The sequence below is a fragment of the Mauremys reevesii genome, unplaced genomic scaffold, assembly GCF_016161935.1.
Source record: "Mauremys reevesii isolate NIE-2019 unplaced genomic scaffold, ASM1616193v1 Contig1, whole genome shotgun sequence".
In the NCBI taxonomy this organism is placed as follows: domain Eukaryota; kingdom Metazoa; phylum Chordata; order Testudines; family Geoemydidae; genus Mauremys; species Mauremys reevesii.
In genome coordinates this window covers 3,261,277-3,404,593 of record NW_024100715.1, presented here as the reverse complement: position 1 = coordinate 3,404,593, position 143,317 = coordinate 3,261,277, and the positions used below count along the sequence as shown (strand labels likewise).

Sequence of the window (143,317 nt, the reverse complement as noted above, 5' to 3'; positions counted from 1 at the left end):
GAGACCTGCTATGTCATGCTCATATAGGAATTGCACCAGCCCACATTAGAGTTGCGGTCAGTCTTTGTGGCGACAGTCTGTCATTTTCAGTCCGTCTGCTGGAGCCGACAAGTGAATCAGTGCTGATGGCATTGGTGGCAGTGCCGGTTTCTGCGTCAAGTTCTGCACCACAGTTGGTGGTGCCGTGAATGAGACGTGATGTATCGACTCCAATTCAGTGTGTTGGGGCTTGGCAGAGGTCCGCGGGGGGTGGTAGTGGTGCCGGAGGTGCCCGGTGCCTCATAGGTGCTCTCCCTGGATGAGGTCAGCACCTAGGTAAAGACCTCACTGGGGAAGCTCTCTTTTTGTGAGAGTCCCACTTTGGAGAGGTTGTGGCTCGCTTCCTAGAAGTTTTGGAAGTTGGAGCCTTGGGAATGAATTAGGGTGAAATAAATATATTATATATATATATTATTTTTTTTGTAAGAAAAGTCTTTAAGAAGAACAATTTCAACTATGGAAACTATTTAAAGACTAAAATACTAAACTACTATCTAAATTTGTTTTCTTTCAGAAATTGTCAAAGAGGAAGCACTGCCATGGAGCTCCGTCTGCAGCCGCGGACGGTTGAGAAGGAACTGAAGGGGTCGGGTTGTATGTGTGCTATATGAGGCACCAACAGCACTGCGAGACAGCTAATGCATGCGTGCGTCCTGACGGAGCACTGCTTCGAAAAATCTCCAACACGGGGACGCACCGACACCTAGAGTGGAGCATCCAAGGTGCACCCACAGGGATACCACTTGAAGTAGCAGTCATGGATTCCGTGACTTCCAGAGACCTCTGTGACATTTTCTACCTCAGTCCCAGTGGCCCCAGAGCTCTGCTGCAGGTGGCAGGGGGCTCCCTGTAGCTCCCAGCTGCTCTGGGTGGTGGGAGAACCCCAAGCTCTGAGCCACTGCAGGGAGCAGGAGGACCCGAGCTCTGAGCCTCCAGCCCTGGAACTCTGAGCTGCTTCAGGCAGCAGGGGGACCTGGAGCTCTGAGCCGCAGTGGGGGCGCCTGGAGATCCCAGCTACTGTCCCCGGAATTCTGATCCGCTGTGGGCAGTGGGAGACCCTGAGCTCCGAGCCTCAGTGGGCAGCAGGATCTGAATCCCCTCCGGTGGCGAGCTCCGACCCCCTCACTGGTGGCGGGTGCTGGACCACCCCCTGCCAGCAGGGCTCAGGCTCTCAGCCGCTCCACCACTGCCCCGGACTTCAGTCATCCCCCATCAGCTCCCCCACCCCCATTATTTTTAGTAAAAGTCTCCAACAGGTCATGGGCTCCCATGAATTTTTGTTTATGACCCATGACCTGTCCATGACTTACTAGATACAACTGTGACAAAATCTTAACCTTAGTCAGTAGTAAGAATTAAGACACCCACCAACAAAGTGGCAATTTTCTTTTCTTCATTTAATTTTAATGCCTCTGTAGCTTCTTTATAGCTTGTACAGACTTGTAAGTGGTGCTGAAAGTGGTCCTGCAAATAAGAATATTTAAAACATTAATTTTGGTTCTTGTGTTTTGTTTTTATACAAGCTAGAATAGTTTCAAATGTGTGTAACCCACATGATTTATAGCGAAGCATTTGACTTTCTTTCTTCAAGGCAGGGGAAGAGAAGCAGAGGGGAGAAGACATGGATCTTAGTAGCACACTGCATTTCTACAGGATGTGCAGGGAGCAGGGCAGTGCAACTCAGTTTGAAGAACCCAGAAACTCTGCAGTATTTACTAGGGAAACCCTCTGTTAGGATAATGTTTGATCCACTGCGGTGCATTTTGTGGGCTTAGCGGGGGAGCTTGGGGGAAGCATTTGTTAACTGCATGTAAGTTTCACAGGGGTATCAGCTAAGTGCTCTGAACTGGGATTCTGTGTGTGAGAAAGAGAAGGAGACAGCACTTGGTGAGGTGAGAGTTTGTGAATTCTTGCCCGACTTAGCTGGGTTTATGGGGAGACCATGGTGCCCTATAGAGTCAGAGCCTTACAGAGATCCAGGAAGTGGATATTTTAGATGCTGATCCCAATCCCTGTTCACTTTGGATACATGCTACATTATACTATTGTATTTACATGTGTTGTGTACATTAAATGTTTGTTTTACTAAGAAAGTGTATGGTACTCTCTCTTCGAAAATTGACTGGGAATTATTAACATCCATTTATCAGGGTTTTACACACAACAGCCCTGAGGTTTAATTCTGTGTAATGCTTTCTGAAAAAGAGAACTCTGACCCGTGCTTCAGCCAGGAGGTGCAGAAAGAAGGGGAATGTATACTTACAGGGGATATTACCTGAGCATTCCCTCCCCAGCCCCCACTGCATATGCATTTTTCCATACTGCTCCCTTTGTATGGAATACCCTGCCAAGTCATTTTCACCAAGTCAATCATGGTCTGGACACCACAACGGGAGAACAGAAGGTTTAAACTTGCTCCCCACCCCCAGAAAATAAAAAAGTGATTGCATATTAAGCTATTCTAGTGTAAGAGTAAATTGAGTAAGATCTTTTATGAAAGCTTATAGGGCAATGAACATCATCATTATGAGATATGTATACAGGTTATTGTTATGAAGATATGTTGCCAACACTTTGGAGGATAAAGCTAAAATTCAGAGGGATCTTGATAAATTGGAGAACTGGGCTATAGACAAACAAAATGAAATTCAACAAAGACAAATGTAAGGTGCTACACTTAAGGAAGAAAAACCAAATGTACAAATACAAAATGGAGGATAACTGCTTGGCAGCAGCACAGCTGAGAAGGATTTGGGAGTCGTGGTGGATCACAAACTCAACACAAGTCAGTAACGCGATGGTGTTGCAAAAAAGGGAAATGCAGTGTTAGGTTGCATTAACAGAGGCATAGCATGCAAGTCACAGGAGGTGATAGTATAGCTCTACTCAGCACTGGTTAGGCCTCAGCTGGACTACAGTGTCCACTTTTGGTCACCAATGTATAGAAAAGACGTTGAGAAACTGGAAAGGGTCCAGAGGCCAGCGACAAAGATGATCAAAGGGATGGAATATAAGCAAAGGCTGAAGGAGCTGGGTATGTTTAGTTTGGAAAAGAGGAGATTAAAGCCGTCTTTAAATATTTAAAAGGTTGCTATAAAAAGATGGAGAAAAGTTGTTCTCTCTTTCCACAGAGGCAGGACAAGAGGCAATGGGTTCAAACTACAGAATAGCAGGTTTAGATTAAATCTCAGGAAAAACTTCTTAACTGGAAGAACAGCAGGACAATGGAACAGATGCCTCGAGAGGTTGTGGAAGCTCCTTCGCTAGAGGTTGTCAAAAGGAGGCTGGAGCCATCTGTCTTGGGTGGTTTAGACACAATAAATCCTGCATCTTGGCAGGGGATTGACTAGATGACCCTTGTGGTGCCTTCTAACCCTATGGTTCTAACTGCGGTGCAGCTTCAGCATAACCTCACAACAAGGTGGTAAAGTAGGTGAACAGGGAGGGTCTATCTCCCCAACCAGATGAAACTGGCTTCAAGCACCTAGCCATTGTCCAGCCCAGGAAAACACAATTAGAAGCAATCAGAGCAAATGGGAACAGCTTGAAACAGAACAGAAAGCCCCTGACTTCAAAAACTAAGACAGGAGGGCGTTTTCCCCACTGTGAATAGCTATAGTGACTGAAGAAAAAACCCCTGCAAACTCTTCTAAAATGGAAGGGGTTTGAACTGAAAATCATCCTGAACTTGGGGAACAGCCTACAGACAGGAGGCTGTCCATGAATGCTGGACCCCTTCTATTGCTAGAGGGCATGCTGGGAAACTGATTTAAGACAACAGGTAATTACAATTAGAAAAAGGGATTTTATCAAATATGAAAGTATAAAAACTGAGGTTGTCTCTCTATTTCTGTGTAACTTGTCTGTTTGCTTTCCCTTACTATTTCATCTTTGAATTTGTGATTTTTTCAATTAAATAAACCTTTTGTTTATTTTTATCCCAAGCAGGTGTCTGGTGTGCAAACTGTGTGGGTGTGTATGCCAGAGTAAGTTGGCATCTGCGGAGCTGGTTTCACGCATTCGGGGATGACAAACCACATCAAAGGGAAAGTCTGAGGGTCTGGTAGCTAAGAACTCAGGGAGGACGGATTTGGGGAGACTCAGGACTGGAAGGGCTGTTGGGGTCACCTTGAAAGGAGTGACTAGGCTGGAGAAAGCCACAGTGAGTCCTTATGCTTGTGGGCAGGCTACTAGTATCAGGGCTCTGAACCATAGCCAGACACCACCAAGCACCCAAAGTTACCAGGCAAGTGGTGACAGAACCCCTTCCTGGTCTGGGTGGGTCCCAAAACAACATCACAACTATCTTCTCCATCAAATCCCTCCTAAAAAGAAAAAAACATTTGCCATATCATGAGAAATAAGGTCAGGTTGTTTTACTTTTAAATTAACAAAATAATCAAATTAACAAAAAAATCAATTTCTTGGCTGTCTTCTTGTTCTCTGCCCATGAACTCTAGTCTCAAATGCCTCCCTAAGGGATTCCCTTTATTCATTCTTTGTACACGCCCATACCATCTCAGTGTCCTCTCCTGCAGCTTCTCTGATACCACAGACCTTGGTCTCACTCCTGATATTACCATTCTGCATGTTGCCCAGCAATGTCACCCCTCTCACATCCCTCAAACATCTCATTCAAATGGCTTCAATCTTCTCAAGTGCCTCTCTTTGGTCATCTGTCTCTGCTCCATACAGAAGAACTGGTCTTACTATAGTTTCATATAGTTGTCCCTTAAGTAATCTGGGCATCCATTTATCATAAATCACTCCAGTTATATTGTGCCAGACTTCCCTTGCACTAGGCAGCCTTGCTTGCAGTTCTTTGTTCGTTTCTCCATTTGCCACTAACCAGTAGGGTGGCCAACTTTATAATTTATCAAAACTAGAGACTGAGTGCCAGAACCTCCTCCGCCCCCTGCTCCGCCTCTTCCCCTGAGGCCCTGCCCCTTGCTTCACCTCTTTCCCTTAAGGCCCCACCCCTCTTCTCCTCCCCCCTCCAGGTTGCTCGCTCTCTCCACCACCCTTTCTCTGCCAGCTGAGCAGGGCTTTAGGGGTGGAGGGGTGACTGGGACAGGATCCTGGAGACAGAGCCAGGCTCCGGGGTGTGAGAGACTGGGGCAGGGAAAGCCACGCTCCAGGGTCGGGGTGGGGTGACTGGGGCAGGGCGGGAAAGGGGGTAGGAGCTGAGTGGGGCAGGATGGGGGAGGAACAGGACAGCTGCACTCCAGGACTGGAGGGGTGACTGGGTCAGGGCGGGAAAGGGAGAGTCACACTCTGGGGGTAGGTGGTGAGTGTGGCAGGGTGGGGGATGGAGAGCTGTGCTCCGGGAGGGGTAAGTGGGGCAGGAACGGGACAGCAGCGCTCCAGGAGCAGAGGGGTGACGGGGCAGGGTGGGAAAGGGAGAGTCACGCTCTAGGGGTAGGGGGTGAGTAGAGCAGGGGCAGGAAGGCAGAGCCGCGTTCTGGGAGTGGGGAGTGACTGGGGCAGAGAAGGGAGAGCTGCGCTCTGTGGGAAGGAAGTGGATAACTGGGGCAGGGAGAGCTGGGCTCCTGGGATGAGGTGAGTGGGGCAGGATGGGGGAGGAACAGCTGCACTTCAGGAGTGGAGTGACTGGGGCAGGGCGGGAAAGGGAGAGTCACACTCTTGAAGTAGGGAGTGAGTGGGGCAGGGAGGGTCGTGCTCCAGGGGTGGGGTGAGTGGGGCAGGGAGAGCTGCACTCAGAGAGGATGGGGGAGCCACCAGTACCTCTCTTTCCAGTCAAAACCCGGACACCTGGCATCCGTACTAACCAGCCCCCAAGGTACTTAAACACCGAAACCTGATTTAGAGTCTGGCCCTCGATGCTCATGTTCATCTGTTTTGGTTCCACATGACTTCAGTCTTTTCTTGACTCATTTTGAGGCCACCGTTTGTTAGTTCCCTGTTCTAGGCATCAGTTGCCTGGATTAAATCTCTCACTGTTGGCCATTAGCACAATATTGTTGTTGTGTATTTGGTTGTCATGGCAATAGAACCTTGTGTAGCTATGGCAACTGAGTTAGACTATTAAGGGATAACCCAGCCAGCTTTGGCTGGCTGTTAGTTAGTTCTGAGTGTGGAAATAAATGGCTGCTACAAGGTTTACAGCTCTCTGTCTCCAGTGATTGCTTCCTAAAACTGTTGCCCCCAAGGATATAACAAATGTCCGCAAAGATCAACTTTGTATCACCTTCCATTTGCATTTGCTTACTTATGAAGTCCATCACAATTATGAATAGTAATCGACTAAGTGCTGATCCCTGGTGGCGCTCAATCACCACCACAAAGCCCTACATTACACCATGACACTTTTGTCATGGAACCACCATACAAACCCATCACCATCCGGAAGATCCTCCAATACCCCCACAGAATTGTAGCAAAGGCACCCGCAATTGCCTAGTACCCCTAGGTACTTTGTTGAATGCTTTCTCCAAAAGCAGGAAAGCCCAACTGTGCCCTACAGCAACTGTCTAGCAACCAAGTACCATCTGTCATCCCTTTTCCATTTTTAAAACTAAACTGCTCCTTTCCTAAAATGGGCTCCACTATTCAGTGAATGTGATTATCTAAGTTTCATGTAATGGAACAGCAGCTTAATTCCTTGGCACTTTGAATAATCATGTGTGTCACCTTTGTGTGTGTATATCAGTACCAGTATGGACTTCCTCCATTCTCTTGCAATTGTCTTCTCTTTGACTTACACAAGTTCTGCACACAGTTTGGAGAGTGTACAAACTTCGCCCAAGGCTTTGACCATTTCTGCCATGACTTTGTCTGGATCTGCCACTTCTCCATGTGCCACCTTCAGCAGTGCAGTCTTAATGTCTGCCTCTGATAGGTCATCAGCATCTATAATTATTGGTCCACATAATGGTAGTGTAGCATATAAAGTGTTCTTATTAAGTAGATCTCATAGTATTCTTGCCATCAGTTAGGTCTCCTGTCACAAGCAGTCTGCTTCATGCATGAGATCGTGTGTATATATTTTGGCAAATTGAGGGCTGTTGCTCAACTTCAGTATATAACTCATCTAAAGCTAGATTTAGAGCCTTTCCGACTGCTTGCTCTGCTGCTCGCTTGGAAGCTCTATAGGTGGCAACTGCTTCTTCTGAAGGGTTATTTTCCATCATCTTCCTGGCTTCTCTCTTATTTCTTACTGCTTTCTGCACCTGCTTGTTCCATCACCATTCTTCACAAGATCATGGTCTATCCAGTTTAGCGCATCCACGTAGCATTTCAGCTTCTTGGACCAATACATTCTTGAAGATACACAAATTGGAAAAGCAGAAGAGGAACTTTTGGCTCAAACTTGCGACTGTCTCTGTAAATTTGTCTGCCTTTGCCCCACATCCTGATGTGTGTTTTATTGGAGCAAAGCTTATGCCATGTTTGTTTGCTAGTTGCAACCACTGCTTCCAGCAATGATTTGTGTTGGGATGCAACCATTTTGCTTGGGATAACCTTACAATCCTTAACCATCTTCCTCTGGTTCATTTGTGTTAGCAAGAAATTTATTTGCCTGCTTACTCCACTGCTTCAATATGTGTAAAGATGACTCTCTCTTTTCTAAAACCAAGTGTTGGCAGTCATCCACTGATTGCCTACACAACTCAAGCAGTGCAGCACCATCTGCATTCTGTGATCCCAGTGCATACTGTCCCAGTATCCACTCACAGCCTGATCAACTTGAGCCCATATAAGCCTTGAAATCTCCCAGGATGAGCAGCAATTCCTCTGGTCTGGCCATATCTGCTAGGTTCTGCAAGCTATGCCTAACCTATTCCTTCGCTCCCTCAGTGTAAGCATGTTGTGAGGCATATATCGATACCACAAATAACCCAAACTCCTTCACTTGTATTTGGACAGCCATTAAACAGTCCTCCACCCTGGTGATTTTCCAAAGAGTTTTACAAAGTTCGACATTCCTACACCATTTCTCCTTCCACTACCACCTGCACAGTCCAACTTACAGCCCATCAGCTGAGAAACCTGGCCTTATGGTTCAGTTCTTCCCTGAAGACAACACCTTACTGGGGACAGTATACAGGTGCACAATGCCTACCAGAATTCTAGGAAGCACATCAACTGTACTATCCTTTCAGAGAGTCCTGTGGAGAGCTGGGAAAATAACAGATTATTCAGTTCACAGGCAATTCGGGGGGTGGGGTGAATTGTGTAAGGTCAACCTGAAAGCTATATTTTTTTAAAATGTTCAGCAAATCAAGAAGTCAGAAATTTCACTTTGGGTCCAACTTTTAATCAGACCCCAAAGAAAAAATTTTTAGTTTCAATTGAGCATTTTTAAATGTTTGAAATTAAAAAAAAAATCAAAAAGAAAGAAAGAACTAAAGGGCATTTCAAACCAAAAAGCAATTTCAACCCAAAAAAATGTAAACTCCCCCTCCCCCACCCAATTTTCTTCTTTTCTTCCCCCCGCCCCCTTCTGAAACTATTCAGTGAAATGGAATTGAATTTGTAAAGTGTTTTGGTGTTGCCAAATGTGCATTTTTCACTGAAAAAAATTTCAGATGAGAAATTTTGCCCAGCTGTAATCTTGTCGGCACACCCCTCTGCATTCTGCTAACCAGTGTGGAGAGGAGACATCCACCTTCTCCCTGCTTTGTTTTTTCTTTGGAGAAGTCAGTATCTTTGCATATACACGTTCAAGAGAATTTAAGGACCAGACTGGAACCACCCCGCATACAAGATCCTTCTGCCCTTTCTTTCTGCTTCCCTGCACATTGTGCAGGATTGGGCACAATCAGCCACTTACACATTAAGGGACTATATCTTCTGAAAATTTGGCCCAGGTCCACATACAAAAAACAAAACAAAACGCACGAGCAAACACTTAACTACATTTGCAATGATCTGATTCCCATGTGCAATTGCAGTTGTTTCATTGCTGTTTGTTGCAAAGCTGTGCAGAGGCAAACATTTTATAAATATACGGCAGTCACTGCTCTGAAGGGCTTACACTCTAAACCCTAAGGCCTGGACACACAAGAGGAGTTAGGCAGGCACCTGAGTCCCTGTGACAGGCTCCACTGTGATGCACAAAATTCTACTGAACCCTTTACATTCCTAAATTCACTCTGTACCTAAGTTTTTGCAGTAATGTTCCCTAGGGGCCTATGTCTCTGCCTCTGCACATGTGCAATGCAGCCCCATGCTGGACATTGGATGCCTATCTCCTAGAGCAATCCACAGGAGAAGATAGGCATTTGGCTGCCTAAGTCATGTGTAAGGTCCAATCCGGTAGGCATGCTCAGAGGCTGCCTATCAGATCGGGTCCCTCAGGCAAGTTTACATACAACGGTGGGCAGGCAGGCAAGAAGGGCTTCCCTCATAACTTTCTGCCAAGAAGCCAGAGCACTCACCTGGGATGTGGGACACCCCTGGTTCAAGTCTCCCCTCTGCCTCAGGGAAAGATGAACAGGACTCTACCATCTCTCAGGTGAGTGCTCAAACCACCGACCTGTGGGGCTCCCTCAATCTCTCCTATTGAACTGTTCCACTGTGGATAACTTTTGTGACCCAAATGACTCAGGGAGCAAAACCCCTGCTACATCTCCGTTTTCATCCTTGAACCTCCTAAAGCACATGGTCTAGCTACTCCTGCAGCCTTGACTTCCTCGCTTTCTCCTTAACTCTTTATAATCTGGATTTTATCCTCCACTCCATTGAGGCTGCTCTCACCCATAATCTGGTCCTGGCCAAGTACAAGGGTCTCGCCTCTTTCCTTCTTTCTCCAGTTTTCTCCTGCATTAATTACTATTGATCACTTCATATATATATACATACACATCTCTCTCTCTCTCTCTCTCTCCCTCCCTCTGCTACTGCTTCTGCTTTCCTTGACAGCCTCCATCTCCTCCACCTTCTTATTCCGTGGGGTTTCCACAAGGCTTCATCCTGGGATCCTCCTCTTTTCCCTCTGCACTTGTCCCTGAGTGAGCTCAACCACTATCATGGCTTCAGTTACCATTATTACACTGAAGATCCTTAGATCTACCTCTCCCCACCTGACCTCAACTCCTCAGTTCAGACTCGCATCAGCCACTGTCTCTGAAATTTCCTCCTAGGTCTCCCTTCGTGAACTCAAACTGCACATTGAACACAATGGGAACAACCCTCCCCTCACTCCAAAAAAGATATCGTCTCCTCCATCAGTTGACAATTCCATGACTCTTATCGTTCCCTGGCGTTTGAAAGATCAATGATGTCCTTGACTCCTCTCTACGCTTTACCCATTGCTCAGGCTACTGCTACATCCTGTTACTTCTTCCAAACTCCCTCCCTTCATTCCATCCCTCCTATCCAAGTTTGTGTCCCCTCCTTGATATCCCACTTGGACAGCTTCAGCATCCTCCCTCCTGTCTCCCTGACACCCACCACGCTCCCCTACGATTTCACTAAAATGCTGCAACAAACTCCTCTTCCTCTCACACTGTCTGACCACATCACTTCCATTTACAAGTCACTCCATTGACACTGCATCCCTTTCAACATTATTTCCTCACTCCCTGTCCTCTCTTTCAAGATCCTGCACAGCTCTTGCCCTGCTACATCTCATCTCTGGTCACCCACTCTATACTCCACTAATTACGCCTCCCTCCATGTGCCTCTCTCTCACTAATGCCTATGCACCTTCTTCTAGTCTGCCCCCTATACCTGGAATCTCCTCTCTGATCCTGTAGACAATGCATCTTCCTTCTATTCCTTTTTCGTATCCCTCCTCAAAACCCAATTTCCCCCACAAACTCACACAATGACCTTGTGGCCTATAAACGATTAAAAAAAAATATCAATCATGTTAAAAAAAATAATCAAGCACTCCCAATAACTCATTCTGTGCAATCCTGATTGTTCCACCTCTATTCCCTTGCTTACTATTATCTTCCTTCCTCTGTTCTTTTGCCTGCATTATACATTTGGCGTCCAGTCTTGTACCAATGAAGTCAGTGAGTATTTAGCCATTACTTTCAAAGGCAGGATGATAATATGTAAGCTCTCTGTGGCAGGGAATTGTCTTATATTATGTCTGGATGCTTTAAGGGATGAGATTTTCAAAGGCACAAATGGGAATTCTGTACTTAATTATCATTTGTGCCTTTGAAAATCTGCCTCAACAATTAATAGTCTAGCACTGGCCTCCTCTCTGCCCTCTTCCTACAATCTCACCACAGTCCCAGGAAGTTTTCTCCCAGGATGCATTGTCAATGAAATTGATGTAAGTTAATATCTTAGTTACTTTTTAAAAAGTAGGTGTTTTGGTTACAGTAACTATTTAGGCCAAGATTTTCCAAAAACAGGAGCCTAAAGTTAGGCTTTTAAACCCATGTTTAGGCTCCTGTCTACTTTTCAGAAGTACCCAACAAATCCCATTGACCTATGTCTGTTCTATGTTACTGCTGGTTTGTCTTTTGTCAGACAGTTGCTACATTTTAACGCTGGGCGGCATAGTATATAAAAGAGGCACTGTCTGTGCTTTATAAAGAAATAAAGGCTTTTCAAAGGAGCCTAACTGAATTAGGTGCCTAAACCCTATTGAATTTCACTGGGATTTGGGAACTTAATTCCCTTACGCTCCTTTGAAAATTCCAGCCTGTATTTTTGTTTTAATTCCCATTTTAGGGATATTATGTATAAAGTTATAGGTTCATTAATCCAACTCTGTAATGATAGAAATGATACAAAGTCCAACAGTGCGGAGGCCTATTGGATATCTGGTATAATCCTCTAAAGGGATTGGCAGCAGCCTTACTAATTGAAACACTTCAAGTTAAGATGAGACAAAGAAGGGGGCAGGAGTGTGAAGACAAGATGCAATCTAATAGGGTTTTATCACTGCCATTTCACTTAATCTAACACAAATGACTCAGATTTCCCACCTTCAATGGCTTGACCTCATCCTCTACGGGAAGCACGTCATGGTAGTGGTGCTCAAAGGATAGATCACAGTCCTCACAAATGAGTTTGCTATGATGCTCACAGTACAGCTTTAAGGGTTTCTTGTGTTCCTCACACAGTTTCTCTCCCTCTGACCCTTTCACAGTGGGAGCGCTGACTTGCTTGGCTATTTCTTCCAGCTGGGGGTTAGGCCTCACTTGCTTGGCTATTTCTTCCAGCTGGGGATTAGGCCGGATATTTCCCTTCCGAAATCTTTTCCTGCACTGAGGGCAGGGGAAGTCTCTCTTCAATCCCTCCCAGCGCTGGGCGATGCAGGAGCGGCAGAAATTGTGCCCACAGTCCAGGGTTACCGGATCTTTAAAAATATCCTGGCAGACTGAGCAATTCACTATGTCCCGGAGGCTTTTTAGAAGGTTGCTGGTGGCAGCAGCCGAGGCCATGGCTCCTAGCAGAGAGGAAAGAGGAGTATAGTAAGTTTCACTTTCACAGAAATCAGTTTGTTACTGAATGAAAAGGGCACTGCTCTTCCCAGCACAGGACACACCCTCAAGGCTCCTGTGTGCAGTTTGTTACCTCCTGACCTGTTTAACTGTAGCTTGGAAAGGAGAGAATTGCCTGGAGTTTTTTTATGATGGGGCATGTAAAACAACAAATAGTGAGGAGGAAACTGAGCTCTTTGAGGCAGGGAGTGTCTCTTTGTTCTGAAATTCCCCCACCTATCTTGTCCTGTGGAGTCTGATCTGGTAGCCATGTTCAGAGCACACCTATCCCACGACTACCAGATCAGGTGCTGCATAAAGTATGGCTGCAGAAGGAGGCAGTGTCCTCTAACTTTTAACCTAGAGGTCAGCGCACTTATCCAGGATGTGGGAGTCTCAGGTTCAATTTCCCCCTCTGTCTAAGGCAGACCAAGGATTTACACCTGCATCTCCCACCTATCAGGAGATCGCCCTCAACACTGAGCAATGGCATATTCTAGGGGTTAGTGTCTCTCAGTCTCTCCTCTTGAAGCTGCTCCACTTGTATGACATATTTAAATAGTCACTGGGCCAAAAAGAGAGACTGATTCTACAGCCCAGAGGTAGGAGACCCAAGATTCAGGCCCTGCTTATGTGACTATTTAAGTATTTATACCCTGTGGGGCATCTTCAACAGTAGAGATTGAGAAAGCCTGCACATCAAAATACCTCATAGCTCTGTGGTTAGGGTAGTCACCTACACGGTGTTCAAATCCCTGCTCTACCTCAGGCGGAGCAGGGATTGAACCTGGGTCTCCCACATCCTAGGTGAGTGCTCTAGCTGCTGGACCCTTTGGCATAAGGGAGGTTTCTGTCAGGTGTTTTCCAAGAAATGGCTCAGATGCCTAATGTCAGGAGAGGGCTTATGGCTGTGAATCCTAAGTGGGCAGAGGCACATCTCTCCAGCCCTGACTTGGGCCCCGTGAGAGTGGCAGGGCTTAAGACACGCCCCTCTCTTTGGCATTTCCCACTAGCTATTTTAGGCATTTCCCTGCTCAGCATGCTGTTTTTGTAAATCCCATTCCTAGGTGCCTAATTCCCCATGCATTGTATAGGGAGCCTGGGTGCCTAACTTGGGGTTGTGAATTCCACTGGGTGGCAAGGCACCAGAAGTTAGGTGTTACAAAACCAAAGTTCCTTTGTGAATGTAGTCCCACATGCATAAAGTTAACCACAGGAGCATCGGTGAGGAGGGGATCTGGACACATGGGCTTTGGGGTTGCAGCTCAGCACCACTTTCCCTAAGACACCTGCTGAGTAGGTGGATAAGTCACTCACTGAGGTCTTTCCTGTGGAGCCTGAGATGAGCCAGAGCACAGTTTCCCTGCTCTCAGCACCATGTTCCTGTGGCATACCCAGGGCATGTCCATTCTAGCTTCCCAGCCCAGTTTCAGCACTGTGTGCCGGATTGCACTGCACTTTAAAACTTAAAAGCAGGTTATTTTGGGGTGGACTGTATGTTAGAACCCCCCAGACCAAATAACCCTAGATTTGCATAATTAGCTCTACTGTAGACCCAATGCAAAGCAACTTCCAGGCCATTTGGGCTCTACCTGCTCATTTTAGAGCACTTTGTTAATTTAAAGTCATGGTGGTGATTTCATCTCAGGAAATATTTCACCAAATTATCAGCAAATAGTCTACCCAAGAGCTATTTTCAAGGCAGTCTAGCCACACGTGGATTTTGGAGAAGTTTCAAAACAAACATTTTGGGTAGACTATATCTCAAGAGCCCCCTAAAGAAATTACGCCAAATTTACCCCATAAACCAGGTGTAATCAATTATTTTTTGTCAAAGTTCAAATTTCTTGGTTAAAGTATAATCCAGGAACAGACTCCAGAGACAATAATATAATAACAACACTAATAAAAATAAATAAAAAGATTTCACAGTCCATTCAAAAAGCAGCTGGTGGTCCAGATTTGGTCTGCCTATTGACTACCCATGCCATAAACTGTACCCCAGACCCTCAATTTACATACCCACTTTTAAGCCAATCCAAATGTGCCTATGAATTTTAGAGCACTTTAAAACGTGGGCTTGAAGCTGGTATGTTCTGTTTCTGTCCTGCTTGTGTACATACCAACTTTCTAGTTCACCTCAGCCCTGTGCACCAGTTGATATAGCTAGAATAAAGTCTAACAACATTAAGCATCTTTGAGAGTTCTTGGTAGGATTCATAAGTGATCAGAGGAAGCCCATTTATGTCAGTTTCATGCCTATGTTTGTGCCCTAATTGTAGCCGCAAATTTTCTAAGAATGAACAAATTGTAATATGCTGTCAATGGAGGGGGCTGCATCTTAAGAACCCCTTGGTTAAATGACCCCAAATTTACACCAGCTCTACCATAGGCCCTCAGCTGGCATAGCAATTTTCAGGCCAATCCAAGCATGCATTTGAATTTTAAAGTATTTTGAAAAACTGATTCTTATAAAGCATGCTGTGTCCTTTCCCCATACAACGCGCAATTAGACTGTGGAACACTCTGCCTCAGGAAGTCACTGCAGCAAAGAATTTAGCAAGACTCAAAGATGAATTGGACATTTATGTGGACAAAAAAAATATCTAAAGTTATCACACTTAAAGCTAACTCGTTTTAGAAGGCATATTAAATTTTAATCATCAGGGCTAAAGCCAATCTCACTAGGGATTAGGGCAGGGGTTGGCAACCTACGGCACGCGTGCCAAAGACAGCACGCGAGCCGATTTTTAATGGCACACTGTGGCCTGCTGGGACTCCAGTGTGCCATTAAAAATCCTGCCAGCGCGGCAAGCTGCAGGGTCCGCGCTCCCAGGCCGGAGCATCCGGCCGAGCACAGCAAGCCACTGCCCTTCCCCCGCCTTCCCCCCTTTCCCCTAGAGCCCTGCTGCGGTGTGCACAGCGCTCTGGGGGTCGGGGCTGCGCATTCCCGTGGGGTGGTGTTTGGCTCCACGGGGAGGGAAAAAAGCTCCCCACTCATCTGGAGCTCTGCCGCCGCATGCACAGCATGCTGAGGGGCAGGGCTGCGTGCTTCCACGGGGCGTCTCTGGCTCTGCTTGGAGCCTCATGGTAAGGGGTCCAGGTCTGGGGGGGAGAGGGGGGGCTGGATAAGGGGTGGAGGCAGTCAAGGGACACGGTCAAGCGACAGGGGTGGGATCCCGAGGGGTGGCTAGGGCGGGGTCTCTGGAAGGGCAGTCAGGGAGCAGGGGTGGATGGGGCATGGGAGTCCTGGGGTCTGTTGGGGGCAAGAAGGGTCCTGGGGTGCAGTTAGGGTGGGGTCTCTGGAGGGTTGGATGAGTTGGGAGTTCTGGGGGGGCTGTCAAGAGGCAGGAGTGTGGAGGGGGGTTGGGGCAGGCAGGAAGCAGGGGGGGTTGTATGGGTCCAGAGTTCTGGGGGATCCTTTCAGGGGGCAGGGAGTGGTTGGATAGGCATGGGAGTCCCGGGGGGTCTGTCTAGGGGCGGGGATAAGGGTCAGGGCAGTCAGGGGACAGGTAGGCGGTACGGTCCTAGGGAGGCAGTCAGGGGACAAGGAGCAAGGAGGCTTGGATAGGGTCCTGGGGGGGAAGTTAGGGGCAGGGGTCCCAGGAGGGGGTAGTCAGGGGACAAGGAGCAGGGGGGTTGGCGGTTCTGAGGAGGGCAGTCACCCAGCCTCTTCCCTGAGCCCTGCACCCCCCCACACACCCCAGGCCCCTGACCTGAGCCCTGTACCTCCCTCATACACACACAGCCCTCTGTTGACTCCTTCACACCCCCCAAGACCCCAGCCATGACTCTGACACCCCCATATACCCAGCCCCCGCCCCGATACCTGCACCCCCCTCACATGAGCCACTCAGCCCACTGCCGGTCTGGAGTCCCGGCCGCCGGCACCGCACAGCCCACTGCCAGTCTGGGGTTCTGGCTACCAGACTTTTCCCAGCTGGGGTCCTGGCCGCAGGCCCCACTTAGCCCACTGCCTGCTTAGGTGAACAGAACCCCAGACCAGCAGCGGGCTGAGCGGGCCGGTGGCGTAAGATCAACATTTTAATTTAATTTTAAATGAAGCTTCTTAAACATTTTGAAAACCTTGTTTATTTTACAATACAACACTAGTTTAGTTATATAATATATAGACTTGTAGAGAGAGACCTTCTAAAAACATTAAAATGTATTACTAGCACACGAAACCTTAAATTAGAGCGAATAAAGACTTGGCACCCCACTTCTGAAAGGTTGTCGACCCCTGGATTAGGGTAAGACCTTTACAGGGGTAGATTATCCCACATCTGCCAACTGTGGCATTTCTTGCTCCTTCCTCTGAAGCACCTGTTTCTGGCTGCTGTTGGACACCGAATACTGGACTAGATAGGCCATAAGTGTGATCCATTATGGCAATTCCTATGTAAAGCTCCACTCAACCTTAATAACAGTGGTGCTGCATCAGCTGTCCCATAACTTTAGCTCTCTCATCCGTTGTAGTCATTCTGAAAATGTTTTCTCTAGCTCAAACTCCTGCTTTATTATACATGTTGAATCTGTCACATATGGGTCTATATTACACTTCAGCTGCATCTACCACCAGGATGTTAGGAAAGGACAGGCAAGGCCAATTTGAGACAGAACCAGCTCCGCTGCCTGAGTTTGAAGGAATGCAACTGCCCGTCTCCTTTTCAGCTAGCTGGTGAAATATACAAAATTTCCAACTATCTGTCAGGATGAAGAGAGCTTCCAATTTATCCCCAGATGAAACTGAAAATGTTGATTTAAAACGTCCAAAGCCTTACACAAACCGAGGCCGGGATCCCTCCGAGATCTCGCCCTGGGAAGGTACCAGGCAGCGGAGATGCACCCAGTGTAGAGGGAACGGGGCTGGGGGCAGGGCTCTCTCAATGCGGGGCCCACAACTTCGGAACCTGCTTCCCCCAGTGCCAGAAACTCGCTCTCGACTGTCAGCAAGTCCCGTTTGTTCTCCCAGCCTTTGGGAGGAAGGGAGGGAGGGAAGGGGGAGCGAGAGGAGAGAATTCGGGGGCAGGGCCGAGCGCAGGGGCTGGGATCAGAACGGGGGGTTCCGGTTTGGGGCGCGGGCCCCAGGACAGCGCGTCACGAGGGGGCGGGGGAGGAACAACAATCCCCGGCTCAACCCGCAAACACAGAATCCCCCCCCCCCCCATGCGCTGTAGGAGGCTCCCCGAGCCGGGACCCCCCCCGCCCCCAATACATACATCAGGCCGAACCAGGCACTTGCCCGCCCGCCCGCGCGCACCACTCCGGCTCGGGGTTAACTAGGAAGAGGAAGAAAACAAACTTCAACGGAAATTGTCACCCGACACGGGGGGGAACCGCTTCTGATTGGCTGTCTTCCCCACTCACCCACCAATCAGCGCTGCTTCTGGTGCGGAGGGCTTCGTCCGCCCTCTATGACGTAACAGAGCTCCCTTGTCCCCCTCCCGCCTTTAAAGGGCCAGAAGCCCTTAATCCTCGTGCGCCCCATCTGCCCCTGCTCCAAGCGCTGCCCCCTTCCCCAGCGCCAGGCTGGTGGTGCCGGAGGAGTGGGAAGGGACATCCCCCGGCAATATCATAGTCCCTGCCCATCTGGGAGTGGGGGAAGGTGAAGAAACTTCCCCTGCCTGACTCCCTGTATGACTAGCTGGGGGGGCAGAGGGGACGGTGGGAGGGAGTCCCTACTGCCCCCACCCGCCCCACACCTGGGTGGGGTAGGAAAGAGGCAGCCGGGGCTGGAGCTGTGCGGGGGTACGAGGAGTCCTGGGGAGCAGGGGGAAGGGTGGCTGGTTCGGGGGCGGGGGCAGTCAGGAATAGGGGAGGGTGGATGATTCGGGGTGGGGGAGGGGCTGGGGCAGTCAGGGAGCGGGGAGGGGTGGATGATTCAGGAGGGGAGAGGGGCTGGGGCAGGCAGGGAGTAGGAGGAGGGTGGCTGGTTGGGGGTGGGGAGGGGCTGGGGTAGGGGCAGTCAGGGAGCAGGGGAGGGGTGGCTGGTTCGGGGAGGGGAGGGGCTGGGGTAGGGGCAGTCAGGGAGCTGGGGGAGGGGTGGCTGGTTCGGGGGAGGGGGTGGGAGAGGGGCTGGGGCAGTCAGGGAGCGGGGGGCGGGGGGGTTAGAGGGGAGGAAGTCTGGGTGTCTCTCCAACAGCAAAACACAAGCCTAGAAAAGCAGCCTTCAGTGGGAAGTGCTCTCCGCTGGCCCAGGCAGCCTGCCCGGCCCCCAGCCTGCTTGTCTGAGCTGTATCATTAATGCATTTTAGTTGGAAGATGCAGCCTGAGTGATTTAAAGGCCCCCGACGGCTGCTGAAAGAGCTGGGAAAGTTGCAAACTGTCTCTGTTGGGCTTTTCATCTGGGTCGTACAATGCAAACCTGCTTGAGGCACCGCACAAGAGCTATGTATTGAGACAGGCCATGCAGCTCACAGCTTAAGCTCTTCTAAGCTTGCAGCCATCAGCCATGGCAAAGGATTTGGGAGCAGTTAACAGTTCTGTGTGGGTAAGAGATTTTCATTTCCTGGGCCCTGCTACCCAATGCCCAGGGCCCCACAGGGAGACTGAGTAAGTAGCCTGGCTTGTCCTCTGCTGTCCCTTCCCTGCTTCTTTCCCTTGTGTTTGCAACATGCTGCATCTGAACACCCGCTTCCCCCGCCTTCCCTCCAGAGCCCCAGCCGCCTGACTTCTCCTTCTTCCTCTCTTTCTTCTTCCCTCCCTCTCTGTGGTTTTTCTCCATGCCCCGTCCCTTGTCTGTGCTCCCTCTCCACCCCATGCACTGTATTAAGCACGTCTCTGCCTCTCTTGTTTATGGGCTCTGTGCTGGGATGGCAGAGGCAGGGCTATTGTTGTGTTCTCTGCTAGGTATTTTTGGATCAGACTCTAAAATCAAACGCTCCCTTTGCTAGCAGTATCCCTCCACCTGCTCGCAAAGGCTTCTGGCTAAACACTAAATCCAGGTGCTAGGGCAGAAGCAGCTACCCATGTACCCTCAATGGCAGGAGCTGTGCGTGGTCCCTCACGCGCCCCCCCCTTTGGATTAAGGGGTGTGACTTGGTGTGTATTGGGGGTCTTGTCAGGGGGTGGGGAGGGGTTTGATGGGGCGTGGGAGTCCTGGCAGTCTGTCTGGGGGCAGGGGTGTGGATAAGGGTCATGGCAGTTGGGGGACAGGTAGGAGGTGGAGTCCTAGGGGGGCAGTTAGGGACAGGGGTCCCAGGAGGGGGCAGTCAGGGGACAAGGAGCGGGGGGATGTTGGGGGTTCTGAGGGGGGCAAGAAGTGGGAGGGAGTGGATGTAATTAGTAATTTGATATGTTGAGTGGCGCCTTTTTTTGTGCTCTCTCCCCCTGATGTTAGAACCTGCCTATGCCTTTGCCCACAAGAATGTAGTATTCTATAGTATTACAACTTTTTTTTATGGAAGGGGCCCCCAAAATTGCTTTGCCCCAGGCCCCCTGAATCCTCTGGGCAGCCCTTGGGAATCTGATTAAATGTGACAAAGTGCTGTCAAATTAACAAAGTAAAAATGATAAAAGAGGGGATTTTTGGTTTATTCCCTTTCAATTATAAGAATTTTAAGTGTTAGTCATAACAACAAAGATATCTTATTTCTGATAGAAGGGTCATTTTAAATTAAAGAGTTGCCATCAAAAATCTAACTGCAGAAATCATTTATCAATTTACACAATGTATAGCTCTAATTTATTTTATTAGAAAATAAACATTTGGATTTGTCCTTTTGGATTTGTGTGCAGTTATTATGCATAAACTACAGCAAATCAAGGAAGGTGGGGCTCAACTTTGTAAACACCACATGAGCAACTCTCCCACTATAATCAGTGGGCTAAAATCTGCTCTCATCTAAACTGCTGTAAATCTAGAGTACCTCAACCGGCTTGAATGGAATTACCCCAGACTTACATCAGAGTAAATGGGGGGAGAGGTGTTTTTTGTATCCCTTGGACATTTAGTGAAGGGGTGGGGGACAGACAGGCTGCTATTTAGAGGTATGGCAGGGGAATGAAGGGTTCTGGAAAAGCCAGGGTCTTTAGTGGGGGCTGGGAGATATACTGAGTGGGAAACCAACTGGTGACAGAAGGGGAGCGGGAGGATTTGGAGGGGAAAGGCAGTTATTGGTGGAAAAGCAGGTAGGCAGTTAGTAAGAGGTATGGCAGGGACTTGAGGTAGGGGAATGGCCTGGGCAGAGCAGGGGAAGAGATGGGCGATCGGCAGTTGCTGGGGGGAGACAGGAGGGTTCTGGCAGGGCTGTGGCAGTTAGTGGGGGGAGGAGATGACAGGAATGGAAGGTTCTGGAACAGTCAGTTGAAGCAAGCGGGAGGAGGGCGACATGGTGGTGGTTCAGGGCTCTGAGAGGCATGGAGTGGGAGGGCTGGAAGGTGTGACGGACTAAGGATACCCTGAACAAACCTCATGGAAGGAAGATAAGCTTTACTGAATTAAGTTAAAACGGACTGAATTAGGATTAATGCCTTTTGGGGGTTCATTGGATTGCAAATGCAAATGTTTAGGTACAATTGAGATTAGGCGAGAGATGAGATTAATGCCATCTCTGGAAGGGCAGAGGGAGTTGGAAGGTCCTTCTGGAACAATATGTGTGAAGTGGGTTTCCTTAGGAAACAACATGAGAAAGCAAATTCTCCCCCTCTGAAGCCAACCTTTTGGAGAAATGCCCTCAGGAGAGAGACCCTCTGTATACTAACTACTTGCTTCTGGAAATGCCACTTGAAAGACCCCCCTGAACTGTAGAAAAAGGGAACGGAGCCTGTGGGGAGTGGGCTTGCTCTGAGCTGAAGCTCTGATGAGCTTGTAACCATCAGGATGGGGTATTAAAAGATTGCGCTTGCCAGAGTCCACGTGAGAGCGGGGATGAACTTGGGCGAGTTTGTCAGCAATCGTGTAGGTTCTTTTGCTGAGTTTTCTCTAACATTTTTCACCTTAAGAATAAAGTAGGCTCACTTAGAAAGAGTGGTGGGGTAACGTACATCTAAGTGATTCCAACAAAATGGCAAATGAAATTTAATGTGGATAAATGTAAAGTAATGCACATTGGAAAAAAATAACCCCAACTATACATACAATATGATGGGGGCTAATTTAGCTACAGTGAATCAGGAAAAAGATCTTGGAGTCATCATGGATAGTTCTCTGAAGACGTCTGCTCAGTGTGCAGAGGCACACAGCGCAGAGTCAACCTGTGGAACTCCTTGCCTGAGGAGGTTGTGAAGGCTAGGACTATAACAGGGTTTAAAAGAGAACTGGATAAATTAATGGAGGTTAAGTCCATTAAGGGCTATTAGCCAGGGTGGGTAAGGAATGGTGTCCCTAGCCTCTGTTTGTCAGAAGGTGGAGATGGATGGCAGGAGAGAGATCACTTGATCATTACCTGTTCTGTTCATTCCTTCTGAAGCACCTGGCATTGGCCACTGTCGGAAGACAGGATACTGAGCTGGATGGACCTTTGGTTTGACCCAGTATGGCCGTTCTTATGTTCTTATCTGTAGCAATGACACCGTCTGTCTCTGAAAAGAGAGAGCAATCGGGTGCCCTAGGGCTGGGCATACCACAGGGAAGGCAGGAAACTGTTCAGCCAAGGAATACCCTGCTCAGAAGGGAGAGAGATCTAGGTCTGGAAGCCTGATGGCGGATGCCCAGGCTGAACTGCTGAGGGGAAACACAGGGGCATTTGCCTTGAGCTGTGACAGGAGATTCTGGAAAAGCCATTTCAGTTAGCGGAAGCGAGGTGGGGGGACAGACTGGTAGTTAAGGGTGTTGCAGGGGCTGGGATGTGACAGACGAGTGGATGGTCACAGTGTTGCTGTCTCTTGTGAACTGTTTGGCTCCTGCCAAAATCCTGTCACTCGTGAATCTCCCAATGATGTCAGAAGCCTGAGTGCTCTGGTTGGTTGCCCGCCTCAGTCAGAATTGCTGCAGGAACAACGTCCTCTCCCGGCACCCTTTCCACCTAGGAACCCCAAGCCTTTCTCACAGGAGGGAGCTAAAGAGCTGTGCCACTGAGGGTGGCTCCATTCCCTCCCTGTGAGCAGTTGGGTGGCTCCTCTCCCTCCCCCCTGCATGAAGACCCCTGGGGCTGCCCCTACCCTGGAAGGGGAGATAGGACCCTGCTGCAGCCCCCGCACCCCAAGCCTGGCAGAGGGTGGTGAAGAGGCCTAGGAGAAGCAGAGGTGGGGTTGGGGAGCTGGGCTGCGTAGATGAGGGGCTGAGCTGAAAGGGAACTGGGTAGGGGACAGGATTATGGGAGGGTGCCATTATGGGGAGATGGTGTCAGAGTGGCAGCAGTACCATCCCTAGGGGGGTGCAGGGCCTAGGACATAGGTGCTCCCACCTGACTCTTCCCAGGCCCTGCTCTCACTCCACCCCTGCCCTGCCTCGTCTCTTCCTCTCCCAGTTCCACATCCTCCACCAAGTGCACTGTGCCCTAGCTCCTCTCCCCTCCCCCCCAACACCTCCTGATGCTGCAAAACAGCTAATAAATTAATATATCTCCAATTATTAATACCAATCTCCTAGAACTGGAAGGGACCTTGAAAGGTCATTGAGTCCAGCCCCCTGCCTTCACTAGCAGGACCAATTTTTGCCCCAGATCCCTAAGTGGCCCCCTCAAGGATTGAACTCACAACCCTGGGTTTAGCAGGCCAATGCTCAAACCACTGAGCTATCCCTCACCCCCAAGCAGGTTGTAGGTGCTGATTAGTCGGGCCTGCTGCTGGACAGGAGGGGCTGAGGGGAGGGGGAGATTCTGGTAGGGGATTCTAGTGAGGGGAAAACAACTGGGAACACAGGAGAGAAGTCTCCCAGTCTGCCTGCTGTCACTGCCATAACTGCAGGGCAGGGGCGTAGACACCTTTTTATTTTGAAAGGCTAGAGTTTAAAAAAAAAAAAAAAAAGCTGTTGAGTGTCACTTTAATGAGTAGTTTTATTCTGTGACTAAAATTGTCCATTTCTAATAAAGCAAGATAAATGAGTTTTTGTTCCATACCCAGTATTTATTTATTTACTAATACAACCCCCCCCCATTCCCCCAGTGCAAGGGGACCATGAGACAGTCTCTTTTTGGGGATGGCAACTCATTAAGATAATAAAAGCAGTCAGGTGTTGGGAAAACTTATTCTGTCTGACTGAGAGCTGTAGATCATGGACCAAAAATCAAATTAAAGGTAGATGGATATGTTTGTTTTCCCTATTGCTAAGGTGGGGTGGGGGGTTTAGAGGCTGAAAGTCAGGTTTTGTCAGTGAATAGGAGACAGACTGGCAGTTAGGAATATGGGGATGTTGGGCGTGTTTTATTATAAACTTATAGTCTGTTATATATATATATCCAATGTATAGTTTGTAAAGATATAGCAGCAATCCAAGATGGAGTCTGAACTGCCATCTTGTGACTGCCATCTTGTTGTTTACTGTTATCATGGCCCAGTCATAACTGGATCCAACTGGTTTTTTCTGCCACTGACCACTCCAAGAACAGTTTTACCTCAGACTGTTTCCCGCCTTTGCTGGGACTGTACCATATTTTTCCACCACTAAATGCATAAAGGGACTGAACTCACTGACAAGTGGCGCAGTCCATCCCAGTGACTGTGCGTGCGCGGTTCAGGTCTTCACAGCACCAGTGCTTTGTTGAAGGACACCCCGTTCCTGAGGTGAAGAGAAAGGGAAGGAGACGTTCCATCGGACCTGCTCCTGTTCCTGGGTGCGACATCACCAGAGAGTTTCAGTCGCTTCTTCCGCCCAGAGACCTCCACCGAGGGACTCCCCAGTGCTCCTCCTCTGCGGGTTCCAATTACCCAACGAGTTGCAGGTCCTGGACTTCACCGCCAGAGACGTGCTGACAACATAGTGAGAGAAATCGGGTTTTCTCGGTTGGGGATTTGTGTGTGTTATTGCCAATGTGATTTGTATTTTGGGCCAGAGCTTCATGCTCCTGTTTTAAAGCTGCTGTTTCACTGTCTGTATTGTTTATCTAGTTACTGTTCATTTACATCTTTCCCTGATTTTGTACGTGCCCCCCCCATACACTTACCTGTTGTTTTTACCTTCACTTATTGCCAGTTTTGATTATTTGCACAACACATAAGGAAGAGGGAGGGAGACCTGCACACCAGCCCACCGGTGACAGACACGGCAGGGGGCGGCTCTGCTCTTCTGAGGAAAAGGGGCTTGTTTTACATCTCGATACCTACGTGATTATATATTTAGCATTACCTTGACTCCCCTGTGAAGTAGGGGCTTGCCTATGTGAACAGTTAGTTTGTGGCAAGCTGGGTTGTGACTCTACCCTGTGCTCTATGGTCCCTACTGCTGTGAACTAATGGTTCCCTAGTGCACTTTGATCTTCTCCTGTTTCAAAGTGCAATAGTCAGGTTGGGACAGTCAGGGATGGGGTGGGATAGGTAGGAGGTGGGGTCCTGGGGGGGGCAGTTAGGGTGGGGAGTCTCTGGAGGGGGCAGTCACGGGACAAGGAGCAGGGGGGTTGGATGGGTCAGGGGTTCTGAGGGTGGCAGTCAGGGGGCGGGAAGTGGGAGGGGGCAGATAGGGGGCAGAGGCCACGCTGTTTGTGGGGGCACAGTCTTCCCTACCCGGCCTTCCATACCATTTTGCAACCCTGATATGGCCCTCAGGCCAAAAAGTTTGCCCACCCCTGCTCTAAACCCTAAGGCCCAGATGCCTAAGAGGAGTTAGGCACCTGAGTCCCAGTGACAGGCTCCACTGCGATGCACAAAATTCTGCTGAACCCTTTACGTTCATAAATTCACTCTGTACCTAAGTTTTTGCAGTAAACGTTCCCTAAGTGCCTATGTTTCTGCCTTTGCACATGTGCAGTGCAGCCCCACTCAGGACATTTGGGTGCCTATCTCCCAAAGCAATCCACAGGAGAAGATAGGCATTTGGCTGCCTAAGTTATGTGTAAGGTCCAATCCGGTAGGCATGCTCAGAGGCTGCCTATCAGATCGGATCCCTCAGGCAAGTTTACATACAATGGTGGGCAGGCAGGCAAGAAGGGCTTCCCTCATAACTTTCTGCCAAGTAGTAGGGCACTCACCTGGGATGTGGGCCACGCCTGGTTCAAGTCTCCCCTCTGCCTCAGGGAAAGAAGGGATTTGAACAGGACTCTGCCCCCTCTCGGGTGCATGCTCAAACCACCGAGCTGTGGGGCTCCCTCAATCTCTCGTGTTGAACTGCTCCTCTCTGGATAGCTAACTAAAGAGCCACTGGAGCAGGCAGAGTGAATCTTGGCTCTCCCACTTCCTGGGTGAGTACTCTAACCAGCAGGCTATCCTATCTCACTCTTGCTCTCTGTGTAACCCAAATGATGCAGAGAGAGAAACCCCTGCTACCGTTCCATCTTCCTATAAACACATGGTCTAGCTACTCCTGCTGCCTTGACTTCCTCGCTTTCTCCTTAAATCTGGATTTTATCCTCCACTCCATTGAGGCTGATCTCACCCATAATCTGGTCCTGGCCAAGTTCAAGGGTCTCTTCTCTTTCCTTCTTTCTCCAGTTTTCTCCTGCATTCATTACTATTGATCACTTCATCCTTCTTGTCTCTCTCTCTCTCTCTCTCTTATTTGTGGGATTTTACTGACTCTCCTACCTTTCTGTTGCTGCTTCTGCTTTCCTTGACAGCCTCCATCTCCTCCACCCTCTCATTCCGTGGGGTTTCCACCAGGCTTCATCCTCAGCTCCTCCTCTTTTCCCTCTGCACTTGTCCCTGAGTGAGCTCAACCACTATCATGGCTTCAGTTACCATTATTACACTGAAGACCCTTAGATCTACCTCTCCCCACCTGACCTCAGCTCCTCAGTTCAGACTTGCATCCGCCACTGTCTCTGAAATTTCCTCCTAGGTCTCCCTTCGTGAACTCAAACTGCACATTGAACACAATGGGAACAACCCTCCCCTCACTCCAAAAAAGATATTGTCTCGTCCATCAGTTGACAATTCCATGACTCTTACCATTCCCTGGCGTTTGAAAGATCAATGTTGTCCTTGACTCCTCTCTACGCTTTACCCATTGCTCAGGCTACTGCTACATCCTGTTACTTCTTCCAAACTCCCTCCCTTCATTCCATCCCTCCTACCCAAGTTTGTGTCCCCTCCTTGATATCCCACTTGGACAGCTTCAGTATCCTCCCTCCGGTCTCCCTGACACCCACCACGCCACCCTATGATTTCACTAAAATGCTGCAACAAACTCCTCTTCCTCACACACTGTCTGACCATATCACTTCCATTTACAAGTCACTCCATTGACACTGCATCCCTTTCAACATTATTTCCTCACTCCCTGTCCTCTCTTTCAAGATCCTGCACAGCTCTTGCCCTGCTACATCTCATCTGTGGTCACCCACTAATACTCCACTAAATACGCCTCCCTCCATATCCCTTTCTTTCACTAATGCCTATGCACCTTCTTCTAGTCTGCCCCCTATACCTGGAATCTCCTCTCTGATCCTGTAGACAATGCATCTTCCTTCTATTCCTCTTTCGTATCCCTCCTCAAAACCCAATTTCCCCCACAAACTCACACAATGACCTTGTTGCCTATAAACGATTAAGAAAAATAATCAAGCACTCCCAATAATTTGTTCTGTGCAATCCTGCTTGCTCCACCTCTATTCCCTTGCTTACTATTATCTTCCTTCCTCTGTTCTTTTGCCTGCATTATCCATTTGGTGTCCAGTCTTGTACCAATGAAGTCAGTGGGTATTTAGCCATTGCTTTTAAAGGCAGGATGATAATATGTAAGCTCTCTGGGGCAGGGAATTGTCTTATATTATGTCTGGATGCTTTAAGGGATGAGATTTTCAAAGGCGCAAATGGGAATTCTGTACTTAATTATCATTTGTGCCTTTGAAAATCTTCCTCAATAATTAAGAGTCTAGCACTGGCCTCCTCTCTGCCCTCTTCGTACAATCTCACCACAGTCCCAGGAAGTTTTCTCCCAGGATGCATTGTCAATGAAATTGATATAAATTAATATCTTAGTTACTTTTAAAAAAGTAGGTGTTTTGGTTACAGTAACTATTTAGGCCAAGATTTTCCAAAAACAGGAGCCTAAAGTTAGGCTTTTAAACCCATGTTTAGGCGCCTGTCTACTTTTCAGAAGTACCCAACAAATCCCATTGACCTAAGTCTGTTCTATGTTACTGCTGGTTTGTCTTTTGTCAGACAGTTGCTACATTTTAACGCTGGGCGGCATAGTATATAAAAGAGGCACTGTCTGTGCTTTATAAAGAAATAAGAAAGGATTTTCAAAGGAGCCTAACTGAATTAGGTGCCTAAACCCTATTGAGTTTCACTGGGATTTGGGAACTTAATTCCCTTAGGCTCCTTTGAAAATTCCAGCCTGTATTTTTGTTTTAATTCCCATTTTAGGGATATTATGTATAAAGTTATAGGTTCATTAATCCAACTCTGTAATGATAGAAACGATACAAAGTCCAACAGTGGGGGGGGGGCGCTTATTGGATATCTGGTATAATCCTCTAAAGGGATTGGCAGCAGCCTTACTAATTGAAACACTTAAAGTTAGGATGAGACAAAGAAAGGGGCAGGAGTGCGAACATAAGATGCAATCTAATAGGGTTTTATCACTGCCACTTCACTTAATCTAACACGAATGAGTCTCAGATTTCCCACCTTCGATGACTGGACCACATCCTCTACGGGAAGCACGTCATGGTAGCGGTGCGCAAAGGATATATCACAGTCCTGACAAATGAGTTTGTTATGATGCTCACAGTACAGCTTAAGGGTTTCTTGTGTTCCTCACACAGTTTCTCTCCCTCTCACCCTTTCACAGCGGGAGCGCTGACTTGCTTGGCTATTTCTTCCTGCTGGGGGTTAGGCCTGACTTGCTTGGCTATTGCTTCCAGCTGGGGATTAGGCCGGATATTTCCCTTCCGAAACCTTTTCCTGCACTGAGGGCAGGGGAAGTCTCTCTTCAATCCCTCCCAGCGCTGGGCGATGCAGGAGTGGCAGAAATTGTGCCCACAGTCCAGGGTCACTGGATCTTTAAAAATATCCTGGCAGACTGAGCAATTCACTGTGTCCCGGAGGCTTTTCAGAAGGTCGCTGGTGGCAGGCTTTTCAGAAGGTCGCTGGTGGCAGCAGCCGAGGCCATGGCTCCTAGCAGAGAGGAAAGAGGAGTAAAGTAAGTTTCACTTTCACTTGCCCAGAAATCAGTTTGTTACTGAATGAAAATGGCACTGCTCTTCCCAGCACAGGACATACCCTCAAGTCTCTGTGTGCAGTTTGTTACCTCCTGACCTGTTTAACTGTAGCTTGGAAAGGAGAGAATTACCGGGAGTTTTTTTATGATGGGGCATGTAAAACAACAAATAGTGAGGAGGAAACTGAGCTCTTTGAGGCAGGGAGTGTCTCTTTGTTCTGAAATTCCCCCACCTATCTTGTCCTGTGGAGTCTGATCTGGCAGCCATGTTCAGAGCACACCTATCCCACGACTACCAGATCAGGTGCTGCATAAAGTATGGCTGCAGAAGGAGGCAGTGTCCTCTTTATAACTTTTAACCTAGAGGTCAGCGCACTTATCCAGGATGTGGGAGACCCAGGTTCAATTTCCCCCTCTGTCTAAGGCAGACCAAGGATTCACACCTGCATCTCCCACCTATCAGGAGATCGCCCTCAACACTGAGCAATGGTATATTCTAGGGATTAGGGTCTCTGTCTCTCCTCTTGAAGCTGCTCCACTTGTATGACATATTTAAATAGTCACTGGGCCAAAAAGAGAGACTGATTCTACAGCCCAGAGGTAGGAGACCCAAGATTCAGGCCCTGCTTATGTGACTATTTAAGTATTTATACCCTGTGGGACAGCTTCAACAGTAGAGATTGAGAAAGCCTGCACATCAAAATACCTCATAGCTCTGTGGTTAGGGTAGTCACCTGCATGGTGTTCAAATCCCTGCTCTACCTCAGGCGGAGCAGGGATTGAACCTGGGTCTCCCACATCCTAGGTGAGTGCTCTAGCTGCTGGACCCTTTGGCATAAGGGAGGTTTCTGTCAGGTGTTTTCCAAGAAATGGCTCAGATGCCTAATTTCAGGAGAGGGCTTATGGCTGTGAATCCTAAGTGGGCAGAGGCACATCTCTCCAGCCCTGACTTAGGCCCTGTGAGAGTGGCAGGCGTAAGATGCACCCCTCTCCTTGGCATTTCCCACTAGCTATCTTAGGCATTTCCTGCTCAGCATGCTGTTTTTGTAAATCCCATTCCTAGGTGCCTAACTCCTATGCGTTGTATAGGGAGCCTGGATGCCTAACTTGGGGTTGTGAATTCTACTGGGTGGCAAGGCACCAGAAGTTAGGTGTTACAAAACCAAAGTTCCTTTGTGAATGTAGTCCCACATGCATAAAGTTAACCACAGGAGCATCGGTGAGGAGGATCTGGACACATGGGCTTTGGGGTTGCAGTTCAGCACCACTCTCCCTAAGCCACCTGCTGAGTAGGTGGATAAGTCACTCACTGAGGTCTTTCCTGTGGAGCCTGAGATGAGCCACAAATGACTCGGATTTCCCACCTTTTGTCGCTTGGCCATATCCTCTATGATCATCGTGGTGCTCAAAGGATATATCACAGTCCTCACAAATGAGTTTGCCATGTTCCTCACAGTACAGCTTTAAGGGTTTCTTGTGTTCCTCACACAGTTTCCCTCCCTCTGACCCTTTCACAGCGGGAGCGCTGACTTGCTTGGCTATTTCTTCCAGCTGGGGGCTAGACCGGATATTTCCCTTCCGAAACCTTTTCCTGCACTGAGGGCAGGGGAAGTCTCTCTTCAATCCCTCCCAGCGCTGGGTGATGCAGGCTCTGCAGAAATTGTGCCCACAGTCCAGTGCAGGGCCGGTGTGACGACACGTTTAGAAACCCTCCCGTTTTGCAACTAGGTGCAGTTTCCGCCAGGCAATGTAACCATCTGGGCTCCTGCTCAAGACTTGCTGCTGCCTGGTCCATGGGGTTGCAAATCGGGAGGGATGGGGTCTGTGGTCGAAAACACTCCCGATTTGCTTCCTCCTGGCTAATGTGCCAAATTGATGGGTCTGTGGTCCAGGAATGGTTGTGCACCTGTCACTTATTCCAGGGATGGTTGCAAATCGGGAGGGATGGGGTTTGTGGTTGAAAACACTCACGATCTGCTTCCTCCTGGCTAATGTGCCAAATTGATCTATTGTGTGATTGAGGCGTGCTCTTTCACTTTTTTGTGTGTGAGAATACGTGAAAAGGGAGGTAAGGTTTGGGGGTATGGAGCATGCCCATGATGAGACCACTTTCATTTTTTAAATTTACTTTTATAATTTTATAATTTGCATTATATACATGGACACAAATACAGAGAATATTTTTTTCAAGTAAAAAACATGTATTATAATCTGATATATACATAAAAATATATTTCTTTGGGTTGCATTATGTTTTGAACAAGAGGCATTTAAACCCAGTCAATGGTTTGAACATATCTTTTTCTTTTTTGGGAATCATATTTTCTCAAATTTTTACTTTACTGCACCTGTATCTAAAAATGCAAATTTCATTTAACTGGTCAATCAATAGCAATCATTCACCCCATTCAAATTTTTGTGTACTTAAAGATATTATTGATTCATAGTCACCCTTACAGAACCAACCCTATGAGAGATCCCACTTTAGGGGTACTAAGATAACTGTCTACTATGTGACAGAATTCCACTCTTCATGTTATCTTCACATGTGCCTAATGAGTCCACAAGACATGGTAGAAAGTAATTACCTGACTCCTTCATTAGAAGAATTGCTATATGTCTTCTAAACGTAGTATTAGCCTCTTGTGTTGTTTCTACCGTATTGATGTCTTTGTGCTGCAAATATGTTTCTGCAAGAGGGAGGAGGAAGGGGGGTGGAAGGGGGGGCATGAAATAAATTGGAGGTGGTACTCAAATTCCAGCTTGCGTAAGACCCAGCGATCTGACGTTAGCTGGGACCACGCAGGGAGGAAAAAGGAGAGGCGGTTGGAGAAAGGAGGGAACGGATCCTGTGATGATACTGGTATGATGCCCTCGGGCGCACCTTCAAAAGGAGGGTTTTGGCCCTGTGGAAGGTTTGGAGGAACCTTGGTTCTGCCCCCTTGGTTGCTTGACTGCCTCCGGTGATCGGTTCTACTCCGCCTTCTGGCAAAGTCCTGTCTCTGTCTGGGCTGAGGGTAAGAGCGGTGTGGCTGGGGGCGGAAGGGCCTGCACTGAGTCACTGGCGTGTGCATGCCTAGTGAGCGCATAATGACCCTGTTATCTTTTAGGCTTTGCAGCCTAGGGTCTGTCTTATCAGAGAACAGGCCTTGCCCTTCAAAGGAGAGGTCCTGGATTTTGTGTTGGAGCGCCGTGGGGAGGCCTGAGACTTGCAGCCATGAGATACGCCTCATAGTAACCCCGGAGGCTAGGGTCCTGGCCGCTGAGTCCGCGGCGTCCAGGGAAGCCTGGAGGGAAGTTCTAGCGACCCTTTTTCCCTCGTCCAGGATGGCCGCAAATTCCTGTCAGGAGTCCTGCGGGAGCAATTCCTTGAATTTGTCCGCCGCTGCCCAGGTATTATAGTTGTAGCGTCTAAGGAGGGCTTGTTGATTAGCCATGCGGAGTTGGAGTGCCCCTGCAGAATAGACTTTGCGCACCAGCAAGTCCATGCGTCTCGCGTCTTTTGATTTCGGGGCTGGAGCCTGCTGGCCATGGCGCGCGCTCTCGTTGACCGACTGGACAACGAGGGAGCAAGGAGGGGGATGGACGTATAAGTATTCATAGCCCTTGGGAGGCACCATATATTTATGTTCCACTCTGCGGGCAGCAGGTGGGACAGAGGCCGGAGACTGCCAGATCGTGTTGGCGTTGGCCTGGATTGTCCGTATAAAGGGGAGGGCCACTCTCGTGGGGGCATCAGATGATAAGATGTCCACCACTGGGTCCTCTACCTCCGGGACCTTCTCGACTTGCAAGTTCATATTCTGTGCCACATGCCGGAGGAGTTCCTGGTGGGCCCTCAGGTCGATTGGTGGAGGGCCTACAGACGACGTTCCGGCTACCGCCTTGTCAGGGGAGGAGGATGAGGAGAGACCTGGGACAAGCGGGTCAGTCGAGGGCTCTTCTTGTTGGACAGCCTCTGTCTCCCTTGGGATCTGGAAGTCCTGAGGCTAGACCGACACTTCCTCCGAAGCAGGAGGAGGAGGGCGGCTTATCGTGGGGTTTTATCACTGCCATTTCACTTAATCTAACACGAATGACTCTCAGATTTCCCACCTTCGATGACTGGACCACATCCTCAATGGGAAGCACGTCATGGTAGCGGTGCTCAAAGGATATATCACAGTCCTGACAAATGAGTTTGTTATGATGCTCACAGTACAGCTTAAGGGTTTCTTGTGTTCCTCACACAGTTTCTCTCCCTCCGACCCTTTCACAGCGGGAGCGCTGACTTGCTTGGCTATTTCTTCCTGCTGGGGGTTAGGCCTGACTTGCTTGGCTATTGCTTCCAGCTGGGGATTAGGCCGGATATTTCCCTTCCGAAACCTTTTCCTGCACTGAGGGCAGGGGAAGTCTCTCTTCAATCCCTCCCAGCGCTGGGCGATGCAGGAGTGCCAGTAATTGTGCCCACAGTCCAGGGTCACTGGATCTTTAAAAATATCCTGGCAGACTGAGCAATTCACTGTGTCCCGGAGGCTTTTCAGAAGGTCGCTGGTGGCAGGCTTTTCAGAAGGTCGCTGGTGGCAGCAGCCGAGGCCATGGCTCCTAGCAGAGAGGAAAGAGGAGTAAAGTAAGTTTCACTTTCACTTGCCCAGAAATCAGTTTGTTACTGAATGAAAATGGCACTGCTCTTCCCAGCACAGGACATACCCTCAAGTCTCTGTGTGCAGTTTGTTACCTCCTGACCTGTTTAACTGTAGCTTGGAAAGGAGAGAATTACCGGGAGTTTTTTTATGATGGGGCATGTAAAACAACAAATAGTGAGGAGGAAACTGAGCTCTTTGAGGCAGGGAGTGTCTCTTTGTTCTGAAATTCCCCCACCTATCTTGTCCTGTGGAGTCTGATCTGGCAGCCATGTTCAGAGCACACCTATCCCACGACTACCAGATCAGGTGCTGCATAAAGTATGGCTGCAGAAGGAGGCAGTGTCCTCTTTATAACTTTTAACCTAGAGGTCAGCGCACTTATCCAGGATGTGGGAGACCCAGGTTCAATTTCCCCCTCTGTCTAAGGCAGACCAAGGATTCACACCTGCATCTCCCACCTATCAGGAGATCGCCCTCAACACTGAGCAATGGTATATTCTAGGGATTAGGGTCTCTGTCTCTCCTCTTGAAGCTGCTCCACTTGTATGACATATTTAAATAGTCACTGGGCCAAAAAGAGAGACTGATTCTACAGCCCAGAGGTAGGAGACCCAAGATTCAGGCCCTGCTTATGTGACTATTTAAGTATTTATACCCTGTGGGACAGCTTCAACAGTAGAGATTGAGAAAGCCTGCACATCAAAATACCTCATAGCTCTGTGGTTAGGGTAGTCACCTGCATGGTGTTCAAATCCCTGCTCTACCTCAGGCGGAGCAGGGATTGAACCTGGGTCTCCCACATCCTAGGTGAGTGCTCTAGCTGCTGGACCCTTTGGCATAAGGGAGGTTTCTGTCAGGTGTTTTCCAAGAAATGGCTCAGATGCCTAATTTCAGGAGAGGGCTTATGGCTGTGAATCCTAAGTGGGCAGAGGCACATCTCTCCAGCCCTGACTTAGGCCCTGTGAGAGTGGCAGGGCGTAAGATGCACCCCTCTCCTTGGCATTTCCCACTAGCTATCTTAGGCATTTCCCTGCTCAGCATGCTGTTTTTGTAAATCCCATTCCTAGGTGCCTAACTCCCTATGCGTTGTATAGGGAGCCTGGATGCCTAACTTGGGGTTGTGAATTCTACTGGGTGGCAAGGCACCAGAAGTTAGGTGTTACAAAACCAAAGTTCCTTTGTGAATGTAGTCCCACATGCATAAAGTTAACCACAGGAGCATCGGTGAGGAGGGGATCTGGACACATGGGCTTTGGGGTTGCAGTTCAGCACCACTCTCCCTAAGCCACCTGCTGAGTAGGTGGATAAGTCACTCACTGAGGTCTTTCCTGTGGAGCCTGAGATGAGCCACAAATGACTCGGATTTCCCACCTTTTGTCGCTTGGCCATATCCTCTATGATCATCGTGGTGCTCAAAGGATATATCACAGTCCTCACAAATGAGTTTGCCATGTTCCTCACAGTACAGCTTTAAGGGTTTCTTGTGTTCCTCACACAGTTTCCCTCCCTCTGACCCTTTCACAGCGGGAGCGCTGACTTGTATTTTCTTCCCAGCTCGGGGTTAGGCCTGACTTGCTTGGCTATTTCTTCCAGCTGGGGGCTAGACCGGATATTTCCCTTCCGAAACCTTTTCCTGCACTGAGGGCAGGGGAAGTCTCTCTTCAATCCCTCCCAGCGCTGGGTGATGCAGGCTCTGCAAAAATTGTGCCCACAGTCCAGTGCAGGGCCGGTGTGACGACACGTTTAGAAACCCTCCCGTTTTGCTACTAGGTGCAGTTTCCGCCAGGCAATGTAATTATCTGGGCTCCTGCTCAAGACTTGCTGCCGCCTGGTCCATGGGGTTGCAAATCGGGAGGGATGGGGTCTGTGGTCGAAAACACTCCTGATTTGCTTCCTCCTGGCTAATGTGCCAAATTGATGGGTCTGTGGTCCAGGAATGGTTGTGCACCTGTCACTTATTCCAGGGATGGTTGCAAATCGGGAGGGATGGGGTCTGTGGTCGAAAACACTCCTGATTTGCTTCCTCCTGGCTAATGTGCCAAATTGATCTATTGTGTGATTGAGGCGTGCTCTTTCACTTTTTTGTGTGTGAGAATATGTGAAAAGGGAGGTAAGGTTTGGGGGTATGGAGCATGCCCATGATGAGACCACTTTCATTTTTTAAATTTACTTTTATAATTTTATAATTTGCATTATATACATGGACACAAATACAGAGAATATTTTTTTCAAGTAAAAACATGTATTATAATCTGATATATACATAAAAATATATTTCTTTGGGTTGCATTATGTTTTCAACAAGAGGCATTTAAACCCAGTCAATGGTTTGAACATATCTTTTTCTTTTTTTGGAATCATATTTTCTCAAATTTTTACTTTACTGCACCTGTATCTAAAAATGCAAATTTCATTTAACTGGTCAATCAATAGCAATCATTCACCCCATTCAAATTTTTGTGTACTTAAAGATATTATTGATTCATAGTCACCCTTACAGAACCAAACCTATGAGAGATCCCACTTTAGGGGTACTAAGATAACTGTCTACTATGTGACAGAATTCCACTCTTCATGTTATCTTCACATGTGCCTAATGAGTCCACAAGACATGGTAGAAAGTAATTACCTGACTCCTTCATTAGAAGAATTGCTATATGTCTTCTAAACGTAGTATTAGCCTCTTGTGTTGTTTCTACCGTATTGATGTCTTTGTGCTGCAAATATGTTTCTGCAAGAGGGAGGAGGAAGGGGGGTGGAAGGGGGGGCATGAAATAAATTGGAGGTGGTACTCAAATTCCAGCTTGCGTAAGACCCAGCGATCTGACGTTAGCTGGGACCACGCAGGGAGGAAAAAGGAGAGGCGGTTGGAGAAAGGAGGGAACGGATCCTGTGATGATACTGGTATGATGCCCTCGGGCGCACCTTCAAAAGGAGGGTTTTGGCCCTGTGGAAGGTTTGGAGGAACCTTGGTTCTGCCCCCTTGGTTGCTTGACTGCCTCCGGTGACCGGTTCTACTCCGCCTTCTGGCAAAGTCCTGTCTCTGTCTGGGCTGAGGGTAAGAGCGGTGTGGCTGGGGGCGGAAGGGCCTGCACTGAGTCACTGGCGTGTGCATGCCTAGTGAGCGCATAATGACCCTGTTATCTTTTAGGCTTTGCAGCCTAGGGTCTGTCTTATCAGAGAACAGGCCTTGCCCTTCAAAGGGGAGGTCCTGGATTTTGTGTTGGAGCGCCGTGGGGAGGCCTGAGACTTGCAGCCATGAGATACGCCTCATAGTAACCCTGGAGGCTAGGGTCCTGGCCGCTGAGTCCGCGGCGTCCAGGGAAGCCTGGAGGGAAGTTCTAGCGACCCTTTTTCCCTCGTCCAGGATGGCCGCAAATTCCTGTCAGGAGTCCTGCGGGAGCAATTCCTTGAATTTGTCCGCCGCTGCCCAGGTATTATAGTTGTAGCGTCTAAGGAGGGCTTGTTGATTAGCCACGCGGAGTTGGAGTGCCCCTGCAGAATAGACTTTGCGCACCAGCAAGTCCATGCGCCTCGCGTCTTTTGATTTCAGGGCTGGAGCCTGCTGGCCATGGCGCGCGCTCTCGTTGACCGACTGGACAACGAGGGAGCAAGGAGGGGGATGGACGTATAAGTATTCATAGCCCTTGGGAGGCACTGTATATTTATGTTCCACTCTGCGGGCAGCAGGTGGGACAGAGGCCGGAGACTGCCAGATCGTGTTGGCGTTGGCCTGGATTGTCCGTATAAAGGGGAGGGCCACTCTCGTGGGGGCATCAGATGATAAGATGTCCACCACTGGGTCCTCTACCACCGGGACCTCCTCGACTTGCAAGTTCATATTCTGTGCCACATGCCGGAGGAGTTCCTGGTGGGCCCTCAGGTCGATTGGTGGAGGGCCTACAGACGACGTTCCGGCTACCGCCTCGTCAGGGGAGGAGGATGAGGAGAGACCTGGGACAAGCGGGTCAGTCGAGGGCTCTTCTTGTTGGACAGCCTCTGTCTCCCTTGGGATCTGGAAGTCCTGAGGATAGACTGACACTTCCTCCGAAGCAGGAGGAGGTGGGCGGCTTATCGTGGGGTTTTATCACTGCCATTTCACTTAATCTAACACGAATGACTCTCAGATTTCCCACCTTCGATGACTGGACCACATCCTCTACGGGAAGCACGTCATGGTAGCGGTGCTCAAAGGATATATCACAGTCCTGACAAATGAGTTTGTTATGATGCTCACAGTACAGCTTAAGGGTTTCTTGTGTTCCTCACACAGTTTCTCTCCCTCCGACCCTTTCACAGCGGGAGCGCTGACTTGCTTGGCTATTTCTTCCTGCTGGGGGTTAGGCCTGACTTGCTTGGCTATTGCTTCCAGCTGGGGATTAGGCCGGATATTTCCCTTCCGAAACCTTTTCCTGCACTGAGGGCAGGGGAAGTCTCTCTTCAATCCCTCCCAGCGCTGGGCGATGCAGGAGTGCCAGTAATTGTGCCCACAGTCCAGGGTCACTGGATCTTTAAAAATATCCTGGCAGACTGAGCAATTTACTGTGTCCCGGAGGCTTTTCAGAAGGTCGCTGGTGGCAGCAGCCGAGGCCATGGCTCCTAGCAGAGCGGAAAGAGGAGTAAAGTAAGTTTCACTTTCACTTGCCCAGAAATCAGTTTGTTACTGAATGAAAAGGGCACTGCTCTTCCCAGCACAGGACATACCCTCAAGGCTCCTGTGTGCAGTTTGTTACCTCCTGACCTGTTTAACTGTAGCTTGGAAAGGAGAGAATTACCGGGAGTTTTTTTATGATGGGGCATGTAAAACAACAAATAGTGAGGAGGAAACTGAGCTCTTTGAGGCAGGGAGTGTCTCTTTGTTCTGAAATTCCCCCACCTATCTTGTCCTGTGGGGTCTGATCTGGTAGCCATGTTCAGAGCACACCTATCCCACGACTACCAGATCAGGTGCTGCATAAAGTATGGCTGCAGAAGGAGGCAGTGTCCTCTTTATAACTTTTAACCTAGAGGTCAGCGCACTTATCCAGGATGTGGGAGACCCAGGTTCAATTTCCCCCTCTGTCTAAGGCAGACCAAGGATTCACACCTGCATCTCCCACCTATCAGGAGATCGCCCTCAACACTGAGCAATGGTATATTCTAGGGATTAGGGTCTCTGTCTCTCCTCTTGAAGCTGCTCCACTTGTATGACATATTTAAATAGTCACTGGGCCAAAAAGAGAGACTGATTCTACAGCCCAGAGGTAGGAGACCCAAGATTCAGACCCTGCTTATGTGACTATTTAAGTATTTATACCCTGTGGGACAGCTTCAACAGTAGAGATTGAGAAAGCCTGCACATCAAAATACCTCATAGCTCTGTGGTTAGGGTAGTCACCTGCACGGTGTTCAAATCCCTGCTCTACCTTAGGCGGAGCAGGGATTGAACCTGGGTCTCCCACATCCTAGGTGAGTGCTCTAGCTGCTGGACCCTTTGGCATAAGGGAGGTTTCTGTCAGGTGTTTTCCAATAAATGGCTCAGATGCCTAATTTCAGGAGCGGGCTTATGGCTGTGAATCCTAAGTGAGCAGAGGCACATCTCTCCAGCCCTGACTTAGGCCCTGTGAGAGTGGCAGGGCGTAAGATGCACCCCTCTCCTTGGCATTTCCCACTAGCTATCTTAGGCATTTCCCTGCTCAGCATGCTGTTTTTGTAAATCCCATTCCTAGGTGCCTAACTCCCTATGCGTTGTATAGGGAGCTTGGATGCCTAACTTGGGGTTGTGAATTCTACTGGGTGGCAAGGCACCAGAAGTTAGGTGTTACAAAACCAAAGTTCCTTTGTGAATCTAGTCCCACATGCATAAAGTTAACCACAGGAGCATCAGTGAGGAGGGGATCGGGACACATGGGCTTTGGGGTTGCAGCTCAGCACCACTCTCCCTAAGCCACCTGCTGAGTAGGTGGATAAGTCACTCACTGAGGTCTTCTTTCCTGTGGAGCCTGAGATGAGCCACAAATGACTCAAATTTCCCACCTTTTGTCGCTTGGCCACATCCTCTATGGGACACACTAGATCATCGTGGTGCTCAAAGGATATATCACAATCCTCACAAATGAGTTTGCCATGTTCCTCACAGTACAGCTTTAAGGGTTTCTTGTGTTCCTCACACAGTTTCTCTCCCTCCGACCCTTTCACAGCGGGAGCGCTGACTTGCTTGGCTATTTCTTCCAGCTCGGGGTTAGGCCTGACTTGCTTGGCTATTTCTTCCAGCTGGGGGTTAGACCGGATATTTCCCTTCCGAAACCTTTTCCTGCACTGAGGGCAGGGGAAGTCTCTCTTCAATCCCTCCCAGCGCTGGGTGATGCAGGCTCTGCAGAAATTGTGCCCACAGTCCAGTGCAGGGCCGGTGTGACGACACGTTTAGAAACCCTCCCGTTTTGCAACTAGGTGCAGTTTCCACCAGGCAATGTAATTATCTGGGCTCCTGCTCAAGACTTGCTGCTGCCTGGTCCATGGGGTTGCAAATCGGGAGGGATGGGGTCTGTGGTCGAAAACACTCACGATCTGCTTCCTCCTGGCTAATGTGCCAAATTGATCTATTGCATGCTTGAGGCGTGCTCTTTCACTTTTTTGTGTGAGAATACGTGAAAAGGGAGGTAAGGTTTGGGGGTATGGAGCATGCCCATGATGAGACCACTTTCATTTTTTAAATTTACTTTTATAATTTTATAATTTGCATTATATACATGGACACAAATACAGAGAATATTTTTTTCAAGTAAAAAACATGTATTATAATCTGATATATACATAAAAATATATTTCTTTGGGTTGCATTATGTTTTGAACAAGAGGCATTTAAACAATGGGGTTTTTATTGCTTTTTGGGGGGGGGGTAATGAAGTGAACTATGCACATTTCTTGCAGTTGTACTCTTTCTTCTCATCTGTCAGGTTTTCTTGATTGGTTCCTTCTGTAATGCAGGGTATATGTGCCCACCTCTTGCAAGAATCACACTGGACCTTTGATAAGTACAGGGCCGCCCAGAGGATTCCGGGGGCCCAGGGTCTTCGGCGGCGGGGGGGCCCTTCCGTTCCGGGACCCGCCGCCAAAATGCCCCGAAGACCCGCGGCGGGATCCCCCGCCGCAGAATTACCGCCGAAGCGGGACCTGCCGCCGAAGTGCAGCCCGGTCTTCGGCGGTAATGCAGCGGCGGTGGGGGGGCCCCGCCGCGGGTCTTCGGGGCACTTCGGCGGCGGGTCCCAGAACGGAAGGGCCCCCGCCACCGAATTACCGCCGAAGACCGAGCTGAACTTCGGCGGCGGGTCCCGCTCTGTCTTCGGCGATAATTCGCCAGCGGGGGGGTCCTTCCGCCCCGGAGTGGAAGGACCCCCTGCCGGCGAAGACCGGGAGCGAAGAAGCTCCTGCGCCCGGCCCCGCAAGATTTTTCCGGGCCCCCCGGAGCGAGTGAGGGACCCCGCTCCAGGGCCCCCGAAAAACTCTCGTGGGGGCCCCTGTGGGGCTCGGGGCCTGGGGCAAATTGCCCCTCTTGCCCCCCCCCCCCCCGGGCGGCCCTGGATAAGTAACAATTAAGAAATGAAATCACAGAAGTTATAATGTTACACGTACTTTGCATTCACTCATGCTATTCCTTCCACATGTGAGCATTACCTAATATATGTCTATCAGCATGAAGAAAATGTTTACTGTTGTGGAATTTTTACAAGACTCATGATCCTTAGGCAGTTTATGGCATATATTTCTCATTCAATGCTATGTTTCTTACCATCGTGCAATCCTCACTTTCTTTTTCACAGTTGATAAGGTTGCAGTATATGCACTAGTCCTCCACGCTTTCTTAAAAATAAATATAGCGTTATGAAATGATGAATATGTTACAACCAACACTGAAAATGCAAATCTTGATTTATTGATTGCCAATATTTTAATCCAGTCAATGGTTTGAACATATCTTTTCTTTTTTTGGAATCATATTTTCTCAAATTTTTACTTTACTGCACCTGTATCTAAAAATGCAAATTTCATTTAACTGGTCGATCAATAGTAATCATTCACCCCATTCAAATTTTTGTGTACTTAAAGATATTATTGATTCATAGTCACCATTACAGAACCAAACCTGTGAGAGATCCCACTTTAGGGGTACTAAGATAACTGTCTACTATGTGACAGAATTCCACTCTTCATGTTGTCTTCACGTGTGCCTACTGAGTCCGCAAGACCTGGTAGAAAGTAATTATCTGACTCCTTCATTAGAAGAATTGTTATATGTCTTCTAAACGTAGTATTAGCCTCTTGTCTTGTTTCTACCGTACTGATGTCTTTGTGCTGCAAATATGTTTCTGCAAACTAACACTGATATTTAGAATAAACATCATAATTACCAGAGGTGAAAGTGGGCCGGTCCAGTGTACCGGTAAGAACTGGCCACTGGTTCCGGCCCTTACATGGCTGATGTTACACTTCTGCTGTGGCAGTGCTTTATGCTTTAACGGCGCTGCCCCCTTTATCCCATGGCCCCCACGTCAGCGGCCCTGCCATAGGGTGTGGCAATGCTGTTGAATGCTCCTGGCAGGGCTGCCTATAGTGGGGGAGCAAAAGGGGCTCTGGGTTACAGTGATTTACAAGCGCCTGGTGCTCCTGGCCACTGCAGCAGCAGCTGTAAGGAAGGGCTGGCTGGTAGAATCTGGTCCTCCAGCACCACACCTTCCACTGGAGACCCCATCCCTTCTTGGGGCCACAAGCCCACCCCGTACACCTTAGCAAGGATACCGGTGCAGTGCCCACTGCTAATCTCTGGCATTTACTTTCAACCTGGATAATTAAACATACATAACCAATAATAATGGCAATTTGGTATTCAATACCTTTAAGATGAGTGGTCCGCAGTTGTGGCCATCACTTTGTCTGGGATGCTGAACAATTTTACTGTTCCAATCAGATGAGGATTTGCTAGTTAATCGTTTGATGAAGTTTCTGAAATTTTTAGAGAGTACATTAGCAGACTGCAGAAAAGACGGTTACTCACCGTTGTAACTGTTGTTCTTCGAGATGTGTTGCTCATATCCATTCCAGTTAGGTGTGTGCGCGCCGCGTGCATGCTCGTCGGAAGTTTTTTACGCTAGCAACACTCGGTGGGTCGGCTGGGCGCCCCCTGAAGTGGCACCGCTATAGCGCCAGATATATACCCTTGCCGACCCATCCGCCCCTAAGTTCCTTCTTGCCAGCTGCTCTGACAGTGGGGAAGGAGGGCGGGTCTGGAATGGATATGAGCAACACATCTCGAAGAACAACGGTTACAAAGGTGAGTAACCGTCTTTTCTTCTTCGAGTGATTGCTCATATGCATTCCAGTTAGGTGATTCCCAAGCCTTACCTGGGCGGTGGGCAGGGCCGGCTCCAGACCCCAGCATGCCAAGCGCGCGCGTGGGGCGGCATTTTCGCGGGAGGGCGGCAGGCAGGTCTGGCAGACCTTCCGCAGTCATGCCTGTGGGAGGTCCACCGGAGCCCCAGGACCAGCGAATCCTCCGCAGCGGCGAGAGGTCCACTGGAGCTGCGGGACCAGCGGACCCTCCGCAGTCATGCCTGCGGGAGGTCCGCTGCTCCCGGGGCTCCGGCGCACCTCCCGCAGGCATGACTGCTTGGGGCGGCCAAATTCCTAGAGCCGCCCCTGGCGGTGGGGTCAGAGTGAGACGTGGCACAATGTAAGACTGCTGAGTCGAAGGCTGCATCGTCTCTGGATTGTTGGACCAATACGTAGTGTGAAGCAAAGGTGTGAACCGATGACCAGGTAGCCGCCTGACAGATTTCCTGGATGGGGGCATGGGCCAGGAAGGCGGCAGAAGAGGCCTGCACTCTTGTAGAGTGAGCAGTGAGATGGCTAGTCTGAACATGAGCAAGCTCGTAGCATGTCTTGATGCAGGATGTTACCCAAGACGAGATCCGCTGGGAAGAGACTGGCATGCCCCTCATGTGGTCTGCTACAGCTACAAAGAGCTGGGACGAACGCCGAAAGGGTTTGGTCCGCTCTAGATAAGATGTGAGAGCCCTACGGACGTCCAAAGTATGAAGCTGTTGTTCCCGGCGCGATGAGTGCGGTTTCGGGAAGAAAACGGAGGAAGATGTCCTGGTTTACATGAAAAGCAGACACTACCTTAGGGAGGAAGGAGGGGTGTGGTCACAGGTGCACCTTGTCTTTGTGGAAGATTATATAAGGAGGGTCAGCTGTCAGGGCGCGAAGTTCTGAGACTCGTCTCGCCGAAGTGATAGCGACGAGGAAGGCCGTCTTCCAGGAAAGATATAAAAGGGAACACGTGGCCATAGGCTCGAAAGGGGGCCCCATACGTTTGGCTAAGACCAGGTTTAAGTCCCAGGTAGGGGCCGGGCGCCGGACCTGTGGGTACAACCGTTCTAGTCCCTTAAGGAACCTGGAAACCATCGGGTTAGAAAAAAAAACGGCCACCTTCACTTGGTCGGAAGGCCGAGATAGCTGCCAGGTGCACCTTTAAAGAGGAGACCGCGAGGCCCTGCTCCTTGAGGGACCAAAGGTAGTTCAATATCGCTGGAATAGACACCAGATGAGGATCGAAGTTGTTCTGATTGCACCAGTGGGAGAAACACTTCCACTTGGCGAGGTAAGTCGCCCTAGTGGAAGGTTTCCTGCTCCCCAAAAGCACCTGCTGTACCGCAGCAGAACAACGCCGCTCCACTTGGCTCAACCACCCAGGAGCCATGCCATGAGGTGGAGGGACTGCAGGTCCGGGTGGTGAAGCCTGCCAAAGTCCTGCATTATGAGGTCCGGCCACAGTGGCAAGGGAATTGGTGCCGCCACTGATAGGTCGAACAGCAGGGTGTACCAATGCTGCCTCGGCCATGCTGGAGCAATGAGAATGAGGTTGGCTCTGTCCCTCCGGAGCTTGAGCAGCACTCTGTGAATGAGGGGAAACGGCGGAAAGGCGTAAAACAGGTGTCTCATCCACGGGAGGAGAAAAGCATCTGTGAGGGAGCCCAGGGAGTGTCCCTGGTAGGAGCAGAACATGTGGCATTTCCTGTTCTCTCTGGAGGCAAAGAGGTCTACTCGGGGAAAGCCCCACCTCTGGAAAACTGTATGGATGACATCGGGACGGATCGACCACTCGTGAGACAGCAATGACCTGCTGAGGCGATCTGCCAGGGTGTTCTGTACTCCTGGGAGAAAAGATGCTACTAAATGAATAGAGTGGGCTATGCAAAAGTCCCACAAGAGGATGGCTTCTTGGCAAAGTAGGGAAGAACGCGCCCCACCCTGCTTGTTTATATAGAACATTGTCGTCGTGTTGTCCGTAAACACGGATACACAGCGGCCTTGTAGATGGACTCGAAACGCCTGGCACGCTAGGCGGACTGCCCTCAGCTCCCTCACGTTGATAGGTAAGGCCAGCTCCTGGGGTGACCAGAGGCCTTGAGTGTGTAGGTTCCCGAGGTGGGCACCCCAACCCAGAGATGATGCGTCCGTGATCAGTGCCACGGAGGGTTGGGGAGGTTGGAACGGTATCCCTGCGCAAACTACCGTGGGGTCTAACCACCAAGTGAGGGAGTCGAGGACTGGCCTGGGGATCATGACCACGGAGTCTGTATTGTCCCTGTGTGGACGGTATAGTGAAGCGAGCCATATTTGAAAGCGCCAAAGTCGCAGTTTCGCGTACAGGGTCACAAAGGTGCATGACGCCATGTGACCTAGGAGGCCGAGGTAGGTACGCATTGATGTTGTCGGGTAGGATTGGAAACTTCGAATGATCGAAGACATTGCCTGAAAACGTGGCAGAGGGAGGCAGGCCCTGGCCAGATTGGAGTCCAGAACTGCTCCAATAAATTCTATCCTCTGCGTTGGAGTCAGAGTAGACTTTTCGACATTGACCATAAGGCCTAGCCTCCCGAAGAGATCCGTGACTACACGCAGGTGTTGGGATACCTGCAGCTGGGAAGTCCCTCGAATGAGTCAATCGTCGAGGTACGGGTAGACGTGTATTCGACGAAGGCGGAGGGCGGCAGCGACTACGGCCATGCATTTGGTGAAGACCCTCGGGGCCGTAGACAGGCCGAAGGGGAGCACCGTGAACTGGTAGTGCTGGTGGTTGACGACAAAACGAAGATAGCGTCTGTATGGCGGGTAAATGGCAATGTGGAAGTACGCATCCTTCATATTGAGGGCGGCATACCAGTCTCCCGGATCCAGGGATGGGATAATGGTCCCCAGGGTTACCATGCGGAAAAGACGGTTACTCACCGTAGTAACTGTTGTTCTTCAAGATGTGTTGCTCCTATCCATTCCATTTAGGTGTGCGCGCCGTGCGTGCACGGCTCTCCGGAACATTTTTACCCTAGCAACTCCGGCGGGCCGGCTGGGCGCCCCCTGGAGTGGCGCCGCTATGGCGCTGGATATATACCCCAGCCGGCCCATCCGCTCCTCAGTTCCTGCTTGCCGGCTACTCCGACAGTGGGGAAGGAGGGCGGGTCTGGAATGGATAGGAGCAACACATCTCGAAGAACAACAGTTACTACGGTGAGTAACCGTCTTTTCTTCTTCGAGTGATTGCTCCTATGCATTCCATTTAGGTGATTCCCAAGCCTTACCTAGGCGGTGGGGTCGGAGTGAGATGTGGCCGAGTGTAGGACTGCAGAGCCGAAGGCTGCATCGTCTCGAGACTGTTGCACCAACGCGTAGTGGGAAGCGAAGGTGTGTACAGAAGACCAGGTGGCCGCTCTACAGATGTCCTGGATGGGGACATGGGCCAGGAAGGCGGCCGACGAGGCGTGCGCCCTCGTCGAGTGTGCGGTGAGTCGGCATGGGGGGACGCGAGCAAGCTCGTAGCACGCCCGTATACATGACGTCACCCAGGATGAAATCCGCTGCGAGGAGACCGGCTCGCCTTTCATGCGATCGGCAATCGCCACAAATAGCTGGGTCGAACGCCGGAAGGGCTTCGTCCGGTCGATGTAAAAAGCGAGGGCCCTGCGGACGTCCGGGGTGTGGAGCTGCTGCTCACGAGATGAGGCGTGCGGCTTCGGGAAGAAGACCGGGAGGAAAATCTCTTGGTTGAGGTGGAAGGCCGACACCACCTTGGGGAGGAAGGCCGGGTGCGGTCGAAGCTGCACCTTGTCCCCATGGAAGACGGTATACGGGGGACCTGCCGTCAGGGCGTGGAGTTCCGAGACTCGTCTGGCGGATGTGATCGCCACGAGGAAGGCCGTCTTCCAGGTGAGATGAAGCAGAGAGCATGTGGCCAGAGGCTCGAAGGGTGGTCTCATCATCTGAGCGAGAACCAGGTTTAAATCCCAAGTTGGAGTAGGATGACGTACCGGCGGGTACAGACGGTCTAGACCTTTAAGGAAGCGGGCAACCATCGGGTTAGAGAAGACGGACCGGCCTCCTATGGCGGGCCGAAAGGCTGCCAGAGCCGCCAGGTGCACCTTCAGGGAAGAGATCGCGAGACCTTGACCTTTCAGGTACCAGAGGTAGTCGAGGATGGTCGGGATGGGGACCAAGAATGGGTTAAGACCTCGTTGGTCGCACCAGATCGCGAAGCGTTTTCACTTCGCGAGGTAGGTAGAGCGCGTCGAAGGCTTTCTACTTTCGAGCAGTACTTGTTGCACCGCCAACGAACAACCCCTTTCTGCGTTGGTCAACCACTCAGGAACCAAGCTGTAAGATGCAGCGACTGCAGGTTCGGGTGACAAAGCCTGCCGAGGTCCTGAGTGATGAGGTCCGGCCATAACGGAAGGGGAATGGGATCCCGAACTGACAACTCGAGCAGCAGGGTGTACCAGTGCTGTCTCGGCCAGGCCGGAGCGACGAGTATAACGCGGACCCTGTCCCTCCGAAGCTTGAGTAACACCCGGTGTACGAGCGGAAACGGGGGGAACGCGTAGAGGAGGGGATCCGTCCATGCCAGGAGGAACGCATCTGAGAGGGAGCCCGGAGCTTGACCCTGGTACGAGCAGAACCTGTGGCACTTCCTGTTGGCCCTGGAGGCAAACAGGTCTATCTGGGGAAACCCCCACCTCTGGAAGATTGTGTAAGCCACATCTGGGCAAAGGGACCACTCGTGGGAGGCGAAGGACCTGCTGAGATGGTCGGCCAACGTGTTCTGCACCCCTGGCAGAAAAAACGCTTCTAGGCAAATCGAGTGGGTCACGCAAAGATCCCATAGGAGCATCGCTTCCTTGCAAAGCGGGGAGGATCGGGCTCCGCCCTGCTTGTTCACATAGAACATTGCTGTGGTGTTGTCTGTGTACACCGCTACACAGCGGTCCTGGAGGTGGGTCCGAAAGGCGAGACACGCCAAGCGGATCGCTCTCAGCTCCCAGACGTTGATGTGGAGGGAGAGCTCCCGGGCTGACCAGAGACCCTGGGTATGCAGGTCTCCTATGTGAGCACCCCACCCAAGCGCCGAGGCGTCTGTGGTCAGGGTGACAGACGGGCGAGGAGGGCGGAACGGGACCCCTGCGCAGACAATCCCCGGATCCAGCCACCAGGTGAGCGTCTGGAGAGTGGGCTTTGTGACCGTCACCACCATGTCTATGGGGTCGCGATGGGGGCGGTACACCGATGCCAGCCACATTTGGAACGGGCGAAGTCGCAGCCTTGCGTGCGCGGTCACAAACGTGCACGCTGCTATGTGACCCAGTAGGCGCAGGCAGGATCGCACCGTCGTTGTAGGGAAGGCCTGCAGTGCCCGTATGAACGAGACCATCGTCGCGTGCCGAGGACGAGGGAGGCAGGCTCTGGCTAAATTGGAGTCGAGGACCGCTCCTATGAACTCCACCCTTTGTGCTGGAATTAAGCTGGACTTCTTGGCATTGATAAGCAGGCCTAGTGAACGGAACAGATACAGTATTTCGGTCACCTGAGCCGCTACCAGTTCTTGGGACCGACCGCGAATCAGCCAGTCGTCGAGATACGGGTACACATGTATTCGACGACGGCGGAGGGCTGCAGCCACGACCGCCATACATTTGGTGAACACTCTCGGTGCGGTGGAGAGGCCGAAGGGTAGTACCGCAAACTGGTAGTGAGCGTCGTTGACCACGAAGAGCAGGTAGCGTCTGTGGGGGGGGGGGAAATTGCCACATGAAAGTATGCATCCTTCATGTCAAGGGCAGCAAACCAGTCTCCCGGATCCAAGGAAGGAATAATGGTCCCCAAGGTCACCATATGAAACCTGATCTTGCACAGGTGTCTTTTGAGCTTCCGGAGGTCTAAGATGGGATGAAGGCCTCCTTTCGCCTTGGGGATGAGAAAGTATCTGGAATAGAAACCCCTGCCCCGCCTGCTGCGAGGCACCTCCTCTATAGCACCCACGCTCAACAGAGACTCGAGCTCCTGTAAGAGGACTTGCTCGTGAGAGGGGTCCCTGAAGAGGGACGGGGAAGGTGGGTGGGAGGGAGGGGGCGAAACAAACTGCAGGCGGTAGCCGGGCTGGACGGTGTTGAGGACCCAGCTGTCCGATGTTATGGAGCACCATGCCTGGAGGAAGCGGGAAAGGCGATTTGAAAATAATAGGGATGGATCCTGGGGGGAGAGTGGTGGGCCGTCCTCGGCGTCCCATCAAAGGCAGTTTTGGGCCTTGAGGGGCCTTGGAGGGGCCCTGGGTCTGGTTACGCCTACCCCCCGACGGCCTGCGGTGGTAGGGGGCCGTCCAGCGATTGTTAAATGGCCTAGACCTGGCCTGGGTGAAGGGCCGGTAGGGCTGCTGCCGGAACGTCCGTCTCTGGGTGGCCGGCGTGTGCATGCCCAAAGTTCGAATAGCAATCCTCCCATCCTTCAGGGTCTGAATTCTCGAGTCCGTCTTCTCTGAGAAGAGACCCTGTGTATCGAAGGGGAGGTCCTGGAGGGTGTATTGCACCTCTGGCGGCAAGGTGGAGGATTGCAGCCACGCAATGCGCCGCATGGTTATCCCGGAAGCCATAGTTCTGGCTCCTGAGTCAGCGGAGTCCAAGGCTGCTCGAATTAAGGTTCGGGAGGCCGTCCTGCCCTCGTCCAGGAGCGCCAAGAATTCCCGGTGGGAGTCTTGTGGGGTCAGCTCCGAAAATTTACCCAGGCACCCCAAGATGTTAAAAGTGTACCGGGAAAGGAGCGCCATTTGGTTCGCTATGCGGAGCTGAAGGCCACCCGCTGAATAGATCTTTCGCCCCAACAGGTCTATGCGCCGCGACTCCTTAGATTTTGGCGCAGCGGCCGGCTGCCCGTGCCTCTCCCGGTCGTTCACCGACTGGACCACCAGAGAGTCCGGGGCTGGGTGCACGTACAAGTACTCGTACCCTTTGGGCGGGACGGAATATTTCCTCTCCACCCCTCGCGCCATGGGGGGGACTGAGGAAGGCGACTGCCAGATTGTAGCATTATTCCGCTGTATCGTGCGGATAAATGGCAGTGCTACTCTGACGGGGGCCTCCGCTCCCATGACATCAGTTACTGGGTCATCAACCTCTGGGACCTCCTCAATGGGCAGGTTAATAGCCTTTGCCACATGGCGGAGAAGGTCCTGGTGTGCCTTTAGGTCAACAGGCGGGGGTTCAGATGGTGATGCCCCCGCCACCGCCTCGTCGGGTGAGGAGGATGAGGAGTGGCCTGGCAGCACCTCGTCAGATGTCTGCTCTGCCCTTGGGCGATCAGCCGCCACGGCCTCCTGCCCCAACGCCGGGCCTTGAGGCGAGTTGGTCTTTCCCGTTGGAGACGGGGGGGGCCTGCTGACTGTGGCCTCCAGCACCAAACGCTCCACACCCGCCTGCCTCGGAGGAAGGGGAGGCCCTCGTTCGTGTTGGGCCCAGGGAACCCAAAATCCCCACTGTTGGGGTCCATGGTCCCGTGCTTGAGACTCTGCCCTGAAGTCCACTGCACTGCCCTCAGGGGAAGCGATGGAGGGCTCACGAGAGGGCCAGGGAGGAGCTGAGGCGATCCCCAAGCGTGCGACCGATGCCGGCGTCAAGTGCCTAGCCGGTGTCGAAGGTCGGTGTCAGTCATCGCGTGACCTAATTGGGGAGCTGGACCTGCGTGTGGCGTGGTACCGGGAGCTCGACCGACGGCATCGGGAGCTCGACCGACGGTTCCGGAAGCTCGACCGACGGCGCCGGGAGGTCGACCTCGACCGCGAGCGTCGTCCTCGTGAGTGGCTCCGGGAGTTCTGGTGCCGAAAGCGGTGCCGGTGACTCGGTGACCAGGACCGGGACCGTTGCCGGGAGTGCGACCGGTACCGCGATTGAGAGCGGTGCCGGGACTGCGACCGGTGCCGAGACGGGGAGCGGCGTCGCGATGTTGATCGTCTTTCGGATCGGGATCGCCGTGGCGGCGACCGTCTCCGAGAGTGGGACCAGGATCGAGACCGAATCCTGGAGCGCCGACCGTCTCGCTCGTCAGGGGAAGGAGGCCGCATCATCAGCGGTTTGCCCACTGACTTAAGCGCCCGCACCGGCAGTGCCGGGGGCCGGAGGCTTTGAGCTTCCGCGAGCTCGATTAGCTCCCTCGCCGTCGCAAACGCCTCAGGCGTGGACGGGATCCGCAGCTCATCCTCGGTGGGTACCGGGGAGCCGGGTGGTGCCGGACTCGACGGCCCTTGCGGCGCCGGAGTCGACGGCACCGTGCACTGCCTGTGCACTGCCTCAGCCTGAACCGTTTGTGTCGGAGGCGGCTGGGCTAACGGTCTCTGCGGATGCTTTGCAGAGGCCGTCTTCGGCGCCTTATGCTTCCTTCCTGGGGAGAGGGAGCGGTGCCGGGACTTCGGTGCCGGGTGTCGAGGGGTCTCGGCACCGGAGCGGCTCGGTGCTGCTGGTGCACTGCTCGCCGAGGAAGGCTTCGGCGCCGGTGGAGTTGGCGCCGGAGGCTGGAGCGAAGCCTTCATAAGGAGTTGTTTGAGGTGAGAGTCCCGCTCCTTCCTCGTTCGGAGTTTGAAGGCCACGCAGATCGGGCACTTGTCAGTCCTGTGTGACTCCCCGAGGCAGCGAAGGCAGGAGTCGTGTGGGTCACTCACCGGCATGTGCCGCTGGCAAGCCGCGCAGGGCTTGAATCCCGGTGCCCCGGGCATAAGCCCGCACCGGGAGCGGAAGAAGAGGGGCTAACCCCTCTAATTCCCTACTTACACTATTAACTACTAAACTTGTCTAACTATACAACTATACTAACTACTCAACTAAGTAATGAACTATATATAAAGGAAGAGATGGAGAAACGCTAGGGCTGTGGAGGTAAGGGAGCACTCCACTGTTCCAACTGGCCGTCACGGGCGGTAAGAAGGAACTGAGGAGCGGATGGGCCGGCTGGGGTATATATCCAGCGCCATAGCGGCGCCACTCCAGGGGGCGCCCAGCCGGCCCGCCGGAGTTGCTAGGGTAAAAATGTTCCGGAGAGCCATGCACTCGCGGCGCGCACACCTAAATGGAATGCATAGGAGCAATCACTCGAAGAAGAACTTGAGTTTTACCATAAATCTGTTGAGTTCCCGCAGGTCTAGGATTGGTCGTAGACCTCCCTTTGCCTTGGGGATTAAAAAGTAGCGGGAATAAAACCCCCTGCCCCTCATGCCCTCCGGCACCTCCTCTACGGCACCCAGACTCAAGAGGGTATGGACCTCTTGCAAGAGGAATTGGTCGTGAGAGGGGTCCCTGAAGAGGGACGGATAGGGAAGGTGGGAGGGACAGGGCGAAACAAATTGGAGGTGGTATCCCCGCTTCCACCGTGCGGAGGACCCAGCTGTCGGAGGTTATCTGGGACCAGGCAGGGAGGAAATGGGAGAGACGGTTGGAAAAGGAGGGTGAAGGATCCGGTAGGGAAACTGGTGGGTCGCCCTCGGGCGTCCCATCAAAAGTTTTGCTTTGTCCCCGAAGATGGTTTTGGGGGCGCTTGAGTTTGGTTTCCCTGGTTGCCAGATTGTCTCTGCCGGTTCACCCTGCCACGACATCTGGTGTCTTGTCGCGGTCTGGGTTGATTATAGGGGCGGTACGGCTGGGGCCTGAAGGGCCTACGTTGGGTTCTTCTTCGAGTGCTTGCTCATATCCATTCCATGTACGTCTGCACGCGCCGCGTGCACGTTCGTCGGAAGACTTTTACCCTAGCAACTCAGTGGGTCGGCTGGGCGCCCCCTGGAGTGGCGCCACCATGGCCACGGATATATACCCCAGCCGACCCACCCACTCCTCAGTTCCTTCTTACCGCCCATGTTGGTCGTTGGAACTGTGGAGTGCAGCTTAGCTGACCTTCACCTCCCTAGCATTCTTATAGCTCTCGTGCCGTCGAGAAGGTCTCGGGAGTTGAAGGGAGAGCTAGCTCAACTGCAGCGTGAACCGGGGAGCTGTGTGGTACCGGACTCAATGGCCCTTGTGGTGCCAGCATCGACGGTGCTGCGCTAGGAGGAGCTTGGAGTTGATGGTGCTGGCGCAGGTACCGGGGTCTGGCCTGTGGGCCTGGGTGCATGCTCCTTTCTAGAGGATGTGGCCGGCGCAGCATGACATTTCCCAGAGGGGAAAAGGGATCAGTGCCGGGGAGCCGGTGCCGGCTGATGTCGGTTCCGGGTCTCGGTACCGGAGTGAGCTGGTGCCGAAGGTGCACTCCTCACCGATGCAGACTGCTGGGTGGTCGGTGCCGGCGCAACAGGGCTAAGTGCCGATTCCATTAGGAGCTGCTTTAAGCGAAAGTCCCGCTCCTTCTTTGTTCTTGGCTTGAACGATTTACAAATTCAACACTTATCAGGAAGGTGAGACTCTCCTAAGCACTTCAGGCAAGATTCATGAGGGTCTCCAACCGGCATCGGCTTCTGGCATGCCGAGTACGGCTTAAACCCCGGTGCCTTGGGCATGAGCCCGCACCGGGTCAGGGGAAAAAGGGGGCTACTCCCCCAATCCCCCGGTAGACTACAAACACTAACTGTAACTACACTAAAGTTGAACTATATACATGATAAGCTAGAAATAAGAGCAAGAAGCTAGGGTTGTGGAGGACAGCGATGCCGCACTCCACCGTTCCAACCAGGGCCGCCCAGAGGATTCCAGGGGCCTGGGGTCTTCGGCGGCGGGGGCCCCCACTTCGGCGGTAATTCAGCAGTGGGGGGGGGTCCTTCTGCTCCGGGACCCACCGCCGAAATGCCCCGAAGACCCGCAGCAGGGGCCCCCCGCCGCCAAATTACCGCCAAAGCAGGACCCACCGCCAAAGTGCAGCCCAGTCTTCGGCGATAATTTGGTGGCGGGGAGAGCCCATCGCGGGTCTTCGGGGGCCCTTCAGCAGCGGATCCCGGAACGGAAGGAGCCCTCGCCGCCGAAGACCCGGAGCGGAAGAAGCCCCCCGGGCGGCCCTGCAATATGGATTTGCATGGAAACCTCTTTGCAGACCTGTCCTTAGATGCTTAGTCATGATCTGTAGAGGTTAAAAATTATTTTGCATCTGTAAGTCCTTGAAAAGTCTGCCCATGCAGTCAAAGTCTCTGGGATTCTTCAGTCTGAACAATGCTAGAGCAGCTTAACTCATTCTTATCAGTCATTAAACTTGGCACTTACCAGAAACGAGCATGCTTTCTTTTCTCCATTTGATATACATTTCAGCATTCTCTCTCTCTCGCTCTCTCTTTTTTAAAATAACGCAGTTTGAGATGAATTTTCTCCTGCAAATAAGACGTTTTAAATGTCAGTGTTCAGTTCACGTGTGTTGTTTTTACACAAACAACACTTTGTGGTAAAAAAAATAAATAAGCCCCAGTCCTGCCAGTGTGGCTGCCTGGCTGCACTCCTGTGCTCCCGCAGCACCTCCTGAAAGTCAGTGGGGCTCTGAGCAAGGGCAAGAAGAGTTCACCCCTGTGGATCTGCTTGGAGTACCAGAGCCTTAGACACTAATTCAGCAAACACTTGGACATGTGCTTGTGTTCATTTCTAATCAGTGGCTTATGATTGTCCCTTTTGTCCTATCCTGTGTCTGTCTTTTCCCTTTAGTTTGTAAAGTCTTTGGAGCAGGGACTATCTCTTAGATATGTCTGTTCAGCACCTAGCACAATGAGGCCCTGATTCTGATTCAGGCCTTTTGACTCTATTGTAATGTAGGTAATAAATACTATTAGTATACTAGAGATACTAAAGGATTGATTAAATCACTCCCACCAAAATGCAGAGACCTGGCAAACCCTAAAGGTAACAGGCAGGCTGACTATTAGTTTGAGGATTACTCTCCCCAAGGAACGAAGTGGCAGCCTAAGAGCCTGAGATATTTCAAAAGAAAACAAATTAAAGAACTGTGTGTAGGGAAAGCCGGCTGTGAGAAGACAAAATGTGACCCCTTAACTCTAATTTCACTACTTATAAACCAAATGACTTCCAGATTTCTTACCTTATAAGTCTTTACTGCATCTTCTATAGGAAGCACACTGTGTTCTCTGTGATTTTGGGATATAACACAACCATCACAAATGACTTCTTTGTCCTGTTCACAGAACAGCTTCAAGGGTTTCTCGTGTTTCTCACACAGTTTCTCTCCCTCTGACCCTTTCACAGCCGGCACCCTCACTTGCTTGGCTATTTCTTCCTGCTTGGAGTTAGGCCTCACTTGCTTGGCTATTTCTTCCAGCTGAGGGTTAGGCCTGATATTTCCCTTCCAAAACCTTTTCCTGCACTGAGGGCAGGGGAAGTTTCTCTTCAATCCCTCCCAGCGCTGGGTGATGAAGGCACGGCAGAAATTGTGCCCACAGTGCAGAGTCACGGGATCTTTAAAAATATCCCAGCAGACCGAGCAATTCACTGCATCCCGGAGACTTTTCAGAAGGTCGCTGCTGCCAGCAGCAGAGGCCATGGCTCCTGGGAGAGAGGAATCACAAGTATAGTTTCATTTGCTCAGAAATACGCTGCTGAAGTGAAAAAGGCACTGCCCTTCCCACCACAGCCCTGTGTCTCTGTGGTTCCTTTGTGCAGCCAGTTCTTTCTTGATTGTTGTGACTTTTATGGCTGGTATTTGTTTAGAAAAGAGAAGAATATTTCTGATGGATGTTGTGGAGAATGGACTATGTTCACTTGGAGATCACCCTGAGATCTTGTTACAGGATAAGTGCTGTTGAGCTAACTGTATGGTGGGGTATGTTGTGGGACTAAGACCAAAATAACGTATGTCGTGAGGTGCACAGAGAGACAACGCTCAGGCTCCTGGATGGAAGCTCCACTGGGATTGCTCAACTGGAATTGTGCAGGGTTGAATTTGAAAGCTTGTCGGGGGCTCTGGAGGAGAGGGGGAAGAGGCTCACACAGAGGAGTCGGGGAGCTAGACTGTGATCAGGAAAGGAAGCACTGACAGGATCTTATAACATTAGACTTTTCCTAGTGGAGCACAAAGTGGAAAGGTTCCTGAATGCTGCTGCAGGGCCACCCAGAGGATTCAGGGGCCCTGGGGCAAAGCAATTTTGGGGGCCCCTTCCATAAAAAAACAGTTGTAATACTATAGAATACTGTATTGTTGTGGGCGGAGGCATAGGCAGGTTCTAACATCAGGGGGAGCGAACACATAAAAAAAGGCGCCACTCAACATATCAAATTACTAATTACATCCACTCCCTCCCACTTCCTGCCCCCCTCAGAACCCCCAACATCCCCCCCCTCCTTGTCCCCTGACTGGCCCTTCCTGGGACCCCTGTCCCTAACTGCCCCCCTAGAACCCTACCTGTCCCCTGACTGCCCCAACCCTTATCCACACCCCTGCCCCCAGACAGACTGCCAGGACTCCCACGCCCGATCAAACCCCTCCCCGCCCCCTGACAAGACCCCCAATATACACCAAGACACACCCCCTAATCCAAAGTGTGTGGGAGGGAGCGGGGGGACCACGCACAGCTCCTGCCATTGAGGGTACATGGGTAGCTGCTTCTGCCCTAGCACCTGGATTTAATGTTTAGCCAGAAGCCCTTGCGAGCAGGCGGAGGGATACTGCTAGCAAAGGGAGCCTTTGATTTTAGAGTCTGATCCAAACAGACCTAGCAGAGAACACAACAACAGCCCTGCCTCTGCCATCCCAGCACAGAGCCCATAAACAAGAGAGGCAGAGACGCGCTTAATACAGTGCATGGGGTGGAGAGGGAGCACAGACAAGGGACGGGGCATGGAGAAAAACCACAGAGAGGGAGGGAAGAAGAAAGTGAGGCAGGAGGAGAAGCCAGCAGGCTGGGTCTCTGGAGGGAAGGCCTGGGGGAGGGGCGTTCAGATGCAGCATGTTAATGAGACCCTTGCAAACACAAGGGAAAGAAGCAGGGAAGGGATTGCAGAGGACAAGCCAGGCTACTCACTCAGTCTCCCTGTGGGGCCCTGGGCATTGGGTAGCAGGGCCCCGGAAATGAAAAAATCTCTTACCCACACAGGGCAGACTCTAGACCCAAGCGCGCGCTTGGGGCGTCGTCCCGCGTGAGGGTGGCAGGCGGCTGCGGCGGACCTCCCGCAGGCATGCCTGCGGAAGGTCCGCTGGTCCCGCGGCTCCGGTGGACCTACCACAGACGTGCCTGCGGAGCGGCCGCTGGTCCCGCGGCTCCGGTGGAGCATCCGCAGGCATGCCTGCGGGAGGTCCACCGGAGCCGCGGGACTGGAGACCGCCAGAGCGCCTCCCGCGGCGTGCCGCCCTGCTTGGGGCAGCGAAATTACTAGAGCCACCCCTGTACCCACACAGAATTGTTAACTGCTCCCAAATCCTTTGCCTTGGCTGCAAGCTTAGAAGAGCTTAAGCTGTGAGCTGCATGGCCTTCCTCAATACATAGGTCTTGTGCAGTGCCTCAGGCAGGTTTGCATTGTATGACCCAGATGAAAAGCCCAGCAGAGACAGTTTGCAACTTTCCCAGCTCTTTCAGCAGCCGTCGGGGCCTTTAAATCACTCAGGCTGCATCTTCCAAGTAAAATGCATTAATGATACAGCTCAGGCAAGCAGGCTGGGGGCCGTGCAGGCTGCCCGGGCCAGTGGAGAGCACTTCCCACTGAAGGCTGCTTTTCTAGGCTTGTGTTTTGCTGTTGGAGAGACACCCAGACTTCCTCCCCTCTAACCCCACCCCCTGCTCCCTGATTGCCCCAGCCCCTCTCCCCCCCAACCATCCACCCCTCCTCCTGCCTGCTCCTTGACTGCCCCAGCCCCTCTGGCCACCTCAGACCAGCCACCCCTCCCCTGCTCCCTGACTGCCCCAGCCCCTCTCCCCCAAAACCATCCACCCTCTTCCAGCTCCCTGACTGTCCCAGCCCCTCTCCCCAGACCAGCCGCCCCTCTCCCCGACCAGCCGCCCCTCCCCCGCTCCTGACTGCCCCAGCCCCTCTCCCGCCCCAGACCAGCCACCCCTCCCCCTGATCCCCGGGACTCGTTTCACCCCCGCGCAGCTCCAGCCCCGGCTGCATCTGGAGCCCAAGTTAATCCTGCTGCCAGCCCACAGCCCCTCCCCCACAGAGTGCTGAGGCAGCGTGAGGGGGCGGGGTCTGGCTGCTGGAGGCCCAATGGGAGCAGCTCAATAGGCCCTGGCAGCCAATCAGCAGTGTCGCGCTCTGCGGGGGGGGGGGGAGGGATTCCAGACCTTGCTACCTTCTGACCAGTTCCCCTAAGGGCGCTCTAGGGGGATGTGCTCAGTGGGGGAGCGGCGCCACCCCCCAGGTTCCCCCTTAGCTGCTCTCCTATTGTGGGGGCCCCTGCAAGGCCCGGGGCAAACGGCCCCACTTGCCCCCCTCCCCCGGGCGGCCCTGATCGCAGATGGTACAAACCATGTCTGGATTGGTCTGAACAACACATCCCACACCAGGAACTGGACCTGGGTGAACGGCTCCCCTTTAAATCAAACACTGTGAGTGTTGCCTGCAGATTCACTGTGACTAAGATACATTTTTCCTCCACAGTTGTAGGTTTGTTAGGAAGGAACAATCAGTTGCACACGTACAGAATGGGAAATGGCTGCCTAGGAAGGAGAACTGCGGAAAGGGATCTGGGGGATCATAGTGGATCACAAGCTAAATATGAGTCAACAGTGTAACACTGTTGCAAAAAAAGAACATCCTTCTGGGATGTATTAGCAGATTGTCGAAAGCAAGACACAAGAAGTAATTCTTCCGCTCTACTCCACGCTGAGTAGGCCTCAGTTGGAGTATTGTGTCCAGTTCTGGGCACCACATTTCAGGATAGATGTGAACAAATTGGAGAAAGTCTAGAGAAGGGCATCAGTAAAGGTCTAGAAAACATGACCTATGAGGGAGTATTGAAAATACTGGGTTTGTTTAGTCTGGAGAAGGGAAGGCTGAGAGGGGACATGATAACTGTTTTCAAGTATATAAAATATTGTTACAAGGAGGTGGGAAAACAATTGTTTTCCTTTACCTCTGAGGACAGGACAAGAAGCAGTGGTCTGAAATTTCAGCAAGGGATTTTTAAGTTGGACATTATGAAAAACTTCATAACGGTCAGGGTGGTTAATCACTGGAATAAATTGCCTAGGGAGGTTGTGGAGACTTTGTCATTGGAGGTTTTTAAGAGCAGGTCAGACAAACATCTGTCAGGGATGGTCTAGATAATAGTCCTGCCACGAGTGCAGGGGGGCTGGGCTAGACGACCTCTCGAGGTCCCTTCCAGCTCTATGATTTGCTCATTCTGAAGTTTGCACATTTGGGCTCAGATTCCACAGAGTTGTAGTGCAGGGCTGTGCGTGTTTGGAAAGGAATCTCTCCTAGCATCCCAGCAGGGGCTCAGGTTTCATGGACGACTTGGTCGTAGCTGCGATTCAAATGTTCTTAAATCAACCATCTGCTCTGCAACTGGGCTATAAATCAGAGTTCCTTTGTTTCTCCTTTGGCGCCTGCTGATTCCAGGGCCTTGGATTAGCCCATCTGGGTTCTAGTCCCAGCTCTGGGAGACAGCAAGGTCTGATAATAAAACAAGGAGAGGATTAGGAATCTCTTCATCCCATTGGGCCTCAGTTTCACCATCTTCATAGATTCCAAGGCCAGAAGGGGCATGTGTGATCATATAATCTGACCTGCTATATAAACACAGGCCAGAGAACTGCCCCCAAAATAACCCCCTGAGCAGATATTTTAGAAACACATCCACTCAATTTAAAAATGGTCAGAGATGGAGAGTCCACCATGAACCTTGGGTTATTTTACCAGTGGTTAATTACCCTCACTGTTAACAAATGTATGCCTTATTTCCAGTTTAAATTTGTCTCGTTTCAACTTCCAGCCATTGGGTTGTGTTAGACCTTCCTCTGCTAGATTGAAGAGCCCGTTATTAAACATTTGTTCCCCATGTAGGTATTTAGAGACTGTGATCAAGTCACTTCTTCACCTTCTCTTTGTTTAGCTGAAGAGATAGCAGTGTAGCCTTGTATTTTATTTCAAGTGAGTTTTGTAATGTGGTATTACACCACTGTGCGTTTGGATGTGGTCCCTACAGTTTCAAGCTTAACAGAGTGAAAGTCACGTTTGCTACTCACTTCAGATTTGGAGTCCCTAGGAACAAATAAAGATCAAGGGAGTGACCACACAGACATTCACAAGTACACCTCTACCCCAATATAACGCTGTCCTCGGGAGCCAAAAAATCTTACCGTGTTATAGGTGAAACCGCGTTATATCAAACTTGCTTTGATCTGTCGGAGTGCGGAGCCCCGCCCCCCTGGAGCACTGCTTTCCCACGTTATATCAGAATTCGTGTTATATCGGGTCACGTTATATTGGGGCAGAAGTGTACAAAGTCTGTTTGTTTTACAAATTTTATTAAGGTCATGAATACCCCTGCGTATAAAAATTCTAGACAGATGTGGAAGTACAGAAAGAACTTACAGGGATTTGTAGGGGATCTTAATGCATGACAGTCTCTGTTGGCCAGAGTTATGCTAACTGTAACCCTAATAACGCGAGATTTGTAGAAGCGAGGATTGTGTGAGGCGAGTGGAAAAGAACTGTGTGAGAAGTTGTTTTTCGACCTTGTGTAGATAATACAATATGTAGACTGGCGTCTCTTAAGTGAGAAAAACAAGATATCAGGATGACCTATGTATAAACAAAATGCAGCTGTTGCTTATTATTGTCTGTAACAAAAGTATAAATGCTTGCTGTAATTGTTTACCTGTTGAGAGACCTGTCTAGGAAGGGGAGACCCTATGTCCTAGTGCACTCTCTCCCTGTTGTAGCTGCTAAACAGAATAAAGTATCTGACTCTGCTGCACCCAAACAAAAAGCGAGAACTGAGTTTTTCTCCGACAATGTGGGGGCTCGTCCAGGATGGCAACGCCTATTGAGACACAGGCAGCTGCTATGTATCGTTCCCCTTCGAACCCCATGGCGCCACAAGAGAGGTATGAGACCTTTTGAAATCTCTACTGGGGTATCGGAGGAGGACTGTCCGTGGGGCCTTCTGTCCCTGTTGGGCTTACGCCATCTGAACTTACTGACTGTGCGGCAAGATCAGATGCAGAGTGGTATTGGGGAACGGTTTTACCACCCCCCAAGAAGGTTAGGTTGAAGCAGTACTGGGGAACTGCTTGGTTGGCCAACAAGGTTAATGCATAGGGAAATGTATTAGGTAATGCATAGGGAAATGCATTAGGTATGTACCGGGGCTGAGGGGTTTTTTACCGCCTCAAGAGGGGTTGTCATACCGCCTCATGGTATTGGGTCCGGACGTAAGGTACAGATGCATTGTGGTATATGGAAATAAAGGCCTTGGGTTTTTTGTGTGTGTGTATGTGTGTTTGTACACACACACCAGTGTGAGTGTCTGTTACTGGAAGACGCCTAGAGTACTCTGCGAAGCGAAAGCTCGCGACCAGGACTACTCTAACGCAAGCCCGGTAACTAGAGGATCTTAGAAGATCCGACCCACGGTGGGCTGATTCGGCTTGACATCGTCCGGCGAGGAAGCTACCTGGGTCTAGGAGCCTGTGAACCCATCTTCCTCCCGCTTCCTTTCTATGTGGGCTACTGACAGTCTGAACATCTCACTAGATGCAATCACAGTAAGCGGCGCCGTCTCTCTGAGACTAGCCGACACTCTTTGCTGAAGGGAAATGTAGGAGGGTCATGGCCATCCTCGTTAGCCTCTCCTGTGTGAGTACCCTGTAGGGAGAGACCCTTAGTTTATGTGCCGCTAGTGTAGACAGGGCATCCCCCCTGTGAGTGTGTGAGTGGAAAATGGGTGGGGGACAGTCTAAGCATTCCACCTCACCCCCTAAGGGTACCCCATCTTATTTCATGTACGTACATTATGGTCCTAAAACCTGCAGGTATTTAGACAATTGGAATCTTTACACATGTGAAAATCCATTTAAACAATGCCCACTAGAAGGTACCTTCAATCTAGATAAGATCATACATCTAAGAGGCGCTTTTAATCACCAAAAAAAGCCTCTGACAGTGTGAGCAATTTGTCTATTGAGGAAAGGAATGAGTTAATTTGAAATTCAGCTTGGCCCAGGGATAAAGAGAAAGTTGCTCTGCGTTCAAGGTCAAGAATCAACGCAGACCATGCTAAGTACAAAGAAAAACTGCTTTAGGCCCCAGCTGGCTGTGAAAAAAATATATACATAGACAGAGGCAAACCAAAGGCAATACAAGTTACAGAACTGAGATTACATTTGCAAAGCTTAATTGTCCAGTGAGATCCAACAGTGTGCCTTTGCGACCCCGGAGCCGGGGTGGCTTGGTGACACTGAAGAAGCCACAGGCAGCCGACCTGGATTGGAATCTCTGAAAGAGACACCGCAGGAGATTCCAGGGTGTAAAAGAACAGCCCTCCCAAGAGCGGAAGCATGTTGGAAATTCTGGACAAGCTGTATACAGGATAATCTCCCGTCCACCTATTCCCCTTCTCCGAACGTTTTACACAGACGTGGCCAGTCTGGATGTACGTGTGTGAGTATGAAAATGGCTTAGGGCTTGGGGCATTAATGTTATTCCTGAGTGATGTGGGAGCGTTCCCAACACTCTCTGTTGTTGTTCTATTATTTTATTAATGAAGCTTTAAAATTCAGTCATATGGTGTGTTTTCTTTTATCTTCCCCCAACGATCCCATAGTGTCAGCCTGATCACCTGACATGAGGGATAGATTGGTAACAGAAATTTGTCACAGTTTGGTGAACAATTGAGAAGGGGGAAGCCCTGCAGAATTTACACCATCTATTTGTTTTACCCTTGTTATTTTATGTTTGCTTTGTTTGGTAATGTTGGTCTTATATGTTGAGGACTGCATGATTAAAGGTGTGCCTACTCAGCCATAGTAAGTCTGAGAACTGGAGAGGGGTTTAGTTCTCCTCTCTCCACCCTGGTTGACCGGGAAGGGTGGCAGGTGGATCTACCCCAGTCGTAGCAGGACTGGGCAATAGAGTAGTTGGAGAAAAGGGAGGAGATGTGTACTTGAGAACTAGAATTGAGCAATTAAGAGCACAGATCATGAACCAGGCAGCAACTCAAACATACGCCCAGGGCAAGTTGCAGGCCTTGAGACAGGACTTCCAGTTAGAAAAGGAAGCCCTGGCTAAGCAAGTACCGGTCCTTCAGGAACTTGTCAAAATGTAACCATTTGTTCTCAGCATATGCCATAACAGCAGTGTGTTTGCCACAAGAGGAAATTGAATAGTTAAACGCCAATGGGCCATGTGTTTTTGCCCAGGTGGCAAGCCTCACGAGGGAGGACTCAGGTAGTCTTGTGAGTAAGAATGTTTAAGGGAAGAGATCAGGAAGGGTGGGGGCTAGTTAAGAAGCCCACCCTCCTAGCTAAACTGGTAGTGGAACAAAGTTGGTGCCCATGGAAGGGACGGTTCAGCGAGAAAAGCAGGATCGGGCCCAGGCGGGCAGGCAACAGACAGAGAGATTGGAAAACAGGTTGGAAACTTTTGAGGTGTAGTGGAAGGAAGGAGTAAGTAAATATAAGCATGGGGATTTCAGATACCCAGGACAATAATTGAAATGGTGATTTGAGTGGATAAAAGTGGCTATTGGGAGACAAGCAAGTGATTTAAGGAAAGAGTGAGAAGTTAACTCTGTAGTTGCTGGAGGGAACAGAAGTTGAACGTTGTAAAAATGCTAAAGAGGAAAGTTCTTGGTGTCTTTGAAATGTTTGTAAATAAATTCAGGCAAAGAAATTATTAGATTGCAATTATTTGGCTATGAACAATTTAGTCGAATTAGCTAAAGAATGTATACAGTGCTATTGTGTCTCTAAGGGGCACTATAAGAAGTGCTTTTCTTTCAGATCACTGTGTGTTTGAAAGCAGGAGTTAGAAGTAAAAAGCCATCAAAATTCTGGTAAAAGTTAATTATGTCCCTTTTAAGGTAAGAATCTTTAAGCTGTGAATAGCTTTGGATCCAGAAGCAAGCCAGAACGCATCTGTATTAATGCAAATTATCTAACTGATAAGGTAGAAGCCACTGAAACCTGGGCTGCCTATGAAACAAATACAAGAAAATATGGGGTAATTCCTCTGTTTTGCCTGAAATCAACAAGGGTATTTGTATATTTTAAGCGATGATTGACTGCCCAGAAGGGTAGACCTCTGTTTTTTGTCTTTCAGATAATCAGAGAAAACTGATGCCAGCTGGACAGCATTTAACGTACCATGCATTTACTGGCACAATAGGAATTATGTTTTGTGTTCTATGTCCTGTCTTGTGGTGGTTGTCTCGTGGCCAGAATTGTTATGTTTAATATTTTCTTAGGATAGTCTAGTTTTAAAATCAAACAGAAGGGTTAAATTAAAATGCAGATACTTGTTTTATTCAGCTTGGAACACAAAGTGTTTGCATAAATCAGAAAATGTGATATACTAAAGTCTAGAACATTTCCTTAAGTAAGAAAAAGAAACTTCATTAGCCAAATCTTTTAATTGACAATTGTTATTAAAATTTGCATACCGACAGTCTTTGGAAGCAAGGACATGAAAAGTTAACCCACACCCCATATTGCACATGGGATCTTCTGGCTACCTCAGATTTCTAGCCAGAGGGCTGGGGATGGTGGGAAGCTATTGGACTAGAGGTTGTATTGAGTGAACTCCTCAAAGTGGGTGTGCTTGTCCTGGCTTGTTGCTCCAAAGCTCTGTAATAAAAGTTATTTTAATGGAAGGGTATACGTGGCATACATTGAATAATAAGACTAATGTACTGTATAATGGCAATGTTTATGTGTTCATGGTTGGGAAAAGGTGTATGAGTGAAGAGTGGAAGTTTCCTTTGTAGGTTAAAAGAAGCCAAGAAGGGGAGTAGGAAAAAGAACAGAATGAATTAACTGGAAAAAAAATAGCTAGCATGCTCAGTCTAAAGATAAGACACTGGCCCCATTCAAGGACACTGCTCACAGCTAAAACTTGGCTGACAACCAAGAAAAGGTGGGGCTTGAATGTGCCCAAGCAGCTATGAGATCTGCAAAACACTGCCAGGCACTAATGAAATGTGTTAGGTTTCTTTTCTCAGAGGTAAAGAAGCGCTACCCAAAGACCCTAGCAGCCCTGCCACTCCTTGGAACCAGGAGACTGGATCTATGTAAAGGTCCACCAACAAAAGACTGCTTTGGCTCCATGCTGAAAAGGCCCTTATTAAGTCCTGCTGACTACCAACACCGCTGTGAAGTGCCAAAGACTGACTGCCTGGACCCATGATTCTCACTGCAAAAAGATCCCTCCATCTTGGGAGAATTCTCCTACTGATGATTAGCCTATTTCTCCTTCTGTGCCTTCTGGACAGCAGGGAAAAAGGACAAGGTGAAGTGCTAGTAACCTCTCCCTTGTCCACTAACAGACCTACTGTGCCTTTGAATTTTTCTAGAAGAAGCAAAACCATTACAGGGTGATGTGCTGATAACCTCTCCCCTGTAGGATGCTGAACCACAACTGTTTCGGGAAAGAAGAAGGAACACTCGCTCCACTGAAATTGCCAAAGTCCAGGAATTCCTGACTAGAAAGGACATTGAGAACTGATCCTGGTGAAGAAACAAAGAATTATACGCTGGCAGGAAGAAATTTGTGGGACCCCTGCTTGGGAATGTGGTATTGATTGGATTTGGGGGTTTATTCTACAGGCTGCACCCTGTGTTCTGGATAAATCCTTCAGCATGTATTGCTCTCCCTAATTGGATGTTAAATGACAAGTACCAAAGGCACCTTGTTGCCACTGCCCCTGCCATCTCCTCCATTACACTATTAACCCTGTATTAGATCCAAATACAGACAATGCCATATATTTGATAAAACCAATGGCCAAGGCCTTCACACTTTAGTGATTTATTTAAAGATTGTTTGGAAAAAAAAGAAAAAATATGTTTAAAGTTCAGGATATCCCATATAAGCAAACATTTGAGTGGAGAATAAATGGATCAGTGGAAACAGAAGTATATGATATCACTACAAATGAACCCCAAGAATCTGTAATTGAAATTGATGGGTTCTATAGTGAAGTAGATATGATGGCTATTCCTGGAATTTGTACTGTTTTACATGAAAGAGACCCTTATTGTTATTTGGTTACCCAATTAGTGAATAATCAAACGAATACCCAAAGAGTTTGTTCTGCCACCGGAAATTTTACCTGTATTGAAACCATTCCAGTGACTAATAATGTAACCTGTACCTTATTGCAATACACCCCCTCCTATGCTATTAGTGTTAATGCCTCTTGAAAGTACCTGAGAATAGTTAAATAACAGATGTGATATAGTACTACACCAAAGAGAGATGTATTAGGATATCAATGGACGGTGATTAATATAACACTAGGGACTGTCAAATTTACATTGCCCTTATCCAGTTTCCAGATCACCTCTACATACCCAAATTGCTCACAAGGAGCTGCCATTAGATTAGCGCAAGTGAGGGCCTGGGTTATTTCTTCTGGAAGAAGAGGGACATGACCGGATCCCTATGGGATGGGGCCAATAGTGCAGGGTTGGTTTTTTTTTTTTTTGGAATATTCTTAAAAGCCAGGAACATGATGAGAAATTGGGCCAACTAGAAAAGGCCACTAGCCTTATTTCTGGAGCTCAGCTAACCCAAGTACAGGCTGGAGTTGGTGAGTTACATGTCATTTCCACCCTTAGTTCAATAACCCAAAAGTCACTGACAGAGATGGTATTGAATATCACTGAGGCTGGGAAGGCATTGCAGTGGGATCTAGCATGTTCGGAAATTCAGGATTTCCTGAATGACCAGCTGATGGCCATTCGGAATGATCTTGAGCACCAGGCTTGGCCCACTGCCCTTACAGACACATCAGGAGTACCATCTGATCTGTGGTCATGGAGACATACTGGAGACTTTCTGGGTGGAAGTGTGGACATTCACAGTGCTCCTTCCAAGCATATGGACCGGTTAGGGGGGTGTGGGCTCCCACATACCGAATCCTGATGGGTCCATGGGGAGGATGCATGTGGGACTGGATTATTCACCGAGACATCTGGGAGATTAGACCACCTGGTATACCTAACTGATTTACAGTCAGTGCTCCTAGAATAACACCTGACATTTTGGATAGGAATAGGGAGTCAATGGACATTTTGGCTGTTAGAACCCCTACAGCTTCAGTGTATCCATAAACTGAAGCCAGGGGAAGTTGTCACTGTTCATGATAACATTTGGTGGGAGGGTAGACGACAAGGACCTATCCTGACAGGACACCTACTTTTTAAAGCTAGTGATAGCTGTGTGTGTGTTAAAACTACCACATTGCAAGATATACATTTTAATCTCATTACCACTGCAGCCAATCATATTGTTTACTGGCCTGCAGATAGAATTTTGCAAGTAGCCTTAGGTTCCAGATACCCTTTCATTGGACTAGTTTAGTACCTGAATGGTTTCAAGATTTGCTTTCATTGTTACCAGAGGTTCAAAGAATCTCTGAAATACAAGGGCAAATTCATGTTTCAAAATATATATCAAGTTGAAAAGTATGCCTTTCATCAGGGCCGGCTCTAACATTTTTGCCGCCCCAAGCAAAACAAAAAAGCGCCGCCCTGCCCCCACGAGCACCGCCCGACCCCTACCCGAGCGTCACATTGCGTCACGCCGCCCAAGTCCCCGCCCCCCAGCGCCGCGTCGCGCTGCCCACGTCCCCGCCCCACCAGCGCTGCATCGCACCACCCAAGTCCCCACCCCGAGCATCGTGTCGGGCCGCCCAAGTCCCCGCCCCAGTGCTGCATAGTGCCGCCCAAGTGCCCCGAGCATCGCGTCTTGCTTCCCAAGTCCCCGGCCCCCCTCCCCCACCCGCGCCACCGGGCCAAACCAAAAACAAACCCCGATCACTGCCCCCTCCCAAGGTGCCGCCCCGAGCACGTGCTTGGTAGGCTGGTGCCTGGAGCCGGCCCTGCCTTTCATACAGCTTATAGAGTGTCTATTTTATGTACTAAGTATGATGTATTGTGCTTTGTGACTAAAACTGTACAACAACCCCATCATATTATTGCTATGGGAATGTTATTGCTTATATTGCTATTAGTTAGTTTAGGATTATGTTGTTGTTGTTGTAGTAAAGGCTGTACTAAAAGTAATACCTTTCATGTCCATGCTAATCATGCATTGTCATTACATCCAGTCAAAACCCCTAAGGTTGAAACATCTGGTGTAGAATCTGAAATCCATGGCTTAATGCAAATAGAGGTTTGAAAATATTTGTTGTACTAGAACTACAAAAGGGGAGAGTGTGGAAGTACAGAAAGAACTGACAAGGATTTGTAGGGGATCTTAATGCATGACAGTCTGTTAGCCAGAGTTAGGCTAACAGTAACCCTAATAACACGAGAGTTGTAGAAGCGAGGATTATGTGAGGCGAGTGGAAAAGAACTGTGTGAGAAGTTGTTTTTCGACTTTGTGTAGATAATACAATATGTAGACTGGCATCTCTTAAGTGAGAAAAACAAGATATCAGGATGACCTATGTATAAACAAAATGCAGCTGTTGCTTATTATTGTCTGTAACAAAAGTATAAATGCTTGCTGTAATTGTTTACCTGTTGAGAGACCTGTCTAGGAAGGGGAGACCCTATGTCCTAGTGCACTCTCTCCCTGTTGTAGCTGCTAAACAGAATAAAGTATCTGACTCTGCTGCACCAAACAAAAAGCGAGAACTGAGTTTTTCTCCAACATAGACATATGCACAAGTTACAAATATACTCACAACCTTAACAGTAGTGTTAGGATCTGATGGGTCTCTCATGGATTGCCCATCAACAGAGGGATGGTTCCTGCTGGAGTTTCGCGTAGGGAGCTCAATTTTCCCACTCTGAGCATCCTCCTTATAATGTGATTCAATCTATACCTACATTCTGCGCATGTCCATGCATATAGTGTCAACCCTCTTTTTCCTTATTGGTTTGATGGTCCTCTAGGAACTTACAGTACCCCGATTTCTATAGGTCGTGTAGGTTCTCTTTATTCTCATTAGCACTGATGCACAACCTGTGTCCTGTGGTTAAGATACGTGTTGGAAACAGATGCACCTTTACAGCATTTTTATGATTTAAAATTAATCTTCCAGCTAGATTTTCACAATGTCACCACTTGGTACCACTTTTCCATAATCTTAGGGCATCGGGTTATTCTTCAGTCACTTGCTTATGTCAGCATTTCTTAGCTCTAACAGCTAAGCTAAAATCTTGCAGGCCTCAGCCTGCAGCTGTGTGTTTCAGCCCTTGTTATTTAGATGTCGAATACATAATTAACCCTTCCAGCTACTAAATCATTCTTATACTTGTATTATCCTACCACTTAACTCGAGCATACAAGGATTATATACGACGTAACCTGCTAGTTGATTATAACCATAGAAGAAATGAGCAATAAACTAATACCATTGGCTACAGAAGCTTTATAATGATCAACACAAGGAGCTCAAACTTTCATTGAATTCAATGGGAGTTAGGAGCTGAAATACCTTTGTGGATCTGGGCGTGCATGTTGTTGAACTGGCAGTGAGCGAGAGAGGAATTGGCCACAAGAAGAGAGCAGAGGTGGAATGATTTTGGCAAAGCTCCCAGGATCTCCCCGGAGACTTGTGGGGCCTGAACAATGGGGAGTGGTTATCAGAATGGGGGAAGACGGATGTTGAGACACCCTAACTCAGTTCATGTCCTGGGAGGTTTTGCTGTGGTGGCTGACAGCCCGGGGACTGAACCAGGGACCTCCAGAGCTAAAAGCAAGAGCTGCTACAGCTTGAGATAAGGCCCCAGTAGCCTAATTAGACCTGTATGAAATCTGTGTGGCACCGGCCTTAGCCAGCTTGGAAGCAGTTTGAGGCAGGGACTGTCTCTTCATGGTGTACGTGCAGCTCCCAGTGGGCCCTGAACTTGTCAGTGGGCTCTGAGCAATGGTTTAATTAAACTCATAGACTTTTAGGCCAGAAGGGCCCATTATGACCATCCAGCCTGACCTCCTGCTCATTGCAGGCCACAGAAGCTCGCCCACTCACTCCTGGGGTAGAGCCAGGGCCGGCTCCAGACCCCAGCGCGCCAAGCGCGCGCGTGGGGCGGCATTTTGCTGGCAGGGCGGCAGGCGGCTCCGGCGGACCTTCCGCAGTCATGCCTGCGGGAGGTCTACCGGAGCCGCGGGACAGCGGATCTCCCGCAGGCATGACTGCGGAGGGTGCGCCGGTCCCGCGGCTTGGGTGGACCTCCCGCAGGCATGCCTGCTGAAGCTCCACCGTAGGCGCGGGACCAGCCGTCCCTCTGCACGCATGTCTGCTGGAGGTCTCGCGGAGGTGCGGGACCGGCGCCCAGCAGCACGCCCCCTGCGACGTCCCGCCCTGCTTGGGGTGGCCAAATTCTTAGAGCCGCCCCTGGGTAGAGCCCTGCTTCTGGAGTTGCTCTCCTAGCTCCAGAGTATGGCATTTAAAGCAGCTATTCAATATCTGTTATATAGGAAGCAGCAGTGGCAGCTGAAGAGAGGGGATTTGCTTCACTCCAGTAAAGCTTGCAGGGCCCCATTTTGTTTCCTCTTTGCCAGTTCATCCGGCTGGCTACAAATCCATTTCATGGCGTTCTGGCCCAATGAGATGCTGGGGCGGTCGTTGAGATATACATATAGTCCGTCTCCTTCCACTTTGAACCTACAATGGAAGGAGAGTCACTCATCAGCTGAATCACACAGGAAGCCTCCAACCACTGGCCTCTCTGTGTAATTGCTGCACTCGCAGGTCCAGTCTACAAGGGCAGGGCCCATCTATTTGTTCTAGGTTTGTACAGCGCCTTGCGCAATGGGCTCCTGCTCCATGAATGAGGCTCCCACAATACAATTAATCGGTAAAAACTAACCAAGTCAGGGTTCTCTCATCAGAGGTGGGTATAATTGACCTGGTTAAATGGTGTTCACAGACCATGTGTCACCACATTTGCATGGACACTCCCACAGCGCAGCCTGAGCTGTAGCGGTGGGAGTGTCCATGGGGAAATCTAAGCAGCTGTGCTAGAGAGAATGGCCTTCTGGGTAAGGCACTAGGCTGGGACTCAGGGAACCTCTGTTCAAAGATCTCAGCCTTAAGCATTCGTAAAGCACCTGATGCACGCTGAACAGATTTTCCCATGGGAGACTGTCACAGATGCCTTTTCTACACTAGGGATATTTATCATAGCAAGAACCATTCTGACCCATAAAGAGGGTAAATTAACAGATTTTCTGGTACTTTGGCAATTTCATAAAATTAAAAAAAAACACCATTTTGGGTCAAAAAATGTTTTGACAAAAATTGAAAAGTTTTATTTGGCTGTCAGCTAGTTTTTGAATATTTGAATTAAAAAAAAAAAATTAAAGAAAATTTTGCAATGAAAATTTGTTTGAAAGCAAAATGTTTAGATTTTTTTTTAAATGAGCAATCTAGTGAACCTGACAGGAAATCACCAAACATTGCTGCATTCCCAAATGGCTTGAGCCAAAAAGTTTCATCCATCTCTCTTTCTAATGTGCTTCAGCCCAATTGTATGTGGCCCTGCCCCTTGCATGGTCATTTTCACCACTGGAAAGTGGCTGAATCAGCATGGAAGCATTTCACAACTGTTTTGCACTGGTGTGAAATCCCGGCACAAAGTGCGGGGGGAAATGTGACTAGCCCAGTGCCGCTTTTTAATCCCTCGCTAGTGAAAGGTTTATAAGTCTGCTCCTGCCTGTTAACAGACTTGGTTCTTTAGCTTGAGCAGTAGAGATGCATGTTTTACATCCAGAGATCTGCAGCTCAATCTCAGCCAGCGCAATATCTTCCCACAAAAGGTGCTGCAGTTATCTTACAAGTGTCCAGAGAATGAGATTCCTACATGTACACCCCACTGACTGTACTCAGAGAAGGGATCTGACCCTCTGCACAAAATGCGGGGGACACCCCTGGAGTAAAGGGTTGTTGGAGCACCTGTAATACCTGAAAGATCATCAGCTCTGACTATCAGATGAGAGCCCTAACTTCTGGCCCAACTATGACCAGGCTGTTAGCATGAAGCACTCACAGGCTGTTGTTGAATTCTGTACCATCCACCCATCTCCAGGGCTGGGCCAGGTCCCTCCTGCAGAGGCCGATCCAGCGTACAGGGGAGCCTTTATGTTGCTGCAGGAAATCCTTTAAAAACAACAAAGGGCAGAGGGTTAGGATGTGGGGGGATGAGGGGTTTGGGGTGTGGGAGGGGCTCAGGGCTAGGGCAGAGGGTACAGGTGCAGGGAGGGTGAGGGCTCGGGTGGAGCAGGGCTGGGGATGAGTTTGGGATGCAGACAGGCTGCTCCAGGGCTGGGGCCAGAGAGGAGGATTCCCCCCAGCCCTCTCCCTGCTGGCAGAAGTGACCTCTGGGTGAGGGGCCCCTCTCTCCCCTGGCAGCACACTCCCCCCCCCCCCCACACTGTCACTGCACGTGCTCCTAGGGCCCCTCTCAGGCCCAGGAAGCCCCCTCACCATGTGCACCTCCTCCCCTGCTGCTGCCCCTCACTGTAGCCTCACTGGGGGTGGGGGATGGGGTTGGGGCTGCCCCTTGCCCAGTGTGGGACAGGAGCAGTGACTGGGGGTGCGGGGACCCCCTGTGCTGGTGGAGGGTCCCACTGGAAAAGAGAAGGGTCCAAGGCAGAAGGGCAGGGTAAGGGCAGCCTGCCCTGCCATTATTGAATGGGGGGCACTAGGACCCTGCGGCAGCAGTTGATGCCGGGAGCAGGAAGAGCAGAGTCAGTGTTGAGCTGCAGGCTCCAGGGGGTGGTACGTTGGGGGCAGATACAACTCGCTGCCCTTACAAAGTCCTTAAAGGGATGGGACCGTGGAGGCTGCTCCACTCTCCAGGACAGCTGGACAGACACAGACTGGGGCCAGTGCCATGACCTCAGCTGTAGACTTCCTTGCTGGGAGAGATCAGAACTGACCCGAACCTGGACTGTGGTCAGATCAACGTGTCAGGTGCACTTAAGGAGCCGATTCATAATAACCTTGAACATAAACTATGTGAATCTATTATTTGTGTATGGCAGGAGCCCCAACTAATATTCAGAGCCCACTGGGTGTTGCACAGACACACAGTGACAGTCCCTGCCCCAGCTGAGATCAGAGCCCAGTTGTGCCGGGTGCTGCACAGACTCACAGGGAGAGACAGGCCCTGCCCCAGCTGAGATCGAGGCCCCGTTGTGCCAGGCACTGCACAGACACACAGGGAGAGACAGTAGCTGCCTGAGGAGCTCACAGTCTACATAGACAAAGGGAGACTGTTATGTGATCCAGGAAACCATCTAACCCTCAACTTTCATCGTCTGAGCTCCCAGCACCGGAACCCCAGAGCAGGACAGGCCTCATTCCACTATTGTCTGTGCTGTCACATCTGCCTAACTGCATCTCACAGAGAACCCGTATCTCTGCCTTACCAGGTCTTTCTGGGTGTCAATGACAGCCAGGGAAGCGTTGAGTGAAGAGCAGTTGCTCTGGCCTTCGTTCCAGGTCCCATCTGCCTTTGAGAAGAGGTAGCATTTCCCTCGGTAGCCAACCCAGTCATCTGGGCACGCGGCAGCAGGGAGGTCCAGCGGCGAGGAACGACGTTTGGAGGCTACCACTGAAAATTAGCAAGTGGCAGAGTGGTTAGGCATTCTCCCCTCCCCACTGTCTGATTTAATTGCCCCTCCCCCCCAGACATATGTTTCTAGGAATAATCCTAGCCCTTATCCAGTACTTCATCTGTAGAGCTCAAGGCTCCTTATAAAGAAATGCTGTGTCATTATTCCCATTTTACAGATGGGAAAACTGAGTCAGAGGGCGGGGAAGTGACTGGCCTAAGGTCACCCAGCAGACTGACAGAGCTGAGAATAGACCTCAGTTCTTCTGAGTACAAGCCCATCTTGTAAACTACACTTGTTGCTCTGAGTTACAGGCAGGAAAGTTGGCATTTGAAATGAAAGTGATCGATACTGCAGATAAAACTGATCCAAAAGCAGATTCAATTACCCATATTTAAATAGGAAATCAGGTGCCCCAGCAGCAGGGTAGCGGCACCTGTAGTTCACAGAATCAACCACTATGTGTCACTCAAGATACAAGAAAGAAGCTACGAGAACTGCTAGTCTAACGGATGGAGTCAGGACTGGCTTCTGAGCTCAGTGACTTGGAGGTAAAACCGGAGTCATTGGAGCCAGGTGTGGATTCTGATCTCAGTGACTCTGATGTAAATGTAGAGTGATCCCACTGAAGTCAGTGATGCCCAGGACAGGTTCTGATCTGTTATCCTGGTGTAAATCCAGAGTCACTCCGCAGAACCCCACGGAGTTATTCTGGATTGTAGCTCACAGCAGAATCTGTCAGAAGATCACAACTACACCATTCTCCACCCCGGAGGCTGACACAGCAGATTCAGTGGCCCTGGTCATTGCCCAACCATTAATCACATCACCCCTGCATGCTAATGCCTGTGAGGTTAAGCATGGATTCGTCTACCAGCCCCTCGTGACTGCACTCTCTGGCTGAGAAGAGGCGCAAGAGGCCTGGACAGATAAGGCAGCAGGAATTTTACTGCCTTATGGCCTGTGCATGAGACTGATTGGTGGTAGTCCCATGTTCCCCTTATACCCTGATGTGGAACGGCCAGATCACAATTGTCTGAGCCTGGGCAGTTATACTGAGCAAAGCTGTGTAATGTACCAAGTAGCTGAGAACTGTGAAAACTCGACTCACCTCGACATTTCCTTCATCCGCTAGGAAAGCAGTAAAAGGAGAACAAAATGAACCAAAATTTAACCTTTTCAATCTAGCAAAGCAGCCATGGTATAATCCCCTACAGCAGCAGGGAGGGAGCTAAAGGGCCAGGGAAGTGGTTTCCAATCAGAGTTGGGGCTCTGACAGCGTCAGAATGATCTGAGATGGGCTGATATTTCCAATCAAGCTGGAAATAAAATGCAACTTTTTAACAGTCAGGGAGAGTAACCATCAGAGTAACTCCTTATGGGCGGGGGCAGATTCTCCATCACTTGCCTGGAGATTGGATTGGTCTCTCTTAAAGGTTTGGATTCAGATCCTCAGCTGATGCAAGCCAGCAATGTAAACAGAGCTATGTTGATTTACACCAGCCTGCTCAAGTTAAATTGGTCAGCAATTTCCCTCCACCACCCCCCATGGAAATTCATTGATATTTTTGGTGAAAATTGGAATAGTAAGAAACTCAGCAAAAAGACAAAGTGCCTCATGGGAGTTGAAGTTCAGGTGCCTCATGCTCCCATTCTCTTCTATAGGCCAGGCTCCCTGGGTTGAACTGTATTTCCCATGATGCATCATGTTTCCCCCCACTTTTGGAGAAGGGCAACAGTGCATCATGGAAGTCCCTGGCAATGATGCATCATGGGAGATGTAGTCTGTCCCACTGAGGAGACTGATGTCATGAGAGTCATAGCTAAGTTGTCTCATCCCCAGGTTTAAATTCTCATGCTGTATTTCTTGGAGCCCCGGGACTCGGGGTTTCTGCCCCACAGAGGGCACTGGGGCTCGAACCTTTGGAAATATTTATCAGAGCTGCACTCTGGACCGCTCGGGCTGAATTTAAGCCCTGCTCATGCCTTTGTGGCCTGTTTCTTTAACTTTTCAGCCTGGAGATTGTGTTGTAATAGATTTTTGCATTGTTTAATGGAGCATGTTCTATAGACAAAGGGCCAACCCTTCAGCTGGTGTCAAGCAGCTGAGATCCATCGAATAATAATAATATCTCACTCTTCTAAACACTTTTCATTCACAGCTCAAAGCACTTTGGCAAAGTGAGATCAGGGATCCCCATTTTACAAATGGGAAAACTGAGGCACCGAGGCATGAAGCAACTTGCTCAAGGTCACTAGCTTGGCAGAGCCAAGAATAAAACCCAAGTCTCCTGTGTCCCTGTCCAGTGCCCTATCTACTAGACCACACTGCCTCCCAGCATCAAGGAAGCTCCCCCGATTAGTGCCAGCTACATGCATTCTGCTGTGGGAGTGACGGGGAGTTTGATGTAGGGAGAGCCATGCCACTCCAAAGTGTTGGGAGCCCCAGAAATAATCAGAGAGAAGCTGAGTCAGCACCTTTAATCAGTCCGGAGATCGTGAGTGAGACAGAGCTGCAGGGGAACCGGAACAAATTGCCAGGGGCGGAGAACTCACCTGCCAAAGCTACAACCAGGGCAGTGATGATGCTGATAACTGCCATGAATCTGATGGCGTATCGAGACCGGTTCCTGGCCCTGGCCGGATGCTGAGCTGAAAACATTAAAGCAGCTGTTCATATTCCCTGTGCCATTCGGGAAGAGACGGTGAGGGATCAAACTTCGGATTATCACAGCAATTAAGCGCTGGGCTACAGAACGGAGGCAGCGGCTAGAGGGGATGATGGGGTTAGAATGGCAGGCTAGGAGATGATCGGAGCGGCAGAATTTGGAAAGGACAGCTTATGTCGTTTGCTGATTTCAGGCCAATGTTTTCAAACCTGGATGCTTAAGCCAGACTCCCATATCCACAGTCAGGCATCTAAACAAGAAGCTGATTTCTAGCAGTCTGGCGCTCCCATTGAGGCCAAGGAGGGTATCAGCACCTTGGAACATAGAAATAGCCACCCTGGATCAGACGCAGGGTCCAGCTAGCCCAGTCACTTCCGTCTGGACCCACAAAGTGACATAGCTGCCTAAATCTGGGATTAGGCACCTGAATCCAAGGCTTAGGTACCGCTGCGATGCACAAACCCCTGCTCTGCTGGATCTAACCCTGCAGATGCCTAAACTAATTCAGCACCTAGGGTAAGTGTCTATGTTTCTGCCTATGGGAATGTGCACTGTCAGTCTAGGCACCCAGACACCCAACTCCTGCCTAAGCTCCAGAGTGATTCAAAACCAGAGGGACGACCAGCGCCCCTCCACCTAACTTGCCTGATCCAGTACGTGTGCTCGGAGGCCACCTAGCGGAGGAAGACCTCTCTTTAGCCTACTGGTTAAGCTACTCACCTAGCTCAGAAGGGACCCCTGGTACACGTTCCCCCACAAAGCGATTTGAACAGGGCTCTGCTACCTCTCCGGTGGGTTCCTGAACCATTGAGCGATGGGATATTCTGACACAAGTCTTGCTTGGTGACATTGTTCATCTTTAAATAATTGAGCCATTAAATGGGCCAGAGACCATGTGAGACTGACTCCTTACCCCCGTGGTTAGGCCACTCACCTGATAGGCAGCAGATCCCTGTTCAAATCAGCCGGAGGAGGATTTGAAGGAGAGTCTCCCACATCCCAGGTGAGTACCAAAAACGAGGGCACCTCAGCCACCTGACGGCAGGATGGGGCCCCCAGCTAGCAGAGAGATTGCTAGCAGAGAGAGGCATCTCCTGACAACCTGGCCTAGGTGCTGAATTCCGATGGGGGCGGGGCTGAGGATACCCCCCCTGCTCAGCATCTCCCATGGGCTAGCTTAGGTGTCTCCCTGTCTAGCGAGCTGCCTTTTGTGGATCCCATTCTGAGGTGTCCCTCTCCCCGCAGGCAGTGCACAGGAAGCTGAGGCTCCTAAGCCAGGCTTGGTGGATCCGGGTGATTTGGGGGTTGGACTAGATGACCTCCTGAGGTCCCTTCCAACCCTGAGATTCTATGATTCTCGGCACCTCAAAGTTGAGCGATACGACACTTCGCTTTGCAGCGCCTAAGTCCCTACGTGGATCTGGTCCCTTGTCTCCCTTGGCCTCAGTTCCCCACGTGTAACTTCCCTAACCTCACAGCGGGGTTGTGAGGATCAATACACTGACGATTGTAAGGAGCCCTGGTACTACATTAACAGGAGGCCACGTAAGTACATAAGCTGCCTAGATAGATCACTCCGTGAGAAAGCATCTATGAGATATTTGAACACTATGGCAATGGAACTACGGAAAAGAAACTAGAAAATTAGATAGACCATGCTGAAAAGAGACGCAAGGCTGAAGAGACAGAGGAAAATTGGCACATATATAGGACTGACAAGATAGTTAACGGATAGTTTGGCTCAGTGGGTAGATGACAGATGTACCCGATTTCTAGTTTTCATCCTGGCTGACCCTGTGGCTACTGAAATAGAACTGTAATTGTGAGAATTTCCTATTTGCAAGTTTTCGAGGGCTTGCCTTTTTTAATGCTACATGAGTCATGCATATTTCATTGTCTCTTTGCCTTTCAACAACAACAACCGGAGAAGGGAAACGCGTGAAGGAAAGAGGCAGTTTTTATTAGAAAGTGAGAGTGTGACATTTTGACTCCAGTGGAGCTACGCCAAATTCACACCAGCTGGGGATCCAGCCACTTTGACCCTCAAGGAGCTTTAAGTTACGCTGGCAATAGCAGTCCCTATGGCCACTCCACTGTCCTAGGGTCTCTGGAGTATACTGTGCTCCAGCCCTACCCTCTCCTGCCTCTGGCAGCCTCCCCTCCCCTGTTGGGCAGAGGACTAGGAGCAGTTACATAAGCTAAATTCCCAGCTCCCCACTTTATGAGCTTTGCACCATTTAGCAGCTAGAAGGGGGATCCGGGATCTGGCCCAATAAGCGCAGTTTTTGCTCCACCCTCACCTTTGTGCAGCTTTTAAAATGAAGTTGATACAGCAGGCACTGAAATAACTCGCCCTGACCTGTGTCTGTAGCAAGATTTGAGCCGTGTAACCTTCAACACTGAGAACACTGGCTGCTACCACTTGAGCTAATGAAGTAAATCCAGTGGATAGCCGCAGTAGTAGGCTATTGTCCTCTAGTAGACCAGCTTCTGGGGTGGGGAATGCGAAACCCACTCCTCACAGCAGGGTTTGAACCCAGGACTCTAAAAGCTGATGTTTTGATGACTTGAATTAAAGAATTAAACCCAAAACACAGCAGCAACAATAGGCTGTTATCCTCCCTGATGGGGTAAAGAATGAACCCACCAACAGGGTTCAAACTGGGGATCCTACTACACTAGAAAGCCTGGAATGCTCTTAATTGAACTAATGGAAAAAACTTGATTAGCTTACAGAGGTTGTGAGTTGTTATCCTGTAGTGCTACTAAGGGAGAACGAGAACCCGGTCTACCAGTGGGTGACAGTCTCACCAAACTATGCTGAGATGGCTCCCTAGGAAACTGCTTAAGAACAAGAGCAAACAGAAGATAAATATACCTCGAGGCTGCTCTGTCAGCACCTGGTTGGAACCGTTGTCTCCCGCCTGCTCTTCATTGTGCCTGGGCGTCCTGAAGTTGTCCCCCATTTCATCCATGTCAGAGCACACTTGAGTGAAAGAAAACTGGAGCATAAAGAAGTTTTCCATTAATTCAATGAAGAGTGCAAGGTAAGAGCCAGACAGTCACTAAAATCAGAGCGTAACCCACAAATACACTGGGGACTTTTTGTCCCCTGCTTGTGGCTGTTTCATGAAGACTCTGTTGTAACCACCACATAATAGGAAATAAACCCCGCCCCTTCTTTGGTGTGGTAGTCAGACTTGAATTTGGGGGCCCTGATCCCTGATCACGTGCTACTGAACTATAAATTAATAGTGATCTGGCTCCTGGGAAAAAACCCTAGGAGGCAGCAGTGTATTTCAGAGCTCACTATGCCCACTTAAACACACCATGGATGGCTGCATAATTGTGTCACTCAGTCAAATCCGGCTGAGCCTCCTACTGCTGGAGCAGCCCGGGCAGCAGACGCCTGTGTCTGTAAACTTCCAAGCTTATGTGCGGCGAACCACAGATAATTGTGGTGTGCGTTACGTCACAGCTGTAAATCATTCGTCCCAACTCAGTCACTGCCAACAGCTTCTCGCTGACTCAGCTACACTTTTAAACACTCAGCGCTTGGCTACATAGGGAAATTGACCGGAATAACCATTTCAGAATACGCTATTTCAGACCAGCTCCCTGTTCAGATGGTATTGTGGGAAAAAAATGATTTTATTCCGGAAGAATTACTCTACTTGGGATTTTGCACTAATTATTCCAGAATAAAGTGGCGTTTGTTCCAGAAGAGAGTGTCCACTTGCTCTCCAGAATAGCTACTGCTGTCAATTTCCCTGTGTAGATGAGCCCTTATAAAACTCCCATGGACTTCAGTGGGGCAGGATCAATTCAACCCTATAATCTGTTTGACAGTGCACAGCACAATGGGCAGCCTGCACCCTCATTTGGGCCTTTGGGTGCTACAGCCATAGAAATAATAATAAAAATTAATACATCTCTAATAACATAACACTCATTTCTTATCTAGTGCTTTTCATCAATAGATTCCAAGTGCTTCACATGTACTCACCCTCCCAACATCCCTTTGAGATAGGCAACTGCTGTTACCCCTAATGTACAGATCGGGAAACCAAGCCACAGAGAGGCTAAGTGCCTTGCCCAAAGTCACTCAAGAAGTCTGCGGTGGAGCAGGGGATTGAAGCTGAGTGCCCCAAGGCCTAGCTAGTGCCCTAACCACTAGGTGATCCTTCTTCTAAATAAGAAAAAGATGTCAAGAAACTGAGGTGCTGGAGCTCTGCAAGCCACTCCACTTCGGAATCATTTCACTGCATTCTAATTCTTGAATCAAAAGTTTCAGTATAAAAGGTTCTTGGCTAAGAGGGAAAGAAAAGTACCAGAATCTGGCTACTGGGATATTCACTCAGGATGAAATTTAAGCTGGGCAAGGGCAATGCAACACATAAATCCCACATCAAGGCTTTATGTGGGATTTGCAGGATGTCTGGTTATTACAGATTGCGAATGACTCACCATCCAGAGATCTGCAACACTTTGAACTTCCAGTCATGTGCTGGGTGGCTTGAAATGTTATGAGGCAGTAGTGCTATGTGACTTCCAAATGACCTGACCTCAAAGTATATTCCTGCCTCACCTTCACTGACAAAATCACCCCCAATCTCCTGGCCGCATGTATGCTAAACCCCTTCCCTTATGTTCCTACTATCGGGGGTGCAGCCCTGCTGACACCTCCACCATCAGGGACATGGTGTAGGGGAGTCCGTCACAGACAGCACACTCATTGGAGAAAATTCACCCTGCAAACATTGCCCCCCCCACCCTGCTCCTGAAAGAAACTGAGCTGCTGACTCTTTGCATCTCATTCAGTTAGGAACCATCTAGTTGCATTTTAATTATTGAATGAAAAATGTATGTGGCTGTAAGAACTTCTGGAGAGAGAAAGGGAAGCCCCAGGATTCCTGCTACAGAGGGCAGCTTTGTAGGGGGTGTGAAAGGATATTCACTCGGGGGGACATTTACCCCTGTGCAAGACTTAAATGCTGCACAGGCATCATGCTGGCTCTCTGTGCAGGAGTGGATCTCACCCTAAAGCAGAAGTAATTGCAAGGAGATGGACTGAGAACGCTGTCAATAATGCAATTGATAAGCAGGCTCGGAGGATGTGAAAACAAGGAAATAGGCTGACAGTTCAATCGATTCCAACACATGAGTGAGATCACTGATGACCTGGCCAGAACTGGACAATTGGAAACTCGGGTGGGAATGACAACGGGTGAGGAGATGGGAAAATAGGAAGATATTAACTGAGGAAGAGATGAACGCTCCTCTGATTGAGATCAAAGCATCTCAGAGAATAAAAACGTCTGTCGTGAGATTGTGGCCGGGGTATGTGGCAGGACTGACCATCACTAGAGATGAGACCGAGATTATATGCAGTCTGCATGAAGGGGCAGGAATATGCTAACTGAACACCTGCCCACACTTGTCAATGAAATACTATAAGGAAAGGGAAGCTTTTTGGATCAAGCCCTACAAAGGACCCCATACGAGTTGCCACATTCATTCTCAAACTTCCTGGCCTGATACAACTATTGCAGGACAGGAAAAGAGGCAGACAGAACGAGGGGCGCACCTTGCCTGCTTCCTAAACCAACTCCTCTCATCTCCTGGCCATAAGAAGGCATGCACCACACTGAGACCCACATGCTGGATCTGTGTGTTGGGCTGGGGAGGGGATCTAGTCTATAGGGTACTTACAAGGGGCTTGGCCTCTAGGATGTGAAATACTGACTGCCACCTGGAACGTGTGTAGCACCAGCGGTGAGTCGGTAGGGAGACGGTGCAGGGAGAGAATGCCTCCCCACAGCAAAAAAAAAAACTTATAATCCATGCAGCTGGATTTGGATGATTCCCCCTTCCCCCATTTCAAACACTGCACCTCACACCTGATTTAGAAATAAAGCTTCAACTACCAACGAAATCTCCCTCTCCCTGCATGCAGCAGCCAGTCTCACTCCTCCCAGCCTTAACAGGGCTGCCAGGGCCCAGCTGAGTACATCAGCGCTCACAGCCCTGAGCAAGCATCCTGCAGAGAATCAGGCATCCTGCCAGAAGCAGTGTTCTGGGCTTCTTTATCTTGATAAATCTGTTACTTTGTAAGTGGGAGATTTCCCCTCACAGCAACCCCTGGCAAGCCTAATAAGTTTCCAGACTGGAAACAGGGTTTCTATTTAGCGATTTCCTCAGTGTCGTCTTATCTTAATTATAATATTTCCTAAGTCACATAATGTATGAGATTTGTACAGTGAAAGTGAGCTGCAAGTCAGTTTCCTTGACGTATCTCTGATGGCAGCTTGGTCGGACACATTGGGGTAAATGAAATGCTCCATCTTTAGACAGACTAGGCCCATGGGTGAGGTGATATCTTTCATTGGACCAAATTCTGTTGGTGAGAGAGACACGCTTTCCAGCTACACAGAGCTCGTTTTCAGGTCTGGAAAACTGACGAAGAGCTCTGAGTAAGCTTGAAAGTTTTTCTCTCTCCCCAACAGAAGTTGGTCCAGTAAAAGATATTACATGGGGTGACCAGATAACAAGTACGAAAAATGGGAGGGGGGGGTAAATAGGCACCTATGTAAGACAAAGCCCCAAATATTGGGACTGACCCAACAAAATCAAGACATCTGGTCACCCTAATATCACCTCACCCACCTTGTCTCTGTAATATCCTGGGACCAACGTGGCTACAACAACGCAGCATGCGGAGTCTTCGAAATGTGTTAATTAACATAGGAATCACTTGGTTACATTTTAATTATTTAGCAAAGTGTCTCGATGAAAATCAACACAGCAGAAAGAAAAGTAGGATTCAAAGGGGACTTAAAAGGCTGCCCAGATCTTGTAGGGAGAAGTAGTTGCACGGAGACAGACTGAAGGATGGAAATATAGAACATTAAAGAGGACGATGGCGACTAGGGCTGGAGAATCAGAACAAAGGATAATAGCAACATCTAGTTTTTTTGTCCATAGATCTCAAAGCACTTTACAGATGGGGAAGAAGTCTGGGGCTTGGGCTTGGAGAGTGGGGTGCAGGCTTATCTGGGGTGGCTGCCAGTCAGTGGCTCAGCATGGCTAAGGCAGGCTCCCTGCCTGTCCTAGGTCCATGGTCCATTGCTCCTGGGAAGCAGCCAGCGGGTCCTGCACCTGAACCGTCTGCCCCAGCCCTGAGCCCTCCCAAACGTGGAGCTCCCTCCTCCACCCCAAACCTCTCATCCCCAGCCCCACCCCAGAGCCAGCACCCCCAGCCCAGAGCCCTCACCCTCTCCCACACCCCAGCCAGGGCTGGCTCCAGACCCCAGCGTGCCAAGCACGCGCGTGGGGCGGCATTTTAACTGGAGGGCGGCAGGCAGGTCTGGCGGACCTTCTGCAGTCATGCCTGCGGGAGGTCCAACGGAGCCGCGGGACGACCAGACCTCCCGCAGGCATGACTGCGGAAGCTCCACCGTAGGCGCGGGACCAGCGGCACGTCTGTGGGAGGTCCCGCGGAGGCGCGGGACCGGCACCCGGCAGCACGAGCGGCGCAGCGCGCCGCCCTGCTTGGGGCAGCGGAATTCGTAGAGCCGCCCCTGACCCCAGCCCTCTACCTCAATCCACAGCCCCCTCCCACACTCTGAATTCCTTGGTCTCCCCCCGCAGCCTAGAGCCCCCTCCTGCACCCCAAAACCCTCATCCCTGGCCCCACCCAAGAGCCCCCTCACACACCCTAACCCCCTGCCTCAACCCACAGCCCCCTCCAGCACTTTGAAACCCTCAGTCGCCCCCTCAGCCATATATTATTCCCAGACCCACTCTAGGGCTTCAGCCACCATATCACATTGCATCTCATAGCCCTGCCCCCAATGGACCCAGGCAACGGGTATGGAGGAAGAATGCTCTGATGAAACAGACACGTTCCACACCAAGCACAATGTTAGCACTTCAGCAACAACAACAAGAAGTCTCCCCCCATTTCTATATGGCAATACAATTTGCATCTTACCTTGGGGGAGATACCCTGGGCTGTTGGCAAGCAGAGCGCTCTCGGCAAAACCAGCCCAGCAGAGCTCCAGATAGTGAGATGAGCTGCTGGCAAGGCAGGAGCGGGAGAGGTATTAAACAGCAGTGTGGATGCACATGCTGGAGTATGAGACTGAGCCAAGATGTACTGCCGTCAGGAATGCTGGGCACTTATATTGCTCAGAAGTAGCTGGGCAGCCTGCCAGCCAAGCCAGACTTCTGCGGGCTTGGGTATTGTTGTACAGTAACTCAGCTCTGCCAAGTACATTTCCTTTATCTGGCTGCAATGATAATGTCAGCTCCAGGGCACAGAGGGGTGTCCCCATCACTCTTTCATGACCAGAGAGTGACATACAAGACCCACCCCGATCACTCTCCCCCGTACACCTTAAAGCCCTCACTGCCAGCTATGATAAGGACCCCCTGCAAAAGTCACCAGCATGGTGGACATGCGGGGGATGAGAGCGCCGAGTGACTGGGCAAGGTCACCCTGCAGACATTGCTGTGGGGAAGCAATGTCTGACATGAACCCAGTGGAACCAGTAGTGCAGAGCTGATCCGTAGAAGGACACAGTCACTGAGTAAAGCCAGTGCTGGCTGAGTGTTTACTGAACGCCACGGCTAAACCCCAGATGGATGCAGAGTGGAGAGGGGGTCTGCACTCAGCGGGAGAGACACCCTGAAGTCAATGGGGAGAAGAGAGGGGGGGAGAAGCTGGGTAAACACACCCTGCATTTTCTTCTCTCCAGACACCCTGTGTAACCCACTGCTCAGCCCCTCCCCAGAGGAGCTGAGTGTGTTACAGCCCCTAGTTACTCAGCCTGACTCTAGCTCAAGCTGCAGTAAGTCTCTAGCTCTGGCCATGCCTGGTTGATCACTGGTGTGGCAGCCATGGCGGGGGTGGTCGCACCTGTTTGCAGTGCTTTGGAATACTGTCCCTAGGTGTCAATGCAGGCAGAGGGGCTAGCAACATACTTGCTGTGTCAGTCCACACACACTTACACGCATGAGTCAGTCCTGCTGGGGAAGGATGGTTTTGTGGTTAAGGCACAAGACTGGGAAACCTAGATTCAATCCCCATGTCTGCCACAGATTCCCTGGGCGACCATGGACAAGTCAGTGCATCTCCCTGGGCCTCAACTGCCCATCTGTACAGGTTAATAATCCTTCCTGCTTGTCTTGTCTTTTTACATTGTCATCTCTTTGGGACAGGGACTGTCTCTCGCTGTGTGTCTGTGCAGCGCCTGGCCCTGATCTCAGCTGGGGCAGGGACTGTCTCTTGCTGGATCTCAGCTGGGGCAGGGACTGTCTCTCGCTGTGTGTCTGTGCAGTGCCCGGCACAACGGGGTGCTAACCGGGGTTTCTAGGAACTACAGGAACACACACAAACACTAAGCCCTGTTTCCACACAAACATCCCCACATCTGCGACCCACGGATGTTAGGAAGGGAGTGCCTGTATTATACAATGCATGTGACCAATAATAGCCTGTGCTCTGAGCCAACCTAGCTGTGCCAATGATCTCTGAGTTCTTGGCTGCATTCTTCTGAGCCTCAAACTGGCAACCAGCCCAGGAGAATTGGGTGATTCTGACATCAGAAAATCTAATCAAATCGGTCTGTCTCACACCTGGTATTTCTGATGAGCGAGGGAGCAGTGGCCATGTGGAAGCTCAGTCTCTCTACTTTACAGCCATGGACCCTAATGCTGCAGCCCTTGGGAACCTGGGAACCCAGGCTGGGCAGTGATGGTTCTCCCAGCCCTGCCTGGCTAAGCAGACACCAGACCATAACAATCACTTCTTCTTCGAGTGCTTGCTCATATCGATTCCAATTAGGTGTGCACGCCGTGTGCACGATTGTCGGGGAAATTTTACCCTAGCAACACCCGGTGGGTCGGCTGTGGGCCCCCCTGGAGTGGCGACTTATGGCACTGGACATATACCCCAGCCGACCCAGTGCCCCCTCAGTTCCTTCTTACCGTCCATGATGGTCATTGGAACGGTGGAGCGTGGCATAGCTGTCTTCCACTCTCCCTAGCTTTTCCTGTTAGATATTGTTGTAAATAGTTTGCCAGTTGTATAGTTATAGATTTAGTGTAGTTTAGTAGTTGTTCTAGAGTAGTTTATCAGTGAAGTTAGCGGGCAGAAAGGGGGTTTCTCCCCCTCTTCCCCCCGGCGTGCTGCCTGGGCTCATGCCCAAGGCTCTGGAGTTTAAACTGTGCTCAACCTGCTCTAAGCCTATGCCAACAGGGGATCCCCACGACTCTTGTTTAAAGTGTCTCAGGGAGTCTCACCAGACTGAAAAGTGTAAGATCTGCAAGGCTTTCCGACCTCGAACCAAAAAGAAGCAGGACTTTAGGCTCAAACAGCTCCTCATGGAGGCAGCCCTCAGCCCGGAGCCTCCTTCGGCATGCCAAGTTCTGGCACTGAGTGCCTCGGTACCACTCGGACTTCCCTGCACCGGTATGAGCGTCGATCCCGCTCGAGAAGCCACTCCCAGCACTGCTCCCACAGACGGTCTTCATCGCGATCCAGGTCTGTATCTCAGTACCAGCATGACTATCGGCACTGTTCTCGATCCCTATACCGCTCCCCGGCACTACGCAGCGACCACACACCTGTGGGCGAGCACCACATGGCACCGTTCCCAGCGGAGTCAACGCAGGCACACTCCGCACTGCCCTGGCCCTCACGATCCGCCTCTCGCTCTTCGCAGTCTGATGCAGGGGCGGCTCCAGGCCCCAGCACACCAAGCACGTGCTTGAGGCGGCATGCCACGGGGTGCGCTTTGCCGGTCGCCGGGAGGGCAGCAGGTGGCTCCGGTGGACCTCCCACAGGTGTGCCTGTGGAGGGTCCACTGGTCCCGCGGCTCCGGTGGAGCATCCGCAGGCACGCCTGCGGGAGGTCCACCGGAGCCGTGGGATCAGCGGATCCTCCGCAGGCACGTCTGCGGGAGGTCCACCGGAGCCGTGGGACCGGCGACCGGCAGAGCGCACCCCGCGGCGTGCCACCATGCTTGGGGTGGCGAAATGGCTAGAGCCGCCCCTGGTCTGACGGTGCCTCCTGTTCAGCCTATCCTGCTCCAGGTCAGGCAGTGGACGATCTTGGCCATTGGCAGGATGGGGCCGAAGACCCTAGACAGGATCTTGCACACTGGCCTTTTTGGACCCCATGGGCTTATCACCAAGCCCAAGGGGCTCCTCCGGTGGCCTCCCGCTCAGCACGTTCAGAAGATGAGGAGGATGCTTCAGGGGCTAATGGATCCTGTGGCGGGTCCAGTTGTGAGGGGTGCTGATGTCCAGGATCCATTGTACTGGGGTCAGGGGCCTGCGTAGGAGTTGGCGCAGGTGCCTCCATACCCCCGGTACAATGGATCCTGGACATCTGACCTTAAGACCTTTTATGTAGGGTGGCACGTAACATGGATCTTCAGGCAGAGGAGATAGTGGAGTTGGAGGACCTGGTGGTGAGCATCCTCTCAGCTGATGCCCCATCCCGGGTAGCATTACCCATTATCCACACTATTCAGGCTAACGCCAACACGCTTTGGCAGACCCCTGCTTCTATCCCACCTACTGCCAGAGGGGTAGAGAGGAAATACTTTGTCCCCGCCAAAGACTATGATTATCTCTACACCCACCCTCAGCCGTGTTCACTAGTGGTGTTTTCAGTGAACGCAAGTGAATGCCATGGCCAACAGGCTGCAGCGCCCAAATCTAAGGACGCCAAGTGCTTCGATTTGTTTGGACGCAAAATTTACTCAGCGGGGGGTCTGCAGCTCAGAGCCGCTAACCAACAGGTGCTCTTGAGCCGCTATGACTACAACTCATGGAACTCCATGGGTAAATTTAAGGAGTTGATCCCCCAAGACTTGAGGGATGAGTTTGGGGCCTTAGTGGAAGAATGTAAAAAGGTGGCTAGACCTCCTTACAGGCCTCTCTAGACGTAGCGGACTCTGCCACTAGCACACTAGCATCGGGCATAGCTATGCAATGCATTTCCTGGCTGCAAGTGTCTGGCTTACCGCCAGAACTGCAGCAGACCCTTCAAGATCTGCCATTTGATGGTCAGGGCCTGTTCTCGGATAAAACGGACTCTCGGTTACAGAGCCTTAAGGATTCCAGAACCATCAAGTGCTCCCTAGGGATGCATGTCCCAGGACCCCAGCGCAGGCCCTTTAGACCACAGCCCCAAAGGTTCTACCCTCCCCCTCATCCAAGACAAGACTTTTCCAGAAGATGTGGACAAGGTGGTAGAAGGAGATCCACCGGCCACCAGCCTAGTCAGAACCAAGGCCCTCCTAGACCATCCTCAGGGCCCAGACAAAATTTTTGAAGGTGCGCCCGAGGACGGCGTACTAGCCACCACCCAGGATCCATTCCCTTTATTTCGGGATCTCCCATTTCCACCATGCGTGGTCCCTTATAACCTCGGACTGATGGATTCTTCGCACGGTGGAAAGGGGATATGCTCTCCAATTTTCTTTGTCCCCCTCCTCCCATCCTCCCGCCCTGTCCCTCTTCAGAGACCCCTCTCACAAGCAACTCCTTATACAGGAGGTTTTTACGCTCCTCTCCATGGGAGCGATAGAGGAGGTTCCATCAGACTTAAGGAGCAGGGGGTTTTACTCCCGCTATTTCCTGATCCCCAAGACAAAAGGGGGACTTCGACCCATTTTAGATCTGCACGGACTCAACAAATTCATGGTAAAGTTGAAGTTCCGCATGGTCTCATTGGGGACCATTATCTCTTCCCTGGATCCTGGAGACTGGTACGCCGTCCTCGATATGAAGAATGCATATTTTCACATAGCAATCTACCCTCCGCCCAGGCGCTTCCTTCGATATGTAGTAAACTATGTACATTACCAATTTTCCGTCCTTTTCTTCGAGCTGTCCACAGCTCCGAGCGTGTTTACCAAATGTATGGCCATAGTGGCAGCCTACCTTCATTGACAAAGGATACAGGTGTTCCCGTATCTAGATGACTGGCTAGTTCGCAGCCACACCAGGGAAGAAATTCAATCCCACGTCCAACTCACCCTGTGCACATTCCACAAGCTGGGCATCTTACTCAACAGAGAAAAGTCTACTCTGGAGCCAACCCAGAGAATAGAGTTTATCGGGGAAGTCTTAGACTCCAGACTCGCCCACACCCTTCTGCCAGATACTCATTTTCAGACTATTGCAAACATCATCTGCAGCCTCCAAGGCTTACCAACTTCCACGATAAGAATGTGACTTGGACTTTTGGGACACATGGCGTTGTGCACTTACGTAACCAGGCATGCCAGACTTTGGATCCGCCTGCTTCAGGCCTGGGTATCATCGGTGTACCATCCAGGCCGGGATAGTCTGAACATGGTGGTCACGGTTCTGAATTCGGTCTTGACCTCCCTTAACTGGTGGATAAAAGCGTTGTGTGATTGCTGAGTGCCGTGCTTGTTTCAGGGTTACTCTGAGCCCCCAGGAGGGAGGGCGGGTGGTCATGCCAAGGCGCATGGCTGGAAGCTGGGACCCCATCCCTGACCTGGATACCCCTGCCCCCAGAGTTGCCAACCCTTCAGTATTGGCCTGGAGTCTCCCAGAATCAGCCCTGATCTCTCGGTGACTACTGAAAGCAATCCGGGAGATTTTAACAGGGTATTTTAAGAAAATGACATTATGTCATGCTGGGGAAAAAATCTCCTGGAATAGCTTCAGTCAGAGTTGGCAACTCTACCCCGAACTAACATTGGTTAGGGCTGAATCTTAACCCCCTCCCACCTCCCCGTATGGAGTATTTAAACTTTCCTCTCATCTGGGGCAGGCTGCTCTGTTCAGCCATTTACCCACATCACAAAGGCAGGGATCTGTTCTTCCTCTGTCTATAAATTTGCACACACCTGGCAACCTCTGTTAGCCACCTCCTGTACCAAGATGCTGGGAGCTCTGCCCTCAGGAAGCAAGCTCAGAAGTTGTTCAATGGACTGTGTTAAAAATAGGCTCCCTTTGGAGCTCTGTTTAACTGCTCTATGATCATTCACGTGGCAGAAGGCCCGAAAAGAGCTATGTGGGAATAAGGAAACAGCAGAAAGTGGTGGGAGTTTGCACCAGCAGTAGGTTTAGCCAATGCAGGCTCCTCCACACATCATGATAACGGTCAACCCCCATCTCCTCCTGTGGATCTAGCGATGGTTCTTAGCTGGTCCCCAACACTGTCATCCCTCAGCACCTCACAATCTTTTCAGGTGTTTCTCCTCAGAACACCCCGTAAGAGAGGGCTGAGATCTGCATTGGAAGGATGGAGAATTGAATCTAGGCCTCTCGAGTCACAGGTTACCACCCTAACCACTAAACTGTCCTTCCTCTGATTGGGCCTTGCTTTGGGAGGAAAACCAGACTTATGTCAGCGCTAGGCCGGAATCATTGTTAAAGTCCCATGTAGCCTTTTATTTTATTGAAAGTGAATTTTATAAAGTGGTATAACACCACTCTGGGTTTGACTCTGGTGGCTACAGTTTCAAGCTTAATAACTGAGTGAAAGTCACCTCTGCTACTTGTTTTAGAGTTAGAGTCTCTAGGAACACAAAAACCAAGGGGACTGACTACACATATATTCACCAGTACAAAGTAAGTCTGGTCTATTTTATACGTTTTATTAAAGTTGCAGTTGAAGTTATGATTACCCAAGCATATAGAAATTCTGTACTGACCTATGCACAAGTTACAACTTCCTCAAATCCTTAACAACAGTGTTAGAGCCTGATGGGTCTCTTAAGTCTTGATCATCAATAGAGGGATGGTTCCTGTTGGAGTCACCACATCTCTCTGGGCCTCAACTGCTCATCCGTAAAGGGTAATAATCCTTCCTGTTTTGTCTTTTTACATTGTCTCTCGCTGTGTGTCTGTGCAGCACCCAGCACAACGGGGTGCTAACCGGGGTTTCTAGGAACTACAGGAACACACACAAACACTAAGCCCTGCTTTCACACAAACATCCTCACACCTGCGACCCACGGATGTTAGGAAGGGAGTGCCTGTATTATGCAATGCACATGATCAATAATAGCCTGTGCTCTGAGCCAACCCAGCAGTGCTAATGATCTCTGAGTTCTTGGCTGCATTCTTCTGAGCCTCAAACTGGCAACCAGCCCAGGAGAATTGGGTGATTCTGACATCAGAAACTTTCTAATCAATTTGGTCTGACTCACACCTGGTATTTCTGATGAGCGAGGGAGCAGTGGCCACGTGGAAGCTCAGTCTCTCCGCTTTACTGCCCTGGATCCTAATGCTGCAGCCCTTGGGAACCTGGGAACCCAGGCTGGGCAGTGATGGTCCTCCCAGCCCTGCATGGCTAAGCAGACACCAGACCATAACAATCACTTCATTCCATCCCCCCCATGAGTTACCTCTGGGTCCAGTGTCAGTTCAGATGCACTGCACAGACTCACCCTGGACCAGCACAGGCACGGAGGGGTGGGAAGAGTGTGGGCACTGGACCCCACCCCAATTAAATATCTCTCTGTACTTACCCTCACATTCCCCTGTTGGAGCAAAATCTTAACACTCCCACCCCCCTCACCACCATCCCACCCCTGCCACATGGTGCAGAGGGAGACCTGGTGGGGCAGGAGGGAATTTCAGTGGCTGCTGCACTCAGAGAGAACCACCTGAGATGCCTAAGGCCCGGCAGAGCCTGCACTGAGGGCTCCTTGTCCAGGACATGCAGGGACAGCTGCCCTGGAGTCAACAGGTTTAGGTTCCTCCCAATGGCAGCTTGCTGGACGCTGGATTGGACCTTCCCAATGAAACTCAAATTTGAGTAGCTGAGGAGAGAGCGAAGGCCTCCTGCAGTGACTGGCATCCTCCCTAGCCTGAATCAATGTATCCCGCCTGCTCCTATCCCATACAGCATCAGTGTCCTGTGTGCAGCTGGCAAGAGAGCTCCTCCCCCTTCCCCAGCCCCCCTCCCTGCCACCCTGCACACCCCTGATTGGGAGGCAGTGCCAGTCAAACACACCGAATTAACTCTGACCCTGGGGAAGGAATGAGCAGATGGGGAAGCAGCCTGGGAAATTGAGAAAGAAAGCAAAGAAAGAGTGAGGAGCTGTCCCCGGAGTGAGAGCAGAGAGGGAGGAGAGCCAGGTCCTGGCAACAGGGGACTCCTGTCAACTCTCCACCTGCCGGCGACAGGAGCTGAGACCACGTACCCGACCCACTGACATGAGCTCCCACCGCACGCCAGCACCAGAGCAGAGCAGGGACCAGCTGGACTGACCCAAGCAGGGGAGGGGATTGCGTTGGCATGGGGCAGAGGCTCTGTGTGTGTCTAGCCAGGCGGGGTGAGGGAAGAGCTGTTTTGCTTTATGCTATGCCGGGGGGAGGGAGCATGTGAACCTCTGGCTAGAGATCCTGATTTGGGTCTGTCCCTGGCTTGGCTGGGTTAGATAAAAGTGTGGTGCGATTGTTGAGTGTGGTGCTTGTTCCAGGGTTCCTCTGAGGACCCCCACGAGGGCGGGCAGGCGGCTGTGCCAAGGCGCATGGCTCGGACCTGGGACCCCTTCCCTGATGCCGGATACCCCCGTCTGACAGAGATTAGGGCTGAGTCTTAACAAATAACCCCTCCCCCCGTGTATGGAGCAATCAAACTTCCCTCTCATCTGGGGCAGGCTGCTCTGCGCAACTGTCAACTAAGTCACATGGCATCTGTCTGTCCCCACTCTGTGTACAGGCTCACACCCCAGAGGCAGCCTCTGATTGCAGCCTCCTGAACCACGATGCTGGGAGCTCTGCCCTCGGGAAGCAAGCTCAGAAGTGGCTCAGGTAAAAGAATTCTCCTCTCTGAGCTCTAACTGCTGCACGGTGGTTCACTTGGCAGAACGCCTGGAAAGGGCCGCGTGGGAATAAGGAAACAGCAGAAAGTGCTGGGAGCTTGCACAAGGTCCTACACACACCCTTGGTAACACAGGACAGTTTTTCATTATGAAAGGAGCTTTGCACCAGTCTCCTGCATCCTCCAGCGAATCGCTTCCCTGTGACATCGCGTCCCGCACCACAGAGTCCCAGCTTTCCTCCTCTTTAAAACCCAAAGTGACAAGACTGAGACGTGTAGTCCACATGGATTACACCGGGCACCAGACGCCACTGTATCGTGTGTGTAACAGCTAGCTAACCCCAGCCTGTGACAGCTACACAAACTGGGCCGGGAGCCAGCCATGCCACTCCTCCTGGGAAATATACCACAAAGGCAGCGTGTTTTCCTCACAATGCCCGGGGCAGGAGAGGAATGTGAGATTACCACTGCTAACTAAAGTAGGCAAACAACACCACTCCACCCTTGCTACCTCCTGCACTACAGCAACTCCCCACGTCTGGAAGGTTCACCTGGCAACAAGATTCCTGGCTTAATGAAGCAAGTGCATCCAGCAATGACAGTGCCCCCCTCTCTATGCAAGGCACTAGTGGGCAATTGACCTGACCGTCACGGCAAGCCCCAATCTGCGAAGACAGAGAGGGAGGGAAGGAATGGATTTTGCCATGAGCTACAGTGCAAGGGAAGGGCAGTGGATTGCACCAGCTAGGGACTGTACCCCAAATCAGTGCAGGGGGCGAATGCACTGTATCCCTGAGTCAGAGCAGGAAGGAGTGGGGAGAACTCCATTCTGACTTCTTTGTTTTGTCTCTCTCAGACTTGGCAGAATGCCTGATTGGAAAGGGAAACATGCTGTTTATCAAGCCTGAAGGGCTAATTTGGGACCATGACTTACGAGAGAGCTCTGCATGGGTGTGACACGTTTTCATGGCACGTCTCTAAGCTGGAAGCTGGCAGCCAGCCCAGGAAAAACAGGCAATTCTGACATTGCAAACATTCCAATCGGTCTGATTCATGGCTGGTGGTTCTGCTGAGTGAAGGAGCAGTGGCCATGTGGAAGGTCAATCTCTCCGCTTTGCTGCCCTAAGATAGGGTGACTCGATGTCCCGATTTTATAGGGACAGTCATGATTTTTGGGTCTTTTTCTTATATAGGTTCCTATTACCCATCAACCCCGTTCTGATTTTTCACATTTGCTGTCTGGTCACCCTACCTTAAGATCTAACGCTGCATCCCACTGGGAACCCAGCCTGTGCCCACTAGAGGCTTGCATAGGTTGTGCAGTGTGGTTGTAGCAAGATGCAGTCACCTTGGGCAGCTGTAGGAATTGTGTGCTGCCCCATGCACCTCAATGGGGAGTTAACTCCAGGATCCATTGCTTTGAGGGGGCTCACCAACCCCATCCCAGGATTGATTCAGGCTAGTGGAGGATGGCAGTCACTGCAGGGGGCCTTCACTCCCTCCTCAGCTATTGAATATTGAGGTTCATTGGCAAGGACCAACTCATCTCCCAACAAGCTGTCATTTGGAAGAGCCTATAACCTGTTCATTCAGAGCAGCTGCCCCAGCATTTCCTGGACAAAGAGCCCTCAGTGCAGGCTCTACCGGGCCACATGCATCGGTGGACAGTTCTCTCTGAATGCAGCAGCCACTGAAATTCTCTGCTGCACCCCAAGGTCTCTCTCTGCACAGGGTGGGACCTGGGTCTTCTGCACATTGGCAGGGGTGGGGGGTGGTGGTGGGAGCATATTAAGATTTTGCTCCAACAGAAGGGAAGTACAGAGAAGTATCAAATGGGGGTGGGGTCTAGTGCCCACCCTTCTCCAATCCTGCTGTCCCTGTGCTGGGCCCAGGGTGAGTCATCTCCACTAGTGCTGGTCCCAGGAGGTAGCCTATGGAGGAGGAAGGGGTGCAGAAGACTAACCAGTAGAACGTGATTGTTAAGGTCTGGTGTCTGCTTAGGCATGGTGGCTGGGAGCAACATCACTGCCCAGGCTGGGTTCCCAGGTTCCCAAGGGCTGCGGCATTAGGATCCATGGCTGTCAAGCGGAGAGACTGAGCTTCCACGTGGCCACTGCTTCCTTGCTCATCAGAAGCAGGGGTGAAAGTAACTTAAAACTCTTACTGGAAGGGGGTGGAGCCTTGAGCAGAAGGGCAGGGCCTCAGGCAGAAGGGGTGGGGCTGGGTCAGCCTCCCTTCAGCGCTGCCCAGGCCACGCCACCAGGCGCTCTGGCAGCGCTTTAACGTCAGCTGTGTACGGGTCTGTACTGGCAGCCACTTCTTACCGGTACACCATACTGGCCGGTAGCGGCCCACTTTCCCCTCTGCTCAGCAGAATCACCGGCAATGAGTGGGACCCGCTGGAATATTTGCAATGTCAGAATCGCCCCTTACTCCTGGGCTGGCTGACAGCTTCCAGCTTAGAGACGAGCAGTGAAGAGCTCGCTGTGATTATGGGCAGGGCTAGGTTCACTCAGCTCACAGGCTTCTGTAAGTCACATGTTGTGCCGGTGCTCCCTTCCTTAAATATCAGTACGATTTGTTTGTGTGAAAGCCAGGCTTAGTGTTTGTGGGTGTTCCTGTAGTGCCTAGAGGCCCCAGCTGAGATCAGGGCCCCATCGTGCCAGACACTCCACACAGAAACAGTCTCCAGAGGCTTGGGGGGCAGTGTGGCGTAGTATCGTGGCATAGCATGCTGGACTGGCATTTGGGATATGGAGGTTCTAACCCTTGGGCTGCTGTGTGACTTTTGGGCATCACTTTGCGTCCTTGTGACTCTTCTTCCCCACCTATAAAGAGATCTACAGAAGAGAAATGCTCCATGAGAACTACATGTTGCTAGTATCAGAGGGGGAGCCGTGTTAGTCTGGGTCTTAAAAGCAGCAAAGAATCCTGTGGCACCTTATAGACTAACAGACGCATTAGTGCATGAGCTTTCGTGGGTGAATACCCACTTCGTCGGATGTTGCTATTGTCCTTTGTTCTGATTCTCCAGCCGCAGTCCCCTCTTCTCTTTATTTTCTATATTTCCATCCTTCATTCTGTCTCCGCACAACTGCTTCTCCCTACAAGACCTGTGTATCCTTTAAGTGCCCCTTGAACCCTACTTCTCACTTTCCTTTGTTGATTTTCATAGAAACATTTTGCTAAAATACTTAAAATGCAGCAACCTGATTGCCTTCTAAAAGGTAATAATTGATATATATCTCTCCTAGAAAGGGGGAGGACCTTGAGGTAGGTCATCCAGCCCCCCCCCTGCCTTCACTACATTTTTTTTTTTGGATCCCCTAGTGCCTCCTCCTCAATTGAAAACTCACAATGCTGGGTTTAGCAGGCCAATGCTCAAACCACTGAGCTATTCCTCCCCCCACTTCTATGATGCGATAACTGGCCCTTTGGATATAGGGAAAGCGGTGGATGTGGAGTCAAGATATATCACATCCACTGCTTTCCCCATATCCAAAGGGCCAGTTATCTCATCATAGAAGGCAATCCGGTTGGTCAGGCATGACTTGCCCTTGGTGAATCCATGTTGACTGTTCCTGATCACCTTCCTCTCCTCCAAGTGCTTCAGAATGGATTCCTTGAGGACCTGCTCCATGATTTTGCCGGGGACTGAAGTGAGACTGACTTGTCTGTAGTTCCCTGGGTTCTCTTTCTTCCCTTTTTGATAGATGGACACTATATTTGCCTTTTTCCAATCGTCCGGGACATCCCACAATTGCCACAAGTTTTCAAAGATAATGGCCAATGGCTTTGCAATCACATCAGCCAACTCCCTCAGCACCCTTGGATATATTAGATCTGGACCCATGGACTTGTGAATGTCCAGCTTTTCTAAATAGTCCTTAACCTGTTCTTTCACCACTGGGGGCTGCTCACCTCCTCCCCATACTGTGTTGCCTGGTGCAGCAGTCTGGGAACTGATCCTGTCTGTGAAGACTGAGGCAAAAAAAGCATTGAGTACATCAGCTTTTTTTCACATCATCTATTACTATGTTGCCTCCCCCATTCAGTAAGGGTCCCACACTTTCTCTGACCTTCTTCTTGTTGCTAACATACCTGTAGAAACCCTTCTTGTTACCCTTCACTTCCCTTGCTAGTTGCAATTCCAATTGTGATTTGGCTTTCCTGATTATATGCTCCCTGCATGCTCGAGAAATATTTTTATACTCCTCCCTAGTTATCTATCCAAGTTTCCACTTCTTGTAAGCTTCCTGTTTATGTTTAAGCTCACCGAAGCTTTCACTGTTAAGCTAAGCTGGTCGCCTGCCATATTTGCTATTCTTTCTGTACATCAGGATTGTTTGTTCCTGCGCCCTCCATAAGCCTTCTTTAAAATACAGCCAGCTCTCCTGGACTCCTTTCCCCCTCATATTAGCATCCCAGGGGATCCTGCCCATCGATTCCCTAAGGGAGTCAAAGTCTGCTTATCTGAAGTCCAGGGTCCATATTTTGCTACTCTCCTTTCTTCCTTTTGTCAGGATCCTGAACTCAGCTATCTCATGGTCACTGCTGCCTAGGTTGCCACCCACGTCTACTTCCCCTACCAATTCTTCCCTGTTTGTAAACAGCAGGTCAAGAGATTCTGTGATACACGTACCAAGATACTGTGAGCTCTGCCCTCAGGAAGCAAGCTGAGAGGTTGTTCAATGTACTCTGATAAAAGAGGGCTTCCCTCCGAGTTCTATTTAACTGCTGTACAATCATTCACTTGGCAGAAGGCCCGGAAAGGGCTGTGTGGGAATGAGGAAACGGCAGAAAGTGGTGGGAGTTTGCATCAGCAGCAGGTTTAGCCAATGCAGGTTCCTCAACACATCATGGTAACGGCCAACCCTCATCTGCTCCTGTGGATCTAGCAATGGTTCTTAGCTGGCCCCCAACACTGTCATCCCTCAGCACCTCAAAATCTTTTCAGGTGTTTCTCCTCACAACACCCCCATGCGGCAGGGCTGCGATACCCGTTGTACAGATGGAGAACCAAGGCACAAACTTGCCACAGATCGCACAGGAAATTGAACCTGGGCCTCTTAAGTCACAGGCTAGCACCCTAACCACTGAACCATCCTTCCTCTGGCTGGGCCATTCTGTGGGAGGAAAACCAGGCCTATGTCGATGCTAGGCCAGAATTATTCTTAGAGGCCCAGCTCATGCTGTAGCAGCATCACACACAAGTAAACCTTCCCTCCCGCCCTGCCCTTGGTAGCACAGGAGAGGTTTTCATTATGAAAGGAGCTCTGCACCAGTCTCCTGCATCCTCCAGCAAAATGTTTCCCTGTGACAGCCCCCTCCCCGAGTCCCAGTTTTCCCCCTCTTTAAAACCCCAAATGACAGGAAACGAAGACCTGCAGCCCACATGGATTACATGGGGCACCAGCTGCCACTGCACTGCATGTGCAACAGCTAGCTAACCCCAGCCTGTGACAGCCACACAAGTTGAGCCAGGGGCCAGCCATGCCACTCCTTGTGGGAAACATTCGTGGAAGATAAGAAGCTGCCTGCTATTGTCACAGTGCACAGGGGAGGGGGAGGACTGTGCAATACAATGAGATCACCGAAAAAGATGAAAGGAAGTGAACACCACCACCACTTCACCCTTGCTACCTCATGCACTCCACAGATCTCTCCAACTCTGGGAGATTCACCCTGCAACAAGATTTCCTGCTTCCACAAACACATGATGTAAGCAAGTGAACAGACACACAGTGAGAGACGATCCCTGCCTCAAGGAGCTGACGTACAAGAAGGATTATTATCCCTTACAGATGGGCATTGAGGCCCAGAGAGATGCAGTGTCTTCCCCACGGTCACTGAGGGAATCTATGGCAGAGCTGAGTATTGGTCAACCCATGTACGTGTGTAGACTGATCCAGGAGGTGTGTTACTGGCCCCTCTGCCTGCCTTGGCTCTGAGGGACAGTATTCCACAGCGCTGCAAACAAGTGGGTGACCCCCATCTTGGCTGTCATGCTGGGGATTGAACCGGGCACATGTAGAGCTAAAATGTACAACCCACTATAGCTGGAGTTGGGCTTAGCCTGCAGTGGCTGTAACACACCCAACTCCTCTGTGGTTAGGGCTCGTCTGGCAGGGCTGAGCAGTGGGTTACACAGAGTGTCTGGAGAGAAGAAAATCCAGGGTGTATTTACTCCCCAGTGACTTTGTGGTTCCTTCCTGTTGAGTGTTACACCCTCTCCTCCTTCTGCATCAATCTGGGGGGCAGTCGCGGAGTTCAGTAAAAAGCATTTGCAGAGCACTGGCTTTATTCAGTGACAATGTTCTTCTACTGATCAACTCTGCACAACCCGAGAACTGGTTCCACACACATGTGCCAGAGCCTTGTAAAGGGACACGTCCCCACAGCAATGTCTGCAAAGTGACTTTGCCCACTCAGTCTGCTCTCTGTGCAGGGTTCATCTCCCCCATGTCCACAGTGCTGGGGACTTCCACAGGGAGCCCCTGTCATAGCAGGGAGCTGGGAGGGAGGGTTTTAGGGTGCACAGCGGAGAGTGTTCAGAGTAGGGTTTGTATGTCACTCTCACTCAGTGAAAGGGTGATGGGAATATCCTGCTGGGCCCTGGAGCTGTGGTGGCAGCCAGATGAAGTAAACGTGGTGAGAGAGTTGTGTCATCTTACAGCGGGCTTGGCTCATAGTAAAGAGGCTTGGCTGGCAGCATAGATATTGCTGAATACACGTCATCTCATACTTCAGCATGTGCAGCCAGCTGCTTCTTTAATTCTTCTCACTCCTGTCTTGGCAGTACCTAATCTTGCTGTCTGGATCTCCGCTGGGCGGGTTCTACTGAGTGCGCTCTACTTTCAAACAGCCTGACACAGCCCAGGATATCTCCACTCAAGCAGAATGCAAATTGTATTGCACAATAGAAAAACAGGATGATTTTACTGTTGTTGCTGTTGAAGTGCTAACATTATACTTGGTACAGAACGTGTCTGTCTCATCAGAGCCTTCCTTATTCATTCCCTTTAGTCTGTGTCTCCAGAAACTGTAGGGGGCACTGTGGTATAGTGTGCCATTCTGGCATTTAGATACAGGGTTTCTAATCCTAGCTCTGCCAGTGGCCTACTGTGTGACTTTTGGGCAAGTCAATCTGCCTCCTCCTGATTCTTTTCCCCAACTGTAGAGCCCTTTGAGATCTATGGACCAAAAATGCCCTATAAGAACTAGGTGTTGCTATTGTCCTTTGTTCTGAGTCTCCAGCCTCAGTCTCCCATCATCCTCTTTAATTTTCTATATTTCCAACCTTCAATCTGTCGCAGTGCAATGATTTCTCCCTACTAGACCCATGAATCCTTTAAGTCCCCTTTGAACCCTAGCTTTCTCTTTCCTTTGTCAATTTTCATAGAAACATTTTGCTAAATACTTAAAATGTAACAAAGTGATTCCAAAATTAATTAACAGATTTCAAAAACTGAACATTTCACATACCCAAAGTTGACTGCCCACTAGTGGTTTGCATAAATTGTGGGGTGTGGTTGTAGCAGGATGCAGTCACCTTAGGCAACTATGGGAATTGTGTGCTGCCCCATGCACCTCAATGGGGTGTTAACTCCCGGACTCACCAAGCCCACCCCAGCAGTGGTTCTGTGTGTGATGGGAGGGGCAGAATGCAGAAGACTCAGCCACCCCGGTAGCAATGGAGGGACCGCATGCTCTGCCTCTGTGGGAGGGGCCCCTGCTAGTGCTCTTCCAAATGGTGGGTGAAGCTCTGGGGTGGGGTCACAGTGAAGATTCACATGGGAGCTTTTGTCATGGCTCACCAACAGCCCTCGATTGCTGTAACCTGACCTGTTGCACTCATGCAGCGCTCTCTAGTAAGTCATGGTCCCAGTCTAACCCTTCATGCTTGGCAAATAGCACATTTCTCTTTCCAGTCGTGCATTCTGACAAGTCTGATTAGAGAGACAGAACTTAGAAGTCAGAATAGAGTTCTCCCCCACTCCTTCTTGCTCTGATTCAGGGGTACAGTCCCTACTTGGTACATCCCACTGCCCTTCACTTGCACTGCAGTTCATTGCAAAATCCATTCCTTCCCTCCCTCTCTATCTTTGCAGATTGGGGCTTGCCATCATGGTCAGGTGAATTGCCTACTAGTGCCTTGCCTAGAGAGTGGGGCACTGTCATTGCAGGATTACTCCTGAGGGCATTCTGTGCCAAAAAATGAAATTCTGCACCAAAAAAAAAATCTGCACACAATATTTTAAAATTCTGCAAATTGTATTTGTGAAATAGATGTGGAGGCTCCAGCCTGGCATTGGGGAGCACAGGACTCTGGCTGCACAGAGGTGAGAGATCACTGTGCAGCTCCCTCCAGGACATGGACTCAGTCGTGAGGCTGCACCCAACCCTGACACAGCACAAGGACTTGGGCCTGCAGGTTCCCCAGAAACATATGAGGGCCCTGCCCCTCCGTGACAAGTGCATCAAGTGTGGGCGGGCGGGTGGGCGGGCAGGCGCAGCAAGGCAGGATAAAAATGTGGAGGGGCTTAGTGTGCGGGATCCCGATGTCCTGATTTTATAGGGACAGTCAGTCCCGCTATTCAGGGCTTCATCTTCTCTAGGCGCCAATTACCCCACACTTCCTGTCCTGATTTTTCACCCTTGCTATCTGGTCCCATAGTTAAGAGGGTTCTGTATTGGGCAATCTGGGTGAGGGTGTCTCAGTGGGAGATCCCGGTGCGGGGGTGGGGGATCTGGATGCACAGGGGCTTCTTGTGGGGGTCCTGAGTGCAACCTTAATGGGACTCTGCAGGGGAGTCCAGGTGAAGGTTGTTGGGGCTCACCAGGGGGGTCTGTGTGTGGGGAGCTAAGTGGGGAGTCCAGATGTTGGGGGAGTGGGGCTCAGTGGGGTGGGGGTCCAGGTGCAGCTGGTTGGGGCTCAGTAGGGTGGGGTGCAGCGCCCAGCACGAGGCTCTGATCTCAGACTTGTCTTAACTGGCGCTGCTTGTGGCACTGGTCATAATGTCTTTGAGGCTGGGTGTATAGGGCAGTGTGGAATCACTGGTTATAGAATCTGCCCTGTTTCTTTTTGTTCACAGGGACATATATTCCCAGAGTCTTTAATGTTGCATGGGAATCCTTCAAGGTGTGTAAGCACACAGCTGTGCTCTCTGTGAACGGATTTTGGCCTTCAAAACGTAGGTCCTCTACCGTAGCCTGAACTTCCCTGGGGAAGCCAGAGAGATGTAGCCAGGAAGTCTTGCGCATGATGACGGATGCGGCGATGGATTGGGCCGCTGTGTCAGCAGAATCTAGAGAAACTTTCAGAGCGGTTCAGGAAATGAGGGAACCCTCTGTTATGTTGGCTTTATATTGTTCTTTTTTTATCTGCTGGAAGGTGTTCAATAAAAATTGACGTCTGAAAAAACGTTGTGTGCGTATTGGCTAGTAGGGCGGAATAGTTGGCTCTGCGAAATTGGAGGGTCGCCGATGAATAGGCTTTCCTGCCAGAGAAGTCTAGCTGTTTCCAGTCTTTATCATACTGGGTGGTTCTGGCCTGATGTTGCTTCCCCTTTTGATTAACTGTCTCTACCACCAATGAGTGTGGGATAGGGTAGGTAAACAAAAAGTCAGCTCCGTTAGCCGGTACATAGTACTTCTTGTCAGATCTTTTACAAGAAGGTGGAGCTGTGGCTGGCGACTGCCAGGCAGTTTTTGCAGGGTCCATGATGCCAGCATTAACGGGTAGAGCTATTTTGGCTGCTGGAGAAGCTTGAAGTATATCTGTCAGCTTATGCTGTGTCTTTGGTAGCAGTGATATATAAAGGGAGTCGGCTACTCATTGAAACAGATTCTGAAAAGATTTGAAATCATCTCCCGATGTCGTGAGAGGCAGCATTATTATTTCGTCAAGAGACTAAACGAAAATGTGGGTAGGTGGGAGGGTGTAACCCTCTCGCCTATCTTCAGGTTCTTTGGCTTCCTTCTCCAGCACTTCTGGGGAAGCTGGGGTAGAAGGCGAAGATGATTGTGGTGTCCTGAACCTGGGGGGGTTGGAGGGTCCAGGTTTGGGTGAGGAATGGCGAGGGGTGTACATCCCTGCTTCTACTTCCTCCTCTTCATCTCTGGAAAGAGGAGGGGCTGAGCCAGCAGGGGTAGTATTAAAGCTTGGCCCTGGTCTGGCTGGGGTGCCGCAGGTGCCGAGAAGCAGAGTTCCTGGAGTAGAAGGGATGAGGAGTTCCTCCTGGCTGACACACTGTTGCGGCACAGGGAGGCTCGATACTGAAGTGGGAGGCAAGCTCTGGCTGGGAATCAGCGTGAGCCTTGCTGATGCCGCAGATTTGCTGTACTGTATTGGTGCAGCAGGTGGCACCATTGTGCTGCTCAGTGCCTGGGTTCTCTTAGGTTCCCTCGGTGCTGAGGTAGGAGGCTCAGTTTTGGTAGGTGTGCGTCCATGAGAGGTAGGCCTCACCGGGTCTTTTGCTCCTTGGAACATCTCAGTACTAGATGGTCCTTGTGCCTCGCGGTCTGGCACTCTCAGTGCCAGCAGACTTTGAGGTCGGAGATCACTTTTTTCTAGGGGATTCTCACTGTGAAGAAGTGTGAGACCACATTTTTGTGGCTTTTTTAGGAACAGGATCCTTTGTAGCCGTTTTTGAAGAGGATCCCATGTCTGAGGCAGCTGCAAGCAAGCGCTGGCCAGGAAGCGTCCGGGACTTGGGATCGGAGGCAGGTCTGAGGGATTTCTCCATCATTAGGCGTTTTAACTGGGGACCCCTAGCCTTTCTTGTTCTTGCTGTCGGTTTTTTACAGTGGGGATACTTCTGGGCAATGTGTCTCCCCCCCAGCCAGCAGACACATTGTGTGTAGCCATCTGACAGTGGTATTGAGAGTCTGCAAGTCAGACAGCATTTGAAACCTGGAGAGCCAGGCATGTCTGAGAGGTTGTTGTTGCAAAAGAAGGGGATAGTCCCATTCCAATGCCTCTTCTGTCATTAGGCGACTGCCTGCCTGAGGCCCGGATACATGGGGAGGGAAAAGTGTTGTGTTTTTTTTTTTTAAGGTGAAGAAAAAATGAAGGGAGAAATTAATAAAGGAAGGGTAAAAATTGAGAAAGGGCTGAAATAATAGGAATCTCTAGAGTTGTTGAGGGTGCTGGTGTTGTTCCAACCAAAGCTAAAAGCGGTAGAGAAGGAACCGGGGGATGTTTGGCTGCGCACGGGGTAACCGCTCGGTGCGGTGCAAGTCAGCTGCCAGGCATGTGCAGCCATCCGGGGCACTGCTACTACAAATCTCCAACTAGAAGTGCAGGGCCACATACTGCTAAAGTGGAGCATCCACAGGCACAGTCCTCAAAGAAGAACTAAGGTTTCTCATTCATCCTGGTGTAAATCAGGAGTAAACTCAGCTGAAATCAATGGAGTTACACTAATGTAAAGTGAGTGTGACAAGAGAATCAGGCCCTGCGTCTCCTTATTTATCTGTCCAGTGTCCAGTGCACTTTTGGTGCCATATAAATAATACTCGGGGCCACATTCTTAGCTTTTGAGAACCAGCGTAGGTTCATGTGAAGCTATGATGATTTCCACCAGCTGAGGATCTGGCCCATAACTTTGAATGGAGCCCATTCTCCATTCTTTAAGTAACCTCATGCTCCTCTATAAATATATTATTTAATAAAGTATTTTTATATCTATGTTCAGTGTTACAGTGTTGTCTATCAAGCCCTTCACAGATTTCTTTGCAGGAGCTACTTTGGTGAGAACACAAAGCCATTCCCTCTCGTTGTGTGATAAGACTGGCTCATTATAATACATAGGAACCACTTTTCTCAACCTGAACTGCAGCTGCCTCTGGGGCAGGGTGCAGCAGCTGGTTAACAGTCACATAGGATGTAGCACAGAGATCCCTCACCCAGTGTTGAAATGCAGCTGCCTCTAGGGTGGGGTGCAATAGCTGGTGAACAGCACACAGCAACGCCTTATGCTGCCTTAAGACAGAAAATGAAGTATCCCATCTCTATTTGAACTGCATGGGGCTTCCCAAAGCGTGGGGCCTGGGGCAACCGCTCCAAACCATCCAATGGATGGGACAGCTCTGGAAATGTAGATACTGACATAAATAGGTCGATGAAAGCAGCCTCGCATCAAGCTAATCTCACCGGGCTGTAGTCATGGACCGGACCCATGAAGAGCACTCCACCTAGTGAACATCCGTTGCAAGTGCAGAAAAGACCGTTGTTCTTCGAGATGTGTTGCTCATATCCATTTCAATTAGGTGTGCGCGCGCCGCGTGCATGTTCGTTGGAAGATTTTTACCCTAGCATGTACTTGGCTGGGGCACTGGGTGCCTGCTTGGTTCAGGATAAGCTTATGCAGTGCTCATGCAGTGCTTTATCAGCTTGCTTCAGTTGCCTTGGATGCCTCACAATAGTTTTTCCAAAACTGCAGCAGAAATCTTTCTTGCTGAGCATGCATTCTGGCTTCTATTTTGAGAAGAAAAGTTGGAACTAATACAGGTACAAGGGAATTTATGAGACTTTCTCTGGGGACTATGAGAATTTGTCTTCTTCTTTCACAATCCCCCTGAGTTTTGTGATGTATCCTTTGGGGCCTTTTGAAATCTCCCAGAATTCACTGCTTCTGGGGATCTGTGCAAGGAACTATGGGACATGTACCCAGAGGACATTGTAATTGTGCAGTGTAATGCTAGGTGACTGCTGGGTCAGCACCCAAAAGAGCATGGTTACGCTGAACACACTGCACCACTGATCACTGCAACTACGCAGTCCCACCAGTTCATTTCTCGAAAATCCAACAAGAAACAGACAAAAGGTGGGAGGTGAGGGATACAATTATACATTTTGCTATTATATTGTTGTAACCACATACAATTAACCCATCTGTCCCTAGACATTAATTAGCTCATTTCTTACAGGTGTAATAGAGATGGGATCGTATGGGAAAAGATTTGGGGTGGGTTGCTGAACCTGACACGATTTTTAGGGGGCTGCATCGAACCTTTGAGAGCCCAGATCCACAAGGAAGAGAGAAATAAAACATGACTTGCAATGTTCTCTTTGTGGTATTGGTTCCTCTTTTCTTTTCTGTAAAGCTGAAGTAGTTCAAATTTAAAAACAAGAAGTTGAAAGAGGCAGATGTGAAAACAGAACAAACTCTAAAACAAACGGAAGCCCAAGTAAGGAGAAAAATGAGGTTAAAAAGCTGCTGGAACAGTAGTCCTCAAACTTTTTACTATCACACCCGACACAATGCATGTGAGTTCAAGCTCCAGCATCCCATGCACTAGGGATAATGCTCACATGTGTCTATTATTGAGATACTGGAGAATCCAAATGCTGTTCTGCCCAACTGGTTTCACTCACTGCTACTTATCTGCTGCCAAAATGACAAAGTCAAAAGTACAAGGCATTCATTTCTTTCCCTCCCACACACGTAGCCCCTTAGCAGGTGCCTCTCAACAGGTGACATTTCTCCTCAGTGAAGAATAGTCACTGATTCACCCCTGAGAGAGTCCCCAAGCATTGGGACAAGAGAGCAAAAGGGCCAGTGTTGGGGGCAGCCAGTGGGGAGTAGGGCATTGGACAGCATCAGGGTAGGGGAAGGATGAGGAACAGTGCCTATGTAACCCACACACCTTGTGGATGTGGTGTTCTGTCCCATCTAGTGGCCCTAAGACCACTTAGAGATCAAATGAGTCTGCACTGCAGCCTTAGCTAAGTGTCAGAGGGGTAGCCATGTTAGTCTGTATCCACAAAAACAACGAGTCCGATGGCACCTTAAAGGCTATGCCCAAATAAATCTGTTAGTCTTTGAGGTGCCACTGGACTCCTTCTAGCCTTAGCTAAGAAGCAGTTGGCTTTTAGCTCATGTGGTAGAGGCTCATGCGCTAAGCTCCCAGAGGCTCCAGGTTCAATCCCACGGCTGATAACCAGACTCCATCAGTGTTACACCTGCAGCCTTGGTGAACTGAGGAGAGATTCTGGATCAACCTCATTTACTCTGTCCCTGCTTCCCATTACCTCCATGAGCCTCCTGTTACCCAGCTTGTCCCATTCCTAGCTAGTCCCATCTATCCCTCCCCTTGGCCTACTCTGCCCCAGGTTCATTCCCTCAGCAGCACACGAGCCTCCATTCGCTCCCCTAGAACTAGAGGAAGAGTGAGGTTGCCCTGGATAGACACAGTGAAGAGTGGCAGAACAAAAGGTTTGAAGGTGAATGAAGCTGTACAGAAAGTGACGGAAAGACTTCATTCAGCCCTATCATTGCTGTTGAGCTGATGGACGCAAATCAAAGAGGAAGCCTGTTCTTCTCCTTGAGCTCTTGTCTCCCCATTAGAGCCCCTTCTCCTCACTGCTGGCAGGACCCTGAGGTTGCTGGGTGCTGCTGCCTCCTCTCCCTCCCTACTCTCTTCCTCACAATGGTTCCATGCTATCTGGACACCAGCAAGGGGGGCTCAAGAAGAGAGGAGGCAACACAATCTAACTAGCCTCGGTGCCAACCCTACTGCAGCTCTTGACAGGAGGCTGAAAAGAGACACTGCAGGGGAAATCCCTGCTCAGTCACTGCAGCCCTGCTGGTTGCTGGAGAGAGATTTTAGTGGGTGCTAGAGCAAATGTACAGGAATCTCAGAGAAAAACCCAGGCAGACATTTGCATTTTCCCAGTTTCAAGATTGTAAACAAAAGAGTAAGGCAAGAACTTTAGGGCTTCCCCAGATACCACCTCTGTCCCAGCAGTGAGGCCTAGCCCCACAGCTCAAGAGAGCCTGGCCAGGAGAATACCCTACCAAACATACTTATTCCACTCGCATTTTCCCTTTTCCCACCTCTTCTACCAGGTCCCTCTCCCTACCAGTGCCACATTCACCCCTTCTTGCTTCCAAACTCATGTCCTCCCTACCGGGGTCACCTACCGGGGTCTCTTGTTCTCCCCACTAATTCAGTCTCCAGCTATAGGCAGGGGATGGGGTGAGGTTTCTTACCCTTAGGGGCAGTAGTATATGAGAAGGCACCCCCACCAATTTATACCAGTAAGGATCCTGGAGTTTTCAGCTTTATGATACCCTAGGCCCAGGCCATGGAGTGCCTTGAAGAGAAGAACCAAGACCTGGAACTTGATTTTCTATTCTGTGGGACGCAGCTGTGGAGAGCACAGTGCAGGTCTGATGTGTTCATGGTAGTCTCTGCTGCTGAGCAGAAACTGCAGCATTCTGTATTAGCTGGTGATTCCTAAGGGCTGAGGGCTTTGTGCCCAAGTATGATTATTGCTATAGTCCAGATGGGATATGACTGAAACCAGATCGTTGTCTGCCAGGGTAGGACAGAGCCTCCTACCCAGTTGGAGATGATAGAAAGTATTAAATGTTGAAGCAGCAAAGAATCCTGTGGCACCTTATAGACTAACAGATGTTTTGCAGCATGAGCTTTCGTGGGTGAATACCCACTTCTTCGGATGCAAGCAGTGGAAATTTCCAGGGGCAGGTGTGTATATATAAGCAAGCAAGAAGCAAGCTAGAGATAACGAGGTTAGATCAATCAGGGAGGATGGGGCCCTGTTCCAGCAGCTGAGGTGTGAAAACCAAGGGAGGAGAAACTGGTTCTGTAATTGGCAAGCCATTCACAGTCTTTGTTTAGTCCTAAACTGATGGTGTTAAATTTGCAGATGAATTGGAGCTCAGCAGTTTCTCTCTGGAGTCTGGTCCTAAAGTTTTTTTGCTGGAGGATGGCCACCTTAAAATCTGCTATTGTGTGGCCAGGGAGGTTGAAGTGTTCTCCTACAGGTTTTTGTATATTGCCATTCCTAATGTCTGATTTGTGTCCATTTATCCTTTTCCTTAGAGACTGTCCAGTTTGGCCGATGTACATAGCAGAGGGGCATTGCTGGCATATGATGGCATATATTACATTGGTGGACGTGCAGGTGAATGAACCGGTGATGGTGTGGCTGATCTGGTTAGGTCCTGTGATGGTGTTGCTGGTGTAGATATGTGGGCAGAGTTGGCATCGAGGTTTGTTGCATGGGTTGGTTCCTGAGCTAGAGTTACTATGGTGCGGTGTGCACTTACTGGTGAGAATATGCTTCAGGTTGGCAGGTTGTCTGTGGGCGAGGACTGGCCTGCCACCCAAGGCCTGTGAAAGTGTGGGATCATTGTCCAGGATGGGTTGTAGATCCCTGATGATGCGTTGGAGGGGTTTGAGCTGGGGACTGTATGTGATGGCCAGTGGAGTCCTGTTGGTTTCTTTCTTGGGCTTGTCTTGCAGTAGGAGGCTTCTGGGTACACATCTGGCTCTGTTGATCTGTTTCCTTATTTCCTCATGTGGGTACTGTAGTCTTGAGAATGCTTGGTGGAGATTTTCTAAGTGTTGGTCTCTGTCTGCGGGGTTAGAGCAGATACGGTTGTACCTCAGTGCTTGGCTGTAGACAATGGATCTTGTGGTGTGCCCGGGATGGAAGCTGGAGGCATGAAGGTAGGCATAGCGGTCGGTAGGTTTTCGGTATAGGGTGGTGTTAATGTGACCACCACTTATTTGCACCGTGGTGTCTAGGAAGTGGACCTCCCGTGTAGATAGGTCCAGGCTGAGGTTGATGGAGGGGTGGAAGCTGTTGAAATCATGGTGGAATTTTTCCAGAGTCTCCTTCCCATGGGTCCAGATGATGAAGATGTCATCAATGTAGCGTAGGTAGAGAAGGGGCGTGAGTGGACAGGAGCTGAGGAAGCGTTGTTCCAGGTCAGCCATAAAAATATTGGCATATTGTGGGGCCATGCGGGTGCCCATAGCGGTGCCACTGATCTGGAGATATATATTGTCATTAAATTTGAAATAGTTAAAATAGTTAAATAGTTAAAATGAGTATTAAATGTTGTTTTGAGGGTTCAGCCTCTGGGAGGAATCCAGGAGCATTCCTAACCTACAGACTGAATTGACCACTTGTGGGTGTGACCCTACAGCCAAAGCACACTGCACAAAATACTTAAATATTCATTGGTCCAAACAGAAAAAGGGCTTGACTGTATAGCCTGGTGCTTAGGCTTCCCACTTAGTGCTAAATAGAACAGCAGAGGCTTAGAATGACCAACCCAGAAAACTCTATTGGGAGGTGGGAGTCCTGGATTCAAATCCCCTTAGGGAAGAAAAAAAAAGAAAAGAAGGGGATTCAAACCTGGTCTCCCTTGGCCTGAGTGAGTGTTTATCCACTGGGCTTTTGATGGAGATGGGCATACACACTACAGTGTTATGAATGGGGCCTACGTTTAGCCCCTTATCTCCATTGCTTTGGTAAAAATACCCAACATTGAAACAATATGTTTTGGTGTGGGTCAGCCAAACCATTTCATCCAACTCAAAATGCTATGTCAGTTGAGAAAAAAATCAGGTTGATCCATACCACTTTTTCTCTCAGTTGTTCAGTTCAGCCACTGAATCAAAAAATCAGTTATACACAGAGACCTGTTCAGGATTGAGGATGTGGGTTAACACCCTGCTCAGATCCTTGGGATTTGGCAGCTTCAAAGGAGACTGAAAGGAAGGTTTTCTTGGCCTGTATACAGATCCAAAGAGGCACCCAACTGTTCTATTCTCTCAGTGTTGTTCTCTATCTTCTTTCCCTCTCCCACCCCATATTCCCCTTTGTCATTGTCTGCTGATTCAGAGTCATTTTGTAATGACCAACATCCCTATTTCTCTTCCTCTTAATTTAGGGTTGATATTAGCTTGTCATACTGGCAGGGGAAGTCAGAGATCCAAGGGAGAATGAACAGTTATCAGCCTTATGAAGCTGGGAGTCTTCTGGCTCACCCCAGTCCTGCCAAGCAGGTAAGCAGAATTATAGAAGGTTGTTTGAGGAGGGACAGCCCTGTGTTCTTATTCTAGGAGGGAAGAGGAAAAAGGTTACCGATGATTTTCCAGTAGGACACTGGAAAAGGAACTGTTGTCTGACTGTCTGATTCTGGGTGGTAGAGATCACAGGGGCATGGAGAGAAAACCAATTACTGTGTAAGTCACTGTGACAGATGGAGAACAATAGGACGTGTTTAGTGAAGCAATTTTTGGCTACCTTGAATGACTACTTTTTTCTGAGCAGCCAGTTCTAAAGCACCCAAGAGAGGAGGCTGTTCTTGACTTAGTCCTAAGTAACACACCTCAGGTAATTCAAGTGACAGTAGTTGAGTGATTAAGTATTATTTGCAACTATATAATTAAGCTCAGTATCATCAGGAGAGGAATCATATTAAAAACTAGATAAACTATGGAAGAAGGGATTTCAAGAAATGTGTACACCAAAAGTGCAAAAAGTCAAGAGTAAGAAAATTAAAATTCTTATACTCAGCTGGGACTTTGAGACCCCTGATTCAAGCCAAAGAGAGAGCCTTCAGAAAGCAGAATTCCACTCCTACTGGAGCCAAGGGAAAGGAACATAATCTTCAGTAAAAAAATGTAAACTGGAAATTAGGAGGGCTAAAAGGACATTTGAAGAGCAAATAGCCAATGACATAAAAACAAATGTGTAATTCTTTAAGTTTATAGATCTGCAAGAGAACCGGTGACTCAGCTGGACTACTAGGGAGTCAATGGAGAAATAAGGGAGGGTAAGGATACTGTAAAGAAACTAAGTGATTTCTTTGCATTCATCTTCACTACAGAGACTCTTGGGGACATATCTTCTACCCCAGTCCTGCCCTTGTCAAGTAATCAAGTTGAGTTACTGTCAGAAATTGGAATGTCATAAGAGGAGGTGTTGGAACAAACTGTTAATACATTAAAGAGCAATAAATCACTGGGACCAGATGGTTACACCCCAGAGTTCTGAAGAGTCCTAAGAAAGAAGTGGCTTGCTTGCTAGCAAAAATATGCAATCTGTGTCTGGAGTCAGAAGTCATTGGGGTCAAAAGCTTTGTAGAAATAAAAAAAAGGGTTAGACATTTATGTGTATAGTGAGCATGTACATTTACATACAATGGGATTAAAAATATGAGGGACATAAACACTCCTGCTTCAGGGCACAAGAGTCAATCTGTAATTAACAGGATTAGAAAGAACCTTCCCATATGGAATAAGCTACCTGTATTTGTCAGCTAAGAGATTTGAAAGAAACGGTGTTTTGCATCTTCTTCTGAAGCAGCTGCTTCTGGCCAGTATTGGTGACAGGATAGGGAACCAGACAGATCTCTAGTCTGATCAGATATTTCCTATATTTGTAAATTCCTATGAGAATGTGCTACTGTGGAAGACGGAGACTCAGAGGCTGTTCTACTGAGTATGAGACAATGGGAGTGTATAAGGGATTTGCTGTGTCTCCTCCCTGAAGGTGTGACAGTGAGAAATGAGGACTCTGAGGCGATCCCAGCTGAGTATGAGGTGGGGTTTATACCTCAAAGGCAGTTGGAGTGCATAAGAATATTGGCATAGGAGTGTTTTCCCTTCAAAGTGTTAGTGTGAAGTGGAGCTAAATTGAGCATGGAGCCGTGTTGGAAACAGAGTTTGTTCTTTGAATGGATATTTCTCCTTTTGTAGTTTTCCTGCTGATAAGAGGCATCTAAGGAATGACATGAATGAAATGAAGAGTTGGGAATGTTTGGGATCTTGTGACATTACTCACTTTTGTATTAATTTAATTACATTGTTAGGGTCCCCCACAGATGTGATCTTCTTGTTACTGTGGTTTAAATTTGGTATGGCGGAATACAAAACTCCCCTATTCTTCTCTAAGCCATGTGTATAAGTCTCCACCCCTCCTCTTAAATTTAGCAGGGGCCCCTAAATGTGCTCTAAATCACTTCTCATATGATACTGTTATTACATTCTCTTCTTCTTACAAAAGACAGCAAGAAACACAGGGATCCCATTCAGCATTTTCGCATGTGGAAAAAGTGAGGCTGGTGCTTTCATTGTGACCAAACAAAGTGTTGACATGATCATTAGAGTTGGTATAGTTGGGCTAGAGATGTTTTCTCTTCCCAACTTCTGAATTTATGATAGCAACTGCTGTGGTAGACACTGGCAGAAAGGAAAGGAAATGACGTACCTTCACGTCACATCCGTTATTGTCGCAGCCATAATGGCGGCCTTTTTCTTAATCATGCTGAGAATCGTTGTCCTATACGGTCTTCCAATGCTCTCTTCCCCAAACAAAGGTAAGAGCCCCTACTCCCATACCATCCATGTAGCCCTGTAACATGCCCCAGTGCCTCCAGGGCTACATCTACATTGCAATCGAGAGGCATGACAACAGCACCCGTTAAGTGTTCCTCAGTTAGCTCTGATCATGGGCAGTAGGTATACTAAGCCAGGGACTAAACTCAGTCTTCTCTGGTGCAGCTGCTGCTGCCAGATGCTCGTTGTGGGTTTGGCGGGAGACATTTTTGCTTATTATTATGCACCATGCAGGTTTCTGGGGTGGCTGTGGAGATGGTACCTTCATGGCGCATGTTGAAAGGTCAGATTCTTCTTCCGGAAGAGAGAAGAAGAGAAGAGCTTTTGAATTTTCCTGCGGGGCAGCTTGGGGTCTGGATGGGGGAGGCACGGCTGTGCCTGGCCTGGGCTGCAGCCAGCCCGGTGCTTCTCCAGGCAGGTGTGTGGAAGGGGGGCTCAGGGCTCTGGCACGCCTGGGGTCAAGTTGGGAGGGGCCTCAGGGCTCCAGCTAGCCCAGGGTTCCTCTGGCCACAGGACAGGGGTGGACATAGGGCTCCTCTGGGTGGGGGCCGGGCTCGTGGCTCTGGCTGCAGGAGGGACAGGGGGGTCTCGAGGCTCCAGGGTGGGTGCATGAGCAGAAGGGGCCCATGACTTTGATCAAGTTGACTTGGTAAAAATAATAGTGTAGCCACAATGGTATGGGGGCTGACATGGGATAGCTGCCTGAGTACTTACCCAGGGAGTCGGGCAGGATTGTACGTGAATGGCTAGCCTGTGCCGCCACCACTATACTGCTATGTTTAGCAATCAATGGTAGCTCAGATATGTTTACACAAGCTGTAATCACACCTCCCTATGTAGACATAGCTGGAGGGGTAAGAGACTAACTTCATCCCTCCTTTTAATACCTCATGCACAGATAATGCCAACGTGCAGTGACCCTAGTTTCTTTCCCCCGCTCTCCCCTTTAATACTGATATTTATTAGCTTCTCACGAGGGAGTACCTTTGTACAGATCTTCTCGTTAAATGGCGTGGGGGTGGGGTTGTAGCAATTCTGTCTGTTTTGAACTGTTCTCCATTTGCCTGTTGGGCTGAAGCAGTTTATTTAAATGTTTATTTCTTGGACAAGGAGGGGAGGGGAGGCATTCATTTAATTATGTATGAATATGAGAGAGCCACAGAAGATGTTTCTCTTCCTCATGCCCCAGGAAATTTGGCTATTCCCCCGACTCAAGTGGGGTGCAGTGAGGGACACTCACCCACATGGGAATGAGAGATCCATGTAGAAGGGATAGGATTTTCAGTGTTGGTTGGGTTCAGGACATATACCCGTGGGCTCAGAGACAACCTGCACCTGCCGATGTATTGGTGAAACAGAAAATTTAGGCAAAAATACTAAAATAAAGTAGTTCCTCTGCCCAACATGGAGTATAGTTTGACAGGCTTTTCCATCACCTCAGCCCCTCCAGATCATTCCCTTGATCCAGGGACCAGGCCGGCTCTGACTTTTTTGCCATCCCAAGCAAAAATAACCCCCAAAAACAAGGGCACAGGACAGCCGGACCCAGAGGCAAAGCAAAAAAAAAACAACCCAAACCCCTGGGCGCAGGGCGGCCGGACCTGGAGGCAAAGCAAAAAAAAACCCAAAACCCTGGGTGCAGGACTGCTGGATCTGGAGGCAAAGCAATAAATAAATAAATAAATAAACAAACCCCAAGGTGCAGGGCGGCTGTACCCGAAGGCAAAGCAAAAACAAAAACAAAACCCCTGGGCGCAGGGCAGCTGGACCCAGAGGCAAAGCAAAAACCCCTGGGCGCAGGGCGGCTGGACCCAGAGGCAAAGCAAAAAACCCTGGGTGCAGGACGGCCGGACCTGGAGGTAAAGCAATAAATAAATAAACCCCAAGGCGCAGGGTGGCCGGACCCAGAGGCAAAGCAAAAAAAAAAAAATAGGGCAGCCGTGCCACCCTAGGATTGAGCGGAAGCCGCCCCTTAGAATCTGCCGCCCCAAGCACAAGCTTGCTTGGCTGGTGCCTGGAGCCGGCCCTTCCGGGGACTCCCACAGAAGCCATTTTACTCCCTGAAGTTCTCCCTTTCCAAGCCATCTCCTGGAAGTCACCTAATAGCCAGGTTCTCTCCCTTGCTCCAGAGCCTACCTGCTCCACAGTTCTCTAGTTCAGTTGAACTCATGCTGGCCTTTATAAGGACTCGTTGTCCTTCAGGTTATTACCTGAGCTCTAGCTCCACAGCCTGAGAAGGGAGACATCTGATGAGTCACAGGTGGGGCTGGGCCCATCTCCCCATGAGACAGAGGTGTTGACTTATGAGGTGAGAGGCTTTCAGACTCAGAAGAGAATCTTCAGCATCTGCACCTTATTCTATATGCAATCACCTTTGCCCAAGTGGCAGAGGGAGGGAGCATCAGCTCAGTGACTTGGAGGTGAGAGACCCATTAGGGTGGGACTGCAATTGCTGGAGGGATTCAGGAGGCTGGGAAGGGGGAACATGGTAGTAGTGACCCACTCCCCTGGAGGTGCGCTTGCCCCTGTGAATAAAAGGTCAGGATTAGGACATGCCTGTGGAGATCAGATATCCAGAAGCAAAGAGAGAAGACTGGCAGGAGGTATTGTTTGCTGTAGCAAGCCTAGGGTAAATGTTTGAGAGTGAGCTTTCTGAGGGGATGCTCAATGTATGATGTGTCCTAGATAGTTATTAATTTTTAGATGGCCTTTGTAACACTGCAGGGTCAGTAAGGATGCAGTTTTAAATTCAACATAAGGAAGGGGTGGGAATCAAGGTATCTTTAATTTTTGCATCTAATCTGTTTTCCTCTGCTGTAAGTATCCTGGGTGGGATGGGGTTAAGATGGGCTTGTCTTAACATATTGATCACCCCCACAGCAATGCAGAGGCCCTACATGGGTCAATCAGCTTTCTCACTGAGATGGCACTGGAATCAGAGGCCACTGGTTCTTGATGATTCCAACATCCACTCTCAAACACAGACCCCGCACACCCTTCCCACAGTGAAGCAGCCAGCACAGGCCTGACTTTCAGAAGTGATGAGTATCCAGCATCTCCAACTGAGGTCAATTAAAAGGAGGAGAGATCAGCACCTCAAAGTCAGGCCACTAGGTTGGGTACCTAACATGGAATTCTTGGATGTAATGTATTCTAGAACCTAGAGCTTTATAAAACTAATTAATAATAATTTCGGTCTCCATCTGCCCCATGCCAGCTTCACAGTGTCCTCCAAACTAAATTTCACTTTTCTTTTTCTTTTTAAACAGGCTGTGAAGTTTGTTCTAATTATACTGAGTTGCTGGTAACAGAAGGATCCTCTGGGCATGTCCCCCTCAACATCTCCGAAGTGTCTTTCAGTGTGGAAAAATGGAACAACTCCACTTCTCGATGGGATGAAGTAATCATCTCTGTTATTGGGAATTCAAAGTCTCTCAATGGCCCCATCAAAGAGCAGGTCTCTGTGTGTGTGGGATATTTCAATCTGAAAAACGTGAGCAAAGCAGCTGGGGGATATTATAAGGTGATATTGGTGCTGTCTGGAAAGTGTGTGGCCTGTATACATCTGAGAGTGCAGGGTAAGTTCTGTTTCTGATGTTCCAGGAGATGCACTGTCCTTACCCCCAGGAGTCTCGGTGATTCCAGTTCAGTACCACTCACTGACTCTACTCATGGATGTAGATGCAGAATATGCCATATAAATATGACTTCTGATAAGTTTCTTAATGGAAACACTTCTTATGATAGCTGGCAGATTTTTGTTCTTCTCCTATCCTCACATGTACTTTATGTATAAGTCACAGTCCATGCCCCAGAGAGCTTATTGGAAGTTCTGATGAGTCAGTGAGTGAACAAATTGCCAGTTGCACTCTTGCCTCTCACTCTCCTACTCATCCCACAAACATGACATTTCTGTCAATAAGGTTTGTGCTCCTGTGATCTGTGCTAAGTACCCACTTTGAACCAAGGAGGAACAAGGCACTGCCCATCTGGCATTCCCAGTTGTGTGCAGTGACCAATATCTTGCACAGAAGGGAACACATTTTTAATGATGGTGTCAGGAGTGGTTCTCTATGCCTGAAGCAGAGCCAGACACCATAGGATTGCAGAGTTGGGATGTACCTTGTGATTGCATATTGAACCTTCCCTGAATTTCCTTTCCTCATTCTTATTCCAGAGCCCACCTCATCCCCACCTCCCACAGCACAAACCCCCAGAGTGAGTGAGGAACCCACCACTAAGAATGGAAAGGAGGGTAAGTGAAAAGGAAGACAATCCTTTCCTAGAAATGGGCACAAGCACCCAAGGCAACTTCAGGAATCTCCATAAATGTGCTGAGGCCCAAAGTGAAGAAAGAAGGGTTTTTACTGCCTGTCAGCTCTCTTCTTGTCAAGGGCAGTCAGTTGTTCCTATGTGCCAAGCTTCATCTTCTGAAATCTTTTCACTCCTCTGATGTCATCACTTCACTATATCTCCTCTCACAATAGAATCTTCCTGAATTTCTAATGTTAAAAGAACCCCAAGCCAATCACCTCTTTTTTTGTTTTGTTTTGTTTTTTGTTTTCCTCCATGTAAAAACATTTCAGGCTGCCCTTTTCCATCATAAAGATGCAGAAAAGGACACAAGCCCAATCCCCCATTCGACTTTTCTAGTGACGTTTAAGTATGTTGGGATCCTATTGGTTTTAAGGTGTTAGAGAAATGTAAGTTACGGTTAATATACCAGACGCTCTCTTTTTTTCTAATTACAGGATTGAAGGCTTGGAAATGGACCATTCCTGTTGGACTCTTTGCTATGGTGCTGATGATGTTCTGATAACAGAGGTTCATTATCTTTCGAGGGAAAAATCATGGTTACCAATAAAGATCTGTCTGTGCCATGGGCCTGAAGTTTCTTGCATTGAACTATCCCAAGTTTAGGAAAGGAGTGGAATACAATACCTAGCTCGTATACAGTGGTTTTCATCTGTAGCCCTCAATGCTCTTTACGCAATTGTGCTGGTGATGGGCAGCCATGTGTTCCATGAGGACAACTGAAATATAGAAATGTCCAGGGGTAGGCAACCTATGGCACGTGTGCCAAAGGCGGCACGCAGGCTGGTTTTCAGTGGCACTCACACTGCATGGGTCCTGGCCACCGGTCCAGGGGGCTCTGCATTTTAATTTAATTTTTAATTAAGCTTCTTAAACATTTTAAAAACCTTATTTACTTTACATACAACAATAGTTTAGTTATATAATATAGACTTATAGAGAAAGACCTTCTAAAAACATTAAAATGTATTGCTGGCACGCAAAACCTTAAATTAGAGTGAATAAATGAAGACTCGGCACACCACTTCTGAAAGGCTGCCGACCACTGATCTAGATGCTGAATGACTTCCAGGCAAAGTTCACCATCCTTAAGTCACTTCACCATGTGAACTCTAAGAGTTTTGGGTGTCAACATAAGTTTTGTCAACAAAACCTGGTAGTGTGGACAAGCCTCCAGTCTCTGAGTGAGTTTAGGCACCTACCTACAGGGTTTGTGCATTGCAGTGGTGCCAAAACTGGGACTTAGGTGCCTTATTCCTTTTGAGCATTCAGCCCTAAGTGACTTGGGCAAAGCCACACAGGAAGTCTGGGGCAGAACACAGAATTGAACCCAGGGTACAGGCTTACACCCTAGCCACAGAGCATCTTTTCTATGTTGGCCCGGATTTCTGCCCTAAATGCCCCTCCCTTTTGAATTCCACCTAGTTTTAACCCCTTGACTGCTTGGGGCGGCCAAAAAGGTAGAGCCTCCCCTGGGCAGAACAGGAGCATTCCAATTATTTGCTCTTTCTTCGTTTCCCAAATGGAGCAGCACACAGATACTTCCTGGAGCTTTGAAAGGAGAGGGGAAAAGACAAAAGTCTCTCGCAGGGGTGGAAGTTTTTTGTTGCCAAAACTGGGTGTTTTTTGCAACAAAAGTCGCATTTCTGTCTGTATGCTTTGGCTGTTTTGTCACTAAAAGGCAGTTTTTGGTGGCAAAACTTGGTAGTGTAGACAAGGCCTAAGATTTTACAGTAAATGTTCCCAAGGTGCCCAAGTTTCTGCCTCTGGGCATGCACACTGCTGCCTCCTAGGGGCATCCAGTGGCCTACCTCCTGCCTAAGGCCCAGAGTGATTCCCAAACTGGGGGAAGATAGGCATGTGGTCACCTAAGTCAGTGGTCTCCAAACTTTTTTGATCGCGCACCCATAGCAGTAAAAAAATTTTGAGCACGCACCCCCTGCCATGCCGGCTCTACCATTTTTGCTGCCTGAACAGATGAAGCAAAAAACAAAAAAAAGCGCTCCTCCTGCCACGCACCCCCAAGGATCCTCTTGCGCACCCCCTGGGGTGCACGCACCCCACTGTGGAGACCACTGGCCTAAGTTGTGGGTAGGCCCGATCTGACAGACCTGTTCAGGGGCTGCCTGGCTCCACACAAAACAGCTGGGGGGGAGGGGAAAGACTTCCCTCATAACTTTTAGCCCAGTGGTTACAGCACACACCTAACATGTGGGACATCCAGGATCCTGTCTCCTCACTCCGATGGCTCTAATTCTTTATCTGAAGTGCAACAGCTTCAATAGGAGAGACTGATCGCAAGCAGAGGTAGGCATTTATCTCTGAGACATGGGTGGGGCTTAGCCCACATCCCTGTGGTCAGCATTGCCCATTGGCTGGCTTAGTCTAAGGTGTCTATCTCTCCCCATTCAGACCTGCAGAATCACAGTGATTTTTCCAGTTAGGTGTTGTGATGCCTAAATTCTTCTGAGCATTCAGCCCTTACTCTCTCTTTGTCTTTGTTCATCATTTGTAAATAAATGGGGGGCAATAGCGCTCCCCTATGTCACAGAGATGTTGCGAGGACAATATGTTAAAGATTGTAAGTGGCTTAGATACTACGCTCAAGGGGGCCATGTAAGAGGTTAAGACCCCTGGCTCTAAAGGTCTGTGAGCATCTAGCTCCCTAAGGCGTAGACTGGGAGCCCCATCCTGGATGTGTTTCAAATGGTCAATCAACATAAACTCTGAGATATTTATAAGAAAGCTATTATTGTGGGATCAAAACCTGGAGTAGACAAGCCCTGGAGGAAAAATCCGTCCCAAGGCCCCAGAGGTAGGTAAGATTTAATAGTACTTCCATCCATGATTATCTATTGAAATCATGTGACCCTAACAGGCCTTCCCATTTCGAATTTCCAATCCTGGAAGGTCATGAGGAGACAGGGGAGCTGCAGGCTGCAAGGAATAAGCAATACAGAACTCAGAATCAGTCTGGAACAGGCCAAAAATCATCCACATCAGGGCAAGCTGGAAAAAAGAACAGATCCCAGGGGCTGGGCAGTGCACAGCTGAATCCCTGCTCTCCAGAACTAGAAGAATTGAGGCTTTCTGCAATGCAACTGTAAAAGCTACCCAGACCAACCTCTTTTCTGCTGCTGGGGAGTCCCTCTCTCTCCCTCAATATACTTATGCCCTAACTTACCACCCCCACAGCTATTTATTTGGATCCAATCTACCTTCCAACTGTTGTTTCTTCTCTCAGCATCCTTTAATGTCTCCTACCACTTGATATGCAAACAAATTACAACAGCCGCTGAGACAACAGTACCCTGCTGCCAGGAAATGTTTTTTATCACCTCAGATGCTGGGCGCTTTTCAGTTTCCCCATCATTCTGTTTGAAGTCCTTCTCTGAAATGGTGTTAGTGGCCATTTCCATTCTGCCCCCGCCTATCTGAATTAGGGTTCAGAGTATCCTGTGCTGGGCCTGAGACCACATCCTGTGTTGCTGAGGCCTCCAATGATCATTGCAATAATAGGTATGGTACTGCCCTGGACGTTTGTGGGAGAGTAAAGGTGTCTGGGAGGTTAGCAATGGCTCCTTCAGAGGAGAAGCCGAAGATAACAGAGGGGAAGTCAGCCCACTGGTGATGGCAGGTAACAGAGGGGAAGGGGGAAACGGATTTCTGTTCAGCATCAGTATATTTAGGTGGGGAGGGGAACAGAGGGGGACCAGAGGTCTCTACACAGTGTGCAGGGAGCTGGAGGGAGCCATTACAGGTAGGTATATAAAAAAGCTGACCTTAACAGAGGGGGCTAGATGTGTTGGGGGTTGGGTAATGGAAAATTACAATAGGGTCATAGGAGTAATAAGAGAGAAATCAGTGGGGGAATCTCTTAATATCTTAGAGGTCTATACAAGGAGTTTGGGGAATAAACAGAAGAACTGGAAGTATTAGAGTACATAAGCTAAATTATTACTTAATTGGCATCACTGAAACTTGGTGGGGTAATTCTCATGACTGGAATATTAGTATAGAGGGATATAGCTTGTCAAGGAAGGACAGACAAGGAAAAAAAGGAGGAGGTGTTCCACTATAAACCGAGAATAGAAGGAGGTCAGAGGAAGACTGGGTGAAGATAGAAGGGGAAAAAACAGTGGTGACGCCATGGTAGAAGTCTACCACAGACCACCAACTCAGAAAGAGGGGGTGGATGTGGCATTTCTAGATCAAATAACAGAAATATCCAAAACACTCAACCTGGTAGTAATGGAGAACTTTAACTACCCAGACATCTATTGAAAAATAATATGGTAAAATACAAAATGTCCTGTGAATTCTTGGAATGGATCGGGGATAACTTGTTTCAGATGGTGGAGGAAGTAACCAGGAGGCAGCCATTTTAGAACTGATTCTGACTAACAGGGAGGAATTGGTTGAGAATCTGAAAGTTGAAGGCAATTTGGGTGAAAATGATCACAAAATGATATGATTTCATAATTCTAAGGAAAGGAAGGAATGAGAGCAGCAGAATATGGACAATGAATGTCAAAGAAGTAGACTAAAACTCAGAAGGGGTAGGTAAGCTCCTACAGGAAGAAAATCTAAAGGAAAAAGGCATTCAGGAGAGCTGGCAGTTTGTCAAAGAGAGACTATTAAAGTTATAACAGCAAACTTCTGAGTGAGAAGGCAAAGACAGTGAGAGGGCAATATGGCTCCATTGGGAGCTCTTTAATGACCTGAAAATCAAAAAGGAATCCTACGCAGAGTGGAAACATGGACAAATTGATAAGGAGAAGTACAACAGAATGACACAAGCATATAGGGAGAAAATCAGAGAGGCTAAGGCATAAAGTGAGTTACACCTAGCAAGGGACATAAAAGGCAATAAGAAAAGGTTCTATAAATACACTGGGAGCCAGAGAAAGATGAAGGAAAGTATAGGTCCACTATTTAGCAGGGAAGAATTGTTAATAACTGATGACAACAAGGAGGCTGAGGTGTTTAATGCCTACTTTACTTCAGTCTTTACTAAAAGGGTTAATGGTGACCAGATATTTAACACAATTAATATTAAGAACAAGGGGGAAGGAATGCAAAATGGGAAAAGAACAAGTTAAAATATTTAGATAAATTAGATATATTCATCAGGGGCTGATGAAATTCATATTAGGGTACAAAGAAACTAGCTGAAGCAATCTCGGAACCATTAGCAATTATCTTTGAGAACTCATGGAAGATGGTGAGGTCCCAGACAACTGGAGATGGGCAAATATAGCAGCTATCTTTAAAAAGGGAAACAAAGAGGAACCAGGGAATTATAGACAAGTCAATCTAACTTCTATACCTGGAAAAATTCTGGAACAAATTGTTAAAACAATCAATCTGTGAGCACCTAGAGGGCAATAGGCTAATAGGTAATAGCCAACATGGATTTATCAAGAACAAATCATGCAAAATCAACCTAAATTTCCTTCTTTGATGGAGTTATAGGCCTAGTGGATAGGGAGGAAGTTGTAGACATGCTATATCTTGACTTTAGTAAGGCTTATGATACATTTCCACATGACATTCTCATAGGCAAACTAAGGAAATATCGTCTTGATAAAATTACTATAAGGAGGGTGCAAAAAATCGTATTCAAAGAGTATTTAACAGCGGCTTACTGTCAAACTGGGAGGATGTATCTAGTGAAGTCTAACAAGGGTGTGTCCTGGGTCTTGTACTAATCAATGACTGGGATAATGGGGTGGAGAGTATACTCATAAAGAGGAGCAAGTACAAGGACAGGATGAGAATTCAAAATGAGCTTGTTTAAGAACAGGTTAGACAAACACCTATCAGGCGTGGCCTAGGTGAACATGGCCCTGCCTTAGTTCAGGGGCTGGACTAGATGAACTCTCGAGGTCCCTTCCAGCCACACGTTGCTATGATTCTATTACAGCTGGCAGCCCTGTGGTCAATATAACTGGTGTGAGTTGGAGCAACCCTGGTGCACGGCTCTAATATAATGCAGTAGGAACAGCCTACACAGGGCAGCAGTGAGATAGCTCAAATGTGAGCTTGGAGACACCTTTGCTCAGCACCCGCTGACCTGTTTGTGCAGTTTGGCTGTATCCAAGGGCCTGGTCTGCTTAGCAGGTTTATTCCTTCCACACCCCTCCAAATATAGACAGGCAAACATTTTTAAGATGAAAATTGCAGATCCGGGTTGACAGAAACATTTTACAAATTCATGTCAACTTTCACAAGGTGTTTACATTGAAACAAACAAAAAGAATTTTGGGGAGAAATGTCAAAATGAACCTTTCTTCTGCTCCCTGTTCCCCTTTACCCACCCCCCACCCCTAATCCTTCCTCACCCCTCCACATATCCAACAACCTCCATACCTGCTGGTGCCCTCCCCAGGTTCCCAGTAGATCTACTCCCACCTGCCAGGCCATGTAATTGCAAGGAGAGCAGCAACAGAGAACATCATTCCCTGCTTCTAGGAACTGCTGTTCATTACATATAATAGTGAGGCTTTGACAATTTTCCAACATTCTCGGTTTGTAGTACACAATTCTTTGAAAAAGTGCTGGTGATAATTTCTGCCCTGCCTCTACCTGGCCAAATTAGGACACAGGATAGCCTGCCATGAACACAAAAGTCATGGGGGCCTGAGACCACATCCGTTCTTGCTGAGACCTGAACTGACCATAACGTTAGAACTGCAGAACAGTCAGTTTCTCTCAGTGAGGATATTAATCTGAATTAAATATGTAAAGTGGAGATATTTTCATAATGAAACTGCTTTAAAGAAATGGCTTTCTTTATAAAGAAGATATGAAACAAAATAAGGAAGACTTGTGCATCTCTGAAGTTCAGAGTCTGAGTCTATCGTTTGAATGAGGATTATGTGGTGCTCAGCTGTGTGTCCCTCCACTGCAATGACTGGCATGCTACTTCTCTGGGCTTTCACAGGTGAGTAAGGGATCTAGGAGGCTATATCTCAGTAGCTGCTGCTTCAGGGGGCTGAGTGGAGGGAAAGAGGAAAGAAAGAGTTTGGTAGCTCAGAATATTTCTAGGAAATGGAGAAAACCCCATCAGGTCTTTTCTGATCCATGCTGCTCAGAGGCCAATGCTGCATTGTCCCGTTGTTGAGTGTTAAAACTCCCCATTGATGGGGTATCCACTTGTTTCCTTTCATGGGAGGGCACCCTACACCACCTGCCCAGGGAGAGGCAGAAAGAATTCTGATGCAGCCAGCTGCAGTTCCCCCTGAGGGTTTGCACTCAATACAGTCCAGCATGAGCTTTAGAGCCACCGCATAACCCTAAATGTAGACAGCCACAATATCTAGCAGGGCTGGTTCACTCAGTGCAGCCAAACAGGCAATGGCATGATCCCTGATTCATAGGGACTCCATCCTACCAGGGATGGGTTGAAATGGTAGTGGGGTTTTACTTCTTTATTACCTCCCAGTGTGGGATACAAGCTGACAGAGCTCTGGGGATATAAACAGACCCCACAAGGGGAAAACTAAGTCACCAGTTAAGGACCCATTCCCTACCAGTACCCAGCATATGGATCTAAAACCTTCTCCTGTCTGGAATGGCAGCGCAGTTTGAAGTAAATTGGCTGGAAAAAGATCTTACTACATTTTAGGTGCTGCATCCTGGTGCCCAGAGGAATTTCTTCACAGGGCTCTGTATTTGTTTGAACTGATTCCCTTGGAACCTCCCTGGGTAACTTGTTCCACTTTTCTCTCCCATGCAGATGCCTCAGCTGCACTCTCTATAATTTCATTGCAGAACCCAGTCCGGGTCTTCTCTGGTCAGACAGCTGTCCTCCCCATCTCCCTCCAGTTCCAGAACCCAGCATGGGAATTCTACCATGTCAAGTGGGATTTCATCACAGGGAATCGTCCTGTCTTGGTCTACATGGTGGACCACTGTACTGGAGCCCCAGGGTCACGGGAGCGCACCTGCCAGCACAGCCTGGAGCAGGCGGGATTTTATCAGCAGCGGGCGAATGTCTCCTTCGAGAGTGCTTCGCTAGTGCTCAAGGGCGTGCAGCCAGAGGATGCGGGGACGTACCGGATAACGGTACGAAGCTTGGATGTATCAGGCACTGCGCTAGTGAACCTGACTGTGGAAGGTAACAGAGGGGAAGCAAGCCCAACAGTGATGGAAGGTATCAGAGGGGAGGCCAGCCCACTGGTGATGGGAGGTAACAGAGGGGAAATGAGCCCACCCGTGACAGAAGGTAACATAGGGGAAGCCAGTCCATTGGTGACAGAAGGTGACAGAGAGGGAGCCAACTCACCGGTGACAGGAGGTAACATAGGGGAAGCCACCCCACCAGTGACAGAAGGTAACATAGGGGAAACCACCCCACCGGTGACAGAAGATAACAGAGATGAAGGCATCCCACTGGTGATGGGAGGTAACAAAGGGGAAACTACCACTCTATCAACTGATGGTAACAGAGAGGAGGCCAGCCCACTGGGGAGAAGAAGTGACCGATGGGAAGCCAGCGCACTGGTGACAGGAGGTAAAAAAGAAGAAGGTGGGAATGGGTTTTTGTTCCACATCAGGATATTTAGGTGGGGAGGGGACAGAGAGGGACTTAAAGTCTCCACACAGTATTAAGGGAGTTGGAGGGCACAATTACAGCTGGTATAAACTGGAGATGCCCTCACAATGCTTAATTTGTGCCAGGGCTTGCCACAGCTGAGCCCCGGCTCCTCCAGGCTTGGCAGTTCATAGTCCCGGCATCTCTGGGCTTGCCACATCAGTTATGAATGTAAAAAAATTGCTCGAGTCCCAGCAGCTTTTTCATTACAAATGAAGCACTGTGCCCTCCTCGGGCACGGCTCTAATATAATGCATCAGGAAGAGCCTGCAGAGAGCAGCAGCAGAGTCCAGATAGTACAACGGTGAGCTTGGAGCCATCTGTGCACAGCACCCACTGACCTATGCTCTGTGAAGTTTGGCTGCAGCCAAGGCTCTGGTCTACTTAGCTCATTAAATCTCTTCCCCACAAGTCGAACCCTCCAGGCCTTTCATCATTTTTTGTTGCTCTGCTCTGCACTACCTCACAATTGGTGGCATCTTTCCGGTGTCAAGATGCCCAGAATGCACCATCAAGGCAGAGCGAAAATCAGAAATGTGTTGTATATAATAACAGCAATTAATTCCCTTCTGAGTGTCAAACTAGAATCTTTGACATCTATAAAACCAATGCAATGGTTGAATCTAACCTTGCAGAAAGCTGTCTCCAGCAAACCACAGCAACAGCAAAGGTGTGAACTCAACTATTCTTCTACCTTATATGTAGTAATGAGTTGTTAATGTGAATTATGGTCAAGGCTGCAAGTTTGTCACGGAAGTCACAGATTCTGTGACTTTCCGAGACCTTCATGACTTCTGCAGTGGCCGGTGCGGCTGGACTGGGGGCCACCTGTGCAGCTCGGGCAGCCCCTAGGCCAACTGCACCAGCTGCTGCTGGGGAAGTCTAGGGCCACCACCCCCTCCCAGCAGCAGCAGCAGTTTGGGTGAAAGAGGGGACTGGGGGTTGGAATGTGGGAGGGGGTGAGGGCTCTGGGCAGTGCTTACCTCGGGGGAGCTCCCCGGAAGTGGCAACATATCCCTCCCTCAGCTCCTAGATGAAGGCGCAGCCAGATGGCTCCACATGCTGCCTCTGCCAGGCACCATCCCTGCAGCTTCCACTGGCCACAGTTCCTGGCCAATGGGAGCTGCAGAGCCAGCACTTGGGGCTGGTCAGCATGCGGAGCTAGGAGCTGAGAGAGGAACATGTCGCTGCTTCCGGGGAGCTGTGAGGACCTGGGTAGGGAGTCTGCCAGCCCAGACACCCCCCCCCAGCACCAACGGGGGTCCCAGACTGCCCCCCAAACACCTGTGGCACCCCCAGACTGCCCCCCAGCACCCGCTGTGCCCCCCTCCCGGATTTAGTCAGGGGTATATAGTACAAGTCATGGACAGGTCACGGGCCGTGAATTTTTGTTTACTGCCCGTGACCTGTCCATGACTTTTATTAAAAATACCCATGACTAAAACATAGTCTTAGTTATAGTAAAGTAAAAAAGTGACCACGTTATAAATACCATCTTTGTGTTCACTAGTATACGCCCTTGGTAACTTTTATATTAGGACACTGCATAGATTAGAAGACTGGGGAATGGGCTACAAAGACTTTCATGTAGAGGGCAATTCCAGCTGCACTTCAGGAAGTCAGGTGATTGGGGGATCAGCTAGGGAGGCTTTCACCCCTCAGACAGGTAAAGCTCCATGCAATTTTCCCCCTTGTTCTCACACTCAGGTGCCTTGCCTGTCCTTTCTATAATCACGCCCAAGAACCCAGTCCATGCCATCACCAATCAGACAGCTCTGCTGCCCTTCTCCTTCCAATCCCTGAACTCAGCCTGGGAATTCATTTACATCAAGTGGGAGTTCATCAGAGGCATTGGGAATCACCCCATCTTGGTGTATATGTTGGACAACTGCACTGGGACCGCCCACAACTGGTGGGAAAGAACCTGCCAGCTGACTAAGGAGGTGGCAAAGAAATATCAGCAGCGGGCAGACATCTGCCAGAATGCTACGTTGGTGATACGGGGTGTGCAGGCTGCGGATGCCGGGATGTACCTGGTAACAGTACGAACCCTGGATGTATGGGCCAATGCGACAGTGAACCTGATGGTGACTGAAGGTATCAAAGGATTAGGGGCGAGATAGAGTATCTGTGTAATAAGGAGATTGAAGTCGGAAATGGCTTGGGGGAAGTGAGGAAATGAAGAGAGAAGGGAAGTGGGGAGAAGTGGATGGTAAGAGAAGAAAACGGAGGAGAGAAAGGATGCAATGCAATGAGAAAAAGAGAAGGTAGAATAGAGAAGATGAGTAAAAAGTGGGATTGGAGGTGGCAGAGGAGACAGTGAGGCTGATGGGGGCAGAAGGGAGAGAGCGCAAGTGGAGGAGTCCGAGATGGTGTGGTGTACTCATATTTCACTGTAACGATGAAACTCTGGCAACAGCAGTGCTCGAGTCTTCAGACAAAAGAAATGATACCATGATAAATTGCTCAGACTGCCCGAGGCTGAGGCGAGGTGGTGCAGTACAGGGGCAAGGAGAAACACATTTGCAGACATACAACAGGAGAGGTGGGCTAAGGCGAGTTGAGGAAGACTAACAAATGTTACAAGAAAACCCTATCACAGACAGCAGCAGTGTGTATATGCTGCAGTGCTAGGCCTTCATGTTATATATGTTTAGCAAACATGGTTATTCTTTGGCCCTCATCATGCCCATGTTGTTCCTTCACACTGTATTATGTGCACTTTTTGAAAAGCAAAAGGCCCAACAACTGATGACTTAGTGTGGGACACCACCCAGTTCCTATACGCTACTCTTTTAACAGCTATACATTAGCCACAGAGAAAGATTAACCCAGAGGATCCAGCAAGATTATCCCCTTCATACGCCCACAACCCATTCCTGATTCACCGTGCGCTGAAGTGACACTCTTAGAGAGCTGAAGCTGTATAGTTTAATGAGTGATTCATTTATACCCATTACCTTCTCAACTTTTTGTGGTGATCTCACCTCTCCTTATTTGCAGGAAAATTTGCCTGGAAAAGCCTCAGTCCCATTAACACTATCCGTATGGTCTTTGCCTGCCTGGTTCTCTGCATTTTGGCACTGATAGTTAGAGAGGTGAGTGATTGCTGCTGCCATCTTTCCATCCCCAGCAAAACATGTTGGAAGAGATCAGAGGAGACGTATGATGGAGGGGAGCCCATTGGATGTTGTAAGGAATGAGTGTGTGAGTCCACTGCCCCCTAAGGCTTATATCAAGTTAGAACACAACCTTGAGAAGTCATGTGAACTATCAAAATTTTGATCACAACATTGCAGTCGTTAATCTGATTCCTTCCGTGTCTGTTAGAACTTGATGTGATTTATCTAGAGAAGACAAACCCTTGGTGACTAGGACTCTATCTTAACCATGAACTGTGTTGGCATGTGTGCAAGTGACACATCAATTCCCCCTGAATTAAAGGGACAGGGGAGATGCTCAGACACTGTGGTGATGGGAGTCAATCTAAGAATCAGGCTGTTTGGCTGGAGATAGATTGAGAAATTAAGAGGATGGGAGTGGGGGACATCCTAAAGAGAAAGGGCTTAAGGTTTATCTGGTGACAGAAGTGTCGTTCAAGACAGGCTGCCAATCACTTGGACATAGATTACAGGTTTGATAGTCAAACATAACTGATAGTATTTCTTCCTTTCTGCAGTATATTCATGCATCAGGCAGCAACATCGCTCAGTGTGAGGAGACACTGGGTCCACCCGAGACGCCAGATGGAGGTGCACCCCTGGTTGGGGCCACACAACACATAATTGTTGTTTCATCTACTTCAGCTTCCTTCCACGGACAATGACCAGCACCAAATGCTTCAGAGAGAGGAGGAAAATGCCTATAGTGCACCATGTATGATTATTTCTTTACTTCCTGCTTGCAGCCAATCTATCATTTAAAGTCCTGAAGCTGGAGTTATCCATATATCATGAAACGAGATTGGCATAGAAATGTTATTTCCCCTCGTTTTATTAGCCTTTTAAAAAACCTTCCCACAGTATTTGATTCTTTAACCTCCTACTACAGCAAGTTCCACAGATCAACCCACACGTGTGGGAGTTATATCCTTGTTACATTTAATTTTAGGATGAATATAATCTCCTCTTCTCCTGTGTTCTACTTGTAATTGAAAAAAAAAAACATCTTTCCATCATGGTCAAGTGAGGAAAGATTTGAGCAGGTGAAGGGAAGGAGAAAACTTCTTTTAAAAAAATCACAGCAATTGTTAATCCCCTGGTTAAGCTTTCACATTGTATAATGAAGTGAATCAGCAGTGTCATTTGAGGGGTCTCTCTTGAAAGGGAATGAAATGGGAACAGAGACCCAAATCAAGTCAATCTCCTGGCCCAAGAGGGAAACAATTGTGAAGATAGAGCCACAATGGCCAGAATCAGGGTAAATGCATTGGACAATCAGATGCTGGAGTAAAGCCTCTTTTCTTATATCAGAGATCTAATGTAAGCTCTGATGGGAGACCCTGGCTAGTCAGCTCTCACATCCTTGTTTCCATCCTTTTTTGGGGGGCGGGGGGGGGCCTTTACGAATCCAACTGGGCTGTTATAACTATATATAAAAAAAAAACAAAAAAAAAAAAAAAAAAAAAAACACACCGACGGACTGTGCTCGAGTGAGCTGAGTTCCTTTTCACTCTTCAGCAGGTCGGTGGGTGAGGACCCGCCAGAACCCCCCGCCGCTGAAGACCCAGAGAAAGAGAGGACCCACTGCCAACTGCCAAAGAAGACCCGGAGCGCTGCCAGAGGAAAAAAAAAAAAAAAAAAAAAAGCCAAGGAAGAAGAAGAGATTCTCTCTGGGTGCTTAGGCCTAGCGGGGGGCCCCCGGGGGGGAATTGTGAATGGCCTAAAAGGCGCCCTGCCTTCCATCCACAGGTCTATATGTGCTTGTCCTGCAGGTGGAAAAACCTAAAGGCTGACTATGAGAACATGGTCCCAAAGGGTAAACGCTAAAGATACCAAGGCCTCCTGGGCCAAAGGAGGCCTGGAGAGTGGGGCTCAAGACATTTCTCTGGTTTGGTGATTGGTATTCCTCTGTTAGGTGGCACCCAAGTGTCCTGTTTGCCTTGTTCCAGTATCTGCATAATGGCTCCTTGGGTGCCCTATTGTTGCAGTGCCCTCTAGTGCAGGGTTTCTTAATCCGTGGATTGGGACACAAAATTGGGGTGCCGGAATGTTTCAAAGGCTCATGTGGCAGCTTCTGTCCCCCGGGGCTGGCTGGGCTCACCTCTCTGCTCCAGGCACTGCAACATCTGGAGTACCCGCACCCCTCAGGTTAGACCCAGCTGTCATAACGATGGGAGCCTGGGTTGGCCAAATATAAGTGAGTGGCACTGCAGGCCTAGATCACAACTCCACTCACACAAACTTGGCCCAGTCAGGGGCACAAATGAGTGGCACAGCAGCCCTGGAAGTTGTGATACCCAGAGCGGAGAGCCAAGACCAGCTAGCCACACGGCTCAGGAGCTGCCGGAGCTGCCACTGTGGAGTGAGTGCCGGGCAGGACCCAATTCCCCTGTGGGGAAGGATCTGACAGAAACCACCCCAGGGCCTCCAGCTCCATCCCCAGGCTATTTAATGGGTTGTGACAGGCCATAAACATTTACAAATGGGTCTTGAGCCCAAAACAGCTAAAAAACACTGTCTAGTGGTTATGTAGCTATTTCTTAGTGCATGTGAGTTTTGTTGTCTTCCACCAGATATATTACCATTTCAGCACTCTCAGCTGGCACTGGGATATTATTTCTTTCTCTCAAAGGCACAGAAGGGAGCAAAGTGATTAAAGAAAAAGAGAGAAATTCATATTGCTGACAGGGTGAGGCATGATGAAGGCAAATCCCAAACTTCCACTCTTAATGAGAGATTGGAAAGTACCATATCAAGTTCCCTGAAAACACAAGAGAAGAAACTACCCATATTTTTGTTTTTTTTTGTATCAAGTCAGCCAGTAAAGGACACTGACGTCAACAACCAGCTATTTCTGCTTTTATAGCTTTTAAAATACCCACAAAGATTTTCCAAGTTGAAAGGATCAGAATTAAGGAAGGCAGGGGACAGAGATTAATCTTTCTCCTTGAAAGCCAGGAGGCAGAGTTCATAGCTGTATTCAGGATTCCAAGATCTCTCCTGTTACAATGACTAGAATCTTACTTTTCTGCACAGTTATTGGTGAGTATTGTTGTGTAGGAAGCTACAATGCTCCTGGAGTGAAGCCAAGTGGAGAGGAGGGAGGAGGACAAGTGGCGACACGAAGAATATGGTTACACAGCAGCAGTGAAAATGGGGAAGGATTTATTGTTAATGTAAATAAATATTAGTTAAATTCTATTGCGCCATTTATCTAGGAACTGGCATATCAGACTCTATCTCGGGTTGGCAACCTTTCAGAAGTGGTGTGCCGAGTCTTCATTTATTCACTCTGATTTAAGGTTTCGTGTGCCAATAATATATTTGAATGTTTTTCTATGTCTATTATATATATATATATAACTAAACTATTGCTGTATGTAAAGTAAATAAGGTTTTTAAAATGTTTAAGAAGCTTCATTTAAAATTAAACTAAAATGCAGAGCCCCCCGGACCGGTGACCAGGACCCAGGCAGTGAGTGCCACTGAAAAACAGCTCGCGTGCCACCTTTGGTACATGTGGCATAGGTTGCCTAGCCCTGCTCTATCTAATCCCATACGTATGTCTGGTAGTATCCAGCATTTGAAGAAATCCCCCTTGCTGCATCTGGCCAAAGCTGTAAATAGGGATTGAAGGGGATCCTGTCCGATTTCTGCCAGTGACTGGTTAACACCCTGATCACCTTACTGCTGGGGCTTGAAAAAATTGCCCAAGGACTAAGCCCAGTAGCCAGGGTGAGAAATACTGGACCCATCCCTCCCACTGCAATTTAAAGGGGTTCTGAAGTTGTGCACTGTATTCAACAGTAACATATTGTTATTCAACATTCTAGTTAATAAATTTTATAAAGTGTAATTTACTGTCTCGCCTTTGTTTAACCATCTTTTCTACTGGGCTTTATTCCTCTTTTTCTCTCCTATAATAAAGTACTATGTATCATTTCTTGAATGGTCTAGTGTCTTTTTCCTTCACTCTTTCTGCATCCTTTATCTCTCTGGTTTCCCTTTCTCTACATTAAAAAAACAACAACAACGAGGAGTCCTTGTGGCACATTAGAGACTAACATATTTATTTGAGCATAAGCTTTCGTGAGCTAGAACTCACTTCATCAGATGCATGGAGTGGAAAATACAGTAACAGGTATAAATACACAGCACATGGAAAGATAGGAGTTGCCTTACCAAGTAGGGGGTCAGTCTAACGAGACAATTCAATTAACAGTAGGATACCAAGGGAGGAAAAATCACTTTTGTTGTGGTAATGACGGTGGCCCAATTCAAACAGTTGACAAGAAGGTGTCTGTAACAGTAGGGGGAAATTACTATGGGGAAATTAGTTTGTGTAATGACTCATCCACTCCCAGTCTTTATTCAGGCCTAATTTGATGGTGTCCAGTTTGCAAATTAATTCCAGTTCTGCAGTTTCATGTTGGAGTCTGTTTTTGAAGTTTTTTTGTTGAAGAATTGCCACTTTTAGGTCTGTTATTGAGTGACCATGGAGACTGAAGTGTTCTCCTACTGGGTTTTGAATGTTAAAATTCCTGATGTCAGATTTGTGTCCACTTATTCTTTTGTGTAGAGACTATTCGATTTGACCAATGTACATTGGCTAATTAAGGCGTGGTTCCCTGTAGACTAGGGAAGGCTACTACAGGATAATTGAAGCACCTGTAGCCAATTAAGACCCTATCAGAAACCTGATACAGCATGCTAATTAAGATGTGATTCCCTGTAGGCCAGCTGAAGCACCTATAGACAATCAAGGCCCTGCAGGGAACCCAATACACACACACAGCCCCTCATCAGACAGGCAGTGTGGAGTGAGGGAGGAGAGAGGACTACAGCTTGGAGGTGAGTGCTGAGAGAGAGAGAGAGAGAGGAGAGGGGGAGGAGAGACCCCCCCCCCATCCCAGCATCAAGGACTGGACCTGGGGGAGGGGGGAAAGAAAAGAAGAGGAGAGGGTTTGGAGGGGGGGGACCCAAACCAGACCCCCTTCCCTTTTCTCTTCTTCACACTCCTGGTCACTAGCAGGGCCCTTGGTGACCCACCATACTAACACTGGCCATTTTATCACACCATCCACGCATTCATTCACATAGAGGGAGGGGTTGGAAATTTGACTAGATACCTAGGAACCGGAGTATTAAATGGACAAGAAAAAGACTGGAGACTCACTGATCACAGCAATACTGCTGCTGCAGGAAGCCAAAACCAGGCTGTCCCCAGCTTTTGGGAAAGTCTACCAGGGAGCTGTCCCTGGATCTAGGTCAGAGGCTCATCTTTTATATCAGCCTCCAGCTAGTAGGTGCCTGATAAATGCAAAGGACCCTCGTCATAATCCACAGTTTGAACATTTTCAGTGTCTAAAATTATATATGCTGCTGCACAAAGACATGTCTCCAGCCAAATAATAGCAACAGCAAAGTCTTTTTGGCAATGGGAATTAAAGTGCAATTGGGATCAGAAAAGCAATGGTTTATCAATGACATTTCATTAGCTGCCACTATGCATAGGCAGCGGCGACTCTAGGCACCAGCGCTCCAAGCGTCTGCCTGGGGCGGCAAGCCGCAGGGGGCACCCCGCCAGTCCCTGCGAGGGTGGCAGTCAGGCAGCCTTCAGCGGCATGCCTGCGGGAGGTCCGCTGGTCCTGCAGATTTGGCGGGGATTCAGCGGCGGGTACCCCAAAGCTGTAGGACTGGCAGACCTCCTGCAGGCTTGCCACCAAATCTGTGGGACTGGGGACCTCCCGCAGGCATGCTGCCGAAGGCAACCTGCCTGCCGTGCTTGGGGCGACAAAATAGCTAGAGCCGCTCCTGTGCATAGGACTAGCTGCCTGAGACAGACTCACAGTGTGTGGTTGCTGGAGCCATCCGAGCATGAAGCCAACTGGAGGGTTTGCAGGGGAGTTGTTTGTTTCAGCTGGCCCTGGTTTTTAGGGGAGATCAATCTGGCATCTTAGAGAAGATGCTGATGTTCCCTTTAAACCTCCCTGTTCTCTTTCCCATGCAGACACCACAGCGGCGCTGTCTGTATTTACACTGCAGAACCCAATCTGGGTTTCCCCTGGCCAAACTGCTGTCCTGCCCATCTCCCTCCAATTTGCAAACCCGGCGTGGGAGTTCTACCATGTCAAGTGGTATTTCAAGACAGGGAATCGTCCCATCCTGGTCTATATGGTGGACAGCTGCACAAGCTCCCTTGAGTCACAGGAGCGCACCTGCCAGCACAGCATGGAACTGGCAGATTTTTATCAGCAGCGGGCAACTCTCTGCTTCCACAATGCTTCCCTGGTGCTCCTGGGTGTGCAGCCTGAGGATGCTGGGATGTACTGGGTAAAAGTACAAGGCTTAGATGTCTCAGCAGATGCAACAGTGAACCTGACAGTGGTGGAAGGTAAATATTGGATAAGGGGGCCGTGCAGTGTTGGACAATTAGATTGGAAGAGGAAGGAGAGAGGTGGGACTTGCCACAGTTTACATGGTATCGGAGGGGGGTGGAGGTGAATGGAAGAGAAAGTAGAAAAATAGAGGGGAAGGGAAGGAAGAAAAGAATGAAAAGGATAGAGAGAGAAAGAAGCTAGTGAAGGGATGGAAAGAGGGAAAGGGAGGAAAGGAGTAGGAAAAATAGAGGTTCAAAGGGAGCGGGAGGTGTAAATTTAATAGAGAAGTGTAAATTTCACAGGAAGGAAGATGGGAAGCCAGTGTAGGGTCTCAGGTAAGAAAGGAGACATGGTGGCAGTATGGAGGAAAGGAAGATGACTTGGGCTGAAAACTTTTGGAGGAAGTTTGGATATTGAGAGAAATCCACAAGTTTACTTGGTGAAGATAAAAAGAGGGAGAGGGATTTAAGGAATTATTAAAGATGCTACTCTTATTCTCGCTCCTCTTTCCCAGTCCTGCTTTCCCTTCTGATCGTCAATGTTTGTGGGTTGTTCTCTGCATCTCCTGGGGTGCATAATGATGGCAATGACAACTCAATGTGCTCAACGACAGCCAGGGACACACTGGGCGTTATGTACCCTACACTCAGTGACTTCCTCTTTCTCTCCCTACATCGCCTTTCTTTGAGTTCTGATTCAATGTGAGATACACACAAGGACCTACAGCTGGGTAATTTAAAGATACAGTGAAATGACTCAAAGAAACTTCTCTCTCTCTTTTTTGTGGTTGGACCACCAGACTTATCTGGAGGAAGAGCAAAGGGGAAGGGAAACTGCATGATGTCCAGTGCCACCCAGCTAGGAGTAGCTTTCCTGGCTTTCTGCCTGTTAGAGCGGTTAGTCAGAGAGGTAAGTGATTGCTGCTGTTTTATCTCTGGTTTTCCAGTCCTTAGTGAGATACAGTAGAAGGGATCCAAAGAGAACATGAAGTGTACAGGTGCCATAGGTGTATTGGTATCAAGACCTCTTGCCTGGGAGGCATATTAAATCAGTTTTATGCATCAGGACCCTGGATTTTTAGAAGCAAGGAATCTGGATTTATTCAGTACTGCTTACTCCCACTACCTATATCCAAGCCCTCTCAGCATCACTGTACCCCTGGTCCATTACTGCCCTCCATTGCAAGTGTATGCACATTGTTTAATAGACCCCATTGAATCAGAGATCTAGTTATTTTGGATGAGTTTAGCATCTCTATTTTGTTTAGATTATGGCCTGACCCATGCTCATGTTACCATGGGAGAGATCTGAATTCAAGTCCAGGTTCAGAGCATCTGGACTGCAGAGACCTGGGGGCGCTACTACCAAGCTGCTCATCTTGGGGTAAGGGAGGAAGCTCCACCCTCCTTTGACTGCAGCTCTCTTCTGCTAGAAGGGTTCACCCCTCTGCAAGGCCATGAAGGGAAGTGGGGAATTAAAAGAAGAGGAGAGAATTCCCCCAAAGGGGAATGATGTTGGTTAATCTAGCGAGAAGCGTGAATATCGGGGGACTCTGCCATCTCTCGCACAAGCCCTGACACAGATCACAGTAGGAAGTGTCCAAACACACATTGTATGTTAGGTGGCTACATATATCTGATGATTGTTCTGCTCTCCACCAGTCTGTAAATATGCCAAGCCGCGATTCATTCCAGTGTGCATCAAAGAATGGTTCCTGATCAGAGCATCAAGCAACTTTAGATAGAGTTTCACTCCTGGCAGAACCTGCATAGCTAATGGACTAGATGTTTCAATGGTCAATGTCCAGATTCTGAAAGTTGGCAAAACCAGCATCTCCAGAAGAAGGAAAATGTCTATAATGCACTTATGTGTATGTGGTGTATAGGAGAAGGGATCCCTAGCATGCTTGTTGGAAACATAAAATAGCATTTTCTTCATGTCTGCAACAATCACCTTATGTCCTGAAAGTGGTGGAATTGATTATCCTGGCTTGTGCCTAGCTACAGATGTCACTGATTATATAACGGATTACACAGACACCAAGATTGCTGATGCTTCACAACTACCTATGATTAGCTTCTCACACAAGCATCTTGACATTCCCTGTTTTCCCTTATGCGTGGAACAAATAAATAAATGCAGCCTCCTTCAGATAGCTCCTCAAAATCCATCTCTATCATGCCTTTAAGAAATCAACTAATTAAAGATCATTTGATGGGCATGTGGGGTGAACTGGCACTTTATCTGTTTATGATAATAGTTTTATGTCTTAACATGTATATGTATATAATGATTGTATATATTTGATTGCATATGCTCACCTACATTTTTCCTATGTCACTTGTCTTCTTAGACTACAAACTCTTAAGGACTGGGAGAATGTCTTTATATATGTTTACACAGCACCTACCACAATGGGGTTCAATCCTGTCAGAGACACCTGGTCATTATATTAATATGAACATTAAATAATAATATTAGTAACCTGTGGCAACAGTGACTTAGTCTACTGTAGGTATGTGGAAGGAGAGTTTCTTTGGATCAACTTCAAATGTACTAGCTAAGAATTTCTTTCCACAACTGATGCTGAAGTATCAGTATCAACTAATGTTTTACTTATGCTAATAAAAGATATACCTTCTACCACCAGCGGTCACTATATATCCATACTAACACTAGCAAACTATCAGAAATCTCCCATCTGAAGGGTGAATGGAAAACCTGCTAACCCTCAGGACACTGGCTTCTTCTAAGGGCTTGGGATGTTGAATGGATAAAGAGCACTAGTCTGGGTATCAGGGTGGGTTTTGAGCAGGTGGGACTCTTGTCTGGAGTCAGCCCAGACTGATCCCACTTCCTTATTTTCAGAAACGCCCCTCTCCCTTGTATCTGCATTCCCCATGAGAAAAAGCACTCCCCTGTAGCATCCTAAGAAATAGAAGTGTGGAGGTGGGCAATCTGGGAACAGGTTGTGACGGGTTGGATCACAGAAACCCCCTTGGGAACTGCCAGCTGCCAAGACTACTTCTGTCCCTGCTTTCCCTGCCAGCTCGGGAATACAGCACCCTGTCTTGTTGAGCCAGACACACCTGTCTGCTCCAGCACAGACCCAGGGTCTGAACCACATGCCCCAAAGCTGCAGACTTAACTGAAAACAGCTTACAGAAGTGTTCCTGTCTTTAACACTCAGATGCCCAACTCCCAACGGGGTCCACACCCCAAATAAATCTATTTTATGCTGTATAAAGCCTGTTTATAGGGTAAACTCAAATTGTTCACCCTCTATAACACTGATAGAGAGATATGCACAGGTATTTATCCCCCCAGGTATTAATACATACTCTGGGTTAATAAAATCACTTTGTACTTATTAAGTACAGAAAATAGGATTTAAGTAGTTCCAAGTAGTAACAGACAGAACAAAGTGAATTACCAAGTAAAATAAAATAAAACACAACACACAAATCCAAGTGTAATACAGTAATAAAACTGAATACAGATAAAATCTCACCCTCAGGGATGTTTCAATAAGTTTCTTTCACAGACTGGACACCTTCCTAGTCCGGACACAGTCCTTTCCCCCCATACAGCCCTTGTTCCAGCTCAGGTGGTAGCTAGGGGATTTCTCATGATGGCCGCCCCCTTTGTTCTCTTCCACCCATTTATATATCTTTTGCATAAGGAGGGAATCCTTTGTCCCTCTGTGTTCCCACCCCTCCTTTTCAATGGAAAAGCACCAGGTTAAAGATGGATTCCAGTTCAGGTGACATGATCACATGTCACTGTAAGACTTCATTACCCACTTGCCAGCACACAGATATACAGGAAGACTTACCAGTAAAACAGAGCCATCTACAGACGATTGTCCTGGTTAATGGGAGTCGTCAAGATTCCAAACCACCATTAATGGCCCACACTTTGCATAATTACAATAGGCCCTCAGAGTTATATTTCATATTTCTAGTTTCAGATACAAGAGTGATACATTTATACAAATAGGATGATCACTCAGTAGATTAGAAGCTTTGTAATGATACCTTACAAGAGACATTTTGCATGAAGCATATTTCAGTTACATTATATTCAAACTCATTAGCATATTTTCATAAAATCGTATAGAGTGCTATGTCCCACAGGTATTTAGGGTTAACTAGCAGGTAGCTGATTATATTGCAATGGGAGAGGTAGACAGTAAAATGGAGGGAACTAGCAGAGAGGAGAAGAAGTGAGATTCTTTCAAGATCCAGGGTTTTCTGAAGGAAGATGAGATGACTTGATTTTAAAGCTGGTTGCTGCTGGTGCTCTATCCATAGCAGTGAAAGGTTCATATTTAGGTATGTATGTGAGTGTGTGGGGGAGAGAGAAGTTAGCAGTTTGTGTTACAGCCTATAGGGGAGCCTATGGTTGAACCTGAACTTATAACATGAGTTGCCCTGTTTTCCCTGTTATTTTAGTCTAAATTAGCTAACACGGTTTAGGTAATCTGAATTAGGAATGCTTCCCCCCCCCATTTCAGATATAGCCAGAAAGAGATTGATGGAGGGTGGGGGAGAGGCAGCAGATGGTCTGAGGATACTTCTCTACAGCAGCTGAGAGGGTGATTCCCAGCTTGGGTACACCTATATAAACTAGCTCTGCTCAAGGGAGCAGACTGATAATAGCAGTGTTGCTATGGCAGAATGGGTAGTGGCTTAGGCTAGCCACCTGAGTATAATCTCGCCCAACCCTCTGTGTATGTACGTGGGTGGCTAGCCTGAGCTACACTGCTATTATTTTTAGTGCACTAGCTCATGTATGTCTGGCCAAACTGCGAATCACTCTCCCAGCTGCTGTGTAGACATACCCTAGGAGTGCAACTGTGTGTAGATCTACTTCTCACAGACCCAACACCTCTTGATGCTGGTAAGGAGCTGTACTCACCTCCCTTGCCTGGTGCATTATCAGAGCCGGATGTCAGCAACTGCAGTGGGGACAGGTTCCAGTTTGTATACCTGAAAGAGATCAAAAATGGAGAAATTAAATACACTTTGCTGAAATCCTTCTATTAGGCCAAATTCTGAAGTCCATGCTTAGTATCTATTTAAACCGTATTTATTCCAAATTCCCATTGCACTCAGTGGAACTACTCATGTGTGTAAAGTTACTCATTTGCATAAATGGATTCAAGATCAAGACTTACTGAAAAATATTGATCTAAAATCCCCTGATTTTGCTCAGTTTCTTTCAGTCTCACATTTTAGTGATATAACCTTACTGATATAAAATCTGCTCAAATTTCCCCTCTTTTTCTCTGTAATTATCAAATATTGATCTAAAACCACCCTGAATATTGTTCCATTTTCCTCTAAGGTTTTGTATACACAGAAACACTCAGGTAAATTAATCTGAATTAACTTTCACAATGGATTAAGTACACCTTATTAAACCCCTGTTAGAAGCTCTTATTGAGAATTAAAATAACTTTAATTCAGTTTACTTAACATTGGACATGAATTAAGCTAAAGGCACTCTAATTCTGTGTAAGAGCATCCATGTGACTGTATAATGTGGTTTAACTAATCCACTTTAAATTCACACTGTTTGGATCAATTTTCCTGACTGTCTCTGTGTAAACAAACCCTAATTAATGAATATTGTTATAAAATTCCCCCACTATGGGGTTTCCTTCCCCTACCCCCCCATTTTTGATTACAGCCAGTTTGAAACAGTTAGCCTGAATCATTATCCCACAGAGTGTAGAAGCTGCCTCCTGCCTATCTGTGTTAGCTGCTGCCCACTCCCACTTGCCAGAGCCCAGTCTGGTTTCAACTTTCCTTCCCTTCTGCTGTTCAAGCAGCATCACCCCCAGCTCCCTGTGTGAATGGTTGCTGAAGAGGACTTAATAGTGACCTAAAATCCCTCAGATTTGGCCTCTGTTGTGTATTTGGTTGAGGATATAACAGCCTCTTTCCTTTTAATTATTCAACACTGATTTACAATTCCTCATATTTTGCCCCATACTTGCATTATTGAATATTGATCTAAAATCCCTTCTGATGTTGAGTTCCCCCACCCTACCCATTTTCAAATACTGGCATAAAAGCCCCTCACATTTTGCTCTGTTCCAATTTTCAAATATAGATAAAAATCCCTTCTATTTTGAAGCAATTCCCTGCCTCCAACACTAAAATGTAGCCACTTCTGCTTTTCAAGGGAAACCACTGTCATGAATCATTGCCTCACACTGTGGAGGAGGGGGACAAGTGGGGGTTAAACCCTCCCATGTTCATTTTCTCCTCAGATTAAACCTTTTTTCTCTCTCATTCTCAAAGTGCTAAATCACCTGCCTGAACCCTATCTTTGAGCTGCTGTGCCGCCTTATCACAACTGTCACAGAAACTGAGAAATTAAATTCCTTCCTTTTCGTTAAACTGAGGGGATTTTCTTTCACATTATCAAATATTGATATAAAATCCTCTCAGATGTGATCCTTTCCTTCTTAACATTGAACACTTATTTAAAGTCTCTCAGATTTTTCCCCACTCTCTGTAATTATAAAATGATCAAAGTTTCCCTCAGATGTCGACACTTTTCTATTTTTAACTATCATCCTAAAACCCACTCACCTTTTTCCTCTTTTCTCTGTAATTCAAAAAATAGATAGCGTAGCAACTTTTTCCCTTTTCCATTACTAAGTCCATCTACTTCTGCTTTTGGCAGAAAACAGCTGGCCTGAAGCATTTCCCCACATAATGGATGTGGAAATGATGAGTTAAACTATCTATGATCAACTGTCACATCAGATTAAACCCCTTCTTCTCCTCTAATTCTCAGTTACTGCTCTGAAATCCTTTCCGTTTGGCCTCTTTTCAATCTAATTTTGAAAAACTCATCTAAAATGCCCTCAGATTTTGCCCTTTTTCTCACTAGTAAATAAATATCAACATAAAATCACCTCAGATTTGATCCTTTTCCTCTCTAATCCTTGAATGTTGATATTAAACCCTGTTAAAATTCACTTTTCTCACAAATTCTTTAATGCTATATAAAATGTTCTTACAGTTGGTCCCTTTTTCTCTCTGTTGAATAGCAATATAAAATCCCCTAAATTGGGGGGATTTTTTCCCTTCTAATTTAACCTGAAGCCACTTGACTTAGTTTTGGAGGGAAACAATGCATCGGAGCCGGGGTGGCTCTAGGCACCAGCAAAGCAAGCACCTGCTTGGGGCAGCCCATTTGCAGGGGCGGCAGGGAAGCTGAGAATCAACAGGGGGCTCTGGGAGCTGTAGTTCCTTGGTTAGGTCCCTGCCTACAGAGCCAGCCCTGGAGCAGAGAAAGAACTACATTTCCCAGCATTCCCTTGGCCACTACCAACTGGAAAGGAAGGAGGGGGACCTCATGCGGCAGCATGCTGTGAGTGCTGTGAATGGTAGGGAGACCATATTTTAACATTCAAAAAACATCCCCCCAGCCCCCTTACTGTGCCACACAGCCAGCATGTCTGGCTCCTCGCAGCTCCAGACATGCTGCTGCATACATGCTGCCATGCTCCCCTGTGGAGCCCACAGCACCCCGCCCTCAAACACACACCCAGCACCTGCCTTCCAGATTTGAACACCTCAAAATTCAGGAGTACTCAAACTCAGTTTGGGCAGCTTTTACTTCATTTCTCCCAAATCAAATATACTGATCCACTGTAACTTGCTGTAGAAAAAGTAGGATAAAATTGAGGAAGAAATGCTTATTAGGACTGGAATTGCTATTTTCAACAGCCATTGCCTTTTTGTTTGTTTAAAAGGAAGACAGTGATATTGCATTGTCAAATTCCCCATAGAAAGAAAGAGTGGAACAAAAGAATAATAAAGGCACCTCAACTTTTCCTCATTTATAGAGGACAGTCTTATAATATGCATCCAGATATCCTCCAATCACACAAGCTGAAAATTGTTCCACT

The 143,317-nt window shown here is 49.0% G+C and overlaps 2 protein-coding genes across 12 annotated transcripts; one reads left to right on the top strand and one right to left on the bottom strand.

Moving 5' to 3' along the window:
• Window positions 1–68,612: 68,612 nt before the first annotated feature.
• Window positions 68,613–142,573, bottom strand: LOC120392407 (C-type lectin domain family 2 member D-like). Of its 11 annotated transcripts, none has more exons than XR_005591686.1 (9): window positions 141,990–142,573; window positions 140,305–140,375; window positions 117,872–117,963; window positions 78,815–78,938; window positions 75,824–75,919; window positions 73,082–73,266; window positions 71,698–71,807; window positions 70,056–70,313; window positions 68,613–69,692 (listed from the first exon to the last, which is right to left on the bottom strand). XR_005591686.1 is itself a non-coding variant. In XM_039517146.1 (7 exons), exons 2-7 carry the CDS (start codon window positions 140,320–140,322, stop codon window positions 70,163–70,165), a joined length of 684 nt encoding a protein of 227 aa, XP_039373080.1. In that variant the 5' UTR covers window positions 140,323–140,375; window positions 141,990–142,573; the 3' UTR covers window positions 69,908–70,162. The 11 variants fall into 11 exon arrangements, 1 of the variants encoding a protein (XP_039373080.1); XR_005591687.1 differs by having other exon boundaries at window positions 142,319–142,573; XR_005591682.1 differs by lacking the exon at window positions 117,872–117,963 and having other exon boundaries at window positions 141,990–142,005; window positions 142,424–142,573.
• Window positions 124,085–129,961, top strand: LOC120392405. Its single transcript, XM_039517144.1, has 4 exons — window positions 124,085–124,190; window positions 124,986–125,366; window positions 128,847–128,941; window positions 129,523–129,961. The coding sequence occupies exons 1-4, from the start codon at window positions 124,115–124,117 to the stop codon at window positions 129,667–129,669; spliced, it is 699 nt and encodes a 232-aa protein (XP_039373078.1). The 5' UTR covers window positions 124,085–124,114; the 3' UTR covers window positions 129,670–129,961.
• Window positions 142,574–143,317: the final 744 nt, after the last annotated feature.

Bases quoted from the DNA above. Each gene is read 5' to 3' on its own strand.
- LOC120392405 (XM_039517144.1), top strand. From the start codon at position 124,115: ATGAGGATTATGTGGTGCTCAGCTGTGTGTCCCTCCACTGCAATGACT. The intron at 124,191-124,985 runs GTGAGTAAGGGA...TCTCCCATGCAG, and splicing joins ACTTCTCTGGGCTTTCACAG to ATGCCTCAGCTGCACTCTCT. The intron at 128,942-129,522 runs GTGAGTGATTGC...TCCTTTCTGCAG, and splicing joins TGGCACTGATAGTTAGAGAG to TATATTCATGCATCAGGCAG.
- LOC120392407 (XM_039517146.1), bottom strand. The intron at 73,267-75,823 runs GTGAGTTCTCCG...GCTAATTTTCAG, and splicing joins CCTGGTTGTAGCTTTGGCAG to TGGTAGCCTCCAAACGTCGT. The intron at 71,808-73,081 runs GTAAGGCAGAGA...TTGTTTTTAAAG, and splicing joins TTGACACCCAGAAAGACCTG to GATTTCCTGCAGCAACATAA.